General features: G+C 47.8%; 1 protein-coding gene and 1 long non-coding RNA gene across 7 annotated transcripts; one reads left to right on the forward strand and one right to left on the reverse strand.

Moving 5' to 3' along the window:
• Window positions 1-1,395: 1,395 nt before the first annotated feature.
• LOC121829344 (uncharacterized) lies at window positions 1,396-56,554 on the reverse strand. 4 transcript variants are annotated; one of them, XR_013051174.1, is made up of 7 exons: window positions 56,306-56,554; window positions 25,409-25,543; window positions 24,728-24,846; window positions 11,261-11,382; window positions 6,539-6,761; window positions 5,761-6,086; window positions 1,396-1,610 (listed from the first exon to the last, which is right to left on the reverse strand). It is a non-coding gene; the product is annotated as an uncharacterized LOC121829344 (long non-coding RNA). The 4 variants fall into 4 exon arrangements; XR_013051171.1 differs by lacking the exon at window positions 1,396-1,610 and having other exon boundaries at window positions 5,642-6,086; window positions 56,306-56,553; XR_013051172.1 differs by lacking the exons at window positions 1,396-1,610; window positions 24,728-24,846 and having other exon boundaries at window positions 5,642-6,086; window positions 56,306-56,546.
• On the forward strand, window positions 55,496-72,253 carry Sall1 (spalt like transcription factor 1). Of its 3 annotated transcripts, none has more exons than XM_006971775.4 (4): window positions 55,496-55,651; window positions 57,221-57,313; window positions 66,074-69,501; window positions 70,676-72,253. In XM_006971775.4, the coding sequence occupies exons 2-4, from the start codon at window positions 57,238-57,240 to the stop codon at window positions 71,114-71,116; spliced, it is 3,945 nt and encodes a 1,314-aa protein (XP_006971837.1). In that variant the 5' UTR covers window positions 55,496-55,651; window positions 57,221-57,237; the 3' UTR covers window positions 71,117-72,253. The 3 variants fall into 3 exon arrangements, with proteins under 3 accessions (XP_006971837.1, XP_015862255.1, XP_015862247.1); XM_016006769.3 differs by lacking the exon at window positions 55,496-55,651 and adding an exon at window positions 56,124-56,181; XM_016006761.3 differs by lacking the exon at window positions 55,496-55,651 and having other exon boundaries at window positions 56,798-57,313.
• The last annotated feature ends 71,076 nt before the right edge of the window (window positions 72,254-143,329 follow it).

The following is a 143,329-nucleotide window of genomic DNA, read 5'->3' on the forward strand; positions in this document are numbered from 1 at the left end:
ATTACCATTTTTTTAAAAAAGCTTTAAAAAACTGAGACTTCAATGCAAAATAGGATTAGGATCTATCTTTTCCCTTGTTTGATTTTTTTTTTTTTAGTATGTAAAGACAGAATTGGACACTGCAGTCAGAGAAGAAACATGGCTTTTTGCTGTGGCCGTGAGACAGCTTGGCCGTGGCAATGTACGCTTGAATTGTATAGGCCCCTTAAAGGCTGGTTTCTGTATGGGTTTGGCTGCTGCCACTGAGGCACATTTTTAGGGTGTTTTTATTATTTTGTTTTGGTGCTGGAGCTCGAACCCAGGGTCCCATGCCAGGCCAGAACTGCAGCACATCCCCAGCCATTTCTGTGAGAGAATTTTAGCTGCAGCACATACCCTGAGCCAGAGGGCGGGAGAATCTCACTGTGGGGAGCCAGATGAGCTAGCCAGCACACTCCAGTGCTCTCACTGCCTGACCAGCTGTGTGCCTGTGTACACATTGAAGGGGGATTGAAATGCCTGGCTCCCTGGGAACTAAAGAGACAGAAGATTAACTGGCACCATCCAGAAGGATCACCCAGAAACATAGAAAGGAGCAGAGATCTGGAACTCCAGTAATACCGGTACTGCCTTTTCAGAATCTCAGGGGAGGCCTCCTGCCCCACGTTTAATCCCATTGCCCTTTCTGTGCTAGACTTTATGTTTTTTAAATAAGATGAGATCTTGTGAATCCCAGGCTGGCCTCAGTGTAGCTAAGGATGGCCCTGAGCTTCTGACCCTCCTGGGTCTTCCTCCTGAATATAGGTATAGACATGTATACAATGCCTAGACCCTTCAAGGAGTAGCAGCCTTTAGCTAGAATTTAATAGAAAGATTTTTTCTGTTATGCTTATTTTTCTGTTATCTCCTTTTGTGCAAACGGATTTCTATCTATGAACGAATAAAAATTCACTTTCCAAAAATGTATAAAATAAATTTAGTGAATCAGAAGGAAAGTACATAAGAGTCTAAGAGGTTCACAGACATGACAAAAATCCTAAGAACAACACACACATGTGACTGAAGTGTATTAAGGAAACCTAACCAGCACAGCCGTGGTTTGGATAGGAAACGGCCCCCAGGCTCGCATGGTTAAGGTTTGGTCACTGGCTGGTGATGCTACTTTGGGAAGTGATGGTACCTTTGAAGAAGTAAGGTATAGCGGAGGGAAGCGGGCCACTGCAGCCATGCCTTTGAAGACTATACCTTGTCCCCAGTCCTCTCGCTATCTCTCCCCCACACACCTCTTCGCAGGCATCTTGGAGTGAGCATCTCCACTCAGCCACTTTCCTCACCACTGTCATGCTCTGTTTTCACTTCCTGTGGCAACAGAGCCAGCGACAGTGGCCTCAGTCAGACCTATAAAACCACGAGCCCAAAGCAATCCGTCCACCTTTTGAACTGCTTCTCCCAGGCATTTAACTGAGGGGTGTGAGAGCCTGATGAGCACATCTATCAGTGAAGGCCAGCGCAAGGCCACCTGCTCTCTGGTGTGCAGAACCCATGTAGTGCTTGTTCAGTTCACGTGGCCAACTCTCAGACAGAGGGGCAGAAGGAGAATAGTGTCCAGTCCTGATGAGTGTGGCGAAACCCTAGGGACAGAGAGGGAGACAAAAAAACAAAAAACAAAAAACAAAAAAACAACAACAAAAAAAAACCGCTATGGGGATTCTAAATCTGGCCAACAGGGCACTCGCTTAGGGAAGCTGTCTGTAGGGTTAATTCTGCTTTGGGAGGCAACACTCAGATCCAAAAACAGCCAAGCTCTAGACTTCAGGCTCTTTCTTTTTGCAGCAATCTGCCCATGGCTCCAATAAAAACAGCTCAGGTCAGGCCTCTTGGTTCAGTATCAGTCTCCAGGGGAGAACCTTGAAAGATGTGTGTGTGTATGAACTACATCAATACAGAGCATCACTGAGCACTGGCAGAGATGGGTACCAAATGGTGGAGCTATAAGGCTGCAGGGGACTAATAACCTTCAGGATCCCTGCTCTCCTGGATGGATGTTTGGGTTATAGTTGGCAGTGCCACCCCAGGGAGGAAACAGGGATCAAAACAGAGATTCTGAGATAAAACACTGTGGAGATTCTGAAGCAGAGAACACAATATTGTGGGAAGTCACCAAGTGCACTATAGGCTATGTTGGAATTCTTCTATTTCTACTCAAGAGATCTGTGGTTCCTTCCCATGCTGATTCGACTCTGCCAAGTGCCTTCTAGGAAGCAAAGTCATCTTGAATTGTAAATAACTGAATTAAAATGTTCCTAGGAGGTTCTTGCCCAATGTAAAGAGTGTATAGATGAGGAAAGTATTTCACGTTGGTGCTAAGGGATGCAAGAACTGAAAACATTGACTAGACAGTGAGTTTACACTGAAGGGCTTCTGCTTATACCAAGAGCCGGCCACACAACAGGTGCTCAGTGCGCCTTTACTGAGGTCACCAGAGATGCCATGGTTCCTTTTCTTCACTTGTTAGCAAAGCCCAAGCTACCATTTGTATCCAAAGACTCCTTAAGAGTCTCTAAGACTCAAAATGATAAAGACCAGACCAGCTTCCTCTAAGAGGGGCTTTAAAGGGTTTGAATTCTACCCATCCAATTAGAAATATGATCAACAATGCATGCCAGGGAAGTAACGGAGTAAGCTGGAGGGTAACTTGGGAGGGTAGCATGCAGTTAGATGTAGAAAAGAAGGAAAATGAATGTTTCTGCATTGGATGACTGTAGTTTGTGTTCTACATGAATCAGCTTTAGTGTATTATTCCCCTGGTTTGGGCTAGTGGGGTACAATATGGTTCCTGCTTTATAAAGTAGACTTTATATAAATGTGTAAGAATGGAGTCGTGTAAGAGTTTGCTTGGCTCAGAGACAGTCAAGTCTGGCAGAAACAAAGGAGAAAAGAGAATAAATGATTTTTAAAAGATGAGATGAAAAAAGAAAGAAAGAAATGGGCAGTGGTGGCACAGGACTTTAATCCCAGCACTCAGGAGGCAGAGGCAGGTGGATCTCTGAGTTCAAGGCCAGCCTGGGCTACAGAGCGGCACCAGGACAGGCACCAAAGCTACACAGAGAAACTCGGTCTCGAAAAAAAAAAAAAATGATGTGGATCTACTGGCCACTCTACCAGCCTCAGTCTTTGTTTCTCAGTGAACACCTTGCCCTAGGAAGTTCACTCATAGCCCCATCTAGGGGCTTTATGCCTCATGACTTGACCCCCAAAAGGTCACATCCTAGAAACAGGCTATGGTGGTGACAGGTGGTCTGTAGCCTAGAGGCGTTGGGGCCTGGGGACAGGTAACTAGGTCTTTACCAGGAATAGTTTTTTCTCCCTTGGGAGTGCATTCCCTCACACTCACAGGCAACTTCTATATATCCCCAGTTGGTTGGTTAGCTGGTCGACCAGATGGTTGGTTGATTTGGTTTGGGTTTTGGTTGGTTGGTTTTGGAGAGCTGTGAGGGTTTGTTTGGTGGTGTGTGTGTGTGTGTGTGTGTGTGTGTGTGTGTGTGTGTGTGTGTGTGTGTGTGTGTTAAATTGGGTTTTTATTTTATTTTGAGTTTTGTTCTGAGACAGGGTCTCACTCTATAGCCCAGGCTAGCCTCGAGCTCACTATGTAAACCCAGGCTGACTTTACACTTGTAGTGATCTTCAGCATCCCAAGCACTGGGATTACAGGCCTGCGCCCCATGCCAAGCTTGCCTGTATCTTGATGCTATCTATGAGATTTTCACCAGAACCATTCACATATCAACTCCACACTCTTAAACCTTTAGAACTTGGGCCAGTCAACCTCTGTGAAGCCCCCACACTCTGACACGTTGTCACAACAGCGTAGCATAGACTGACATGCGTGCTCTGACAGCACCCTCCTCCAGTGTGGAAAGGAAGAGCGTGGTTGGGTTGATGGATATGATGGGAAAGTAACGGAAATAGTTGGGCCTAAAAGCATTTGGAGCTGTTTTCAAACACGTCACAATCAGTGGGTGCCAGTCATTACTCATCTGCCCTGGTGTGGCAGCCGCATTTGACCTTGAACTTGGCCACTGATGTTGCTGGGAGGAGAAAATGACTTTACTGGAGCCTTTGGCCTGAGGAGTAGAAGGTAGGTCCTCAACACCCCTAGATGCAGTCATCAGCCACAAGCCTGAGGTGACTGGGTGTGCGCTAGCTCCCTTGTCCTGTCTGACAGACAAGGCTGAAATGAATGTTCTGTCCTGACTGAACCCTAGTCCCCTAAGTGAAGGCTCCTCTTTCCTTGGCCACTTCCCTCCTTCTCACATTCTTTCGTATTAAGTTTCATTGACTCATTTTCTGTGCATATGTGTGCACACATGTGGTAGAGTGCTTGCCCTGGCACTCCTGTGGGGGTCAAGGAACAACATTAGGAGTTGGTGCTCTTCTTCCACAGTGCAGGTCCCGGGGATCAAACTTGGATTGTCGAGCTTGGCAGCAAATGCCTTTCCCTGCCTCCTCAAGCTCCTCTCTTAGGATCTGTTTTTGGGGTAACCCAAATCATGGCTCTGACGTTTCTCTTCTAAGTCCTGCTATGTTCGCTAGCACTGGAACCAGGGCCTTTTCCATGCTCCAGCCTGAACCTGAATGCACCCAGTCCCGACTGCTGCTTTTTTATACCTGTAAACTTAACCTTGCTGTTCCAACGAATACTTGGGGTGTATCATGGGTCAAGATGCCGCGATATTTATCGAGCCCTCTTCTCAAACACAGCTAGAGGTGTGCCCTTTGGCACCCGATGGCTTTCGAGGACCGGAAGCCACTTGGTGAGCCAAGCAAAAGACACCGACGGTCAGCTCTCTGAAGGCAGTTCAAACCCTTCTGTAAAGTGTCTCACCAGGTGAATGCAAAAGGCAGTGTGAGGCCACCTTGCAGCCACAGAGTCATGTGTAACCACTGAGACAGGTGAACCATAGTTAATGCGGGGCATGGCATTTTTAAAGCAGCCCTTGATACAGGCAGGGCAAAAGAGCACACTGGCAGGCTGAAGGTCTAGGAATGTTGAGCCATGGTCCCAGTGGTTGATATGGGGATCTCTGTATCTAACATTATCCTGGCACTCTTGGAAGCAGAAAAGAAAATGCCTCTGGGGCTCACCCTGCTTCCACTAAAGTTTGAGAGATAGCCCTGTGGGTAGCAAAGAAGGCATGGCGATTTCTTCTGGTTATCATCAGGGGAGGGGGCCGTTAGGCTCCAAGCAACAGACTGTCATCTGTGGACAGCAGTCTTTTCTGGGAGATGACACCAATGCTTAGAACCCAATACTGCCTCTGATTCTGTGCTGCCATTGCCGGAATCCACACTCTGCAGCGGTTCTGAGGATGTCACCATCTTCCCAGGCTGAATTCTGACACCCCTGGGCCCCTCCCCCACATTAGCTTGCTATCCAAATGTGACTAGAAGGCTAGAGAGACTCCCAGTGATCAATGACAGCTCCAATGACAGCACCCAGACAGGCCGTGCACTCGCGGCTCCTTGATATAAAAGGTGTTTTATTTCTCATCCCTTTATTTTTGTCACTGAAAGAATGCTTCCCGTGTGTGGATTAATTAAAGTGTAAACATTAAATATTGATTGATGCATTATCAGCATGGAGCAGTAGCCTCCCGACAGATTGATTCCTGCCGTGATTTATTGTCATATTCGGGGAGTCATCACACTTGGTAACCAAGGGGGACCACCTGCCTCCCACACCATGCCGTCTCCATTCCTTTCTCTTTTTCTCCCCAGTACCTCCTCTTATTCTTCCAGGTGACATCTGAGTTCCAGTAAGTAAAACATCTTCATCCCACTGTCGAGGAAAAAAGCCTGTGGCCCGACATTTGCTTTGTGTGTCTGTATGCCCGTGTATGTCTCCCAGGCAATTATCAAATCAATTGGCGAGCTGAAGGCAAAAATGGACAAATCTGTGATCTTCTATGGGGGATTTCTGCTTAGCAGAACTCGCCCCTACAGCGCTGTGCAGAGCTGGGTCCTGAGTACGTTGCAGGTGTGCAGAGAAGAAAATAATACAAGGGAAAGGAAGCTCCAGTTGTGTGTCTTCTTGCTGCTCCGTGGAACTAGACAGGGGAGGACAACAGAACAATTCATAGTTAGGACAGGCTCTAAGTCTCTAAAGGGAGGAGTCAGCAGACCGCGCTTTACCAGGCCGACTTGCATGAAACTGCTGTTTTTATAGGTCGAGAAATGATCAAATATTGACAGTTTCATAGGACTCAAAATTATATACTTGAGCTCCCTTCTGAAGTGGGGTATCATGGTTTCTGCCTATTTTGTTTTCAATATGAAAAATGGCATAAAAGGCTGATAATAGGTTGGCACAAAAGGCCAATCATAGGTCATTCCGGTATAGCTTGCGTTTGCATAAACCTTTACTAATTTCCTATGAAAAACCCCACCCCAACCTGTGAGGTACCCATTACCATTTTATCAAAAACCTAACCAACCAAACTGAACCAAACAAGACTTCAAGTGGCCAGCAAGTCAGGGGCACCTCCATCTGAGCACCTACCCTCAGAGCAAAGCCCCTGGACACTCAGGGCCTGATGCACAGTTGATGGTGGACCAGCAGCCTCGAGTGAGCTGAAGTCTCGGCCTTAAAGTCTTCCCGTGTCCCAGATATTTCTCCTTGACAGTAGGGAAGGCCACACCAGTACCCTGACCAAAGATGGCACAACAGAAAAGGGATTGGCCTTCTCTCTGAGTTGCTCTAAACAGGATCCCAGAGTCAGGACCTGTTGAGAGAGATGAACAGAGGAAGTCTCGGCTCCAACCAGGGCTAAGGGGCTCTACTCACCACCTCAGAAGAGATATTCTGGTCTCTACTGGTTATCAGAATCACTACCCCCAAACAGGCAGAAGAGAAAGCCAGCTCTTTGCCTCCTTTGCCTTTTCTGCTTGTGACTTAGGATCCTGCCTCTCACACAGGAGGCTCCAGGTCCCATCAGTTGCTACCATCTCATACAGGTCAGATCACCCAGGGTCTTCCTTTCTTTTCCTGTTGCTGAGATAAAATGTCCTGACGAAAGCAAGTTGGGGGAGGAAGGGTTTGTTCTGGCTCACAGTTCAAGGACACTCAGTCCAGCACAATCAGAAAAACAGAACAGTGGCTATTCATGCTCGGCTGCCTTCTTTTTTTATACAGTCTGGGATCCTAGCTTAGGAATGGTGCACCCATAGTGGGTGGGTCTTCCTACATCGGTTAGCCTAATCAAGGTAATCCCCCTCAGAGACCCAGCTCCTAGAGGATTCTAGATTTCATCGAGATGACACTTGAGATTAACCATCATAACCAGAAAGGACCAGAACGAGCCCTGCTCTCTCTCGGATCACCTCCTCAAGCCATACCCTCCGTCTTCTTCCACTGACGCTTTCCCAGAATGCCCTAGATAAAGTAAAGCATGATTAGCTACTCTTGAGTGGCCATGTCTTTAACAAGACTTTATCTTCTGCAGGGTGGCAGCTATCGACTAGTAGAAAATGTGCTAGTTAGTGACGACATTCAGAAAATACCCTGCTAGAAATATACCTCGCTGTCGTGACCTAGCTATGAAAAAAGTTTGGGTGAAGTTTGTCTTTCTTCTCTGTGCATGTGTGAAAAAAGTTTGGGTGAAGTTTGTCTTTCTTCTCTGTGCATGTGTGCATGTGTGTGTGCATGTGTGCATGTCTGGGAGGTGGGCACTAGTGCTTGTTCTCTGGCCTCTTGAGTGGAATGTTTGGTTCATCTTCTTTTCAGAGCCCTGTTTGGTGAGCTCACGGAGGCTATAAGCTGCCCTTGGGATATTTCTTTAGCCACATTCTGAAGGTGCCGGTATGGGGTATCACTCATTTCCAATTTTTTTTAACTTCTCAACCCAAGAGCTAATTGGAAAGATGGTTTGAAAATTCTAAAAAAGCGTGTCTGTAGCGTATTTTCTAGAAACACTATCGCCTGTGAATTCTAAAATCAGCTGAACTTCCTAAAGCTGTCCTTTTTGAATCAGTTTCATAGCTTTTACATTTCAAAGCTACAGTCAACTCAACTGACATTGTTCTGTTTTGTAAGGCAGAAAGGGCATCAACAGCGGACTAGATGAGCGAAGCCCACGGTTTCGTTCAGCCACAGAGCACAGCGGGAACATCTTAAAGCCTCTGGGTTCCTGACAAGATTCATTTTCCCAATGGTATTTTTCTTAATGTCTAGCATGGGCTAAGGACTGTTCCAGTCACTGTGGAAACAGTAATAAATAAGAGAAACTAAAACCCCTGTTCTCATGGGCGTTTGCTTCTGGAGCTGTCTTTCAGTTAGGTCAAATTTGTGAACACAGGACGTGGGGACAGGAGAGGAGCCTGGGATGCCAACGATCTGATTCTTCAAGGAGTGGCAGCCACCCCCTGCATTGTTGGAGCAGACCTCTGTCTGCAGGAACCCAGGACATTCTGGCAAGCCTTTCCCACCAACTCCTGGGACAGAGCTCAAATAATAGGGAGGGGGAGCCACACACTACTCCCTTCTAGAGACCCCAAAGTCCCCTCCCATGACACAAGGCCTTCCTCTCCCCAGACACCCACTAGACCCCTTTTATTCCAGGTAGTGTACTAAGCAGGTCCAGTCGGGAGCTCTTTCTACTTTATCCTGACAAGGACATACCCAAGACTAGCGTCTCAGGTTCATGGAGTGACTTCATTCCAAGACCTACTGGGGTTAATTCCAGATGATTTTTGTTTGGTTTTGCTTTTTGCATCAGTAGGAGCATTTGGGGAAGAATCTGGAAGTCACTGGTCTCCCATCTTCTGCTGGTTGAAGGTTTTGTTTTGCTTCAATCTGGGTTCTTTGGGGATTGGGTTCTTGGGAGATTGAACAGGAGGCCTCCTCCTACCACTCAGCTGCAGCCCAGACCTGTATGTGCAAGGCTTCTCTCAACCCTGTCGCCATCATCATAGTCATCCTATTCACCAGGGCATTAAGGGGCAATCATCGGCTAGCCTTGGTGGCACATGTCTGTGGTCCCAGCTCTTGGGAGACTGGAGCAAGGGGATCAAGAGTTCTAGGCCAGCCTAGGCTACAAAGCAACTCTGTCTCAAAAAACAACAAAGAGACACATGATAGAGAATCACCCTCACTGCTCCCATTTTGAGTAGCCAAGAACTGAGACAAACACATTGGCACCATTGCATCCTTATATAGGCTAGAGGTTAAAAGCAGGGACTCTGGATTAGATCGCCTAGGTTTAGTCCACCAGCTGGGTGAGGGTGGTGATGGACTTGCTCTCTTGTCCAGGACTACATAGGAGCCAAGTACCAATCAGGGCCACACCCAGGTCTACTCCTACGCAAATGTCATATCATCTTGCCTCCCAGATGCTGGGCGTGAATTTTAAACACAGTCTTTGAGTAAGAAATTGTGGCCAGGCGTGGTGGCGCATGCCTTTAATCCCAGCACTTGGGAGGCAGAGGCAGGCGGATCTCTGTGGGTTCGAGGCCAGCCTGGGCTACCAAGTGAGCTCCAGGAAAGGCGCAAAGCTACACAGAGAAACCCTGTCTCGAAAAAAACCAAAAAAAAAAAAAAAAAAAGAAAAAGAAAAATTGTGACATGTTTGGTGTGACTAGAGTTTTGTAACTCAGACCCATGGATGATAATAAGTGATCCTGAAACTAGGAAGAAATCAGATTTACAAACGCTTAGGGATCTGGGGGTAGGCCTGCTGAGGGGACGGGGTGAGGGAGACTACAGAGGTTAGGTTTTATTGCTTCAGAAAATCCCTGCTCATGAGGTCTCAGGACTTGGGTGGAGTGGGGGTCCCAGTAGCATAGCCTGAGACAGGAAGCTGAGTGCCTGGAAGTAGTTGAGGTCTTGATTAAGAGAGAGGGCAACAAGAGAGAAAGGAGAGAGAGCCAAGCGAAGCTGTGATCTTCAGTATAGCCTAAGCCTGGCCTGACAGAAATGAAGATCCCCGAAAGTGCCCCTTGGATCACCTCTCCAGCGGAGTCCAGCTGTGCACTGTGGGCCACTTTGGGACTGTGGGTCTAATTCTCAAAGGGAGGTGGCATCTGAGCCTCTGGAGCTGCTGAGGAGTAAGTGCCTTGATCCTTGACCCAGCAAAGGGTTCCGGACTAGGCTTCCGTATTAATATACACACAGAACTCTGGTGTGAAGGTGAGTTCCACCTGCAGCATGCCAGTGCCTAGCCACTAACCCTGCCATTGCTGGTTTCTGGTGATATTCAGACCGTCTCTTTTAGGTAGTGCTCCATCCCTTAGCTGTTGGCATCCAGTGTGCCCCTCGTTGCATTGCACACCGCTGTGGTCACACTGCTGCTCAGCAGTTTCCTGGTGAGAAGCCCTTATAGGAATGACCAGGAAATATCTCATTCACTTTACATCAGTCTGTCTATCAGCGCTCTCCTAGCCTAACAGCCTGTGAACACACTGGGTGATTTGAGGCCTCATCTTCAAAGGTTGGCTCATCTTTACTCTCAATTCCACCTCAATAAGAGAACTCAGTTTCCATCCCATGAAAGAGTATTCAAGTGACCCTCAGACTGCTGCACTCTTACAGAAACCACACACACACACACACACACACACACACACACACACACTCACCACCTCATTTCTGACCTGGGAAGACAGAGTGGAGACAACAGCATCCCTAGCTCTGCTTCTAGTGAGTTCTAAAGTACCATCCAAATGGCTCAAGGATGGTCTTGGCCACAGATGTGGGAACGTGGGCGCTTCACTCATGCAGATAATACTGACATCACCCTGGGACAGTGGTTCCTGCATCTCAGGAGGAACATCTCTGACATCCTCCATGTCACTTCCCTGGGGATATATTTCAGACTAATGCACAGCAAGTCAAAGTGCAACTGCATTTATTAAAAGGTTCCTGGGAGGCAGGGGAGCAGACACTGCCATCCCACATGGTAGCCAAGGCCCCTTTAACACCCACATTAATTCAGAGACAAAGAGACATAAGGAAGGCATGCCTGTGTGGTCAAGGACCCCAGAGTCCTGTCAGGGCGGGGGTCGGGGAGAGAGTGCAGAGTCCTTTGTCTAGAAGGCCAGTGGAGCTGTGTGGAACAAGCCCTATGAAAAGCCACAGCATTGGTAAATGCTGCTCCCTTTTTGACTGGGAGCAAGGGATTATCATCTACAAGGAAGAGCATTAGATATTCTGTTTAATAGACACCTCCCCAGCCAGGCAAACGCCATATTCCCACCACCCAGACTTGGATCTATTGTATAAGTTAACCTGGCGCTCCAAAAATGTGGGTCTGGAAGAAAAGCCTTCATCACTTCTTCTGACGAAGTAGTTTTCCCATTTTTTAAAACAACAAGTACAAACATGACTCCCTCATGCTGGTATATTAGTTCCTAAAATTAGACATGAGGAGTTTATAAAAGTTTGAAAGAAACAGTTTTTAAGTTTGCTAAACACTCACCATTCAAATCAGGCTTTTTTTAAAAAAAAAATAATAATCCCTTTAAGTTAAATATCTTTGGTAATAAAGGCAAATTAGAGAACAATAAATTATAACTTCTAGGCTGACCGGTGACTGATTGTAGATATTATAATTAAGTCTGGTTTCCTACACAAGGCATTTATCTTAATAATCATCCCATCCATTAGCATATCTTAAAGGGGTTTCACAAAGCAGGCCATGGCACTTGTAGAGACAACTGAACTCCTCCCTCGGCTATGAAATCAAGAGGTGAAATTACCTTAAAAATAAGTTTGGGTTAAATATAAGTTGAGAAACTCAGATTATAGTTACAAAAGCCTAACTTAAAAATATTTATCCCAAATACCCGCTCCGACCAGCAGCAGCACGAAGAGACTTCACTTCCCCAAAATCTCTAATTTCCACCAATCTGTTCGAAACTGCTGTCACCCTGCCAGACCTGTACTGTATCATGGAGAGCGCAGCTAGGGCCGGAACTTTACAGAGGGACTCAGATGTTTCTCAAAGTCCTGACAATCACAAGAAGGACCAACGGTTGACAGTGGCAGCGGCGAGAGTGAAAGAAGCGATTTTCTTGTCCCTGCTCATTTTAAAAGTGGATGACTTCTCTGGCCCGACACCAGCCGAGTTCTTGGGGTTATGTACAAGGCAGAGGGAGCCTGTGGTGTGCCTGCTTTCTCTGGGACACGGTTCTGCCAGCTGGCCGTAGAGTCCATTTCTTCGAATAGCAGGGGAGGTCAGGGTTGCTTTGAAAGCTTGTATGAGAAGGCCCAAGGAGTTGCCTACAGCATCTTCATGCTACAAAGCCCTCAGGAGCCTCCTCTTCTAGGGAGACTCCAGGGCGAGCAGTTAAGCCTTTCGATACAGCTGGTGATACAGTTCTGGCAATTGTCCAAGACGCATGGGCAAGCCATACCAAAAAAGGCACTAGGAAGGTCAGACTGCAATACAGCATGCCCTGATTTTATCCGGGAGATTGATGCACAAATCACCTTGATTTCGATTTGGCACAGGGTTATAAAACGCACTTGCAATCACCGATAGCGCCTAAGATCAGGCCCACGCATGGGACACTGTATTTTATATCCCAGGTAGAGTTTTCCCTAATACAACCATAAATCAGTCCAGAGAGCAGAGACTCGGTCCGTGTTAACAGTCAGGGAGCATTACCAGAGAAACAGTCTTGAAACCTGGGGCAAGCTTAAAACTTTGTATCAAACCTACCCAGATGCGCCTTCAGGAGACTGCCCACAGTAGGGGGAGGTCAGAGAGGAGCATGGACCGTAAGACCAGCCAGGAAGAAGGCAGCACAAGAGGGCCAAGCATTCGCAGAAATCCCTGAGTCTTAGGCAGAGACACAAAATCTTGACAGGGGAGAAAAGGAAGCGCTACAGATACTAAGCAAAATGACCCACACGCACATATTTAAAAACACACATTGAAATGTGAGGAAGAGAATAAAAATGTGCCAGCAAGATGGGAGAAAATTTTAGCAGTCCAAAGAGAAAACCAATTTGCAAAATAACTCCTCTCAGCAGCAGCAGCAGCAGCTGGAGGAGGAGGAGGATGTTCCTACGTGTCTCTTTGACAGGCTCCCACAGAATATTTTCATCAGATTCATATACTCCAGGAAAATAAATACTGCGATTTCTCTTCTTCAACTCTCAGGCATGGGCTTTATAAACCATTTCCTAATGAATCCAAAATGGGAGCTCCTACTGGTCTAGAAGTGTCCACCTCAGGATCAGAAAAAAAAAAGGGAGGGGAAGGGTGCCTGGTCTTCTGCTGGGCATGCGGGTTTCAGCTGAGCCCCAGATTCTACCAAGGAAAACTGCTTTCCAGACCTTCCTCTCCTCAGACTATTGACCCCCATCACCCATGAGCATCCAAGCCAGCGAGCTCCTTTGCCGGCTGGCTCCAAAGCAAAGCATGAAAACGACAGGGATCAGAGCATTTAGTGGGACTACAGAGAGACAGAAGGTAGAGGTGGAAGGTGTTACCATTGGCGTTATTTCTCCACATGTCATCTAAGGCTTCTCCTTAACCTAGAGCCAATAAGAAAACCATCCCTCTGCTGGGGGCTGGTACAGATTCCTTCCCAAAGAAGATAGACGCCAATAGACAAAGCTTCCTTCAGCTTGAAGACAAGCTACTTCTAGCCAAAGGTTCATTTAACCATTTGTAGATTCCCAAGTTCCTGTTCCTGAACGTCACATAAGAACATGGGAGCTGCAGTTGAAGAAAGGGGAGAAGCCCAGGCCCCTTACCTGAGTGTGAGCGAGCCTGGGGGTACAGTGAAATGGGTGCCAAGCTGTGGGGATTCTTGTTCCAGATCCCCATTCTATGATTTACCTTTTCCATTAGAGTGGAAAAACATACATCATTTTTTTTTTTAAACCATCCTTTCTCTAGCCATACTTTATTGAGTAGGAAAGTTAACTTTGTAAGTGAAAATCAGGCCTGTGCTCAGAGGAGGAAAGGCATGCTGGGCGTGCACAGGGGAGGTTAGGTTTCTGTTATCTGGCTCCTTGTATCCAAATTAAGCTGCCTGGCAGTTTTCTATGTGAAACATAAACACAAAACAAAAAAGATAAGTCCAAAAGGAAGTTCCCAGCTGCCTTTGCCCTAGGTCAGATGTCAATTTGAAGTAACATAAAAATAGAAACAGAGCCAGGCCTCCGTGGCACATACCTGTAATCCCAGCACTTGGAAGGCAGAGGCAAGTGGATCTCTGAGTGCGAGGCCAGCTGCTCTACAAAGTGAGTTCTAGGACAGCCAGGACAGTTGCACAGAGAAACATTGTCTCAAAAAATCCAAACCAAGCAACCAACCAAACAAAAAAATAGAAACAAAGTAGAAAGTAATACTCCCTCCAAAAGGCGGGGCAGCTGGGGAATTAGAGCCTGAGTGCGTCTCAGAGAGACCAGACTTTCCCAGCTGACCTTTTGCGTTAGCATATACAGGAATTTTATACAGGAATTTTGCCCCAAAGAAGGGTGTTCTCACCAGCACTTTGATGACAGAGTGAATGAGCAGACAGTCCCTCCCTTCTGTTCCCTGGACAGTGCCTGCCTGCAAAAGAATACTGAGGGCATGCGCAGGAGCTGCTGGGTTGAGCAGGTCCAGATGGATCCCGCCTGGCCCTGTCTGTCTCCTACCTTCTACCTCCCAGGAAGCTGGAAAGCCATGTGGTTCCAGCCAAAAAGCTGGCCCTTTTGTAAAACTCGTAGTCTGGAGCTAGAGAAGGAAGGTGTCCAGGCAGAGGGTGGCAGTGGTAGCCACTGTCCCTGGACACTCCCAACACAGGAGTTCTACAGGAGTCCTTCCTATTTGTCCTCTTCAACTTGATCCCTTGATTAAACCCTAGCTCTCCGCCATCACTGTGGGTCTTGAAAGGGAATCTCCCTCAGCTTCCTCACTGGAGAAGGCGGGACAATATTATGGGCACGGTAACATACTGTTGGCCTGCCTGGACACTCAGTAGGCTCCGCCTCTCTGTGAGAGGGGGTGGTGCTGGGATGTATTGCTGGATATTTGATCACACTGTGTGAAGATGTGTCTATCCTTCCTCACCTGCCTACGGCACCTTGTTATTGGTTTAATAAAGAGCTGAATGGCCAATAGCTAGGCAGGAGAGGATAGGCGGGACTTCCAGACAGAGCTAGAAACTCGGGGAAGAATCTGAGAGGCAAGAAATTTGCCCGCCAGATAAGGAGGAAGTGGGATGTAAGGCACCGAGGACAGGTAAGGAGGAGTATGTAGTATGTAGATTAATAGAAACAGGTTAATTTAAGGTTTAAGAGCTAGTTGGGAACAAGCCTAAGATAAGGCCAAGCTTTCATACTTAATAAGAAATCTCTGTGTCATTATTTGGAAGCTAGTGCTCCAAAGAAAGTCCAACCACAGGGATGCCTCCATCCACAGCTCAGCCCACAAAGGGGGCTAGAAGCTGTCCCCACGGGGGACACTAATGAAACAATGCAGTGAAAACCTTGGGCCCAGCGCCTGGACACAGCCAAGCCCAAATGTAAAGGGACTTTGCTTGAATATTTGGACTGAATCAAAACTGCCCTTCAAAGCTGGAGTGTGACTAGGTAATAGAGTGGTTGCCTTGAATGCACCAGGGTCTAGGTTCCATGCCCAGATCTACAAGGGGTGTGGTTCTTCTGTTGGTGAATACTTCTTAATCCTGATACTCTAGAGCAGAGTTTCTCAACCTTTCAATGTGACCCTTTAATACAGTTCCTCATGGTGTGGTGACCACCCCCCCCATAAAATTATTTTCATTGCTACTTCATAACTGCAATTTTGCTACCATTCTGTTTGTTTGTTTGTTTGTTTTTCGAGACAGGGTTTCTCTGCGTAGCTTTGCGCCTTTCCTGGAGCTCACTTGGTAGCCCAGGCTGGCCTCGAACTCACAGAGATCTGCCTGGCTCTGCCTCCCGAGTGCTGGGATTAAAGGCGTGTGCCACCACCGCCCGGCCCATTCTGAATTGCAATGTAAATATTTTTGAAGATAGTGGGTATAGGGGTCTCGACCCTCAAGCTTAGAACCACTGCTCTAGTGGAGGGCTACCTGAGTTACTGAATGAGTTCAAGGCCAGCCTGGACAAATTAGTAAGATCTTGTCTCTCTCAAAATAAAAAGTAAAAAGAGGGCTGGGGATATAACTCAGTGGTAGAGTGCTTACCTGGTATGAATGAGGCCCTAGGTTCAGTCCCCAGGACCACCAAAAAAATGAACCAGGAGCTGTCATGCTCAAAAATTATAAGAGCATTCCTAGGAGGCTTTTTCACAGACCCAAGAGGACCTGCGACCCCCACCACCCTTGAACACTACGGCTTGCAGGCTGGGAAAGAGAACCAGACTAAATGAGAGGAAGCGGGGCCAGGGAACCTACATACCCTGCAATCCCTCCCCAAGAATGGCATCCAAATGGCAAGTGCTGGCCATCAGGGCAAGGGTCGCTTTTTAAAAGCAATCAGGTCACATGCCAGGCTAGAGTATATGGGAAGCCTCTATGCCTGCCTCTCAATTTTGCTGTAAAATTAAACTGTTCTTTAAAAACAAAACAACAAAACAAAAAACTGAAGTCTTAGGAAAGAGGCAGAATCTCAGGGTGCCAGGCTGGCAGTATTCAGGAACAGCCTGCAGGTACTAGTTCTGCAGGAGTCTCACAGGTGGGCTCCAGGCAGGAAAGCAAACCTGTGTCAATGGTGGCCGGAGGCATAGCCTCCAGGGTGGTGATGACCTGGTAGGCCAAAGTTCAGTTTTAACCTAACGGTGACGTGCGATCTCCACTGGTTCAGTATCTAAGCATGATTAAATTCCTACATTGGATGCTGTAAGTGGATGTTAGCGGATCTGACCCTTGCATCAGAGTATGCAGCAACTTTCTAGATACCGTGTTTGGGGCCTTCTACTTTTGTTCCTGTGTTCATACGCTGGAGGGGTGGTGTGGGTGAGGACCATGCTGGCTGGCCTGTGTTCCAGCCCCCCAAACCCCTCCACCAGGAGGACAGGCAGCCACGCCTTGCTTTTTCCCATTAGCTTCTTTTGCCGAACACTTCTGCACGTCAATGCGTGCCTCCTGCTCCCCCTTGGGCAGCCCCTGCTCCTGTCTGTGTGTGTCCCCACCCCCACCCCACAGACACGGTTGATAATTATAGTTTATTGATTTCTCCTGCTGTCTGCTGCCCTGACACCATGTTCTTCGTCTTAGTTAGGCACCTTGAGGTCCACCCCAGCCTGTATTTCCTGGGAGGCAGTGTGCCCAGCCAGAGAGAGCTCCAACACACGTAGGCATCAGGTCCCTCTCCAGCACCACCCTACCACCACCCACAACCCCCATCCCATCCCCGAGGCCTCAGGCTGAGTCTGGAAGGAAGATGAAGGATCTCAGCAGTAAAACCATATTGACATTTACCACATGCCAGACACATGCATGGGGCTGTGCGTTCTCCCAAGTCCCGTTGAGGGAGGCTTACCACTCACTACAAATGAGGCTCAGAGATGTAAGGGCTCACCTGAAATCACACAGCTACCCAGTGTTGGAGCTGAGAGCAGACCTAAATTGTGCACACAGATCCCCAAGGTTACCCACCACAAACCAAGCTGGTTTGTGGAGAAGCAAAGGCTCAGAGGCGCCAATGTAAAACAATGCGCCTCAGGACAGCAAGGCCTGTGGCAGATCCCACTCCCACTGGCATCCAGAAAGAAGGTCCCTGACAGCTGTTGCAGGAGACAACCTGGCTCCTAAACTGCTTACTTCTTACCATAAACAGGAAGGCCATAAAAGGGGCCCCTTTTGCTCAGACCCTCGGGGGCTGCTCTCTCCTCCTGCTCTTCCGTCTCCTTCCCCCCAGTTACGTCCCCAGGCAGTCTCCTCCCCCCAGTTATGTCCCCAGGCAGTCTCCTCCCCCCAGTTATGTCCCCAGGCAGTCTCCTCCTCCAGTTTGTGTCCCCAGGCAGAAGAGCAATTGTTTCCTTGAGAAAGTTACTTTCTCCCTTCCTCCTCGGCCCCCAAGTAAATGTTGATCAATAGGGGTTGGAAATTTCAACTGTTACAGTTTCCCTGGGTTAGGGACAGGGCTGGAGACCTGTGCCCAGCCTAGAACCCAGAGACGGAAGGTGACAGTGCCCTCCCCCATGCTTTATTAACCAACCATCAATCTACAGAAAGGACTCACTTCCTGAAAACAGAAAGCCACACTTCTGAAAAGCCCCCACCCCAGGGGTGGGGGCCTAGGGATGAACTCCGTCCCTGAGTGCTAGCCTAGGGCATGCAGCAGAAACCAGGCCCTATCCAGGGGTGGTGATGCAAGCCTATAATGTCAGCACTCAGGAGGTAGAGACAGGAGGATGAGAAGTTCAAGACCATCCTCCTTGACTATCTAAAGTTCAAGGGTAGCCCGGGATATGGGAGACTCAATCTCAAAAACAAACAAACAAACAAACAAATCCCTCGAGAGAAAGGGACTATGGAATAAGAAGTGATAAGAGAAGGCTCAAAGGTAAGATGAAACAGAATGTCTCAAAGAATGTTCTTGATAACATTCTTCACAAAAAGATTGAAAAAAAAAAAAGTAAACAGGAGAGTTTCCATGGCCACAGGGCTGCCCTTTGGCCATCATAATTGCATGGTTTAAGATTCTGCTAATTCCCGCTACAAAGGACCTTGCTCTGTTGCATAACCAATTTTCCCAATGTCCTTCCTCACAAGTTTCTTTCTGCAAATGGCCCACATACCACAGCATTTAAAGTCACCTTCTGTGCTTTGGGACCCCGAGGGACTGCATGAGGTCAGGGGTCCTGGGTGTGCACTGATGTCCTGTTGGGACCCCGAGGGACTGCATGAGGTCAGGGGTCCTGGGTGTGCACTGGTGTCCTGCTGCTGTAACTCTTCGGGTTGTTTGTTAGAGCCATAACTACTGGCCACTCTCCCTGCTCCCCAGGAATGACTGGAGCCTCACTAGATCAATGCTAACTAAGTCAGACAGAAACACTGTGATGCCAGGAGAGGTCCATCAAGGAGCAGCCAGCCACCCTTTGGCAGGGGGACTCTTCCATTTTTAGTGACAGCCTCAGATCTCTTTGGTGCAGGGATGCTCAGGCATAGTCTACCCCAACTCCACAAGTTCACAGCAGTATCAGTAAAGTTTCTGGACCCCATCCTAGGGGACACTGGTGCATCTTCAGGGACTGTGAGTGACAAAACAACACACACGAGAGTTCAAAAGTCAAGGTGTGGCTAAGTCCTTGAAAAGGTTGGTCATTTCCCGGAAACTTGCCCTGCCTCCACCCCAGCCTAGGAATGTTCTCATCCCTGTCATCTCGCCTCTCCAGGCACTGAACACGTCACTGTGGCCCTCCAGCACTGCAAAGCCTCTTCAGACTCCAGGTGGCTCCCTCCTTGTCCATCTCTGCCTGAGCTTTGTCATTTAGTGTGGGCTAGTCACCGGCCTCAGTTTTCAGTAATCTTGTGCTTGATTGAGTTGGTTATAAGGTCTCAAGCGTACTGTCTTCACCTACAGCAATTCAGAGTAACCTCTATGAAACAATCTGGGGGCCAGGGTGGGGTTGGGGGTTGAGGCTAGAGAGATAGCTCAGTGGTTGCTTTTCCAGAGGACCCAGGTTCAATTCCCAGCACCCACATGGCAACTCACAACTGCCTGTAACTCCAGGTCCAGGGGATCTGGCCCCCCTCACAAAGACACCAATGCACATAAAATAAAAATAAACCATTAAAAGTAAAAATCTGGGAATTTCGTTCTAAATTCTGGATTTACGATTTCTATTTTAATGGGGGGGGGGGGAATCAGATGATCCAGCAGGACCAGAAGAGCCCCAACATTCCTTTGTTACAACCCTGGTCTGGAACTGAGTGACGGTGTTCAGGTGAGACCTGCACTTTCAGTTTGCTAAAGTCCTAATTAACCATTCCTTAACATCACTGGTAAACTAAGGCACCAGGCCACTGTGTGTTCTGGGCCACTTACTCAACATCTTGGTGCCTTGATGCTCTCAAATGGGAAACAGACTAACAACAGCTTTCTCTCTCCCTGTACGAGTCAGATGGTTCATGATGCAAGCCTAAGGACCTGGGTTTGATCTCCAGAACCCACATGAAGAACTTGTGCCTACCCCTATACTCCCAGTGCTGGGAACCAGGCGGGAGAATCCCTGGGGGTTGCCAGCCAGTCAGCCTAGCTGAATCAGCAAGCTCCGGATTCAGTGAGAAACCTAGTCTCAAAGAAATTAGATGGTTGGGGCTGGATAGAAGGTTCAGTGATTAAGAGCACTGGCTTCTCTTCCAGAGGACCCAAGTTCAATTCCCAGCATCCACATGGAAGCTCACAACTGCCTATAACTCCAGTTCTAGGGGATCAGACAGCCACGCACAGACATACATGGAGACAAAACACCAATGCACATAAAATAAAAATATTTTTTAAAAAAAATTAGGTTGAGAGCCGTTGAGGAAGACACTTGCTATCAACCTCTGGCCTCCACACACACATATGCAAAGACAGACAGACAAACAAAGAGACAGACAGAGAGAGGAAGAGTTTGTGTGTGTTGGGTCCTGCGTGACCTTGAACTAATCTCCACTTCTCCATGACAGAAATAGGGAGGACACTGTGCTGAAGGATGCCATGTATGCATGGTGAGACTTCTGGTATTCTCAGAGAAAGCCAGACCCAAGAAATATGCTCAAGGCCCCACCTTTGCCAAAACTGGTCAGGGCAAGAGGCCTGTAGACACTGTTCCTCTCAGAGTATCACAGGCTCTGTCTTTTTCCCAGTTCATCCTAATCAAGCATCCCAGCAGAGTACTTCCGGCCCTACCCAGGCCCCACCCCCACATGCTGGCCCTGACTCACAGCTGGGAAGCTTTTTCCTAACAAGCTTTTCTGGTCAGTGATCAGCTGAAGACAAGGCCTCTCTGACTAGGCAGTTGGATTTCTTCCCTACCTCTTTTACAAGCTCCCAACAGCAATCTTGCCAAATGATCACGGTTTTTCTATTTGGATGCAAAAGAGAGCGGAGGAAACCTCTAATCCCACAGCACACACACAGAAGTCTCATTCAAGACCCTCTAGCCTCTGTTTCCTGAGTCTCGGGGCGAACCCTTCAGACTAGCCAGTCCCCCATAGAAACGGACAGGTGAGATCCTGAGAGCTGGGTGGATGGAAGGACTCTGCGACACTGAAAATCCTGTAAAGCTGGCACGGTGGCATGTGCCTGTCATCCCCACTACTCAAGAGGTGGAGGCAGGAGAAGTTCAAGGCCATCCTCAGCTATATGGGAGTTCCAGACCACGTGGGTTACTCTTCTGTCTGGAAAGTAATGGTAAGTTTTGGATCCCCGGTTATTGGGTATCTTCTGCCGCTGATGCAGTAAGCCAATCAAGCTGAATTATTAAGTCCAGGTTTAAAAAACAAAGTGAAGCACCTCCTAGGTGACTAGGGAAGGCAGGGGAGAGAGCAAGAGAGCACACGGCAGGTATGGTGACCGGCATGTATGGTGACCGGGTCTCAAGCAGCCTGTGGGCTTGGTCTTGAGCCGCCCAAGAGAGGGGCTGACTCTTAGCAGGCTTTCTTAGGTGCAGGGTCTGGGGAGAGAGAGAGGCGGGGCTTCCACCTAATCATCCCAGACTCCTTGGGTATATATGGCACTGGCAGGGCTTCCACCTAAACAAATAGTAAAAATAAAAATAAAATAATATGTACCTGGAAGATGGCTCAGCAGACAAAAGTTCTTGTGGCAAAAGCCTGATGACCTGAGTCCAATTCCCAGAATGTGTATGAAGACGGAAAGAGAAAGCCAGCTCTACAAAGTTGTTCTCTGGTTTCCACATGTGTGCTGTGGCACGTGTGTGTGTGCCCACCCCCCATAAATAAAATGATGCCTTTAAAAATGAAATAAAACAAAATCCTCCTGATTATAGAGGGTAGGGAAGACTGTGTCTTCAAATCCAGAGAGGGAACACACAACTTCACTGGATTAGGTCATCTCTATGCAGACACTGGCCACTGTCTAAGGTACATGCACAGAATCCTTTCCCCCACCATGGGACGGCGTCTAGGGGATTAGGCAGATGACGTGAACGTTCGGATAATCTGGAAGAAGGCATGACTCACAGCACCAGTGGGACTGAGCCCGACAGCATGAGAATTCCTCGCCCTACAGAGAATGGCCCATGATTTAAAACTTATTAATTGTTTCTAATTTTCAGAGCTAAACTACAGTTTGTTTTTTTCTGGGATTTCTTATGTTTGGATGGTGGTTGACTATGAGTAACAGCATCCCATGGGATGAAATCACAGCCATAGTCCACCCTAGGTTGCTAGTGTGCCCTCCCTGGAGCCAGAATTTGCTTTGTCTTGGGTTAAAACTAAAAGGTCAGTGTGGGGGCCACAGAGGGAGAAGGGCCCTTGGCTGACGCAGTCCTGAATCCTGGCATCTGTCCTCTGCCCCTGGGAACAAGCATCTCTGCCCGAACCTACCTCTCCTTGACTCAGCAAGCAGTCCCTCCCCTGCTGGCATTTCTTCCTTTCTGGACCAGCCCTGGCATCCTTTCAGCAAAAGCCTGAAGAGCACACCATGAGCACAGTCCGGGCACATGGGACGGGAAAGCAGTATATTTCCCATTTCCTCCACATCAACTCCAAATCAACCTCCATCCACCACTCTGTGGGATTTTAACGTGTGATCTGTAACTAGGCAGGGGCCCAAGCCTAAAGAGGTTTAAACAGGAGCATGAGAGTTTGGGCCAGCCTGGGCCATAAAGCATAAATATATATATATATATATATATATATATATATATATATATATATATATATATATATATATATATATATAATTTTGTTGCCAAGTCCTTCAATCCCAGCACTGGAGAGGCATAGGCTGACAAATCACTGAGTTTAAGACCAGCCTCATCTATGTAGTAGATTCCAGGTTAGTCAAGGCTACATTGTGAAACCCTGTCTCAAAACAAAAGGGTGGGGGAGGAGTGTTTTCCCTTTGAGAATCCTTGGCCATCTTTTGGAGAAACAGCAAGTGTGTTGTGGATACGCAAATGAAGTGCACGCAGCCTCAGGTGCACGCTCATTCACCCTTGCTGGATGTGAGTGAGTAACCAGTTTAATGGTGCTGCAAACTTACCAACCGACTTACAGAAGAGCGGGAAGGGAGGGATCTGACCCACTGGGCTTGAGTTTCCGAGCATTTTACCGCAGGAGTCAAATGTCTGTCAAAGATTTTTGAAGCCCAGGTTTGACTTTAAACAACCTCAAGAAGCTGTACAGCACACGCCGCTGAGTGCCTATAAACAGCCCTGGATTTTTTTCCTGCCACGCTTCTAACTATCCAGTTCAATATCACCACAGCGCCTAAAAGGTTTTTAATATAGATATTAAATATATCCATATCGTCACTTCAGTGAGAGCTAGAGCAGCGGGGCTTTTCCTCTGGGGTCTTCCCAGCCATTTGCTGCTGACACAGACTATTAAAAATAAACCTACCCGGAGGAACTAGTCATTTTACATGGTATTAGGACTAATGTTATCATTTAGTAGCTGCGGAGATTTGCCTGCTGCAGAGGCCCCAGATAATGATGGAAACATGATCGAGTGAGATGATCTCTCCACAGACAACTTGCATCATCTGCAGCATGTCATGTAGATGCTTATTTAAGACTTACACCACTGAGCAAACATTGATGCCTTCAGCAGAATAAAACCATCAGTGCTGCGGGTGATAAGGAATGGCATTCTCGTCTGGGGCTTGAGACAGGCTGCATAGGGAACAGGAAGCCTAGCTCTGTGGTTCCAAATGGAGGATGGAGTAAGTCACTCTCCACCTTCCACAGAGCACATGCCAGGCCTGGACACACGGACCTACAGAATCAGCACCCGAGTCTTAACAAGTCAAGTTCAGCCAGCTTTAGGAAGCTGAAATTCAAATAGAGTCACAGCTAGGATATGGTAAAACCAGGCTAGTTACTCAGGAGGCTGAGGGGCAGAAGGATCACAAGTTCAAGACTAGCCTGTACTACAGAGTGAGTTCAAAGCCAGCATAACCTCCTGACCATGTTTTAAAATTAAAAATTAAAAAAATCAATAATAAGGACTAGGTGTTAGACTTCTGCCCTCACTCCAGCTGCATGACCGCACATGTGCAGTTCAGGAGTTAAGCAAAGGGTCTTGCGTCTTATGTCATCAGTGTGCGCTGGTGACTACAAGCTTGGGTGTGGTCACGAAATCAGCGCATGTGTGGTGCAGCTCTGTAGGCCCACCTGGGCCTTAAAAAGCCCTGACTCACCCCCCACCCCCACCCCCGCCCCCCTCTCTCTCTGTTCTGCTCCCTCTTCCCCCACCATCTTTCCCTCTCTCTGCACGTGCTCCTTCCCAGGCCTGGTTCTTCTCCCCCCACCCCTCTTCCTCCTAATAAAGCTCTGCTACTAGGCAGTCGTGGCCTCACCTCGTGACCTTTTTACTCAGTAACCAGCGCCATTTATCATTCAGTTCACTGGGACTAGTGCTCAGTGGGAGAACACTCACCTAGCATGTAAGAGGCCCTGGGTTCAAATCCTCAGTACTACAAACAACTAAATAAGAAAGAAATAATGAAGGCAAAACCAAGATATGACCCAAAGTCAAACCATGTCATCTGTTTGTCACTGCCATGGAGGCCAACTGAAAGCAAGGACCCTGAGATACAGATAGATGAGCCCATGTCACCCTCACTCACTCTTTGTGGGGCAGGTCACATTAGTCTCCTCACTGCACCACAGGACAGAGAAACCTCTCATGGCAGAATTTACCTCCCAGTTATCCACTCACTTGGATGGCTCATGTATTCACTCACTTCTGCAGACACACAGGCACAAAACAAAGAATAAGTAAAAAGAGTAAAGGCCTGAGCTGTGCATGTGGTACACTCCGGCAATCAGGATGCTAAGGTGGGAGAATTGAGATTTGTGGGCCAGCCTAGGAGACAAATTAAAAAAAGGGGGGGGGGCAGCATTGTCGCTGGCCCCAAGTTGAATGTGCACACGCAGGCCCCCATGGCTGATTGAGCGCTGAATGCCCATACCAAGGGTCTGCTGGCTGGGTCCTACTGTGAGGTATGCACACAGGGTTAGGCAGTCCTTTGTGTTATTTTAAAAAGCAGGTGTAGAGAAAGAGAGAAGGCAGAAAGGCTCGGCCTAACCTTAGACAGAACCACGTTTATTCACATGGAGGGACTCTTTGTCACTCACAGGTGCAGGTGGCTAAAATGCCTACAGGGGAAGATGGGTTGGGGCCCCTTATAGAGGCAGGAATGACCTCTGAAGTCTGCAAGGGAAGCTGGGAAGTGTAGTCCTTCAGCAGGAAACTACCATTCCTAACTGAAGTGAGAGACAAATGTGGGGCAGGGGTGTTAAGCTACTTTCTGCTGAGGAGGGTCCATGTCAGCCAGCGTAGTTCTCGGTCCATCGAAGAGGGGGGCCTCTGGTCATGCAGCAGGAGGGGAGTCTTAAACTTGATCCGCTGGGATGGGTCAAGCGATGGCTGTCCCGTACTCCTGAAGAGAATTGGAAAATAATTATTAGAGCGCTGAAAGCCGGCAAATTGGTTACAGAGTAAAACAGAGATTTTCCAGGAAGGTTGAGGGATAGGGAGGAACAGAGGTGGAGAAAGTCGGCATAGAGTTGATTGGTCCCATTGCCAGGACTGTTGTACAGATGAGCCAGCAGCCACGGCACAGAGGACAGGGCATCAAAGGAAGGGAACAGGAGAAAACAGAGGACTGGTGGAAAGGCCTGTATCTGGCCTGGGGTGAAAGGGATGACCCCTTTAGCCCGAGTTTCTCCATGGTATCTAAAAGATGCAGTGTGTTGCAGATGTATCAGGAGCAAATGGAACTATTGAGGGTAAGCGCTATTGGGAGAGTTGATGTGGAACATTTGTCTGGGTACAGGGTGAAGTTCAGAAAAGGAAACATTTGAATTCAGGGTAACAACACAGGTGTGAGGGTAATAAGGAGGAAAGAGTGACCCAGGGGAGGAGCCGGAGCAGGAGGGAACCAGAAGGAAGTTCTGTCTAGTGCCTGTGTCTTTAGACCCCATTGCTAACCAGTTAGGATTTGTTGGTGTGGAAGCAGGATTGTTCCAGAGGGCACAAATCCCATCCTTAGCAGGAGTCAGATCCTGGCCTTTTTAACCTTGGAGTACTGCAGCACTCATGGAGTCCAGCTGGTCCTGGAGGACGTTAAGCTGATCTGAGCCAGTGAAACAGAGAGTAATTGAGGCAAAGGAGGCTTCAGTCCAGCTGTTTCAGTTCTGAGTCCCCAAACCATGTCTAGAGCGGCAAGAAGAGAGATACGATGGGTGATCCATGACCCATTAGTCTCCTTCTATAGGTCCTCTGAACTATTAAGGTCTGGGGACATTGGTCTCTTGGTAACTGCTTCAAGTCTGACAGAAGGGAGGGGAGCAGCAGTTAGAGAGCCCCAGAAGAGGGTCCATCCAAGGGGCCATGAGAGAACTTAGCAGTTGGCAAAGATCCAGAATGTAAGTCAGGAGGTAATAACTGTACAACTTTGTGGGGAACATTAAGAGAACGTTGCATGGGGAAAACGTTGACATTGAGATTAACGTGAGTCCATATAAAATAAGGTTCAATATAGAGTTGACATAAGGTTAAAGGCAATTGTACAACTGGCTGGACCATGTGCCTGAGTTCTGTGGAAGGATAAGGTAACTAATTAGCTGTTTATTACACCAGTCTTCTGCATGAGGAACAAGTTCCTGAACGGTTAGTAAAAGAAGTCAGTTAAAGTCAGCATCCAATGAATGACTCTGAACAGAAAGTGTCTAAGTGATACTCCTTGCTTCCAAGAATGATGAACTTTATATATTTGTTTCAAATATTAACAACACCAGCTATTATTTGATTAACAAAAGCCATATCTCAAGTAAAACAAAATTTTGGGTTAGAAACAATTTGATAAGGTGAAATTTTAAAAATTAGGACTATTACCTTAAAAGACCATATCCAGTATTTGAAAACATGACAATGCATATTTTTAACATAAATTGTTATAGTTATATTCCAAGATTATATAGTGACTATATTTTATACTATCAGGCCGTGTAAAGAGACGATTTAATTCTAAGTTGTATTCCTCAGAAAGAAATGATTTCCAATTTCCAATTTAAAAACTACTTCCAGAGACAAATGTAATTTGTCTTGTCAAATGTAAATGATTCACTTTACAAAGTTTTGTAAATTATTAACCCTATTAACAGAAACCTAAAAAAAAAAAAAAATCCTCTGCATTCTCATTCCATACACTCAACCAATAGATGAAGCAGTCAGTCACGTCAAATCTGTAACAAATAATTTACATGTAACATGGACTGAATTAGCAAAGACGGCTAAAGCCAATGCTTTACTCCTTCTGCAGAAGGACAAATCTCTAGGTCACCACACGCTGACAGCAGTAAGCATATTCCTTAACATCAGTCTATTTAAAAATAGATTGATTGTTCAGAAGCATCATTTGTAAAGCAAGGTTAAATTAAAGAGCTGTTGGCTTTTGGAATTGTTTAAGAAAATATTCCCAAGCCTCACTGGAGGCCTGGAGAACACTAAGGTCTCTTTTCACTCAGGCACTTGACTTCGCTGCCAAAGCCCTTATGCTCCTTGTAGGCTTCAAGGTGAGAGCACAGGCTTGGCCTCAGAGCTCTCTGTTGGGTAGAGACTGGATTATATTCTCAAAGTACCACATCTTAGCCAAGCTTGGAGAGAAACTCCTTCATCTGAGTTATCTCCTCCTGAACAGCCTGAGAGCTTGGGACATCACTTAATAGAATCATTACTGACAATACAAACACAAAACCGACCATCAAAGACACCATTTGGATATTCTGAATAACCTTCCAAAACTGTGAGATTGATGGCAGTATCTGGTGAGTATCCTCCCATAATCAGGGAATATGGGTGACTAGGGTATAGACCCTGAAATTAGTTTTTGCTAGGAGGAGGAATTGAATGCCGGGGTAAAGGGCATGACCTCTTGAACTATCAGGCAGGTCCCACGCCAGTCGGTGGTAGGCTTATGTACGAGGTTCCCCTGTTCACAGCATCCTCACATGTCAGTTCAGGAGACACCGAGGGCAGTGTCTCCTGAACTGACATGTGAGTAATTGATATTTGCCTCTCTGCTGTGTGAGATGTCTAGGATGTGGGTGCAGAGATCCTCCTCTGCGCAAAAGAATCCATCCCTCTCTCATGTAAGACAGGAGGAATCATTCTTTCGATAAGGAGGAGGGGTTTGGTTTGTTTTCTCCAGTCTTATTTTCCAGGCATCCTTGCCCTGTAAGGAGGCTAGCATACAACTTACTCTGGTGGGATGGTGCTCCACCCAAGGGAACGTGTGCTCCATCTAAGGGAACGTGTGCTCCACCCAAGGGAAGTGAGCTCCATCTAAGGGAACTACTTGAGCCTGGGGCTTTCCTGCCTGCAAGTGTACTCTGTAAATTTAACCCATTTTACTCAAGCACTCATTTTTTTCATAACCAATTTTTAAAATATACTTGATTTTGAATATTATTTTGCATTAAACAAACTTTAAGTTCCCTTTAAACTTGTTTTATTTTACTTGCTTTATGCTTAATTTGATAACACATGCAGAATACTACATGATGGAGGGCAACAGGAGACTCTGGGATGGAAGACAGATAAAAGCTGATCTCTCTCTCCAATCTTGTGTTAATATTCTGAGCCACCCGCCCCTTGAAATCCTGTCCCTTGGGGCTGCCCTACATCCTGACATAAAGGAAACCCCCCTTTGCGTTCTCTCTTTCTCTCTCTCCATTCCCATGAGGTATGCACCTCTCTCTCTCTCTCTCTCTCCTCCCCCTCTTTCTATCTTTCTCTTCATCTCTCTATTATAATAAACTCTCCACATGGATGCAGCACCTGGGTGTAAAAGACTGCCCACATGCCGCTGCCACCCCCACCCCATCCCCCACCCCCACCCCTGCTTCATCTGCCCAGCATGTCTTCTCCCATGAGTGGGCCCTGGTCTGGCCATCCTTTGGTCCCCGAATGCAAAATTCATAACACCTTGTCTCTAAATTACATCTGTACTTAGCATGACTAACCATTAGCTTGTATATCCTAATTAACATTTTACAATTAGTAAGTAATTCTTTTATAAGATTAGGATTTTACAATTTTATCCCTGTTCCTTATAAGCCTTAAAAATTATAAGTCTTGAATTAAAGATCAATCCATTAGTATCAAAATAGACTTAAAACCATAAATACAGTTCACAGAGAGATTGGCCTTTTTTAGTCTAGTTTTACAAAATGCCAGTTTTTCTCTATGACTCAGATTCAAAACAAACCTTATCTTGGAAGCTGGTGTTGCCTCCTTAGTCTGATAAAAGTCATGATAAGCAGAGAGCTCATTGAATGTAGTTGTTTTATGGGTGCTGCTCTGATTGGTTTATACCACATGGTCATCTTAACCAAGATGGTGAAGTCACATGGCATGCCCTTCTTTTATCCTTAATAAAGATGTTGGCTGAATCACATGACTTCCAAGATGTCCACAAGTCACATGGTATTCCAAGGTGAGCCTAGGTCATCAGCCAAGATGGCAGCAAGTGACATGGTACTCCAAGGGAACCCATCAGGCTGTTCCTAAGCAAGAGTTGAACCCAAGTTACATACATGGTGTGTCATAGCAAATTAAGATTATCTATACATCCTTTTTAAATCACACTCAATGAACTTAGAAATGCTAAAATACAGAAAGTGAAAGTTCCAGCAAAAGCTTTAAAGACAGTAAACAAAACCAAGGGAAAAAGAGAATTCAGAGACTTAAAAAGAGAGAGAATTCAGAGACAAACACCTTGCCATTTGTAACCCCTGTGTTTACTTTTTTGTTTGTTTGTTTTGTTTTGTTTTTCGAGACAGGGTTTCTCTGTGTAGCTTTGTGCCTTTCCTGGAACTCGCTTTGGAGACCAGGCTGGCCTCGAACTCACAGAGATCCGCCTGCCTCTTCCTCCCAAGTGCTGAGATTAAAGGCATGCGCCACCACCGCCCGGCCTGTGTTTACTTCTTGATTGTTCTCAAGAGCCAAGTATCTGTTCCCGGGATGTTCTGTTTTTCTCTCCTTCCTGCCACATAGTCAGGTGGCCAGCCTGAGCCAGGACTGAGACTTCAGAGGAAACTTTTTTTTTTTCTTGGTTTTTCGAGACAGGGTTTCTCTGTGTAGCTTGCTCCTTTCCTGGATCTTGCTCTGTAGACCAGGCTGGCCTCGAACTCACAGAGATGCCAAAGCATATAATTCCTGGTTAGTGGTTTTTCCCTATAAATACTCTCTACACCTGGGCTCATGAGCACTGCCACATTTCCTTCCATCTGCCCTGTGGTGGCCCAGGTTTGAACCTGACAATAAAAGGACCCTTGTGTGCTTGCATCGGAAACTGGTTCCTTGGTGGTCTCTGGGAGTTTTGAGAAACGGGTACAACAATGGCTTAGTGGTTAAGAATACTGGATGCTCTTCCAGGGGTCCCAGGTTCAATTCCCAGCATCACATGGCAGTTCTCAACTGTCTATAATTCAGCTCCAAGTGATTTGACATCCTCATATAGACATAAATGCAGGCAAAACACCAATGCACATAAAAGTAAATAAATCATTTTTTTTAAATCATTTTTAAAAAGCTGAAAAAAAAAAAAACTGCTGTAGAGAGAAGGTAGAAAGAAATGCTTGGTCTGACCTTAGGTGGGACCATGTTATTCATACTGAGGGTATGTCTTTGTCACTCAAGTGTGCAAATGGCCAAAATGTCTACAGGGGAAGATTTGGATTCTTAAAGGGGCAGAAATGACCTTCATAGTCGCAAAGGAAGCTGGGAAGTGTACTTAGTCCTTCAGTAGGAAACGGTCACTTTGTGTAGAGCAGATGAGCAAGAAACAGAGCTCCCAGATTGAGGGTCTCTCCAGTACCATCAGACTCAGCTCCCTATGGGCATAGAGCCCAAACCTGACATGCATGGCTATACCTGTTCAGTGATGCACTCTTGTTAACTGGTCTGAATCCCCGAGACATCTGTCCCCTGTCTACTTAGATTGACTGTCAATTTACAGTAGTCCAGGAAAGTAGGCGCCCCAGTCCACTTTACCAATGAGGAAGCTGAGGTTCAGAGTGAGCAGACATCATCTAAGAGCGGGGAGATGGTGTAATATCGTGGAATGAGGGGCCTGGGCTACTTCTTGACTCTCTTTACCCCTCCACAACTGTGCCCAAAGTAATGTTATCTGTGCTTCCACCATGCCAGGCCCTTTGAGTGAGGTAATAGGACTGAGCCCATTTAAGGCTGAGGGTCCCAAGGCATAGAAGGGTGAGTCCCTTTCCCAAGTGCACACAGCAGGAAGAGGCTGCAACAGAGATTAACCCTCCCTTCCAACAAGTTCCCTGCCCTCCTCCCACGGTGGTGCTGAATTGGTAGGATATGCCAGGTCAGTCACAACACTGTCACTCTAGGGATAGGATGCTTATTAAAGGCAAAGCATTGAAATGGCTCTCTTCTCTTGGCACTCTTGGCCTCACATGTCTCTAAGATGCTGCACCTCCTGCAACTTCATCAAACCTGGAACTACTGAAAATCTATCCTCAGAAAATTAGGGGTACCTAAGTTGACATTAAAAATGTAATGTGAGGCTCAGCAGTTAAGAACAATGGCTGGTCTTTCAGAGGATGGGGGTTCAATTCCCAGCACCCACATGGTATCTCATAACCATCTGTAACTCCAGTCGCAGGGTATCTGATGAGCTCTTCTGTCTTCAGAGGGCACTGAGTGCATGTGACCCACAGAAGAGACACCCCTTCAGACAAACACTCAGACACATAAAATGAAATCTCAAAAATTTTTGTTTTGTTTTTAAATATCATTTGTATGAGGCACCCAGCAGAGGGGTTGAAGCATATGCAGAGAGGTCTCTAGAACTGGTACTGGAGCAGGCTTGGGGATGACGGCAGCGCTGGCCTCTGGTGAAGCTGCACAGCTGGTCTGGTGGGATTCAGCAGCATGAGCCTGTCGCCTCTCCGGCCCGTTTTTACCTGATGCATTAGCATATCCTTATGATATCTGTTATCCTAATTACATCTATTTTCCAGGTATAGACAGACATACCCCCGAGTATGCAAATCACACGGGCCTCTGCAGCTGTGTTTTGATTAGCAGAAAAGGGTTCTTTGGCATCAGAGAACTAAAATCACCTTTTAGGGTATGACAAGCTCAGCCGAGCATCTCACAAGTGAAAATCAGAGGTTTCTCTAAGGCAGGAATGAGAGCGACCACAAAGAATTAAAAGGAGAACAGCCCTTAATGGTTTTAGCTGTGAGAGCTCAGTCATAATGCCATCCAGCAAACAGCACAAGAGGAAGTCAAGGCACTCTTCCGGTCAACATAGGTCCCCGGCCTCCTTCTAGAAGAATGGTAAGGAGGGTCTCGGGGACCACCCAAAGCCACCACTTGCCTAACAAGGGCTCCAGCAGTGAGGCTGGGAGCAAGCAGAAGCCAAGGGTGCTTGCAGGAAGGAACCTAAGCCATACATTCATTCCCACAAGCTCCAATGACTTGCATGCCCTATGCAAATCATTATACAAATCACTCCAAACCCCCTTTGTACTCAGGCTCCTTTTAGATGTTATTTCCAGGCCCCTCCACCCTCACCCTTTCTAGGAGCCAGAGGCTGAGTCTGAAGAAGTGGCTCACACCTTAGGAGGAAAGGGAATCCTTTGTAATGAGAAACAGCATTCTTGGCATTCTCTTAAAGTTCTCTCAGCAGAGACACTCGAATCAGGGACCCAAACAAATGTAAAGTGGTACCTATGGGAGGTAGCAGAGCCAAGAAACACCTACAGGAGGGAATCCTGTCCTGGCTCTTGCAGTACTATGGCAGGCTTTCCTGGATGAAGGAAAGGCCATGCCAGGTACAGGGTAGGGCAAAGCGTGGTGGCCTGAAAACGCACCTCACATTCCAGTGTATGCTGATCTCTCTGATGGAGGATCGCTCCACTTCTGTTTGCCTTGAGGATTTACTGTATTCAAGGGGCTGTTCTTTCCAGTTGATGTGGCAAGGAGACAATTGGCATTTGCACTCAGGGGAGCCAGATCAGGAAGAGAGCAGTTTAGCTAGGGAAGTCTCCCAAAAGAGGCTACACCTAATGATGAGCTGTCCAGGCAGGGGCCAGCACCCAAGAGATTCTGGAGAGAACCACAGACGGGTTAGGCCAGCTGGAGTGGCAAAGTACAGCAGAAATGAAGTGAGCTACAAGGAAACCATGAGCAGCCTGTAAGAGGTTTGGAGGAGCCTCCTTCATACTATACCTAAACTTACATGTTTCTATTTTTATTATTGTTAGAATTCCCAGCCACTCCCCCAGCTACGTGACCCAACATGCTCTGTCCAGTAGTCAGGCAAGATGCTTAGTCATCCCTAGGGTCTTATGTCCTACGTAATCCCTGAGCTGTGTGTGATCACGTAATTTATGCTCATGCATGGAGTAGCTACATAAACCCATATGCGCATGTGCTGGGGGAAATCCATAAAAGCGGGTTCCACATATCCCTCCTCCTCTTCCTGAACAATCTTTCCATAGGCCTAAGCACCCTTTTCTACTTCCTCCCCTTAATAAACTCTTAGAGTGGCTTTTCTCACAGGGTAAACAGTGCCACTTAATGAATAACATTGCACAGCTTAATAAATAACAATTATTATCATTGTTGTTGTTGTTGTTTAGATTAGGTGACTCTAGAATCCCACACTTACATTTTATCGAGTGTTCAGCTCACCTGCAAGACTTACTTGGTCAAGCTCCCAGAAATGCTACTAGCGTAGTGGGGCCTGGAAACCTGCCTTTCTAGCAGGTTCCCAGGTGATGTACACACCTTTAATCCAAGCACTCAGGAGGCAGAAGCAGGTGAATCTCTTGTAAGTTCGAGGCCTGTCTGGTCTACCAGGACAGCCATGACTACACAGAGAAACCCTGTCTTGAAAAAAACAAAACAAAATGAAAAAGTGTCTAACCATTCAGACCAGTCCTTCCTTCCCTCTGAAGGCCTCATAGAAGCATCTCTGCAGTCTACATTAACTCTGGAAATTTAGCACACACTCATTCATTCATTCATTTATTCAGCAAGTCTTTACTCGGAATCCACTCTGACTGTGGCAGCAGGAAACTCTGTGGTCTTATTCCTACAATGGGCTCACTTCTCAGCTCCTTCCCCAATTTGCTGAGCGACTCAGCAAAACCCTGTCCTTCCTAGGAACTCAGTGCAACCAGTGGGGCACCGTAGGAGGATGAAGTGCTGGGGTTGCAAAGCCCCCAGGGAAAATAAAGCCATCTCTTCATGCATATATGGAAACATGGACTCTGCACACAAAGATGAGCTTGCTTAGGGCCACAGGGTATGTGTCTGGCACAGGGTATGTGGCTGGCAGAGCTGCAAGGATGCTGTCTGAAACCGCAGAGACCTAGCCTCCCGCCCTCCACCACTTGTCTTCTCGCTGATCTGTCTCTCTCTCTCTCTCTCTCCTGATCCTCTGGTTACTGCACGGAGTGAGGCTGTCTAGTTGGAATGCATGGAGCTCTAGAAAGTCAACACAACCACCACAAAGCTGCTGACGTCTTGGGACATTCTCGTTTACTCTCCACAGTATGATGACATTCTAGAGAGCACTTTTGGTTGTGAGGCCCAGGCCAGGAACAGAAGCACTAAGAAGCCTGAGCCCATGCAAATGGAACCGACCTCCTCCTCAGCCTTTCTGACTGTCCCTCATGGCACAGCTCAGTAGCTGCACATAGACAATGTCTTTCGAAGTTCACCAGGCCAAAAGAGCCAAACTTTCAAAAAATCCAAGCAACCTTCGTGCATCTCTCGTGAGCACTTTTCTTTCTGCCCCGAAGGGAGAACCTTTGGATAGTCCTTCACTCACCTCTGTTCAGCTGGAGGCTCCGCTTTGGCCACACCCATCACCCCATTCCAAACCCTGCCTGTGATGATATTTTATTTGTATGTTAATAAATAAAGTTTGCCTGGAGATCAGAAGTCAAAGCTAGCCATAAACAGAAGTCAGGCAGTGTTAGCACACGCCCTTAATCTGATCACATGGCAGGCGGAGTCTCTGCGTGGTCAAGGACACAGCCAAGAGTGGTGACACACACCTTTAATCCCAGTACCAACCATAGAGACTTGGAGGTCTGTATAGACAGGCAGTGATGAGGAAGTAAGGTGGGTGGGTTAAGAGCCAATGAGACGACAGAATATCAAGGCAACAAAGGCACAGGTTAGACACAAAGAGGTTGGTTCCCTTGGGAAGCTACGGTGGCATGGTGAGCTAAGGTTAGTTGATGGCTGTTTGTATTTCTCTGATCTCTACAGCTTTCACCATATTTGGTTCTGTGTTTCTTATTTAATAAGACTGTTTAGAAATTTGTCTACACCTGCCCTTCTCAGAAAGCCCACCAAGTTGTGGCTCCTGCCCCCCCCACCCAAAAAAAAACCAAGGTTTATGAGAGATAGAATTTAAAACAATGCTGGTTTAATGAAGTATTAAAACTGCACCTCCATACATCCACGTAGAGGGATGTATCTTGCTGGCAGCCAGATTTTGTAACGTAAAAGTAATACCCTTGATATTGATTTTAGAAACACTAAATTATTTACACTGTGAAAACTGAGTTTTGCCTTCTAGAGATACTAAACTGCTTATATCTAACCGATAATGATCCCCTGATCCTCAAACGCTTCAGAGATCTGAGAATATGGCATTTAATAAAAAAAGCTTCTCTTGATAGACATATGCCAGCTCCTAGCAACACCCTGTATCTCCTCCAAGGAAGATGGATGGCCACAGAAGAACTTCCACCTGGAGCTTGCTTTGAATGTAGCAAAGCCAGGCGTGGAGCAGAAACTGCTTTGCACCTTAACTGCTGCTAAGACCCTGTCCAGACTGTGGACAAACATGACACTGGGGGATTAATTTCCCTGCTTTACCAAGACAGGGTAGGCCAGTCTCCCCAAATTCCTACTCCACAGGAAAGTCTTTCAGATCTTCTGGACCTGGCAGCTGAAAACTTATATTGTCCTTGGATCCCTGTCCCCAAAGACCACAGAGAAACCTGGGATAGCTGCCTAGGAAGCCGGAAAGCTGTCTCGCTTCTGCTTATTCAAGTGAAATGTATGCCTCTCAGATCTGATGGTGTTTGGTAAGTAGGGTACTGACAGATTTACCCATCTAGCCGGGCGGTGGTGGCGCACGCCTTTTATCCCAGCACTCGGTAGGCAGAGGCAGGTGGATCTCTGTGAGTTCGAGGCCAGCCTGGGCTACCAAGTGAGTTCCAGGAAAAGGCGCAAAGCTACACAGAGAAACCCTGTCTTGAAAAACCAAAAAAAAAAAAAAAAAAAAAAAAAAAGATTTACCCATCTAACAGCTCTTCCCCCTGGGCCCGCGCCCACCCCCACCCCCGCCCCCCGCCCCCTTGTTCACAAGGTCTGCCTTCATAGTAAAAGATAAACAGGTTTCAGATGGAACTTCCCACTTAAAGTATGTAAAGACGTTTCAGACTTCTATCCCCTTTCTATGCTATTATTACACTGGAATTTTGGAGGTAGAGTTTTAGCATTGATAAATGCAGCTCTGATAAACTGATAGAGCATCGACTACAAGCAGTTTTTAGAAGTTCTTAAATTTCTGTGGATTTCATTGCTTCCAGCTTTTAGGACTGCATAGAGGCTTTTTCAACATTACTATATTGTCTCCACCCACGTATGGCAAAACTCTGCTTTAATGCCAATTCCTCCCCCTCTGAAACAGATCAGCATTGAAGAGGGTGTGGAAGCTGGCAGATGTGTTCAACTCTGTTCTCCCTCCCCTGCCCCTCAGTCTCCTTCCCTCCCTCTTCTTCGCTTGCTTGCTCAACCTCTTTCGTTCAGTAAATTTCCTCCGGTTGTCTTCTAAGTATAGACTTAAAGGTATGCTTCATGGGGCTAAAACCAGGCCCTAGGAAAAAATATTTTAACCCAAAGACATAGCATTGGCTCTGACACCAACAATGTTCCAGCTGTTTTACAGACACCTACATGGTCCTGGTGGAAACTAACATTGGGCTCTAGAGCCCCTCCTTGGTCCCACCCATCTTTACAGGTCCACTCCTCCTGCCAGATGTGTGCCAAGGCCAATCTACAGAGGGCCCTCCAGATATGCCAGCCCCTGCACCAGCTCCAAGAACACCAACCAGGCAAGGACTGGCAGGTTGACTTCACCCATATACCCACTCATAAAAAACTCCATTATCTCTTAACTCTTGTTGACACCTTTACAGGATGGATGGAGGTATCCCTCACCTCCAGGGAAACAGCAGATGTGATGGCTCAGGTACTCCTGGAACATATCATCCCTCAGTTTGGCATGCCATCTCCCCAAGCTCCTGGGACATCAGTGCTATCACTACCTCTCCAGGATCAAGCAGGCACCTATTCAAGATGAATGGTCTGTCCAGCAACTGGGACCCTCTACCCTCCGGTTTTTCAGAATGGCCCAATGAAGGGCCTATCTGCTCTTGTGTCTGCTCGTTCCATTCTTTCTGCCAGTCTTTACTCTCCCCACGGCTAGTCCCATTTATAAGTGTTAATAATCTATTTTTTTTTCTCCTAGCAATTTGCCTCCTCTACTTCCTCAAGAAACAGATCCCTGGGTTCTCCATGATGACAGTTAACCAAATGCTTCTCCACCAATACCTCCCACTGACTCCTGATTGCCCTTCCCTACATTGTCCCATGCCAACAGGAAGTAGCCAGATTTGAACCAGTGCCCATATATACAAGAAGGTTGGGATGTTCAGTTGGAAGCTCCTCTTGGCGTCATTTCCCTCCCCCCATTCCAAACCCTGCCCTTCTCAGAAAGCCCACCAAACAGTGCCCCCCCCCCATGAAGCTGCTCAAGACAGTGCCTTCAGGGTATTTAAGCTCAGGTCCCTAGACCTGCCCTATGATTCCTCCTCCTCCTTCCCCTGCCTCACTTCTGGGGGGCTTGAGAGTCACCTGGGGGTGCTTTGCTCATTAAACCTGGACTTTTATTCAGCTTGATGTGGCTTAAGATGTCCATGGAGAAACCTACTACTGGGGAATCCAAAAATACATATCACTTAAGACTGGGCCTACCGGGTATTTAAACTGCCTCCTAGAGAATGGCCATGTGGTTTTTCTCGGTCTCCTCTCCCTGTCGCATCTCTGGGGGGCTGGAAAAGGCCACCCAAGAGTGGTTTCCCAATAGACCTCATCTTTTATTTTTAATTTGGCTTGATTTAGCTTACTACATCAGAGGAGAAACTTAATACCAGGTGTGGAAAACCTTTCAACCTCCACTTATACTATGCCAGGAGAACTACATTCCAGACCACAGAGTTGATTCTTACACAGTCCTGACCTCGGGGAGTTCATGCAGATGCAGCTGCCACAATGCACAGGATAACAGTAGATGTCCTTACAGCCCTAGTGGTATGACTCTGACTTGCATACCCATCTATGGCCTTTCTGTAGTAGATATGATGTGCTATCCAGTTGCATGGTTCTGGAACCATTCTCTACCATTTCTCTAGGGAGAAAGACCCTACACCTTTCTCCGAGAATCCTCTGGAGTGAGAGGTGAGAGAACAGATTTCCAGGATCCCTGAAGACAACAGCAAAGCCAAATCCACAAAAGACCAGGGAGATTCGCATCCCTGCTCCTACCACAGCTGCTCCTGCCTAGCACCAGATGATGGCGGCTCCATGGGACTATGCCCAGGAAGCCTTGTCTAGGAATTACCCTGCAGGGTCACCCAGAAAGTCATCTGTAAGCTCAATGTAGCTTCTGGGCTGGGGTGGGACCTAGACCACATGGATCAGGAGACAGCTTTCAGGAATCTAGATGAAAGGTGCATCCAATACCTCTAAGTGAAGCGTGGATTATTCTAGGTGGCCCATTTCCTCTAGGGAGTCTGGAGTCATGTGTGGGAGAAAGCAGTGTACAAACATAAGCCATGTCCTGTACAACTGCAGCCCTCCCTTTCCTCTCCATCACCTTTACAGGTCAGGCAATTTGGAGTTCTGCTCCAGCCCCAGTGCTAAAGCTGAGTTTAATCGCATCCAGCAGATATTTGAATGGTGGTCACAAGTTCCACTTCCATCCAACGAGACTCAAGGAGCTGTTCACGGGAGGCATCTGAGAAAGTTTCTTCATGCGCTTTAAAGTGAATATCAAACTATGCTGTGGCTTTCTTTCCCCAGTGGAATATGACAAGCACATAGGAACCCTGATGGGCAGAACAAGGGAGCAGTTACAAGGGAGCCCAACCCCAGAAGGCTCCTGAGACCATACCGACAGCCCTGGATTAAAGAACCCCAGGTACCTGAGGCACTCAATTTCCATCAGTCAGTCCCTAGACTATTGCAGGACTGGCCAGCTGGCCTGCTCCACCCAGCACGCTGTGCTAATCAAAGAGAGAGCTTTGATTAGCAGTTGAATGTAAGAATCCTGAATGCAAGCCCAGCTCTGCCACTTGTTTCCTGTATGAAATTGGGCAACGTACCAGCCCTTCTGAACATCTATTTACTAATCTGTACAAGAAGAACATGCATGTTGTTGTGAAGGTGGTTACGCATTTGGACCATCTTAGTCTCCCATCTCTAAAATTCTTCTTAGTGATTCCCTAGGAGCATTCAATCCTGGCAAAGGGCAAGCTGCCCGACACTAGAGACAAGTGACAGAGCATACCTCTCCCCAGGCCCGAGGGCAGGTCGTGATGCATACTATCTTGCTTGAAGGCAGCATGGAGAGAGCTAGAAGTCTAATTGATTCCTACCAGTTAGTCAGGGCAGCAGAGGAGCAGATCTTCTGTGCACAAACCTCAGACCAGGTCCGGAGGAGAAGCTACAGCCTAGCTAGCTCTCGGGGCTCCTCAAGTGCTCACTCCTTTCAGAGCCCTGTCCTCCATCCATCTGACAAATCTAGACGCCCCCAACACCCTTCCAATAAACCTCCTCTTCTTGTGACAGTGAGTCAGCTTCTGCTACTTCCAGCCAAGAATGCTGACAGATACGGGGCTTTCTTTGCAGGCTGTTGCCAAGCTTTACTGTGGTCACATTTGTAAAGCATTCCCCTGAATGCTTGGCACTAATCACACTCAGTACAAGTTAACTATTGAGATGGTTTCAGGCTCCCATGGCCTCAGGAAGGGATGACTGGCTGGAGTCAAACATGGGTTTTTGTTCCCCGAAAGGGTACTCAGAATCCTGCTCTCTAACTAACACCATCTACACTGAGATGCTGGCTGCATTGCCAACTTGCCATACTCACTGTAAACTGGCAGTGTTGGATGAAGACAACAATATGGAGACTCGGACCTTCCAAAACCAACATCAAACAAACAGAAATATTGAATGATGGCACTGGCAAAACCTTCTTGGCATATCAAAGTCTGGCACAGCAACCCAGAGCTTGCTAGTGTTCACAGCAGAAATGAGTGTGTAGTCTCAGGACGCACAGCCAATGGTAGCACAATAAAGCCAGAGAGAGTGAGGGCAGAGGTCCAAGCCCAGCTCTGCCGGATAAACCACCATCTCAGAGACAGCTGTAATTGCCTGGCTGGGCCTCTTTGTTACCAGTCATGCTTGGGAGTGACTAGCTGTCTTAGTTAGGGTTTCTATTGCTGTGAAGAGACACCATGACCACAGCAACTTTTATAAGAGAAAAGATTTAATTTAATACAATTTCAGAGGTTTAGTCTATTATCATGGTGGGACGTGGCACCATGCAGGCAGACATGGTGCTGGAGAAGGAGATGAAGAGTTCTACCTTTTGATCCACATGCAACAGGAAGTGAACTGTGACACTGGGTGTAGCTTGAACATAGGAGACCTCAAAGCCCACCTCCACGGTGACACACTTCCTCCAACAAGGCCACACCCACTCCAACAAAGCCATACCTCCTAATAGTGCCAGTTCCTATGAGCTTATGGACGCCAATTACATTCAAATTACCATACTAGCTAAGCCTGCTTCCTCCCTGACAGAGATAAGAGGCTAATGAGTAGGATATTTAGCTATACTTTGCCATCATCACCATCTCCATCATCATCACCATTGCTATCATCATCATCACTGACATCATCACCACCATCAGCATCTTCTCCTCTTTCCTAACTGTTATTAAGTCATATGCTACAGGGATGAGCTATACATTTTATACACTTTAGTTCATTGAATTCTTAGGGGAAGCTTATGTGGGGCTAGGGTTGTCACTCAGTAGTGAAATGCTGGCTTACATGCATGAAATCCTAGATACGAACCCCTGCATCACCAAAAGGCGGGGAAAAACAACCAACCACATGAAGGCAGGTACTATTATTTTCATCAATAAACTGATGAGAGGGAACTTGAGTAACCCAAGGTCATGTAGCTCAAAGGTAAGGGGGTCATGTTCAGCCCCCAGACTCTTACCAGAGCCCTTAGCCACACAGCTATAACTCGTCAATGCCGTTGCCCCCACTCCTGGCAGATACTCTTGCACATTCTGAGTCTGATTTCAGCCTGTCCCATCCTCCTCTCTACAGGCCTTTCTCCGCAGCTGGAGCCGCTATACAATAGAACTTTTGCCGAAGTGCCTTTGTATTTTTATTTATAAGATACATTTTATGCCCGGGTTGGGGCTGGTGGCAGATCCTGTCTCTTCTACATTATAAAGTCTTATGTAAACGCCATAAAAATGTCCCCTGGTGCTTATGGCAATATATTGATCATAACCATTTAATCTCATGTGCAAAGCCAGAGGCTGGGTACAGCCTGCTTCCTGCAGTTTGGCCTACAGGTTTGAGCTTATAAATCTCTACTTATATTCCAGTGCTGGGGGCCAAGGAGGATTATTTATGAATGAGATTCTAGGGGCGTTCTGCCCCAGATTAATTGCTTTCAGTCCTATTTTATGGAGGTCCAATGGGTCAATGGTGGGAAAATGAATCTCAGCCATACAGCCTCAATGGGAAAAAAATTCAGAAGCCACATTCATCTTGCTGGATGGTCACTGTGCAGTCCAGGCTACACTGTGTTCGGGAGCGAGGCTCTGTAATGCTGGATGGAGCAGCTGGAGGGATGAGGACACTTGTATTCACCCCAGGGAGCTGCTTCAGCCCACAGTGCCACGGCTGCTCTGCTCCAGCCAGCAGCCTCTGACTTTTTTACTACCCTTGCCTTCTGGAAGGAGGCAGAGCACAGATCAATAAGATGCTCCGACAGAGGTGCCTGCAGCATGGCCATTTCTCAGGCAAGACACTGATGGCACCTATCACTAGCCATAAAAGGCCACTGGAGACAGAACGGGGCCCGTCCATCGCAGACCTGTCCACCCCTTCTCTGATAAACATCTCCTGAACAGGCCTGCAGCAAAGAAACCATTTCGGGAGGCAACGTGCAGGGCCTCCTCTGAGGACTGACCCATTGTGTGCCTGTATACAGTGCATGACAGAATGCTCCTTGGGAGTCTGTGGTGAATACTGGCTCCTGGGAAGCCAGGGAAGGTGTTTTGAAGGCCTGTGTGCTGTTGAGGGAGCTCTATTCCAAATTAAATTATTTAAAGAAGGCCACACCTTGTCCATCTGTCCTCGAGTTTTCTGTTTTGTTTTGTTGTTGTTATTGTTGTTGTTGAGAGGGGAGATGAGCTTATTCTGCCAAACTAGTTGCTTAGAGTACGTTTGTTGTTGTTGTTGGTTTTTTTTTTTTTTTTTTAATCCTTTCTCCTGTGTTTGACAAAATAAAGTAACTGGTCTGGATGCTGCAAACAGAGTGGGTCTTGGTTGTCTGTCCATCCCGAATTCTGGGTGGACCGACATCCCTTACTGCTCTCAGTCAGAAACGGCAGACAGGAATGTCCAATTCTAAATAGCACAAACGGACAACCAAAGGAGTCCTTTTCTCCCTCCCACACCACACGCACTGCCCGAGAAGGAGAGTGTGGAGCGCCGTACTCATCCTACAGAAGACAGCTAGACAGCGTGAGGGGTCAGGAGAGGCCACTCACTGGCCTTGAATTTAGACTAAAAAGAATACAAATTAGGAAAATAGCAATGAAAACTTTCATTCCCAAGCCAGTGCAGAAAGCCTGCAGGAGACTGCAAGGCGGAAATGGAAAGGGTGTCCTGTAGGGGTGAACCACTTCAGCTAAAGGCTGTGGTGCCCAGCATCGCTAACACTGGCCTGCCTACCCAGCTGGTTGTGGGAAGCTGTCCTCTGCTCTGCAGGTGTTCAGCATCCTCCCTAATCTCAGACCTTTAAGTACCACTAGCACTCACCAGTTGTAACCTTAAAAAAAAATCTCCAGATGTTATAAACTGACACTGGGCTGGAAGTTACCCTGGGGACAGGAACACGGCTGGTGGAGGGGTTAATCTTGATGGCCAACTTGAACGGACTGAGAGATCAGTGAAGCACACGTCTGTAGCTAGACTGTCTTTAGACCACTAGCTCCCAAATAATGGCAGGACACGTAGACTTATTAATTATGAAAGCATGGCCTTAGCTTAAGCTTGTTCCCAACGAGCTCTTAACAGTTAAATTAACCTGTTTATATTAATCCACATTTTGCCACACACTCTCCTCAGTACTGTCTGTCCAACTTCCTCTGCCTCTCCATAGCGAATCCCCCGCCTCTCAGACTCCCCACCACCACCAGTTCCTCTCTCTCCCTAGAAGTGCCACCTATCCTCTCCTGCCTAGCTATTGGCCATTCAGCTCTTTTTTTGAAGATTTATTTTATTTATTTGCATACAGTGTTCTGCCTGCATGTATGCCTGCACACCAGAAGAGGGCGTCAGATCTCATTACAGATGGTTGTGAGTCACCATGTGGTTGCTGGGAATTGAACTCAGGACCTCTGGAAGAGCAGTCAGCGCTCTTCACCTCTGAGCCATCTCTCTAGCCCTGGCCTTTTAGCTCTTCATTAAACCAATCAGAAGGTGCCTTAGGCAGATGAGGTAAAACGGACACATTTTCACAGTGCACAAAAAGATTATCCCACAACACACTTCTGGGAGTATCTATGAGAGTGTCTTCAGGAGGTGGTGTCCTGAATGTGAATGGCATCCTCTGGGCCCCAATGAATTAAGTAGGAAGCCTGCTAACACAGGCATTCCCTCCCATGCTGGTCTAAAACCTCTGAAACCTGGAACCAAAATCAATGCTTCCCCCTTGAAGTGGTCTTAGTCTGACATTTTGTCACAGCAAGGAAAACTGATGAACAGAGCTGGCACATTGAGGCCCTGAACACCCCAGAGCCTATACAATTAGTGTTTAAAGTCCCTGGACTGCTTAGAGAACTCCAGAAGATGCCAGAGAACCTCATAACACAGCATCATTAGGGCAGCCACCTGCAGCGCCGGCTCCTCATGTGCCAGGCGCTCAATATCATCTCAAGTAAGTGTCATACCACAGGTCAGGGAATCAGAGGAAGAAGCCACCAGACCCATAATGTGCACCAAATACAGAAAACATAAGAGATCACAGCCAGACTACCCTCGGGACTTCCTGGGGAAAGAAGAGGCTGTGCTCTTGTCCAAAGGAATAGTTCATACGGGATGAGGTAGAGAAGGGGCCACCGTCCAACTTGGAGGTCCCCAGCTAAGGTGACTGCCCTGTTAGCCTATCTAGTCTTGCTTGCGAATTGCATCTGCTGCTTGTGTGCAATGAACACTTTACAAAGAGTGGCCCATGCCATGCAGCCCCACTGAGGAGCTCATTGGAAATCTGGAATCTCAGGCCCCACCTTTGACCTTCTAATTCACAACCTTCATCCTACCAAGACCCCCGGGTTATCTGAGGCAGCGTTCAAGTCTGCGGTCTTCTCTGTAATGGCAGCTTGTGCTGTAATCAGCGGCCTCTAATAAGCAGCATCCATCAGCACTTGGCACCGCCCATTCGTCAGCTCCCGCCCACCACAGCAAACATCTGGGACAAGAAACTTGCAAGGGAAAAAGTTTATTTGGGCTTCTTTAAAAAAAAAAAAAAAAGTATTTTAGAGTGTGTGTGTGTGTGTGTGTGTGTGTGTGTGTGTGTGTGTGTGAATATGTGTGTATAAGAGAAAGAAGGAGGGAAGGAGAGAAAGAAGGAGGGAGGGAGGGAGGGAGGGAGGGAGGGAGGGAGGGAGGGAGGGAGGGAGGGAGGGAGGGAGGGAGGGAGGGAAGAGTATATACAGATGCCCTGGGAGACCAAAAGAGGTTGGATTCCTCGGAGTTACAGGCAGTTCTAAGCTGCCCTATGTGGATGCTGGGAACAGGACTCAGGTCCTCTCTGCAAGAGCAGTAACTACCCCTAACCACTGGGCCATCTCTCCAGCCCCCTGCTCATTGGTCTGTAGGGTGGCATAGTGGGGCCATGTGCAAAGCAAACTGCTTACCTTACAGCCAGACAGAAGAAAAAAGCAAAACAAACAAACAAACAAACAAACAAACAGAGCTGTCTTGGGTTCCTTTAAGGCCATGCCCCAGTGGCCTGCACATTTTCCCCTAGGCCCCACCTCTTAAGGGTTCCCCATCTCCCAGCAGCCCACTTTGAGGACCCAACATTTAACACACAGGCCTTTAAGGATATTCCAAATGTAAACTGTCATAGTGTGCACAAACAGATGCCCGCAACCTTCCTCTATATTCAATTCATTCAACAAACACTGATGGCCTGCCCCTGGGGGTGACAGCCTGGTGTCTCACACTGGCTGGGCAGGTAAGTGCACAGATGAAGTCCTTCAGTTCACACAGGACTGACATTCTGCCAGGTGAAAACACTCAGGCCAAATCCTGCTGCTAAAGGCAGAATACAGGTTTTAACGCAGACTTCCTTTTCCCAAATCCTGGTGCTTTCAACACATGCCCTGCTTTATACTCATTGGGGTGAAAAAGCAGAACTTTCGGCTTGTCCAGCTATTGGAAGCCTGGAAGGGGCTGGGGTCACACAGATTGATGGCTGGCACCAGCTACCAACTCATCAGGAATCAGAGGTTCAAAGACAATTTAATTCACGGGGGTGGGGGGTGGGGGGGTGTCTTAGCTTTACTTCAAGCTCTCCACCATTTCATCAGGTCGAAATCAAAGGCATTTACAGACCACACATAAAAACCACAAAGCAGCCACAGCCCTGAGCCTAGCAAATCTGTACCCTCGATTAGATATTACCCACACGGAAAAAGTCCAGACCACACCTCTGCTGTGAGTCCCCAAAGCCCTACCCCAAATTATTCCTTTCCTGGGGGCTCTAACATTTTGGGGGGCTGCCAGACATTTAGCCTCACTTAGTTCTAAGGTTGTTATTGTTTTGTTGGGAGAAGTGCAGGGGCTGAGGCAGGACGCCATGGTGCAGCCCAGGTTGGTCTGAATTGTTGGTCCCTATCTCAGCCTGCAGAGTGCAGGGTAGGTGCCACCATGACTGAATTTTGTTTTCTGATAAAAAATGACACGTGGTTGTAGGCAGCAAGCAGCTCCACAACTCAGAGAGCCCAAAGAAATGGCCACATGCTTCCACTCCCATGTTTGAACTAGAAACTGCAGAAACACTTCAAAGGGCTCTGAGGGTACAATGAGCTAACCTAGAACCACATCCTTCTAGATCCAAGAAAATGAGTAATGAATGGTAGCCACCTTCTCATTGCCTTTTTCCTCAGGACATCCCAAGATTCTTCTGAGGGCTTCAAGATTCCTAAACCCAGCAGGCAGAGCTGAGGAGTGTGACAGAGTCACAGTCCATTGAAGGGCAGGGGTTGGAGAGAGGGGTGCTGGCCCTGTTGTCTGAGGAAGCTCTCAACTATGCTCAGAGGGCTCTGAAATGCTCCGATGGGACATGGGGCTGAACGAGCCCACACAGATGTCTGACCTTATTCTGATTCATCCAACTCAGGGACCTGCCTACCCCATGCACCTTCGATGCTTCCCAGCACCGAAGCTGAATATGTTATGCATCCATGTTCCCCACTTCCCTTGCAGCTATGACATGACCAACAAATGCTTCCCAGCAAGGCTTGACTCAGCAGCCAAGACCTGTATGAAAATATCATGGTGCTGATGCTGTACTTCCTGGCTCCTGTGTGGCCAGAATGGGATTTGCTTCCAGAAGCTATCATGAGCTTATTCTGGACCTTCTTGAGCTATTCTGGGGGCCAACTCTGGACAGGTTTTCTCTGATTTCCTGACCCTCCTGTAGAACCTGTCTACTCCCCAGTTCCATGAGAATGTTCTCTGTTAACCTGGACTCTGTGATTGTAGGTAGCTAAGAATCGAAGGAAAGTGTCCCAGCGTTTGCTTCCTCATAGAAAGCCCACTGCCACCCTCTCTTCTCTGCTCCACGGATACTTCTCACAGCCCATCACAGAGTCCATGATACACAATGGGTTCTGTGAGAGGAAGACAATACAAGAAATTTTGAGGTTATATTTTGTGAGACTGTTTTCTAGTTCACCTTTTTGTTTGTTTGTTTGTTTTGGTTTTTTGGTTTTTCAAGACAGGGTTTTTCTGTGTAGCTTTGTGCCTTTCCTGGAACTCACTTGGTAGTCTAGGCTGGCCTCGAACTCACAGAGATCCGCCTGGCTCTGCCTCCCGAGTGCTGGGATTAAAGGCGTATGCTACCACCGCCCGGCTTCTATTTCACTTTTATGGTGATATATTTTATTATGTTTGCGAAAATATTGGTCCATGGCAGGTTGTGGGAGAAAAGAAACTTACTGGTCTTCCACCAAAGATGATCCTTCACCTTCACCACAACTGGGGATTGCATGCCAACACAACCATGTGGTCAGTGTGCCACATGCCAGGGACTCAGAGTGTCTAGCCACAGATCTAAGCTCTCTCTGGACTCCCTGCCTCAGAAAGCTGTACCCTTTTCCTTCCGCAGTATGAAGTTTGGTTGTCAGAGTCATGAGCTCTTGACATTCAGGAGTCTTTTGTTTCTAGTGAGACCAGTGGGAAGCATCAATACTCCCCAGAAAACAACACCTGAGCAAACCATTATGCTCCTTCCAGAACCAAGACAGGTGGCTTGGTGACAACCCAGTCCCATTTCCATACTGGCTGTGCTGTCCTCAAGCCAAATGTGACAAGCCCCAGACAGCCTTCAAGTGCTTAAACATGGCACTTGCAATGTTAAATCCTTAATATACCATAGCCATTTCCTATAACTGTTCAATGAAAAATTTCAATTTGATTGTTATCAGTGTGTGTGCATGCACATAGGGAGAAGAGTGTGCCCGCTGTGAGGTGTGTGTGGAAGAAGAAGAGAACTTAGAGTTGGTTCTTTTCTCTCACCTTTACGTGGGTTCTAGGGATTGAAAGTTTGTCATCCTTGTGGCAAGTCCTCTAACTGGCTTAGCTGAGACATCTCACAGGCCCTACACTTTCCATTTTATTAACACAATGAATGTGCACTGCCAAGCACCCACTTAAAGTGAATAGCAACATCAGTCCTAGGACACAGCTGGCTATGGCTCCACTCAAGTTCACAAGCATTTCTAACACTCCCAAAAGTTTCCTCATCCCCTTTACCAACCCCCTCCTCTTCCTCATGCAATCACCTTACCCATCACTTACTTTCTGGCACATGGATCAGTTTGAATTTCTCGAATTTTATGTAAGTGAAATTATACAGTATGTACCCTTTTAGTGCTTGGTTTTGTTTTTACTAAACATAATATTTTTCTGTCCTGGTCACCATTATTCATTTTGCATGCTTAAAATCACCACTGGCATGTTAAGCTGCTCAGTCCATGTCACTTCCATGGATTTGTGAGTAAAGGGATGAACGGATGAGCAGGTGAGGGGCCACTGGAGACTTGTGTTTTCTTAACTTACAAAAACCTTCCGCTTCTGAAAATCCCTGCATTCCCCAAAGTAATGAAGATGTTCAGAGGGCCACCCACCAACACTGGAGTGCTTTCCTATACCAGGTCAGCAGTCCAGATGGACAGAGCCACCGAGACCTGGAAGCTTATGGTATGCAAAGCAAGAGATGTCAGTGCCCTCCCCACCGCTACAACGTGCCCACAGGTCATCAGAAATGCTAGATCATGTTTAACTCCCCAGCTTAGCCACAGGAACCAGAGAGACACTCACAGAGAATCTACATACTGCCAAGCTTCTGAGAGTCTCTAAATAAAAGACCCCCGAAGCCCCCAACACGATTTTTGAGTAGAAGGACATCAAATAACAGATTAAATGTTATCTGTTTCTCCGTCACAGGGTGGGGGGTGGGTGTTGGGAGGTAAGCCTCACCCTCCACTAGCTGACATCTGGGAGCTTCTTAAGGACATTCGCTGCCAGGCATCTCTTAAGGAGGCTGGCGTCACAAGCAGTGTGCACACCTGCCGTACCAGCAACTCTATGCTAGCAGGTACGGCTGCATACACTGGATTCCTTTTCCAGGTTCCAGCCATAAAAAGCATTTTAATCTCACTGCACAGGGAGTGAGTTCACAAGGGCACTTTGCACGCTGCCGGTAGGTGTTCAATTACATTGAGCCACAACATGGCTATAATCCCAATAACAGAAGGAGCAGCAGCCATTGGAGGGTCTGAGTCTATACCAAAAGGCAGCTACTCAGAGGGCAAGGCAGGCAACAGGAAGGATGCTCTGTTGGCATGGCCAAGGTGAATGTTCATAATTTGACAAAATGGAGAGGGGGAAGGAGGGCAGAGAGGCGAGGCCTAGGACACCATAACTGGTGGATACCATCTAGGGCCCAAGGAAGCTCTGCATCTCTTATTGTCCTGTTTGCTCTGCTCTGTTTGTACACGACTCAGGGGACTCCATACAACAAAGCCAAATCAAGAGACCCAGAAGAAAGCACAGCCTGGCACCTGAGCAGCTAGCTACTCCTGTGCCTACAGCGCTCACAGCCTCCCAGAAGCATGAAGAAGATCTGCCTCCACCTGGGTAAGTCAGCGTGGCTCGGGGACAGCCTCCGCTAATTTCCGGTTTCTTTATTAGATTGGCAAAAGCTTCCTAGATAAGCATGTTTCCACATCTCGCCACCACACTGTTCCCTCCGCCCTTAACACTGAGCCAGGCAATAGCACTGTCAAAGTAACAATCCTTCTGATTTATTACTATAAGCAAGGAAGTGAACGCCAGTCTTTCCCAGTGGCATCCCCCATGCCCACCCAACACTTCTCTCTATGAAGTGAATGAATACATGGAGGGATGGAGGGATGGATGGATGGATGGATGGACAGATGAAGTGGGAATATTTTGACCACATCATATGATTTGATCCCCACAGCAAACCTGTGAGGTCAATGACAATAATAGCTAACAGTTGCACTGTAATTACACGCCAGCCATCATCCTAAAATCTTCATACATTTACCACCCCGGAACCCTATGGAATGAGGACTATTATTATCTCCATTTAGCAAACGAAGGAATTCATGGAGGCAGATTTGCTTACAGGAGGCAAAACTGGCTCCTTGCTAGACACTGGCTAGGATTATTCCGCTTCTCTACTGCATACTTAACAAAAGCAGGGAACAGAGGGTCATGATATTAATTTAAACGAGGTTAGCCAAGATATGAACACAAACCAAGCCTAGGGCTATCTTCCCTGGTGACTGTTAAATGACACATGGAAAACGTGAGACCTGAATAGCCAGCCCTGACTCCACACTCTCAACACCTAAACTCCACACGTGCAAAAAGGCTGCCCTGCAAACATCTGAGATGAGCCGAAGAAAGATTGGGAGGGAGAGCTGAGATCGTGGGTGCTGATTTGTTCAGTATGCTTTTCCCAGACTGAAGGTGTTGTGAGGCCCAAGGTGGAAAGAAAAAAAAAAATGAAAGCAAACCTGGAAAACACGGAATCCATCCAGCCCCCCTGAAACCACGTACCTCGGGCGCAAAAGAAACCATCCCCTGTCAGTGTTGATGTTTGGTTCTGAGCATGCAGCACAGCCCAAGCTAAAGCTGGAGCCAGACCTATGCAAATCTTTGCAGAATCTAAAGGTTAGACACATTACAGACTAGCACTGTTCAAGGGGCGATCTTGGGATTGTATTTTAATACAAAATATGCCAAACAGTCTAGGGCAAGTTAGGGAAATTTTAAAGACAGGCAGAGACCAGAATGACAAATTGTGTGAAGGGAAAAGACAAGAGCTCCTTCTTTACATTGCCTTGAGAACTTGGATGATTTCAGAATACTATCCTGAGAGAAAGCAAGGCGGTGCGGGTTTGGAGTTGAGAAATGTACGTATCTCAAATTCCCTATTGCATTTTAAACTGAATGTCAAGTTGAGGAAAAGCGGGTTGTTGCTGCGGCTGTAGCACTAATTAAGGGTGCAGGTCTGAAGAGGCTGCCAGCCAGATTGGACCTGAAGGAGAGTTTGCAAAGCTATGACTGAGTCAAGCTAGCATCCAGGGACAAGACAGGTTTTTTTTCCCCCTCCTTACGAGAAAAACCCTCCCTTGAAAATAGAGAGGAACCCAGCAAAGCATTCCCGTGAAAGACAGGGCTCAGCTGACTCGTGTGGGATTTGCAAGTCACCATCCATGTGAGTGACAAGCAGGCCCTCCCGACAGGACGAGCCCTGAAATGAAACCAAAAGGTTCTTTGCCCCCCATGAAAATTAGTTGGGGAAAAGCCCCTCACCGGACAAGTTTTCAAGGCACAGAGCCTCTGTATAAAGCCAACATCTTTGAAAACGTTTTACCGGTTGTTTAGAAAGTTTTGATGGTGGAGGTGGGGGTAGGGGGTGGGTGACGGTATAATTGAAGAAAAAAAAAAAAAATGTTGCTCAAGGAGGTTTGCTTCGTCCACGTCTGGGTGCCCTGCGGTTGGAGACGATATTCTTTACTGTTCCCTGGCAGGTTCCCGGTCACCCCCAAATACACGCACACCCACACCAGACCGGGGGCCCTCGAGACCTCACTGTCAATCTCAGCTGAAGGCACTTAATGAGAACCAATCACTCTTCGCTGGATCCAGGGGACCTACTTCTTGCGCTTCAGGGAACCTGTGCACCCCGCTGGGCTTTCTAAACGTCTTGGTTACTCATTCCAAGAATTAGCCACACGCTATTGCTTGGTAGTAATTTTTTTTTTTTTCTCGCTCAGAAAACCGCAAAAGGATTTAACTAAAAGGAAGCAAAGGTTTTCTTTTTATAAATTCGATTAGTCTTTTGCACTTTCTCTGCCTCGGGACCTTTCCTTCGGGAGGAATTTTATACCCAGGCACCCAACCCTTAGTGAGTGAGGCACTGTTGCATGCGGGGCACGGAGAACTTAAACGCAACCCGAAGGAGCATTTGCGGTCCCCTGCCCATTCCGTTTTTAAATGCCGGTATGAAAATAGCCCTGCAAGGGGAGGAAGATGAAGTTTGCCACGCACTAGTAGTATGGATCCACTGCCCGGATGGAATCCTGCCTCCGCTGCGCTGCGTGCGACTGAATTCCCTCCCAGAGCCAGCACCTGGGCACCCTGTCTTCGCGCTGCGGGAACATGGGACTAGAGATGTCCTTGCAGGTGGACAGCGGTCCGTTCCCCTGCTCCCCCCGCTCCCCCCCCCCCGCATCTGTTCTCTTCTCCACTTCTCCAGGAGTCCCCTGCTGGACATAGCACACAGTTCGCTCTCCAAGGCCTCGGGTTCGAAGCTGCGCCAAGATCCGATGGGAGGTTAGGATTTGAAGTACAGCAGTTCGCTTAAGAAAACAGTCTGTGAAATTCCCAGGAAAGAGGAGTCCCAAAGCTTGGGAAAAGGCCGAACCTATGGAACGCTTTCCAAATTTGTCTTGTTTTATGTCATCACCACCGCCACCCCCTAAGTCCCGAAAAGAACCCTTAAGGGCAGGAGAACAAGCCACCTCAATCTTTCTTCCCTGTTCCTTCCCTGTTCCTCCCACCCACACCCGGCAGGCATCTAGGCAAGAAAAACACAAATAAACCCCAGGTGGTTAATGGTGGTGCATCCAGGCGCCCTATCCCCAAACACACACACACACACACACACACACACACACACACACACACACACACACACACACAACTCACCACCTACTTGGTCCCACCCACCTCTGGGGAGGGGAGGGACCGGGAACCTGATCTCCCAGCTCCTGCCCTGAACGTTTCCCCATCAATAATGTTGATACCATCGACGTGCCTGCTCCCCGCCCCCAGGGCGCCGCTGCCGCCTTTTTGCCGCTTTTTGCCCGGCGCAGGAAAACGAAACCTCCTCTACTGCCCTTGTAGTCCCGGCCTGGGGCCTTGGGCTGGAGATTTCGGAAGCTGGGGCATAGGCAGCGCGCTTAGGGACCATCTCCACGTCTGGAGTAGGGTACTCAACCTGCACCGATGGAACCCGGAAGAGAGTCGGGGACTCACACAAGGCCTCAATCCAGGCCCCATCCCACACCGGGGTCAGACTGGGCCATAATTAGAAAACTTGACCGGCTGAAGAAACAGGCCTCAGAATGGAAGGCCTTCATGCCACCACCCCTTCCTAAAACTGGAGCTTGAACAAAGATGCACCGAAACCCCTTCCTTGAGAACTATGCTGGGGCAGCGGCCTTAGGCCACGGCCCTCGGGCCAGCCAACTCACCGAGGACAAACTAGACATCGGGAAACTGAGGTGATAGTGTGGAAGGAACAGAGACCCCCGCCCCTCAAAGGCAGTTTGCACAACTGCTAAGAGCCTCCCCAGGGTGCGTTTCGTCTTGGTCCCAGAGGTCGCGACCCCGGCGCAGCTGTCACTTCACTTCGGGCCACCCCCATTCCCTATTAGGTATCTGTCCCCAAATACCAGGCCTTTCTGAAGAACCTGCAAGCCACAAGCTCTTCGCCTTATTTCCCAGAAGCAGCCCCCATCCATGGTTGGGAGGGCGCGACCCCATGGAGTGTTCTGGCCTGGAGGTGTGCTGAGCGGTCGGAGAGACCCCAGCTGTGGCACCTCACTGGCCTCCGCTTTCTCGACCCGTTCAAAAATAAAAATTCACCCCCACTCTATGTCCATTTTTATTGATTTAATTATGTCTTTGCTCCGCGGCACGCGGTGCCTTGCCAGCTTGCTGACACTTCAGCGACCGCACCAGCGAACCGCATAACTTGGGCGCGAGACAATGGCCTGTAATTGATGTATCGCCACCAACAATAAAGACCAATTCTCCTCTCCCGGCCATTCCAACCGTCCCCTTCCTCCCATCCCCCTCCTCCACCTCCCCTCATCTCTCTCCGGGCCAAAGGGAAAGAAAACAAACAAGAAATTAGCGGGGGATGCCGCTCGCAGGGCCAGGCGCCCGCCTCTACGTCGTCGAGGACTCAAAAGAACGAAAAAAGTTATCAAAGTTTAGATACCACCAATTAATCCGTCTCTACTCGCCCATTTTTAATTAAACAGCGCGAAGCAGTTTTTGCGTTTTCGTTCGTTTGTTGTATTGGGCGGGGGGAGAGATTCTCCCCACCCTTAATCACACATAGAGCCGACAGCGAGCACGTGTGAAGCTTCTCCCCCGAGCTTCCCTAGAAGCACACCGTGAGAAGGGTTTGTGGGACCGCCAGCTCCACTGGGTTTCTGGCCACTAGACTGCCCGGAGGTAGGGACTTTCAAGAAGCCAAGAGTGTTACCGACTGTTCACGACTGCTCCAAACACCGGCAGATTCGGGGAAGAAAGGCTCCAGTGCGCCTGGAAGCGTCGGTGCACCCCGAAGGGTGCGCATTCGTGTGTTTTCAAGTGCGCAGATTTGCGGGGTGGGGGAGAGTGCTAGATTTAAAAATGCTCAGGTCTCATCACGTTCCCGGGGGTTTGGGGCAAGCGAGCGGCTCGCACCCCAGGAGCGCGCAAATCCATCTTTGCCGAGGGATCTCTTTAAATATTCAGTGAGAAATAATGGCATTTGAAACACCACCTATGGAAACATTATTATCTTCATTCTTCAACATCAGGCTCACTGATAGCTTCGTTTGTCTTTTTATCAAAATCTACAGTACCCAACAGAACCTGGGGAGAGGGAAAGAGCGAGGTGCGAGGGGATAGCGGGAGACCAGGGAGACGCACGAGGGGTGGGCGAGCAAGGGCAAAACTAGGAAAAGGTAGGAAGAGTGAACAGGGAGAATGAAAGAAGGGAGAAGTTATACCAAGAAAGAATAAAGTCAGCAGATGGAAAAGATACTTTCAACTAGCACACAAAAGATTAAGGGAAAAAGAAAAAAAAATCGGAGAAGGAAAAAAAGGCCACTTAAGAGAATGCGATATGGGTCCTGAATTCTGAGGCTCTGCTGCGAAGGCTAGTGCCCACTTCGCGCGAGCCGACTGTGGCACGATCCAGACTCAAAGGCGCTCCAGAATTGGGGCGTCCTTATGAGCCCTCTCCTCTCCCGATCGCGAGATAGGGCAAGGATTGTGTATCTGCACCCCTCCCCCGCCTCCACCCCCATTACTCAGCCGAAGTTTAGTTAGTTTAGTCCTACGAGCGCAGGACTTCGGGAACCTCGGCGAGCGGAAACCCCGAGGCGGGAGGAGATCTAGGCTAAGCCGAGGACCAAGCCTCAGATTCGCGGGTGCCTCAGCCCGGAAGAGGGAGTGCAGGGCCCGGATTCCGGGGTCCCGTGCGCGGGTAAGGGAGGCTGTTACCCAGCTCTGGGAGATGGAGATAGAGCGAAAAGTTTGGGCGCCGCGCGTGGCAAGTGTCAGAAAAAAAAGTGAAGGCGAGCTGCGGCGTAGCTAGGGGGCAGCGGACAGGACCCCCTCCCTTCTCACTCACTCATGGCTCAGGGAAGCCACCTCGTCGCAGACGAGGCGGCTAGGGTAGGGAGTAATGGGGTCCCGGGTAGAGGCGGTGCCTAGGGTCCGGCTTCCCAGGCCGGGGGCACGCTGCCTAGCACAGGATTAGCGGCGCCCCTCCCCTCCCTCCCGCCGAAGCTGAACTCGGAGCCCAGGCAGGTCCGTGCTCTCCACCCGCCCGGGGCTTAGCGGCGCCACGGTGGCCGCCGCCTCCCCGCGGAGTGACGCGCCCTGCAGCCAACCGGGGCGGCCGGGGGGAGGTTCGGGAGGGGTCCTGGGCGGAGCCGAGCCGCCCCCTTATCCCACGGGCTCGGGGCGCTTCTCCCGAAAACTTCAGCCCTAATTGTCCCGGGAATGTCCGAGGTAGAGAAAGGGAGCTAAGGAGCCAGCCAGAGGCTGGAGGAGCGCAGCTCCCAGGCAGGGAGAGGATGGGGTGGCGAGAAAACTGCCCCTCCCCCCAGACCCCAAACCCATCACGTTCCCAAACCTTTCCTGGGTCGTCTTCTCCGCACCCCCGCGAGCCCGGGATCCTGGGAATGGAGAACTCTGGGCGAAGGATCTCCGAGCCAGGCGGCGGGCAGGCGGGAGGGAGGCCCGGCAGCGGGCGGGAGGCGGACCGGCGTGGGGCTGGCTCTTCCCCACTCGCTTTTTTTTTTTTTTTTTTTTTTACGAGGGTGGGGGTGGGCTGCTTTCTGGTAGCTCTTAAAGAAACGAAGGAACACTCACGAAACGGGACGCCCTCCCCACCCCCAATCCCGCCACGGGACTCCCTCCCCCCGCGGGCCGGCACGCAGCGCGGGAGTTGGGAAGTTCGCCGCGCGCCCGCAGCCTGGGTCCCCAGCCCCCGCCGCCAGCCCCACCCCCCCGCGGCCCTGCTCCGCTAGGCTCCGGGGCGGGCATGCTAATTCGGGTCGGCCCAGCCCGGGATGGAGGGCGGGGGAGGGGGGAGGGGATCGAGCGGGGGGCGCCGGCCGGGGCGCCGGGCGCGCAGTGGCGAGGAGGCAGGCCCCCGGCGGCCGGGCCGTGGAGTCCCGGGCGGTCGCCAAGAGGGTTAACCCAGAGTCGGGCGGCGCGGCGCGCAGAGCCAGCCCCGCGGCCGGCTTATTGGGCCAGCGCGCGGAGAGACAGGGGTCTGCAGCAAATCACGAACTAATTGATTAAGGCGAGCGGGTTTGAATAGCGCTGGCCCGGTGCCAATCGCCTTTCAAAGAGCCCCTCTATGATTAATCGCAATGCATTATTGATAATCATAATTATAGCAGGACACATGCGCGCTGTGCCCGGGGCCGGGGAGCCGGGGAGGGGGCGGGCGGGCCGGCGGGCGGGGGGAGCCGCCGCCGCCGCCGCTCGATTTCCGTAATTTTGAGAAGATTTTTTTTAGTAATTTTTTATTCTGCCCCAGCTGATGTTTGAGCCAGCATGTCGCGGAGGAAGCAAGCGAAGCCTCAACATTTCCAATCCGACCCCGAAGTGGCCTCGCTCCCCCGGCGAGATGGTGAGTGCTCCGGCCCGCGCCGCGGACACACAGACACACGCACTCACGCACACTCGGACCCACGCACACGCGGCGGGCCCCGCGCCCACCGCCGCTCTCGCCTTCTGCACTCGGCGCGTCTGATTTTATTTCATGCTTCCTCGATTTCAATTTGCCGGGCCGGGTTTCCCCCTGCCCCGGGAGAGCCAGCCCATCCCGGCTGGAGCTTTCCGGAGTTCCGTGTCCTCGGCTGGGCGGAGCAGGGTCGGCCGGCCTCTCCCCTCCGCCCCGCCGGTCCGAGGAGCCCGGGCCACAACCCGGTCGCCCCAGGGGCGATCGCGCGGGCAGAGGCCAGCCGTGGCTGCCCACGCGAGGTCCCTCGTGCTCCCCTCGCGGCACCCGGGTCCCTGGGCTGGGCCTCTGTCGCCTGGGCCTCTCAGCCCATCGCCGCCGCCAGCGTTAAAGAAGTTTACTTCGTGCGGGTGGCTGGACGCCGAGCGCGTGGGGAGCTCGCTACACCCCCTCCCCATCTCTCTTTCCCACTCGGCTAGCGAGCGAAATGTGGAGCCTTTGAGGGTTTCGACCTGTGAGAAGTGGGGACTGGGGTAGAGGAGTGGCATGCTGGGGTCGCGGCCAGAGTGTGCTGCCGGTGGCTCTGGAGACTGGGCTTTGGGACCGGGAAGTGTCGCGGTCCGGCTTTCCAAGTTTAGCCCCTGCACGGTTTCTCCCAACATTTGCACTCAGAATCCCTCAAATTCGGGCTTGGGTGTGTGCTCCCCACCTATTGAGGAGTCCCATCCTTCCAGACCGGTCCTGGAAACGGTCGTTCGTTGGACACTCTCTCGGGTCTGGGGGTTAGCCCACCAGACCCCTGAAGCGAGCAGATGACGAAGGCAGGGTCCTGAAAGGAATGGGCAAGTCGGGAAAAGTTTGTGTGCGGGAACTATGGCCTAGAGTAGGAGACACCCGTGCAGGGAACCGGGGCTACGGAGGGAAGACCCCTCCGACCCCAGCGTGACCTGAGCTGTTGCAGGGCAGAGTTTCCGAGCTCCCAGGCCGGAGCCTCCGCCCGCTTCCCCGGTCACCCGGCGCAGTGCCCGACTCTGCTGCGTAGGTCCACGGCTACCGCTGCCCCTCGGGATCCTCAATCCCGGGAGGCGTTGCAGGGTGTGGAGGTGGGAGCTACACCCCAGCAGAGTTCCGAAGCGTGACCTGGGATCCGCGCCTCTGCCCACTCGGCTTTGCGGACGGCTGAGCCCCACATGGCAGACTCCTTCCCCAGAGGCCTGACTGAGCAGCTCTGGGTGCAGGGACGCGCAGGCAGAGCCCCAGCGAGAAGGGTCCGGCGCTTCCTTCCTCCCCGCTGTTGGGAGAGGGCAGTCCTGGCGTGAGATACCTGGACATTTTTCGGGAGACCAAAGACCCATTAAGACAGCTGTTTGCCCAGCACTTTTTGAAGCTCGAAGCCATATCAGTGTCTGCTTCTCTCGGTTCTTCGGAAAGATCCCTTAAAACACACCCGGCTTCCCACCCCAAAAGAACCGGTTCGAGGGTAAACCAGATGAGATTCACCAAGGCCGCAGCGACCACTCGGACTATTTTTGTGTGGTTTCTCAGCTAGTTTCTTAGGCCTCCCGCCGCCCCCACACCAATCTTTCTCAAAGTTTCTGAGGAGGCTTTTTTTTTTTTTTTCCACTGGAATACTGTTAAAGTTAACAATTTGCATACGAAAAACCCAACTAGGGAGGAGAGAGGGTTTTTTTTTTTATTTTGTAAATTTGTACTGATTGTTTACATTTTCCACGCAAAATTTTCAAAAACAACCACCACCACATCGGGCTTCCGAAGAAATGATGCTTGCTAGTTCTCCGCTTTGAGTCTGGATCTGGAATTTTTAATAGTTAAGGCTTCTCATAAAGCGATAGCATTAAAGGAGTTCACTACCTCTTACTATTATTATTTATTAGTACAATTTTTTTTAGTTTATTTGAGCTTTGAGGTAAGTTAATTAAGGAACTGAATCAAGTTTCCTTTCTTTTTCTTTCTTCTTTTTCACTTAATTTCTCCTTTTTTCTTCCTAAAAGCTAGTTCATTGTCCACAAAGCAGTGATTCTTCTGAGCACCCTAGGAAACACCCCACCCAGGCCCTTTTCTCACTCCCTCCTCTTCTTCAGTAGTAATAGTTTAGGTTATGACTGTTTTTACATGGTTGAACAGTAAGTCTGGAAGAAGTTGCCTAGAGGGTAGGTTTTGTAACAGGGTTACAGGATTTAGTGTGCTGTAATGGTACTCCTACACAAGAACCCTTCCCACCAGCGGACGGTCAGGAGGGCCTCCCAGACCCCGTTCTCTTCATTCGGGAACAGTTGTGAGATGATAGATAGAAATGAAAGTTCATGACACAGCTCAGCTTTGCTTTAAAAAGTCAGCTTTTCTGCACAGAGTCCAGCAGTCTCAATCCACTCACCTACATAGAGCATGCGCTTGAGAAGGTGCTGCCCAGACATTTGATATTTTTACTTTGGAAGCAATCCCCTACTCAAATGCCAGCCTTACTTTTTCTTCTGTCACAAGAGGGTCTTGCTGTAGCAAAAGAAATAGCAGATATTACCCAAGTACAACGGGTTTGTGCCCTTCTCCCATGTTGTCCCTCAAAACTGTCTGACTTCTACCCAGAACAAAAGCTAGAAAAGTTTGCAGACCCAACCACAGTGGCTCTGAGGCAACCATTCCCCTCTAAGGTTGTGTGTCCTACTTCATGTGTGTGTAGTGTATGTTGTGTTTGAGTCTTACAAGGAAAGCCATGCCGTGCCAAGCTGCCATTCCAACAGCTTTATTCGAAGTTTTGGGGTTTTGTGTGTTTTTATTTTTCATTTTTAAGGGTTATTTAGTTGATCTTAGAACGTTGATAGTTTATTCTACTTGGGTTTTTTTTTTCTGTTTCTTATGAAACCAGGATTATAGTAAGTAGGATTCATATCTTAAAAGATATTCAACAAGTCTTCAGTTACTTAGTAGAAAGATAACTGGCTTTGGAAAGATTATTTACCAAGATAGATAATTCTTGGAAAAGAGAATGTGTGAATCTAATGATTTAAAATGTAGTTACTTTTCTGTGAATTTGGATTTCCAGGGTGTGTGTGTGTGTGTGTGTGTGTGTGTGTGTGTGTGTGTGTGTGTGTTCACTCCTTTTGGTGATGATTTCAATATTCTTGCAGCTACTTGGGAGACCCATTCTGACTTGATTCGTTTAAATATTTTTATTGCTCAGCTTTTTTTAAGGAAAGGATAATATTAGAAGAAAATTAAAGCATCAGAAATTGGAGATAAAACATTGACTCTCTTAAGAAGTATCCTGAAAGCCCCCCCCTCTTACTCATATTAATAAAGAAATTGTATTATTTACCAAAGTAATTTACTCATTGTAAGCAGCTTAATGGCCACACATTGATTTCTGGGCCCAAAAGGTTAGGGAGAACTATAATGAATTGCTTTAAAAAAAAAAAAAAAAAAAAAACCTGACACCTGCAAGATAAGGCAGTTGGAAAGAATTTGTGTTTAATCAAGCCTATTTTAAGTTTGGTGGAAATGGAAGATTCTGGATGATAAAAAGTGAACTGCTTTTTTGTTTTATTTTGTTTTGAGATTTGCTTCAGGCTGCAGATCCTCTCTAAAATGTTGAAAACAAACACACAGCAAAGCCGGATCAGGCAGGAGATAAAATGTGTGAAGGTGGCTTTTTGGTATGGAGCATTTGGTGGTGTAGTTTACATCCAGTTTCTGGAATGGCTCATGGGCACAAGTTACCAAATTATAGGGTGCTCTTTGGGAAGCTCTTTCTTTTCTCCACGTTTGGAAGCTTCAAGTTGTCTTTTACCAACAGTCTCCTTCAGAAGGCAAAAGCCCACGTTTTTCTGCTTGAGAATCTTTAGGGCGGTGGGGGAAGGGACTCAGACAGGTTCCAGGTTTCCGAACTTAGCCAAGCTCAGTGTGTAGGAACCAGAAAAAATCGAAATTCTTCTACAGTTTAAACATGGCTTTTCTAACACAGTCCCTGGTGCGGAAAGCCTGTGTTCCAAAATACTCTTAGAGGAGAGAGAAGAGACTACTAACCTAAGACTTGACACCCCTCCCCCCCAAAAAAGAAAAAAAGTTTGTGCCAGGGTTTAGAAAACCTGTGTGTGTGTGTGCCCGTTGAGCTGTTCTAACCTTGGCCGGCCTCCTCCCATGCAGAGGTGACAAGGTCCAGATCATAATATGTCCCTCAGTGTCTTCCCGGTGACCCCCAATTTGGGTCTTGCTAGTCACTTAGCAGGAAGTTAGTAGTTTATTTTAGTTTCTCCTTATCAGCTTGGCTTCTTTTCCTAACCTTATTCCCCTGCCACCCTCAGATGCCAGACCCCCAGAGGGGAAGATTGACAGGTAGTTCCCATAGCTGAGTCTCACCCTCCAACAGCGGGATTTAGTTTCTTGTGACTTCGCCAATGTTTGTGTAGTGAGCGTTTAGATCTCGCCTTAAGGAGTCTCTCTTTTACGCGTCACTGGAATAGGAAAGCCACAAAGCAGTTTTTGAACAAACGCTTGCAGTTGGGACCCCATCTAGTGTTCAGTTTGATTCATCCGTGGGGAAGACATTTTCCCCTTTTATTTATTGTGAGCAAGAGGTGGGCCGGGAGCAGTGCTTTCAATGGAGTATCTTGTCCACGTTATTTTTTCAGAGATTTCTCCTGTATCCTTTCACAGAATCAGGGCTGGCACTGTAAACTTGAAGGAGGCCAGTGAGTTGGTCATTTGGTTGCATACTGCATAAAGGAAACTTCAGACATTACAGACGCTGAAAATATTCATAGCGTATGTTGTGTTTACAGTTTTTCTGGAACCTTAAGTTGGACATTTAGATTCTGTCTTTAAAAAAATAAAAAAAATATATAGAATCACTCAATCAAATATGTTTGTGATCACCTTTGCAAGTAGGTCCATGGGAAGGAACAGCCTGTTAAAATTAGGGGCCCCAACTCCACCACTGTTTGAATTCTGTTAAGAAATGCTAATGTGGTCTTAAGGTAATGGGAAGTAGAGTGGAGGGTCTTTCTAAAGAGCTCCAAAAAACAAAACTAAATCTGGTCGAGCCTGGTGGTTGGTTTCTAGTTTTTTGTTTTGTTTTGTTTTCCTTTTCTTCCTTTCCTGCTTGGCTAAACCTTTCTGTACGAGGCATAGTTTTATTTTTGTTTTCTGAGTAGACAGATAGGCTACAACACTTCAATTTTGTCCTTCCGAGTCTGCTGTGTTTGGTTCAGAGGATGAAAAAGTGACAAATTTGAATTGGATACCTAAATAGCTCACCAAGAGCTTAAACATCTGGAGTTTCAGTGTCGATTTGGTAACAATTTGGTACACACCTCCTTCCTCCAAAAAAAGAACAAAAATACTAAGCATCTTTTCTGTTTGCTGAGGAAAAAAAAAAAAAGCTCTTGCTTCGTAAATGTTCCTACCTGACTGGAATTACAAAATTAATGTGAATGCAAAATCCTTCGAAAAGGATCCGGAATGCGATTTTCACCACAATAGGAGAAACAAGGCAACTAACTGTAGTTACTATAATGAGGTCACCAGTTGCTATCCTGTCTAACAGATTATTGAGAGATACAAGATAACAGAGGATAGGATGAGAAAAAAATGGATTAGAACAGAGGCGTGTGTGTGTGTGTGTGTGTGTGTGTGTGTGTGTGTGTGTGTGTGTGTGTGTGCTCATGCACGCATGCCTGCCTGCCTGCCTGTTATCTAATTGCAACTTAAAGTATTCCTTTTAGCAGTTGGGGCTGAAGGTTCATGCTGGTTTCCTGGCCTGTCTTCTTTCTCTTTAAGCTGCTTCACTGGAATTGTGTTCACAATGCAGATGGGTTTAAAGTTAGGCATTTTAGAGTGCAGCAGCACCTGCTTCGGAAGCGAGTCAAAAGAGATACCACAATTCTGGGGGTGGGGGCAACATGTTCATAAACATCAGGAAATTAAATTAGTTGATTGAACAGTGAGATCGAATGTCAGCTTACTAAATTATGAAAATCAAAGGTCAAATATGGGCAATTTTTAGACAGGGGCTCTCTCTGAAGCAAGCAGGCATTTATTTTGAAGCATCTCTGTTCTCTATCCTGTTAGCATAATCCTAAATATAAAAATGTTCAGGTTGAAAAACTTGAAAATTCTCCAGTGAGTCTTGAAGCCGCACGAATGCAGAATCGCAGTGCAGGGAGATAATAATCCGTTAAGCCCTCCAAAGTAACCTCCTCTTATTTTTTCTATATGTATGAGAATATCAGATGCTTGCAAGTTATAAAGAATTAAAATGCCCTTTAACCGTGAGCACAGATGTGCTAAATATTTGAAGCAACCACATTGTAATGTGTACAATTGATGAAGTCAGTTTTCTGATTTCCCTTGCTGGTTATTTAGTTCTGAATCTGTCATTATTTGTCTAAGCCCAGCTGACCAAGCAAAACTGTGTTTTAAAGTGGCTTTATGTTTTGATAAATGTGAGCTGGTTGAAAAGTATTTTCCACTGAATGCAGAGCTTAATAGAACATGCTGACATAATAGTTTTAATGCATTTTGTTGAAAATGTGTGAACAAACAGAATAGCTTTTGTTCCTTCATAATTGGCTGTAAAAGTAGATGGAAACATAACCATTACATATGGAAATGTGCAAAGAGAAAGAAATAACATTTCTGTTGAATATATTAGGAATTGCATTTCCAGTTTAAAATAAGCATCTGAAATGGATGCATCATTTAAAATCAGTTGTCAAAATACGAAGCTTTAAACAGAATTTTTGTCACATCATTTTTGTCCCAAGTGAAGCAGTGTAACTTTAGCAAATTTCATTTAATATTTTGTTTGTATTATTTCAAAGCAGGAGGAGAGACAGAAAGTGCTTAAAACAGCACCTTCAGTGTGCATGGGAATCTGGTGCCAATTAGGATGATTAAACATTAAATTAAAACTGGATCATTATCGGTATTTTCTGCTACAACTGCGATTTGTTTGGTGTTGTTAATGCATTTTGCACTATAACCCTGTGTAGATTTAAAGATGGGGATTAGGAAAGCTGGCTTATTAAGTATAACTTAGCTACTAAAATAACTCTCCCAGTGAGGAGAGCGTGCATACGTTCGGCATACTTTACCAGGGGCCCTAATGGACTTCCGCATCACTCCAGGCAGATAGGGTTAAGGAATTTTCACAAGTGACTGTTTAGGTGTTAATTGTATTTTCTGAAATGCAAAACTCTTCAAGCTTGTTAGATGCTTAATCCAAAAAGGTAACCTCTGGCTCTTTTGAGTTGACTGGGAGGGGGTGGGGGGGCGGTGAGCAACATTTTGATTTTACATGCATTCATATCTGCAATTACTTTTTTTTCCTCTTGCAAGTTTTCTAGAAGATTCAATTTGGAAGTCATGGAAACTACCTATTATCTGATTCAGCTTTGTAGAAAAGCATGCAGGGAGGTAATCCTTGAATTAAACAGTTTTTTTCACAGCCTTCGGAGATGACCACACACCATTTGTACAACAGAAGTTGGTGTTCCCCATGCTGAGCAAACAAGGGGACGCCATCCTGTCTTTGAATAGGATGTTAGCTTGGAGTTGGAGATTTTGGTGTTTAATTTACAAATGGATCTTAGTGAGAAGACATCTGAGCAACCAGTGAAGACAAACAAGAAATCTAGGGATATATATATCAAATATATGAAAGGGTTTGATATGCTCTGTTTAACAATTGATAACAATAAGAAACAGAGGTTTTTTGTTTTTGTTTTTTTAAAGACATTCAGGCAAAACTTGGCAAACTCTCCTTCAAGCATGATTCCTTAAGGATGGGAGCGCTTCCCACCACATTCTTCTTCGGTTAGTGTGGAGCAGGACTGGAGATGCCACGGCAGTTTTTACAGACAGAAAGACCACTTTTGAGGAGGGATTTAGAAGAGTGCCACTTGGGGCACAATAGCATATATTCTTTGGCTAGGAGATTGATCGCCAGGGTTCATTCCTGAATTTGAAAAATGAATGTGTTGGGGAGTGATACATAGGTCCAGACAAGCCTATGAGGGATTATGTTCCTGTGTGTGTGTGTGTGTGTGTGTGTGTGTGTGTGTGTGTGTGTGTGTGTGTGTGTGTGTTTTGCTTTCTCTTTTGAAGTCAAAAACCGGGTCTGTTAGTGATGTCACTGAACTGTGCTTGTCATTACTCAGCCTGGGCTCAGGTTCCAGGCAGGGGCTTGAGGTGATTCTGGAGTCAGTCCCCAGCTAGGTGTTATGCATTTTTCCCCCTTGTCAACAACTGATTGGAACTTGAATGACTACAAATTAGTTTAGTGACAGAACAAACTGTCACAGATGTCTTTGCATCAGTTGAAAATGAATAAGGTTGACAGAAACTCAAGAGCCTAATAAGTCCTCAGCCTGCTTGAGGGACCCTCTCCCGGCAAGTAGACAATCAGTGTATAAAATATTGGAAATCAATACTTCACTATGGAATTTCATTATGTACCAATGTCCTCCTTTCATGGTATTTTATATTTTGATGAATTATCTGAAGGCCATAACTATTCAAGATGCCAGCTGGATAGGAGTCCCTCAGCAACTCAGGTAACACAACCTAGCTTTCAGGGGCTCCATTTGGAGTTTTGCAGATAGAAAGCATTTATGACCCTTTCTCTCTTTTTCAAGTCATTGCTAACAATCTGTCCTGGCTTCGTTTTAACCCTGCACCTTTTGATGTTTATAGGGGACACAGAGAAGGGTCAACCAAGTCGCCCCACCAAGAGCAAGGATGCCCATGTCTGTGGCCGGTGCTGCGCTGAATTCTTTGAATTATCAGATCTTCTGCTCCACAAAAAGAACTGCACTAAGAATCAATTAGTTCTGATTGTCAATGAAAGTCCAGCCTCCCCACCCAAAACCTTCCCTCCTGACCCGTCTCTCAACAATCCTGATGAGCAAATGAAAGACGCAGTGAACAAAACAGACCAAGAAGATTGCAGCGACCTTTCAGAACACAAGGGACTTGACAGGGAAGAGTCCATGGAGGTGGAGGCCACCGTTGCTACCAGCAGCAGCAGCAGCAGCAGCAGCACGTTGAGCAGCATCACCAACAGCGCCACCCCAAGCTGCCACGGCGGCTCCTCCACGGGTACCTCAGCGATCACAACCTCTCTACCTCAACTCGGGGACCTGACGACACTGGGCAACTTCTCGGTGATCAACAGCAACGTCATCATCGAGAATCTCCAGAGCACCAAGGTGGCAGTGGCCCAGTTCTCCCAGGAAGCGAGGTGTGGGGGGGCCTCCGGAGGCAAGCTGGCCATCCCAGCCCTCATGGAACAGCTCCTAGCCCTGCAGCAGCAGCAGATCCACCAGCTGCAACTCATAGAGCAGATTCGTCACCAAATACTGCTGTTGGCTTCTCAGAACGCAGACCTGCCAACATCCTCTAGTCCTTCTCAAGGTACTTTACGAACATCTGTCAACCCCTTGTCCACACTAAGTTCCCATTTATCTCAGCAGCTGGCGGCGGCAGCTGGATTAGCACAGAGCCTTGCTAGCCAATCTGCCAGCATCAGTGGTGTGAAACAGCTCCCCCCAGTCCAGCTACCTCAGAGCAGCTCCGGCACCATCGTCCCGCCCAGCAGTGGCACTTCTCCCAACATGAGCCTAGTGACGGCGGCCGTTCCCACCCCATCCTCAGACAAAGTGGCTTCCAGTGCTGGTGCCTCCCACGTCAGCTCCCCGGCAGTCTCAGTATCATCGCCACCAGCATTCGCAATAAGCAGTCTGTTAAGTCCTGCATCTAACCCACTTCTACCTCAGCCGACCCCAGCTAACGCTGTTTTCCCCAGCCCTTTGCCCAACGTTGGAACAACTGCAGAGGATTTAAACTCCCTGTCTGCCTTGGCCCAGCAAAGAAAAAGCAAGCCACCAAATGTCACTGCCTTTGAAGCAAAAAGTACTTCAGATGAGGCATTCTTTAAACACAAGTGCAGGTTCTGTGCGAAGGTCTTCGGGAGTGACAGTGCCTTGCAGATCCACTTGCGCTCCCATACTGGAGAGAGGCCGTTCAAGTGCAACATCTGTGGGAACAGGTTCTCTACCAAGGGAAACCTGAAGGTCCACTTCCAGCGCCACAAAGAGAAGTACCCCCACATCCAGATGAACCCCTACCCTGTACCGGAGCACTTGGACAACATCCCCACAAGCACCGGCATCCCCTATGGCATGTCCATCCCCCCGGAGAAGCCAGTCACCAGCTGGCTGGACACCAAGCCGGTCCTGCCCACTCTGACCACTTCTGTCGGACTTCCGTTACCCCCAACGCTCCCAAGCCTCACACCCTTCATCAAGACGGAAGAGCCAGCCCCCATCCCTATTAGCCATTCCGCCGCCAGCCCCCAAGGCTCAGTCAAAAGTGACTCTGGGGCCCCTGATTTGGCCACAAGAAACCCAAGTGGGCTCCCGGAGGAAGCTGAAGGGTCTGTTGTGCCGCCCTTCGGCGGAAGGAGTGAAGAGACTGGCGTGACCACCGGCGCAGCCCCAACGGCGGGCAGCAGTACTCTGAGCTCCCCAGTGGCTGACTGTGGCCCAGGAGGGGCCACCTTCACCAACCCTTTGTTACCACTCATGTCTGAGCAGTTCAAGGCCAAGTTTCCTTTCGGGGGACTCTTAGATTCAGCCCAGGCCTCAGAGACATCCAAGCTGCAGCAACTGGTAGAGAACATTGACAAGAAAGCCACTGACCCCAATGAGTGTATCATCTGCCACCGGGTCCTCAGCTGCCAGAGCGCCTTGAAAATGCACTACCGGACGCACACTGGGGAGAGGCCCTTCAAGTGTAAGATCTGTGGCCGGGCCTTCACCACTAAAGGGAACCTTAAGACGCACTACAGTGTCCACCGGGCTATGCCCCCGCTCAGAGTCCAGCATTCCTGCCCAATCTGCCAGAAGAAGTTCACAAATGCGGTGGTCCTTCAGCAGCACATCCGAATGCACATGGGAGGCCAGATCCCCAACACCCCAGTCCCCGACAACTACCCCGAGTCCATGGAGTCTGACACGGGCTCCTTTGACGAGAAGAATTTCGATGACTTAGACAACTTCTCGGATGAGAACATGGAAGATTGTCCTGAGGGCAGCATCCCGGATACACCCAAGTCAGCTGACGCGTCCCAAGACAGCCTGTCCTCTTCGCCTCTGCCCCTTGAGATCTCGAGCATCGCTGCTTTGGAAAATCAAATGAAGATGATCAATGCTGGCCTGGCAGAGCAGCTGCAGGCCAGCCTGAAGTCGGTGGAGAATGGGTCTGTGGAAGGGGACGTGCTGACCAACGACTCGTCCTCAGTGGGTGGCGATATGGAGAGCCAGAGTGCCGGCAGCCCCGCCATCTCAGAGTCTACCTCTTCCATGCAGGCTCTGTCCCCATCCAACAGCACCCAAGAATTTCACAAGTCGCCCAGCGTCGAGGAGAAGCCACAGAGAGTGGGGCCTGGCGAGTTTGCCAACGGTCTGTCTCCCACCCCAGTGAATGGGGGTGCTTTGGACTTGACCTCTAGTCACGCAGAGAAAATCATCAAAGAAGATGCTCTGGGAATCCTCTTCCCTTTCCGAGACCGGGGTAAATTTAAAAACACTGCTTGCGACATTTGTGGTAAAACCTTTGCTTGTCAGAGTGCCTTGGACATTCACTACAGAAGTCATACCAAAGAGAGACCGTTCATTTGCACGGTTTGCAATCGTGGCTTTTCCACAAAGGGTAATTTGAAGCAGCACATGTTGACACATCAGATGCGAGATCTGCCGTCGCAGCTCTTTGAGCCCAGTTCCAACCTCGGCCCCAATCAGAACTCTGCGGTGATTCCCGCCAACTCACTGTCATCTCTCATCAAAACGGAGGTCAACGGCTTTGTGCACGTTTCCCCTCAGGACAGTAAGGATGCCCCCACTAGTCACGTCCCTTCGGGGCCTCTGTCATCCTCTTCGACATCCCCAGTTCTGCTCCCAGCTCTGCCCCGGAGAACTCCCAAACAGCACTATTGTAACACGTGTGGTAAAACCTTCTCCTCCTCGAGTGCGCTGCAGATCCACGAGAGAACTCACACTGGAGAGAAACCCTTTGCTTGCACTATCTGTGGAAGAGCATTCACAACAAAAGGCAATCTGAAGGTACCTGCTCTGCCTGCACCCCACCACCCACCGGCCCTTTCTCATGCCCTTGATTGATGATAGTGCATGCGCATGCTCCTGGAGCCCTCAGCTGCATAGTCAGGAAGAAGGTTCTGGAAAGGGGACCTGCTGCAGGCAGCTGACGGGGGGGGGGGGGGGGGGGGGGCTCGTGGAGTGTTGGGGGGGGCAGTGATATGATGTGAAGGAGCCTTATTAGGTCAGGATCATGGCAGGGACAAGGGCAGCCTGTAGCTTGCTTCATGTCACCACGCCTTGAATAATTCGGTACCTAAGCAAAGTAGCAGCCTCTCTCTGCTGTCTCGCTAAGTGCACCAAATGAATTGCTTTACCTACCAAATCAGACAGCCTGGCGTTGCCATGGGGTATTGATTAAAGACCTCCATGTGGCCTGCGTACTGCCCATATCACTTAATAATTACGGCTCTCTTTGGCGTATGCAGCTATTTTTCATAACTGCCGTCTAGCATGGTTTGTTTTTCTAGAAACAGTAACATCACTCCTCTGCTAATGGGCATTATGATAATTGATTACACGACATTTCCTACTGATATGTGTTGGAAATAAAGCAAATATGCTCGTTCTAGAGCAACAGTTGAGCACTCTCGCTGTGTACATTCTTCTGTTGACAGAGTATTTCTCTGGAGGTTGCTGCCAGAAATGTGAAATGAATAATTACGTTCTGGTTTTTCTTTTCTCTGTGCAGGCCCTCCAATGGGCAATCAGTGAGGGCTACTTTCTTCCCATCTGAAAAGGACATTTACAGGGTAAAGGGTGTCAGATACAATACTTACCACTGCAATGAGAGTGGACATAACAATTCTAACCCTGAAAGGCGCTATCTGCGCCTGCCTGGCTTGCTTGAGGCCATTATAAGCTAAATACGGTAATAAAAAAAGAGTAAGTAAGGCTTCTTTGCCCAGGAAGAGGAGAGCCAGCCCAGGGCTGCAGAGAGCGAACACATTATTACTAGACCTTGGGAGTGGATGGTTCCTCGTATCTTCCCCCTGTCTGCCATGTAATAAGAATAGACATTTAGGCCACTTGCTGTGTCGAGTGTTGGGATATGAATTGAGACAGATTCAGCTATTAAGCTTCTGGCTCTCTCTCTCTTTCTCTCTCTCTTCTCCTCTCTCTTCCCCAACCCACATCACAGGTCCACATGGGCACGCACATGTGGAACAGCACCCCTGCACGCCGGGGCCGGCGCCTCTCCGTGGATGGCCCCATGACATTTCTAGGAGGCAATCCTGTCAAGTTCCCAGAAATGTTCCAGAAGGATCTGGCGGCGAGGTCAGGAAGTGGGGATCCATCCAGTTTCTGGAACCAGTACACAGCAGCCCTGTCCAACGGGTTGGCCATGAAGGCCAACGAGATCTCTGTCATTCAGAATGGTGGCATCCCTCCAATTCCTGGAAGCCTGGGCAGCGGGAGCAGCTCACCTATCAGCGGGCTGACAGGGAACGTGGAAAAGCTGGGGAATTCTGAACCCAGTGCTCCTCTGGCTGGCCTGGAGAAAATGGCGAGCAGCGAGAATGGAACCAACTTCCGCTTCACCCGCTTCGTGGAGGACAGCAAAGAGATAGTCACCAGCTAAAGCTGCCAGAGCATTTCCGCTCAGAATGCCGCCCGAGGTTGCCTCCTGGCCCAGCCAGCCCCTTTACCTTCTGGCCCCTGGGACTATGAACTACATTACGAAGACATTCTTTTGTACTTTGTTCAACCTCTAGAGTTCTAAGAAAGCTTATTTATTAGTGCTATAACCTTGCTTTGCAAACAGAATGCAAGCATTAACTTTGGTCTTCTGTATTTTGGACTAAATACTAATGGACTAGAGTGCTGTAAGCTTGCTGTAACATTTATGGCAATCGCAAGTTGCCCTGCTAGGCGTCTTAATCTGGCATTAACTTATTTTCTATATCCAGTTTAATATGAATCTGGTGTTGATGCAATGCCTCCGTGATGCGTTAGATCCCTAATAAAGTCTGTATATAAATGTACACTTTGATCCTGCTGGGAACTTTTATCAGCAAACACATTGTCGAATCTTTCCAAACAGATTTAAGGGAAGGACTTTAAGTACAGGCTGAACATTTGAAAGGTTTGGGTTTTTTGTTTGTTTGTTTGTTGTTTGTTTTTGGTTTTGTTTCATTTTTATTCTAAGCATCAACCTGCTTTTTTTTTTTGTTGTTATTTTATAGAGTTAACCATTTCCGTTTTGAACTGCTATTTGTATTGTGCTTTTTACTTGAGTCGTCTTCAATGTTAATAAGTTTCTGTACAGTAATAAGCACGCAGAATTCTTTAGAGGGGAAAAAAACACAAATGTTTTGGTAGTTGAAACTGAGACGTAGCATTTTTGCCTTGTAGGGTATATTCACAGTAGAAAACGTGTGCTGGAATTTCACAATGCTGCTAACGATAGCATCTTGAACAACCTTCAGTGGAGAAATGTAGATGCTCTTGTATATACAATAAGAAATATCACTTTCATTAAAATGTACATATGTTCCTTACAAGAGCAAATGCTTCTTGATCGAGAGCAGGTATAGTGTTGGTTTATTTTGTATTAGGTATGGAAGGAAAAAAAATGGACTGTTACATGCACTTTCTTGGAAAGTTGAAAGGGGGGGATTCCAATTTCTTTAACATTTAATACTTACTAACAACAGAGATACTGTAATTTTACTCAAGTAATCAAATACATTTTTTTTTTGCAACAGATAAAACAACATACCGTGTCTGTGTTTTTAGAGTGCATTTCTATTTAACCAGATCCCTAAAGGTAGTTTAACATTTCCCCAGGTAGTTGTAAATTGCGTGTGTGAGCGAGTATCTCCTCCAAATAAGAAATAGTAAAGGGCATAACAGGAACGGGCATGCATGAGCCTGCATTTTGTTTTGGTTTATACCTTTTTTTTTTCTGTTTCCTTGTTTGTTTTTGTTTACTTGCTTGCTTGTTTGCTTGCTTGCTTTTGAGATCTGGCCATCTACCTATTTCTCCAATATCCATTTCTTGTTTGGGAATGTATATTACTTTTCACTTTTATCCCATTCCACCTCCCAAGAGAGGGGAGAAAAAATTAGCTGTGGTTGGAGACCTCATCCTGACAGGTAAGTTCCCTCCAACATGATCTGAGGACTTAGATTTCAACCTTAACTATTCTAGTTCCATTTCACTTGATTCTGTGGCCTGTTTTTCCAGGCAGTTGAGAGCTGCATTGCTGGAGAATTCCCCATGCAGCAGGGTTATATAACCTGACTCAGAAACTGGGCCTCAACCCAGGAGGTCAACATTTTCTTTATTTAATTAGTCTTTTAGGCATTTAAAAGCACATGCATATTTAAAAGGAAAAAAGTATAATTCAGATCTGTAGGAGCAACTTGAAACATTTCACCATCCAAGTTCATCTGAGTTCTTCCTTTCTGTCTTTTGTTCTGGGGGCATGTTCTCTATGCACAATTTTAGGGTGAGCAATAGACAGTATGGAAGTTGTCTGCACAGGGGTCGATGAACCCTTTGTCTCAGGGAGGTGATGAATTTCACTGAACCTGGCTATGCCCCGGTGAGGACTCCTAGCAGAAGCTCCCATCAGGCCTGGGCCATTCCAAGGCTACCCTGGCCCCTGCCGCTCCTACCCAAGATTTGTCCTTAAACTCCAAAACCACGAGGGCACGGTTCAAGCGCCAGCTCAGCCTCAGCGTCCAGCCGGGAGTTCGGGAAAGCCCCTGTCTTTGGATCTGACGTCGCGGGATGGGGCCCCCAAACCAGAGGGAGTGGGTGGAGTGGGGGTGCGGTGCAGATGCCTTGGTTCCCGTTCACCTTCAGAGTCTTTTCCTGCCACCCTGCCTGCAACATTTATTTCTCCAAGAATGAGTACCGGAGGAAGAGGCCAGACGCTCCTCGGTTGCTGAGAGGCCACGGTCCCTCTGGTCTCGCATGCAGTGGAGGGGCAGCGCTCCGGGCTCCCGCACGAAGCCTGGGGATGTCGGGGCGATCCCCGGGCTGCGGCCACCGCGAGGGGCCAGGCAGTGACAGCGCCTCTGCCACCCTCCCCAGCCACCCCGCGGCAGCTGGGCCCGCGCTCCTGGGTTGCCGCAGGCCGGCCGGGTCCCCAAGTCTCGCTGGCGGCGCGCTTCCCAGGGGGCTGCGAGGCCGTTTCCGCGAGGGGGCAGGGGCGGGCGCTCTTCTCTATCCTTCGAACCTCTCTTATAGCGTTTTCTGCAAGTTAAGGCGAACTAAAGTAACTTTGGGTTCAGCCAGATTTTCGAAGGACACCTAGGCCCCCATGTTAGAGTCGCGGTCCCGGTGTCTCCTAGCCCCTCCTCCTGCCTTTTGTCCAGACCTATCTGAGTATCGATTGGTTATCATTCTAACGTACCGATCACTACCTGCCCATGCCCCTCCAAGGCCATTCCAAACCCAGAAAGCGCGGAGCCCAGAGATAAACAAGCTTGGCCTTTGATACTCATAGAGCAGCTGGGTGGGTTCCGGCAGAAGATGCAAACGTGCCTTGCCCATCTCCGGTTCTGCCACCGAGCCTCCTTTTCCCCTTCGGGACGACATGGTAGTTTGGATCCAGGTTGGCTGAACTAAGAAGGGTGGTTGCGGACTGGAACTACAATTAAGTTCACACAATTTTAAAACTAAATATACACACTTTGGTGGCTTTTTTTTTTTTTAATGTGAGTTGTGAAGATACCTAAAAATTCACTGGTGCCAATGGCCCAAAGCTTACCAACTTTAAGGACTTGTTTATGCTTCTGAACCCCTGTGTCACTGTCTTTCCCTTCTCTTCCTTTATGATTCCTTCCACCCTTTCCCTGTCCTGCTTCCTCTCCTCCCCCAGTAAGGGCCTCCCTTCCTGGAAAACACCATTGGAAAAGCAGTTGATGATTGACAGTGACCTGGGGAGGAAAAGAAGTTACCACTCCTGCTGGCAGAAACTACCTAAAGATCCTCAAGTAGGGGGTCTGGGAGGAGGGGGCAGGGAAATGAAAAAAGGGGGGGCCTTGCAGATAGATCTATTGGAGATAAACCGAAGCGAGCTTGGGGCGTTGGCTGTTCACATCCTCGCTTCCCAGTTCAGATTTATAAACCGCTGTTAGGGCGTGGGGAGGCAACGGCCTTTTTAAGTTATGCATTTGTTTTTTAAAAGTGTTCAAACAGAAATTCCGAGATGATTTGCAGTTCACGTAGACTTCTAGCAGTAGGTTATTTGCTTATTGTTTTTGGCGTGTTGAGAATGTCAAGGAAGAGAAATCTAAAAGAGAAAAGGCAAAAGAGCCCCCGCTCTGTTAGAACTTCGCAGTTCTGTTAGAAAAACAAAGCCGTGGTCTCTCTGCTAGGAGTGACACACTCCACCCGAACGAAACTAACGACAGAGGGGTAACAACGCGGGGGGGGGGGGGGAGCAGCGTCGAGGGAGTTCCAAAGGGTCCCTCGGTAAGGCAGCAATCTGAGATCCACGGAAAAGTGGAGAAGGATAAGACAGGAATTAGGTCATCTGGTCCAGACCCCAGGAAATATGTTTAGATCAAAGGCTGCACTGTCAGAGTACACAAAATAGGACCCACTGGGCCCTCCCAATATTTTCATCTCGGTGCTAAGAAGTGCCAAGCTAACCAGCTCGTTCTGATGAAAGAGGGCTAAAAATCACAACTGTAAAGACGGCTGAGGAGAAAAACGTCCTCTCGACTGTAATAGGAAGATAAAGATTTAGATTTGAGCTCAAGAGTAACAACATGCAGGCCCAGATCAACATAAACTTCCTGGAATTTTAGCACTAAGTAAATTATCTAATCCTAACCCACTGTCCCTTCCTCGTCCATTCCCCTTCCCCCCCCCCCCCCCCCCCCCCCCCCCCGCCACGTCCTGTGCAGTTGAGAATGCCAGATCATTTACATTTTAAAAAATTGTTAAATTTTAACTACAGTCTAAGAACGTTGCAGGAGGCCTTCTTTTGGAAGCACTTATTTTACATTCCTTAAGGGTCCATCTCTCTTTTTTTTTTTTTTTTTTTTTTTTTGTCTCCCTAAGCAGACCTCCTGTCCCTGTGGTTCCCCCCTGAGTGCCTGTTGGGTGTGCGTGCGCTTTTAAGCTTAGTCTTAAAGTTTTCCACTGAAAGACGAGATTGACAGAGGCTGAGAGCTCATGTCTATAAACCTAGCTTTGGATCCACACAATTCAGCAGTGGCTGATATTTTAACAGCTAAGCCCAAGTCTGTGTAAGACATTCTTTCACCGCCGAGCTGATGGCCTTTAAACCAACTGCCAAGGAACATGGGGTAGATAGAAACATCCAGAAAAGGGACAGGAAATCCCAGAGAAGGAAAATTCACCCGGGCTAAATCCAGGGCCCTAGATCCTTGCTGAGTCTGGTTTCCTCTCAACTGTTTAAACATATGATTTGGCTTCCCTGGGTTTCTGCATCCATCTGAGCTCAAGTTGAATAGACTCGTAGATGATGTGTTGGCTTGGCTGGGCTCTCTGTGAATCAGGACACTGAGGTACTGAATGTGAGGAGCCCTTACAGGCACCCCCAGGAGCAGGCGCTCCTCTGTGTGGGGCCCTCCATTTTCCTCCAGGAGGGCAACTCCAGGATCAACCTTTGATTTAGGTTTTTGTGGAGGGCTTTGCAGATGGACAAATCACAAAGCTGGAAGTTCCACAGAAGTCACTCTCGGTTGGAGGCAGAGTGGACCTCACCCAGCCTCAGGAAGCATAGTTAAATCCTGACACAGCAGTCTGTCAGGGCATGGATGAGAGACTGGAGTCACAGATCATAATCATGGCTCCCTTCGGTAGGAGGTCTAGATGGCCCCTGTGAACATGGGTGAGATTGTAACTGTGGCCACCTAATTCCTCATATTCACAGCAGGAAAAGAAAGGCTGACCTGGTGGGCCTGTAGCTCTCCTTCTACATCCCAAACTTTGGGCTTTTCTAAGTGTCTCATCTTGTATGTGAGTCACAAAAATCCATTTGACAGAAGGCAAAACTGAGGTCCCCAAAGCAGTGACTTGGGGACTGGAGAGATGGCTCAGCAGCAAAGAACACTGGCTCTCTTCTGACGGCCCAGAGCTGTCTGTAACTTCAGTTCTAGGGGATCCGACACCCTCACACAGACATGTAGGCCAAAACAAACAAACAAACAAACAACAAGAAAAACCCAGAAATCCAGCGGCTGGACTAACAGGAGAACTAGAGCTGCCCTAGCTTGAGAGCCTGCCTGGGCATTCTGGGGTGTTGATCCGATCAGTGGTTTGGTTTCCCCATCCTGCATTGTACAAGCTTAGACAGCCCTCATCAAGCCGTTGGACCCTCCAGACTCCTGCTACTGTGATGAAGCGCCACCAGTTCCTTATTCAGTGGTCTAGGTGAGTCCCCTTTTAAAGCTCCGGTGGATTCATTCCAAAGGAATGGGAAACGCAAGCTTCAGTTTTCCCCAACAGCCTTGGAATCCTGCACAGGAGAAATTGGTGAACAGCTGACGTGCCCAAGCCAGCGACACGCCCCAAATCAAATAACCTGAGCGCGCCCTGCTGTGCCCCTCAGCTACATTTTCTTCTACACCGCTGCCGTCCACGGAGTCTGTGGGTCTTGGAAGGTCTTATTGAGGCCTCATCCCTGCTTCCTTACCAGGCACCACACACACTTGAAATCACCAGGGTTTCTCAGCCTGGCGTGTGATTCAGGGCATGGTGACATCAGTGCCACAGGCCCTCCCCAGCGCGCTGCTTGGATGTGACTGTCTCCTGAAGCTTTGGTCTCAGCTGTGTGTCCATGTTCACACATGTGTGCCCAACATCGCATCTGTTAGTGTGGTTGTTAGCACAAAAAAAGTTCAAGGGCCAGGCATGGTGGTGAATGTCCTGTAATTCGAACACCCAGAGGGCAGAGACAGGAGGATCACTGTAAGTTCCAGGCCAGCTGCAGAGTGACCTCCTGTTTAAAGAATAAACAGTGTTAAAGGACCAGGGTATAGTTAAGTAATACATGCCTACAATCTGGGAACCCGGAAGACTGAGACAGGAGGATCACTACTTACAAGCCATTCCCGTGTTCACAGGGAGACCGTTAGGAGGGGGAAGCAAACGAACAGAGGTTGGAAGGTCACCAACAAAGGTCTCCTGTCTGATTTTCAGCTGACGCAGCAGAAAAAAGGACTGGCGGTCAGAACCGGGCTGTGACAGAGCCACGACGAAGGCACAGGCAGATGGTCCAGGTCCCTAAACTCTCTTGAGGTCACCCAGTCATTGGGTAGCATTTTCTAGCCGCTCCTGTCCCTGAGAAGGAGGCCTGAATCAGCTGGGCTTCCAGTACTGCCTTGTGGTGTGTGTTCTTCTTGCCCAGGCTGCTTCCACTTGGAGGGTTTTAATAGCATTCTGTTGTGGAGAGGATTTCTCCTTAAACACACACTAATGCAAAAGAGGAAACAAAAACTGGGAGTGGGAAAGCTTAATTACACAGCAGGCTGCACTGTCCCTTTAAGACCCCTCCCCCAGTGGTAATTGGGCCCAGCTCTTGGGTAACTAAGATAACATCCCTCCCAAATCCTGCCATTTCTAAGCATCCCAGTCACAGTACTCAGTGTGGAGTTTACCGTGGCCTAAGAGCAGAGTCGTCAGAAGGCATGCTGGGAAGAGTCCTTAGGAACAACTCCTCAGGGGGGCTGGGCTGGTGACTATGGTAGAGGACTTGCCTAGCTTGCTCTAGGCCCTGGGTTCAGATCCCCAGCCCAGCAGAAAGGAGGAAGGAAGAGGAAACTCTGCTCCAAGAGGAAGGTCGTGTGAGGACTCCAGCACATGGGATTCTAACACAGCAACAGTCACTTAAATTGCTCTTTTCCCTTTGGTTCTTCTGAAATAAGGTCTTGCTATGTAGCCCAGGCTGGTCTCAACCTGCCAAAATGTATGTATGCCTTGGCCTCCAAAAGCTGGGCTCTCAGGAATACACCACCCGCGCTGTCCACTTGCCTGGTCTCCAGAGCTGAGACTGACCAGCAAGGAACTTGCTTGACTGGACAGAAGTTTGTCTAAGGTCCAGAGCCTGACTTTCTTAGATTTAACCCTTGGCAGTCTGAGAGCAGAAGTGATACCGAAGTCAGCTGGAAGACTCAAGGTCAGAATACAGCCTCTCAGCCTGGATTCTCAGCGCAGCCTTTCTTAAAGGACAAGCAAGTTACCACAGTAGTCGGCACCGGATCTTCTCTCCCTCTCTGCCTCCCTTCCCTTTGCTGGGCTTCTTGTCCACAGCGGCCTCCAAGTTTCATCAAGGAACTCACTTTGGCCGAGAGAGAAGGCAGATGCTGTGTGCTGGTCCCAAGCCTGGGTCTCAGGACACGACATATTTCTACATGCGATCTTGCGACCAGCTAACCTCAGAAAGAAGGAAAATGTTGCTTGGAGGAAGGAGCCTTCTCTCTCCAAGTCCGCCCTGTGTCAGCCAAGCCCCAGCCACAGGCACCTGAGTGTTTTATGCTGTTGATTTTGGAAATGACTTCTCAACATCCTTGACAAGCCACCTCGCTCTGTAAGATGTGTTTAGTGGCACAAAATGTCACCAACCTAGGTACTTGACTTGAATTAACTCTTTGAGTCTGAAACACCCACATGATGAGGTACAGTGGGAGAGTCTGTTTGGTGGATAAGGAGACTAACGAAAAGAGAGGATCTGCTAAATGCCTAAGGACACACATTTGATAAGCAGCAACAGAACCCTGCCTGGCTCCAGAGCACTTACGAGTCTTAAAGACTGAGCTTAAAGACTGACCATGTCACACGTCTTCCCTAGGAACTTGCTACCTGTCCTTCCCTGGCTAGGCCTCAGGCTCAGAGTTACGTCATAAGTCACTGGCCTTGTCTGACATTCACTTTTCCAGCAAAGAGCCCTCTCAGACCCACAGGCAAATGACCTGTCCTCTAAACACCCGCCTGAGGAAGGAACTTCCTATCAGACTGAAAGAGCAGAGGCTCAGCTGGGTGTGGTGGTGCAAGCTTGAAATTCCAGAAGGCTGGAGATTGAGGCAGAAGGATCCTGGGATCCAGGTCAGCCAGGACGACTTGGGTAGACCCTTTCTCCCCCTAATTCCAGCATCTTCCTTCAGGGTCCAGGGGTGCTTTTTGCATGTGATCATTATTACCTACTCACAGAGACCTTACTCAAATTTAGAGATACATTCCATACGAAATGATCCTTCCAGCTAGCTACAAATGTGTGGAGATTTACCTGCTGGCACACTCCTCTTTTCCTGTGTATTTTCAGGCTGCAAGCTATCTAGTCATCACAAGTTGCTGTCACTGGGAGGGGAGCATTTGCAGGCATGAGCAGCTGCTGTGTCTACTCTGTGTAGAAACAATCACTGCAACCCACACGTTCTCATTTGCACAAAGCTAGATTTGAACATTCCTGGAAAATCAAGGATGTGCTTAGAGGAGGCATTGGAATTTAGGAAATTTGGGGATTCTGACAGTATAGGTTCCTTGTATAGATGTGCTATGGGGGCATGACATGGCCTGAGAAGATTGGCGGGATGGGTGTCTTGATCTGTTTTCTGTCGCTCCAACAGAATATCGGAAACTGAAAAGCATGTTTGGGGGTCAAGGTATGAGGCAAGCCCTCATAGTCCAACACTGACGCTTGATCTCGGCCAAAAGAATGGGGAACAGTGAGACTGGAGGTTTATCAAACTCCTTTAGTTGGTGGTTCCAGGAGCTGGAAGTCCAAGATTGTGTGGCCACAGTGGGCAGGATGGCAGCCATTGCAGAAGCAGACATCCTCCAACAGCCCAGCAAGAACCTCATTCCTGGGGGCCTGCTCTCCTTTTCAGGGCCCCCCCCCTCAGTAAAAGCACCAATCAGGATGTTTCAGGGATGGCAAGCTATATCCACCCACAGCTCGCCCACCCGAGTGACAGCAGAGGAAACAGCAGAGGGTCTGTCTTGGTTTGGAGACTCGTGGTCTGAAGTCACAATGGCAGAGCTGTACCCTCTCTGGGGGAGAATTCACTCTGCCTGTCCTAGCATCTGCTGTTGCCAGAAAGACTCGGCACCTCAGGGCTTGCAGATACGGCCTTTCAACCTCTGCCTCAACAGCCTGCACATAGCAAGCCTTTACTGACTTCACACTGTCTCCTCGTGTTTATCCACTTCCCATATGAGGACGCCCACCATGTTGCAGCATCTAGACCTCCTCTTCACTTGGTCCCATCTGGAAAGACCTTATTTCTACATACAGGACACAACTACCAGTTGCCCGTCACAGTAGCCCAGGTGAGACTCCAAGGGGACCTGAGAGAAAAAGCCCAAGTGGAAGGGGCCCTGGGGGGCTTCCAGCAGATTCCACCAACCCAACAAGCAGTGTGTTCAGAGCTGCAAAAGCTCCTGGGGAGGCAGCCACAGCCTGCAGACTCCCGCCACTCACTCTAGTGAGTGTTTCGCTTGGCTCCTGTCGCCTGGCTAACAAATGTGAAAGTCTTGCCAGCACTTAAAACTTGAAGGTCTCATTCCAACACTCTAGTTTCCAGGGATTTTTTTTTTCAGTCAGTTGAGTGTTGTCTCCTTCCCACACCTCAACAACGGTGGCAGAGGGAGCTAAGTGCTCCTCTCTCCTCCGGGACTCCTACAGTTCCTCCCAAGCTGTCCAAGTAGCTTGCCCAGCACATCACCAAGGCCCTTGGTAGCATGAGGTACCCTCAGGAGGAACCAGACAGGACCTCAGCTTCCTGCAGAAGGGAGTTCTCCCTGGAGATGTCCAAAAACAACAGGATTCCTGAAGCCAGGCCTTCTGTGGGGATCATCTTGGGCCCCCAAGGCTGTGCTTTCCAAAGCTGCCCCCCTAACTCTGCTGAAGGGGAAGGGACACACGGAAGTGCCACACCTCCCCGCAGACGAAGAGACGAGGCCTGGGGAACTGACGGTTTTCTAAGATCTGTCTGGAGCGTCTGTGTAAACAGCGGAGAATCGTTCTATTCAGGATTTAGGCTGGGGAATGGTTCAGCGGGTGAAGGCTTTTGGTGTGTGAGCCTGCTCACCTGAGTTTAATCCCCAGAGCCCCTGTAAAGGTGGGAGGGAAGAGCTGGCTCCACAGAGTTGTCCTTTGACCTCACCACGGCACGCACAGCTCCTTCCTCACATAATAATATATCTTTAAACAGAATTACATCCTGGATTTTTCAGACTAGGAGAAAGGATAAATAAAATGTGGTAGATATATTCAATAGTACCCTTCAACCATGAAGAAGAATGAAATAATGTCATTCGAAGGAAAATGGATGAAATGTAAATAATCATATTAGGCAAAATAAACCAGCCTTAGACAAATGCTGTATGAGCTGTCTTGCATGACTGATCTAGATTTATCTTAAAGACATGAATGAAAGCAGGAAGAGACCAATGGGAGGAGAGGAGGGAACAAAAGAGAGCAACAGAGGGTGAATAGAATCAAAGTGGAGCATATCTATCATGTATGGAAGTGTTTAAATGGAAGTCATTGTTCTACACAAATAATACATCCAATAAATATGAATAAATCCGAGATTTCTCTCTACAAGCCTGGTATTTTCAACCAGATAGTCACTGTTCCAGAAGTTGTGTCTTTCCTATGGCAAGAAACTTGTATCATCTTTGTCCTTAGCAGGTTCACTTCAGACTCAGTCACAACAGAGACATAAACAGGCTAGCTTCCTGCAGAAGGGCATTAAGTAATCCAGAAAGAACTGTGTTCTACAGTGCAGAGCTCAGGCCCGGGGTCTTTCACAGGCTAGGCGAGCCCTGTGCCAGGGATCCATTGCTCACACTGAAGGGAGCAGATTCTACCCACAACTCCCTTCCCACTCCTGACTCCCGGCTTCCCTCTGTCCTCACCTCTCACCTCCCTTCATCAAACAGTAAAAAGTTCAAGCTGTCGTTTGAGAGTGGTTTGTCCCTGTCGAAAATGTTGACCTTAGTCCCCATGAAGGTATTGGGAGATCCTGGGGGTCCTGAGACCTTTGTGAGGCCTTGGAGTGTTGGGGAATTTCCTTCAGGAAGGGATGGATGCAGTTCCCTCGAGAATGGGTTGGCTGCACAAAAGCAGGTTTCAGAGAGAGAGAGAAAGAAGTGTGGCTTCCTCAGCTTTCTCCTGCTTCCTGACCTCTCTTCCCCTTTCTACCATGAGGCCCTCCCTTGACAGCCAGGCAGAGGGGGGCACCTTCCAAGCCTGTTGAGCCATTATTCGAGGTCAACCCTTTTTCTTTATAAAATGCCCGGTCTCAGGAATTCTCCCACAGCGACAGAAAACAGACTGAGACAATTAGTAATCTATTAAACACTCTCTAAATGCCAGGCAGCTTGGCAAGCATCGGATCTGCTCCCTGGTGCTCACAACACAGTGGAGGTCACTGTGTAAGCCCGAAGAGTGCAGAGAAGAGTCCAGAAGAATGCAAAGGACACTGGAGTATGGCCACACTCAGGGAAGGAGCTCATGAAAGCCTTCTGGGTCCTGGTATGACAAACATCCAGCACCTCCCCTGCCCGGGGCATTGTCCCCTGTGCAGGGAAACATCAGTGACAAAGCCAAGCTGGCTCCTGGTGACTCCAGTCCTGCAGACTACCCAGAGGAGCAGCCCTCCAGGCTCCAAGTTGCTTCTTACAGAGCTGCTGCTCCAGCAGGGATGAACGCTGAGGACCCTGGCGGCTGCTGCAAGATGCTGGGCTGGCATGCTGCACCTTCAGCACAGAGCAGGGCTAGCCGCGAGGCCAGACACCGCACCTTCAAAGGCCAGGCCCTGAACTGGGAGCAATCCCTCCGCAGAAAACTTCTCAGTGACAATAGAGGCCCCCAAAGAACACAGCTCTTGTCCCTCAGAGGAAATTTAGGGAGCCATTCCTTTCTGGCCCTCCTTGCCGAGTGGCACAAAGCCGAGAAAGCCCGTGGGTCGGGGGGCTTGACCAACATGGGGGGAACTTGGAGGTGTCCGCCCTGCTTCTATTCTTGACCCGGCTGGACCCACATTTAGCTTCCTTTTATAGCACAATGCTGATGGAGATGGGGCCTCTTCTAAGGCTTGGTCTTTCTGTAACACTCTGGAGGAAACAAAAATGTTTATTCGAGGATTAGAGAGGGTTGCTAGAAATAACAGCTCACCAGCTTCAAAGGACAAGGCAGTCAGGAGCCACAGGTCAGCGGAAGGAAGTACTTGAGGAGGGAGACCCACAGGGTAGACAAAGGTGCGCAGCACTGTGGCCTTTCCCCTAAGAACTGGAAGGAGGCAGGATCTGTCCTGAGGTCAGCACAAGCTAGCGCATACAAAAGGGAGAAGCCAGATTCCCGAGGGGGCAAGGCGGAGGGATTTTAAAACGTATTTATTGTTGGGGGAGGGGGGTGAGAGTGGGTGAGCATAGGTGAGTGTGAGTGTGGAGGTCAGAGGGTCGGGGGTCAGAGGTCAGTTCTTTCCTTTCACCAAGTGGAGTCAGGGGATCGAACTCAGGATTGGTGGCAATTGTATTTACGTGCTGAGTAGCTCATCAGCCCCAAGGTATATATGTATTTTTTAAAAATGTGGAGCACTAACCCAGCATAGTAAATATTTATAAATACCTTTTCCTTCCTTCCTTCCTTCCTTCCTTCCTTCCTTCCTTCCTTCCTTCCTTCCTTCCTTCCTTCCTTCCTTCCTTTCTCTCTCTGTCTCTTTCTCTTTCAAGACAGGATCTCACTATGTAGCTCTGGCTGTTCTAGAACTCACTACATAGGCCAAGCTGGTCTCAAACTCACAGAGATAAGCTTACCTCTGTCTTCTGAATCCTGGGATTAAAGGTGTGAATCACTACACTCACAAATAAATACCTATTTTAATAAGGAACTTTCCTTTCTTTTTTTTTTTTTAAAGATTTATTTATTTATTATGTATACAGAAGAGGGCACCAGATCTCATTACAGATGGTTGTGAGCCACCATTTGGTTGCTGGGAATTGAACTCAGGACCTCTGGAAGAGCAGTCAGTGCTCTTAACCTCTGAGCCTTCTCTCCAGCCCTGGAACTTTCCTTTCTTTAAAAAACAAAACAACTAAAGACAAAAAAGGGAAAAAAAAATCCTTATCTATTGCCCCGAGATGAATCTTTGTAAAGCCATGTCTAGATTCTAAGGTGGTGGTCCACGGCCGTACTTCGTTCCGTCCACGGAGAAGAGCCACATCCATAACCACAGCTACACTTGTCTTCTATGTCACGGCTCCTTCAGCCCAGAGAAAAACAATGGTGTAATCAGATCCTGTGTTGTTCAGTTATCTTTTTTTTTCTTTTTTTCTTTGAGACAGGGTTTCTCTCTGTAGCTTTGGAGCCTGTCCTGGAACTTACTTTGTAGCCCAGGCTGGCCTCAAACTCACAGAGATCCACCTGCCTCTGCCTCCTGAGTGCTGGGATTAAAGGTGGGCACCACCACCACCCGGCCTCAGTTATCTTTTATCACTAAAAAAAAAAAAAAAAAAAAAAAAAACACATAGTACCCATCCCCTCTAGGTGTAGATATTTGATTTGGATTTAGTTTTTTGAGACCTTGAACTTGAGATCCTCCTAGGTCTCAAGTATGGGGGAATTACAGGTATGTCCCATTGTGCCTAGCTCCTGTCCATACTGCCTTGTGAAGTACAATGTACAGGTTGAGACCAACTCTTCTCATACTTTGCCAGCCATCAGACAACTTGAGATGCGGCTAATGAAACACAGGTCTGGCACGTTGGTCTCTCTGCTTTAGGCATACAATTTCCTAGTATCCCAGAACCACTTAGAAGACAGATCCCAGGGCCCCCGGCTCCAAAGTCTGATTTAGCTCTGCCACCTCTGTGGTTAGGTCCAAGCCTGACGCAGGAGACTGGAAGCTGCCTCTTGCCCCTTGGCAACCTCAATCCCTACCCACACCCACCCCTCAACGCCACCCCTCACAGCTCTCCCCTTTGTCTGCAACACTGCCCCTTCAGGCTCCGTCAGTTTGTTCCCACAAGTCTTTCCACTCTCCAATTTGTTCTTTGCTTTGAGTTCAGATACTACTTCCCTAGAGGGGCCTTGGATGACCAGTTGTCTTGCCTCATCGTATATGTTTATTGTATTTGTTTATTGGTTTACTGTCTTCTTCCTGAGGACAGGGACTCCACCTACTTCTCCATCGATGAATTTCCCAGTTCTTAGTGCAGTGCTGGGGTCAGGGATGAGTGTGTGAATGAGTTTTCAGTCTGAGAAGCAAGGTGTATGTAAACAATTCTGACCTTGGAACCTTAGCCCCAGAGTGAAGTAGATGATGTGAGTGTTTAATGAGCAGAATGGTCACAGGACTAGGAAAGGGGTTGCTTCCAGCATGGAAGAAAGCCAGACTTAGAGCAGAGGATGGCAGTGTGAAGCTTCCCAGCCTGGGCTAGTCCGATGTGCAATGCAAGACTCAAGAGGTAAATAGTTTGGAAAAAACCAAAGCTTAAGTAAGAAAGTACATACTACATTATCTTGCTGCCCAGAAATGACTACGGCTTTAATTTTGTGCTTTTACCTTTGGGGACGTTTTTAGTGTTTTCAGATGTGGACATTGTATAGAATACAGGTGGCACGCACATTCTCATGCCCTGCTTCACATCACAGGGTGGGCATATTCTAGAGCCTAGAAAGTGTCTTTAAAGCGTTTTTTAATGGCTGTTTAACATTTTGTTACAAGGTGAAAATACATTATTTTTTTCCTTTTACTTTATGTTCAGAAAGGCACTCTTTTGCAGGAGCCCTCTCTCAAGTGGAGCAGAAATATCTAATACATGGCTTTTCCCCTTGATGAGAGCAACAGTTTTCAACTAGTAACATTGGCCCCATAAGAGACACTGGAGAGATCCAGAGACATCTTTGGTTGTCATGACCAGAGAGGACATGAGTACAAGGTAGAGCCTGGATGCTGTCCGGCCTCCCGAGACACAGGGCGTCTGCCCGGCCCAAAGTCAACAATGCAGGCCAGAAACTTACTGTCCAGGACAGTGTCAGGGTTAATATTCAACAGCCACTCAAAACTCCAATTAGCATTCTGCCATCAGCCCGTAGGACTTTGCCCCGGGATTCTGCCTCACAACCAGGTCTCGGGAAACTGGAGTGACCGCTCCAAGAACCTGGAAAAACAGTTGGTTAACTTCCACCGAGTGACAGAAAGTGGAAGCAGTCAGCATGCTTGTGAGCTTGTTGGGCTGTGCTAGGAACCAAGGCGAGGGTGCTAGAAAGGCGGTCTACCAAGGAGCCACATCCTCAGCCTGAAGATGTCTTATAACTATGAAGTTTCAGGGAGGGCTTGCAACATTCCTGGAGCTCTTCCTTTTGGACTCATGGTTTCCTGTAAACACCAAGACACAGAGTCGGTGTCGCAAACCCTGAGAAAATTACCTGAACCCAGGAAACACTTTCCGCCTGGGGCAGAGAAGGGATCTGGTCCTTACAGAACTAGAGTTTCTAAATTCCAAAAGAGGTTTTAGTTAAAGGTGGGTGTTTGGAATCCAGTCCCCCCCCCCAACCCAAATCTTTTCTTGAGGAGAGGAGATTGGATCTTTGATAACGTTAGCAGGGCCTGGAGGTACTGGGAACCCCACCCTAGCATGCAGACACTGGAAGCCTCCTTCCTCAGTTAGGAAATCCACATGCCCTTTCCCCCAGTTTTAAATCTTTGAGACTTTGCCTGACCTTTGCAGAGAAAATTGGTACAGAGACAATTTATGATGTCTCCACCCTCACCACGGAAGATCTAGACACAGAAGTGGTGTCTGCTGTCCCCTCCCTTGGGCTCACGTTCTTTTCTAGATTGATTGTGAGTGGAGTGTAACTCGGAAATATTTGGAATTGCATTTCAAATAGTGAAAATATTAAACCTACAGTAGCCTTCCTAAGGAGGTGTCAGGTCTGAGCTGTCAAACTCAGCAAAACCAGAGAAGTGGGCTTCAACTGTGGGGGTGCATTCTCTGTTCTCACAGGTGAGGAGAGAACACCTCTGAAGCCCTGCTTGTCGCCAGCTTTGCCTCCCCATTTTACCTGCCTCCTCTCCAGAGCCCCAGCCCTGTGGGGAGCAGTCAGGAGAGGCTGCTCTATGAACAGAAGCCATCCAGCAAGTTACATCAGCTAATGACCCATGCCTTGGAGAAGGGGAGGGTGCGAAGAGGCAGCCTAGAGCCAGAAGGCCAGAGCTGTGTGCGGCTGGGGGACAGTTAAAACCAGCAATTAGGGCCTGAACGAGAAGGCTGGCCATGAAGTTAGCGCAGGAGCTGCAGAGGTGGATGGGAGTCGGTTCTCTTTTAGATGAGAGCTACCGTCATACTGCTCCTGCTCTCAGTCCCAACTTTTGGTACCCAAATACTCTTTTCTTTGCAATTTTCTGTTAAAATACTGCTTCAGTTGCTGAAAATGATAGTTTGAACACTTCCAAGATTTGCAGGGATGTAAAAGAAAAGCCAGTCCTTCTCTTACTAGCAAGACATACACACACATCAGCAAACACAGATGTCCCCAAGCATGGCGGCACTGGGACCCAGGCCCTCCCAACGTGTGTGTGTGTGTGTGTGTGTGTGTGTGTGTGTGTGTGTGTGTGTGTAGGATATTATAAACTTAGGCAGTGTGGCAAACAAGGTTTGCTTACATTCAGCTGAAGTTCAGATTCAGATGGTTTGGTGAGCAATAGGATGAGTATGGGGCCAATGAGAAGAACGGAGGCTGAGGGACGAGTCATACTTTAAATTGGGGACAAGCATACTTCCTAGCACAGACTACTGACTCTAACCCCATAAGTCCTGACTTATTAGTACAATCAGTGTCATCACTAATTCAACAAAACTTAAGCACATTTGTCGTCCCTCAGATATCATGGCAACACGTGAAGATGATATTACCATTACCCTCAAAAATTAGAAATCATATCAAACACCCGAGGAGTAAGTCACCAGCCTGATGTCCCAACTCTGAATCAGAACTTCAAACGTGGCTCCAAAGATTTCTTCTCTACCTTTTGTTTTTGCTTTTTGAGACAGGGATTCCCTGTGTAGTCCTGGCTGTCCTGGAACTTGTTTTGTAAACCGGGCTGGCCTAGAACTCCGAGAGATCTGCCTGCCTCTGCCTCCCCAGTGCTGGGACTGAAGGCATGTGCCACCACCATCAGGCTACCCCAAAGATACCTTTCAAGTAATTTTGGTGTCTCTGACCCTCCCAGTAGACCAGTCAGCTCCGGTGGTAAGCATTTTTCTTACCTTTAGATAACTTTATGAGTGAGTTTGGAATCTTGGAAACTAAGAGAGCTTCCCCAACAATAGAGTTGATAGGAATTTCATCCTGGGATGTTTTTGCTCCTGTAGAAATTTTGCCCAACACTAAAGGGAAGTGAGGAAGAAAGAACATTGTAATCAATGTCACACCGCCTGAAGGTTTTTGTCTTTCTGTATTCTTCACCATTTGGCATACTTCATTCATAGTGAATACCCAGGCCTAGACTCACTTAAACAGAACAAGAGTGTTGCTGTGTTCTGTGGTGTGCCTAAAGCCATCCCTGATCCCAGCAGACCAGGCAGGAGTTTCCACTGAGATGGACCGCGTCAAGTCCATAGCTGAGCATCTGTCACGCAACAGAGCCCAAGGGACTGGAACTGCCACCCTCATCATCATTATTATTAACTCACCATGTCGTGTCTTGATTTAAAGAAACTGAAAACCACCTCAGAAACCGATAAATTCTCGAGAACATTCTTCACTTTAAGAAACTATCTTCTGCACTACTCATTTTCAGTTTGCTCTGCCCTCCAGAAAACTTTGCACAAGTGGAATTCATTATTATGTAGAAGAAGACGTATTTACTCTCAATTAGACTGTGTATCTGAATATAACCTGGGAAATGTGAATTGGATTTTCACATTTACTGTCTATATGACAGAGATAATCAAAGATGACCGTAAGGCTTGGGGATCTAGATATTATTAGCTGCTTTTTATGACAAAAGATGTCCTTGATCACATTGTTTATATTTGCCTGTGTTTCCAGACTTTATGGACACCCTGGAGGCAATAAATAGAGTAAACAAGAATAAATTGCTTGCCATTTTGGAGGAATTCCTAATGTTTTGCATGCTTGGTTTAAAGAAAACTCATATATTTTATGATGGAATCTCTGCATTTATAAACAAACCCCCAAAAAATTTACAGAGAAAGAAATCATTTTGACTTTCTTACTCAATATTCGTTCCATAAACCAAATTATGGCAAATCCTAACTCACAGGATGATTGAGTTATTTTGTTTAAGTTAGTTTAATATGTTAGGCCTGGGCAATTTTTCTTTCTTGTCACTGAACTTCTTCCTCTGAAGTTTCAAAATGAAATCATCACATCAACCGCAGTGAGGAGAGTTTTGTACCACTACATTTTTCTTCTTGGTTCATTCCTCGGGTACACGCCTGATGTGAGAACAAATTTTTTAAAAATAATTTAAGAAAATCTGAAAAAAAGACAAAAACAAACAAACAAACAAACACCCAGAACCAATTATTTTCTAGTTTGGCTCTCAAAACAGCCAAGACATTTTATGTAAAGTTTTTAACTCATGCAGAAATACAGGGCTCTGACTTAGTGTTCTGTGTCCAAGCTAAACCAGTGTGGGGACTCTGAGGTGGCTCAGTCATGGGCCAGGTGGCCATCTGCCTGGTCAATGGGTGGCCAGCGCTGGCCTCAGTCATCTAAGTGTGTGTGACTGGGATTGTGTGGAAGGTATGGCCCTCCCTCTCCAAGCAAAGACATGGTGGTCGTGCTGTCTGGATGACCACTGTTCTTTCTCAGCCAGGGAGAGCAAAAACTGGGGTCACTGCAAAGCCTGTCTCTAGAAGCAGGCAAGATGGCAGGGGTGATCAATTCTGGGATAAGCAGTGGGGGAGGGGCGTGAGACAGCAGGCAGTGGGGGAGGGGCATGAGACAGCCGGCCACTGGCAGGGAAAAGAAAGGAAAAGGAGGTTGGGAAAGAAGAATAAGGGGAGGGGTCGGGAGACGTAGCTCCGGAAAATGAGCCTCCATGTCTGACTCCTCTGTGACTCTGGGCTAGCCGTGGACAGCGACCCCCACAGCCAGCCCCTGGCAAAGCTGGGCACTGACAGCTGAGTTAGAGTGACATTCTAAAGGCAAATTCTGAGAGACACTGTGCACAAGTGTCCCTGACTCAAGCAAGGGCCCCGGCTGGAGCCACGGGCAAACATGAGGACAATGGCTGTAGGTGGTTAGCGTCAGAGGTTGAAACACAAAGCTTGTTTCCCGGCCATGGGCAAGATGAGCGCAGGGTCTCAGAGCTCACTCACCCCTTCTCTGGATAGAATGTCAAAGCCACTGGGGTTGAAACAGTAACCATAACATTGTGAACTATGAAAAGCAGCAGTGGGGTATAGCCTTGGCCTAGACTTCCACCTCTCACCACCTTTGTCATTTGAGGCTGGGGTTGTTGGGAGGGGCTGCCCTGTGTATGACTAGTAGTACCCCTCCCTGACCTGATAGAAACCAGTTGTTCCCTTTCTTCCAGGTGATGCCAATCCAAGATATCCCCAAACATAGCCAAATGTCTTGGAGAGGCAGGGAACCACTGTTTGGGGCCGTCCAGCTGTACCTGGAGGTGTTTGCTGAGGCAAAAGTCTGTCCCAGAGCTTGGACTTGGATGTGTGTATGCATCTGTGCATGGGTGAGGGTTTGTCTCTGTGTGTATGTGTGTCCACGCAAACACATTTATATGTGGCTGTGTCCACAAAGTGACCAGTGTCCCAGGACTCCACAGTTCTTCCTGCTTCAACTTTTGGTTCAAATGCACAGAGCGAGGGCCACAAGTGGAGCCAGGGGGTGGACCAGGAGGAGCCCCATCTTAGAGCCTCAGAGGACCCTCGGACTGGCTAGCTGGGCTGAGCTGAGCCCTTCCTGATCTTCCTACTACAACAATTGTCTCTGGGTGACCCTGCTGGCTCTGGGGCCACCGGAGCAAGAGAACCAGACAGCATGGCAACTCGTAGGGTTGGAGGCAGTTTGGAGTTGCGTGTACAGGGCATTTTTATTTTCGTGGGTTTTGGCTGTCCATTGAGTGAGATTCCCAAAGGAGGTGTAAGGCCTCCATCCTTGGAGCCCTCCCTAAGACCCGTTTTTTAAGTTTGGAAAAGCCAAATCATTTTTCTTTCAGAGAACCTCCTCCTCAACTTGCATAAGCTTTAGGTCCCACAAACCCTCTTAACCATGATTTCCAGCGATTTACCCTCCATGATTTCCAGTCTCCTGTGGACCACATTTCAGAATCGGGTCCTGTTTGGGAGAAATAGTAAGAAGAAAGGATAAAACGCATCAAGTTTCAATTCGCCCCCTGGAAGGAAGAAACCGATATCTATTTGCAAACGGAAAGCAAGGAGAAAAAAACCAAAAAACAAATTAGAGGTCACCCCTTGCATTGGGTAAGTGTCAGGTGCTGGGGCCACTGGAAATGGTCGCACTTAGTAGGGTAGAGGAAGCCTAGACACTAGGAGTTCCCGACCAGAGGGGTGCGCCGGAGGGAAGCTGCAGCCTCGGTTGGGAGGGGCTGAGCAGCTGGCCAGAGCCCCCTTCGCAGAAGCAGGGGCGGTGTTGCTCTGGATGGAAGCTCCAGCCTGAAGCTCCGGGCCTGCCCCCGGCTTTCCCCCGGCCATTGTGAGCCAGTATTGATCAGGCCAGGAAGCAATAGAGCTGCGCAGCTGAAGCCCAGGGTGGGCAACATTGATCTGACTTCCTCCCTCGGTTATTACAGGATGGCCGGCCTGGGGAGTAACGGAGAGTTTGTTTAACGAGGGTTCAGGGTGCTCTTCGCTAGCTGGTTAACTTTAAGTATTGGAATGGAATTGATGCGCACATAATAATATTATGATTCATACAAACCACTTCTCAGGCAACTCAATATATTTCATTACCTCCTTTCTAGCAAATGTATTGATTTCTGTTTTGCGGTTTTATAATACAATTTCAAGGCTGTTGTGGGCTTAATGAGCCGTGTTCTTATGATGTTTAGAAAGATTTGAAGCTATTGTTGAAATAAATATTATGGATCCCCCCCTCCCGAGGCCCCTTCTCTCAGCCTGCCACTCCTCCTGCCTCGTCCCCTCCCGCGCGGGCGGAGCTGCGAGCAGAAAGCTGGGGGCTGCCGCTCCGCCGCCCTTTGTGCCCAGATCAAAGGACCGGAACGCCACAAAGGCGGCCCCACTCGGCCGCGGCCACACACAGCCGCACCTGCAGCGCGGCCAAATGTCATTGTCGCTTCTGCGGGGCGAGCGCGGACGCACCTCCGAGGCGGCAGATGACTAATAACGCTTGATGAGAATTGATGGGAAGAGGCGCGCGGTGCCCAGGGCTTTGTATTAGCTGCCCCGACTTCCCCAGCCTCGGCCGACCGGCTGCACCTGTGGACCTCCTTCCTCTCGGCCTTTATGGAAGTTGACAGATTTTATTAACTTTAAGGAAGAACTTTCCAGCGTGCGGAGGGCCGCAGTTTATTTTGTATTCATGCGAAACGGAAACTGAAAAAGCCCTGTTTACATATTTACCGGCCCCAGTGACCTCCCACTGGGACTCCATAAGTCACGCTCCAGATTAACTTTGTCATAGAATTGACTAGTGTGCTGAGGGAGTTGGGAGTTCGGGGGAAGTTGCATGTGTGAGATATTTTTTTTTCCAACTAGAGAAAGCTATATTCAATTATCTAATATAGCCGAGGAACCCCCAAAGACTTTCCGAATTGTACCGAAATTGGAATTCTTTTTCCAAGCAGGTGCTCAGGGGGAGAGCATTTGCAAGCAAGCTGGGTAGATTTGCCCTCAGCTGGGTTATCCCATCATTTCGATTATAAAAACATAGGCAAGAATGAGGAACAACCCAACTTCAAACTTTCACCCCCTTGGGGCTTGGAAGTGTAGGTGGGGAATGTGTGGGTGATGCTCACACTTGGACGCTAAGCTGCAACCGTTTGAAAAAAAAAAGATTTAATCCATTTAGTAAAAAGATATATGTTAGGGAGGGAAAATACTGTCATACAACTCAACACGGTAACTTTAAACATCCCTAGTGACAGAAAAAAATCCTAGAGAAAAAAATTAAGACTTGGCTTATAGTTTTTTTAAATTTATTACTTTTTATTGGTGTTTATTCATTGTACAAAACATTGGGTTTCACTATGACATTTTCACACACATATATCATGTACTTTGCCTCCTCACCACAAGGGTCAGTCCTCTTCCTCTTTCCAAACAACCTTCTTCATACTTTAATGTCTTTTTTTTTTTTTAAATCTGGATTATGCATATTCGAGAAAGTACAGTCTGGCTTTCTTCACTTAACACAATGACCTCCAGTTCCATCCATTTTCTTGCAGATGACATAGTTTTGTTCTTTATGGCCAGGTCAGAAGCTCTACTGTGTTCTTCTCCCTTTCTTTATCCCTTCATCTGGTGGTGGGCACGAAGGCTGGTTCTATAGCTTGGTTGTTGAGGAGAAAGGAGCCACAGACATGGACGCACAAGTATCTCAATGAAACACTGACTTAGATGCCTTCCAGTATTGTCTCCAGGTGTGGCATAACTGGGTTATCTGACAGATCTATTTTGAAGTTTTTTAAGGAGCCTTTGTACTGATTTCCATAGGGACTGCACCAATTCACAATGCCACCAGTAGTGTCTAAGGATTCCTCCCCCAGGCCCTCAACAGCATTTGTTATTTTCATGAGGCCAGCCGTTTGGACTGTGGTGCGACAGAAATTTATAGTAGTTTTAATTTAATTTGTGTTATATTCTTAGTTGTCCCTTGTCCTTGAGGTATTTCTAGGTTTTTTGACTCACAACAAATGGGGGTCTACCGCTATGAACACCCCTGTAATAGTAGCGGTCAGGTATTGAGAACACAGTGCACAGCCAGCTCACCAGCTGCCTATGTGCTGCCGATTAGCTGAACAGCATTAGGCTTTCGGGAACTTCCTTTTGTGTGGCAGACAAACTTCAAATGAACCGAGGATCGCTTTCCCGAGAAACCTTTAAGTTGAACGATAATAGAAAGTAGTTAGTAGAATATTGCACTCTTCATTTGGTCAAGCAGATGGGATGCCTGCGTCTAGATTTAATCAGGGACTGGCAGACAGGTAGAACACCATGTCTTTTAGTTGAAGTCTCTTTCTTTTCAGGAAAGAATGAAACTGCTTAATATTCAGTGCATCCACTACTCCACCCCCACGATCTAGTCCACAGTACCTCAGCGTTGCTAATGCCTAACTTTTATTTTTCATTTCTGATGACATTACAAAGCACAAAGGTCACGGAACAGCAAGCGAATCCGCTTTTAGCAAATCTATTACACTATTCCTGTCTTACAAAAAAGTATTAGGTGTGTGTGTGTGTGTGTGTGTGTGTGTGTGTGTGTGTGTGTGTGTGGTGTGTTTGAAAAATAAAACGCAGGCTGCTTAAAACACACAGCATAGCCCCCAAGCTCCATTTACACAGACACAGACATAAATAAATGATTTAACAATCTGGGAGTCACGAGTCTCTGACCTCATGCTTTCTCAACTTCTTTGAAAAGATTTTGATATCAATTGTTACTCTTTTTCCCCAGAAGCATAATACATGGTAACTTTAGCATGCACAATCTGTTTCAAACAGAGGGATACAGACAAGGGCAGTCAATGGTAGATTTTAATGTCCTAGCAGAGCTTATGTTACCTTACTAAAAGTAAAATCTGCCCCCCTCCCCCAAGCTCAAGTCCCTGGACACCCCCATCGGAGATCATTTGTTATGCAAAGTTCTGTGAGGCAATCAAAATTAATTCACGGTGCTCTTTCCACCCAGAGCCCTGGCTCCTCATAATGGGCTTTCTCAACAGGTGTTCATTGTGGCAGCCTGACTTCAAATTGCCTGACTAAAGGTTTTATTCTTTAGTCATTTCTTTTTTAATCTTGACCTTGTAATTTACTAATCGGCAGCAGCTGCCAAGGAGGGCCCAGCTGTTTACAGGAGGGGATGCATACCACCAAGGAGGCTCAGGCCCGGAATCCCAGTACCTTCCAGATGGGCAAGAAGGAGACATTGACATTCTCCATTCTCCATTTGGAGGCAAGAACTAAACCCAGGCCCAGACTCTATACACGGTACCTCCTTGAGAAGGTAGTCTAACAGTTGGTAAGCGCTAGCTACTCCCCTTAGGGCCAGCCTTGGATTCGGTGTGCATGAGTTGACAAGACATTTTTGTTTTGTTTTGGCTTTGGTTTTTGAGATAGGATTTCTCTGTGTAGCTTTGGAGCCTCTCCAGGAACTTGCTCTATAGACCAGGCTGGCCTCGAACTCACAGAGATCCGCTTGCCTCTGTCTGCCTCCTGAGTGCTGGGATTAAAGCTTGGACAAGGAATTTTAACAAAGCAAAAACACCACCAGAAAAATGCCATGCCAAAGGAAGAACTTTTTTAAAGTGCATTTTTCAACTCCCATGTGCTAGACGTCCAAGTCTGTCTTCTTCTGGGGTCCTGGGTGATGGTGTGGATGCCATTCTCCTACAGAGATTTTTGGCCTTCCTGGATCATCAGAAGCACTTCAGCTGAGTGTGCATTGCAAAAGCATGAGGCCAACTTCCTAGTTCCCAAATTTCCACAAGTCCATGGTCCTGCCATTCCTTGAAGTTTGATTCTCTGGCCTCAGCAATACCATCTCTACAATGGGTTTTCTTACTTCATTCTACTCAGTCACAGCAAGTTAGAAAGCTCTAACAGGCGTACCTGGGAAGGCTGCTGTGCCGGCCAATCAGCAAATGTCCTGTACTGAGGATAAATGAACAGTAGCCTCCTTTGCCGCACAGCAATTCCTGGCCTCCCAGGAATTTGTTTTGTAAGTCAAGCTATACCCATGGCTCTGTTCTGGACTGTGTCAAAGAGCGCATGTCTAAGGCACAGGTGGGTACTTTAAAGACCAGAACTGAACCAAACCCTATCTCACAGGTAAAGACCGGGTCAATGAGGTTAGGAGGACATTTAGAGATATCTGTGACTGAGCTCTGCCTTGTCGTGTCTCTTGAGCTGCAGCTCCTTCAGCTTCCTGTGGAGCCAGAACAAGGATGGATAAAGCTCAGACTCCTGCCAGCCCCCAGACATCCAGAAAGGACACTGGATTCCCTTGCTGTTTACTGAGGTAAGTAAACACAGACTGGCAACTCCAGAGTCAAACAGGAAGTCCCCCAGAGAACCCAGAACTGAGATGGAGGTTCCAGATGAAAGGGCCTCAAGATCATCAGCCCTGGGGTATAGGCTCCAGGGAAGCTCACCATTCGAGGCAGGTGGCTCTTTGAGCAGCATGCAGCCCATGACCACTCCCCAGCCTTCAGCGTGGCTGTTCCCTCCAGGCAGCTCTCTCGAGCATGCTCACATGCCGGTTACAGCTGTGCAAACTGCACACACCAGAGTGAAGAGGTGTGATGCACACCTGGGCAGCGGCACCTCTCGGCGTTTGTCCACGTGTGGGCAGAGAACCGCTCCAATGCCGAGGGCCTGGACTGTGTGACACACAAGACTGCCCTTGTTTCGCTCCTAGGATCCGTTCCAGCTGTGGGAGGAACAGAAAGATTTCTAGGGCTCCAAAGATCAGACACTCTGAGCCTTCCCTCGTTTGTTGTAAGAAGCTAGCTCCATACGTTTTAAACCCGACAATATGCCTGGTGAGGAGGGCTCAGTGGGTAACTCTGTACGATGGGCATTGCCTCAAGGCATCTCAGTGAAGATTTAGGGGGAGGTGCTGTGCCAGATGGACTGGGCAGCTTGCAGAGTCCGTGATTAGCACATCTGGAGGTGACCACTACTGTAGGCTTGGAGAAGCACCACTAAAGATGCTATTAGTCTCCAGTCACCACGGGGCATGATTTATTTACGTATGTCACAATTGGGCGGTCCCAACCAAGATGACCTGCCCAGAGAGGGAAAGACTCTTGCTCAAGGCCACACAGCAATTTTTAAACAAAGCTTGTGGCTTAGAGGGATGGACCCATCTATTGATACTTTGAACTACTAAATTCATACTAGGGAAATACACTCCCAAGTGCTTCTGTTTCCTTCCTACAGATTCATTTGACTACTCAGTTCCATCACCAACTGAATAAACAAATACCTAACCTGAAGCACTCACATTGAAGGAGCATGCCGACAGGAGGTCCATTCTCCTGTTGCTATTACACAATACCTGAGAACGGGTGATGTCTAATAAAGCCTAGAGGTTTAATTTTTTACCTTGTTGCTGTCAATGCCAGGAGCTGGTACCCTCTTGGCTTCTGTGGGGACCTTGGGCTACTTCAGTGTATGTGCAAAGGAATGGGATGGGGATGCCATTCAAAGGTTCAGTACTTGCCTTGCAAGCACAAGGCTGTCAAGTTCATCTGTAACGGAGGAGAGAGGGAGGGAGGGAGGGGGGGGATGATTGCAACAGGGGATATTTGGGTGGGGAGACTGCAGAACTGCAGATAATTGAAGCTCATGTATCACACCAGGCCTGTGAGGCAGAGGGCTGCCCAAAGTTCCCTCCATGGTTCTGCAGAAGAAGTATGGACCAGAGAGGGCTAAATTACTTGGGCCCCTGTGGTGCTATTAGGAAGTGGTAGAGTCAGGATTCGAATCCTGTCCTTCCGATGCAGATCCTGCTAGTTCCCATTACGTCACGCCACAGTGGCGTCCTCGACGATGCTGGAAACGTTGCTGGCATCTTCTTACATTTGCACCAGGCTGTGCTGTGCTCACGACCACAAGGCTGAATTTATTTCCACTGTTTTTCTTCTCTCTGTGCTAGAGACGGAACCTAGGGCTTTGTGTGTTCTAGGCGGGCACTTCTACCGCTGTGCCTCAGCTCGAACTAAGGCACAAGATGGTGTCTGTTTCCTGTTCCTGTGGGCCTCTACTGCACCCAGCTAGAGACAGCTTCCCAAAGACGGTGTACATGTCGCTAGAGATGGTTTTCCGAGATGCCAAAAATTTCAGAAATGACGGTTGGAAGAAGCTGTGAAGCCTCCCCAAGAGCCCCTTTCCCAACAAGCATACGAAAGTATTTCTAAAGGAATAACCTTTCCTAATAAAATAATCTCAATAAGACATTTCAGCAGGGGAATATTAGATATTAATTCATGCCTAGTTGCACTGACAGCTTCGGCCGTCAGCGTTAGCCTAATAGCACACTAGGTGAGAATTAATATGCCATAATTCATGCTCTGTCATGCATTATTGCTTAAATAAGATACATGAAGAATACCCTATTCTGGGGAAATAACTGGGATTCTCAGAGTTCTCCTGGCCAAGTTATAAATAGTTACGTTTGGATCCAGAATTTTTTTTTGTATTACTAAATTTGAAATAAATTGCATATATGTATCCTCATCTATAATTACTGCGAACATTTTTCCTAAGTACTAACATTAAGTTCAGTCATATTCCATGTTTTAAAATTGAACTTAAGCAAAATCACATGATTTTTCTTGAGACTAAAATAGACATTTCTTTCCTCCACATATCACTGGATCTGGTGCACGGCGCGGTATGGCTGGCGTGGAAGACCTAACAGCGGTGAAATGCGCCGGACTGAGGAAGGCATAAAATAGAACTGGTGGCGTTCCAGGGGCACTGAGAAGCTCTGTCAGAGCTCCTGAAGAGGGAGTCTCTTTGGAAGACTGCTGTTTGCCCAGAGGGGAGTGGGGTAGGGGAGGCAGAAGCCCGGGGCCTCCTGGGAGGAACACTGCTTTGGTTTGAATCTGACTGTCCCCCTCAGGCTCCTGTTTTGAAGGCTTGCTCCCCAGCTGGGGAGGCTGGGGAGCCTTTAGGAGGTGGGGTCTAATGGGGGGGGCGGTAAGTCACTAGAGGTAAAGGTTTAAAGGTTACACCAACCCTGGTTCTGGTACCTTCTCTGCTTCCTGATTTGCCTCCAACTCCCCCTCCATAGACAGAGTCACTGTACCCTACCCCTTTGTGCCGTGACTGCCATCAGGAACCAGCAGAAATCTTCCTCCCTTGTCACCTCGGTCAGGTACTTTGTCACAGTGATGCAAAAGTCGCTAATACAGTATGAGACTAGATGATGAAGTCACATGTCCTCACAAGGCAGTGGCCCATGAAGACCCTGAGACACCATGAGAAAGACCATGAAGTGAGCGGAGAGAGAAAGTGCCGAAGCCACCTAGAGTTATATGGTAAATAGTTCGTGAGGTCATTCAGGGATTTGTCATGTATTTCTTGAGAGCCTACTCCATGCTGGTGCCTGTGCTGACCACTGAGCACACAAAGAAGCTGGGAGTCCTGTGTGGGAGACAAACACTCATATATGACACCATCCAATATAAGCAAAACCACAGTGGCCCAGGAGCTCAACAGAGTGAGGCCTGTCTCAGGCTAAAGATGGGAGCTGATGGAGAAAAACCTTACAGAAGAGGCGATGCTGAGAGAGGATCCCTACAGGGTGAGCAAAAGTGTGCTTGGCTGGGCTAAGAAGTGGACGCAAGGGAAGGGTGGTAGCCGTGGCAGCAGGAGGCAGCGATGGAGGAGACAGACCCACGGAGACACAGACGGTGGCAGCTCTCAGGGAACACGGTATGTTGTCTCAGCAGTACTGGATCCGACTTCGAGAATGGTCTACGAGGCCAGGACGGGGACAAGGAGACGTGGAAGTGAAGAGGCTGGGACTAGTCTGAGAGGGATGTGTGTGAGGTTTGGGGCTCAGTGAGGGAGAAGTGAGGCGGGGGTCCAGGACATGGTACTCATACGCTTTGGTGAGGCTAGAGATGAGAGGTGGTCTTACCCAACACCCACCCATTTTAAAGACTGGAAAGCTGAGCACAAGAAAGATAGCAGCAGGTCTCCAAAACCTCCTCAGGCTGATCGTGTTCTTGCATTTGGGAAGTTTTCCATTTGAATCATCCAATCAAACAACTGATTATGAGACAGAGAGGAGTTCCCAACCGTGATTCCCAGACCTCAGGTATTTTCAAAGAACTCATAGCATGTACAACGATCAGTTATGTGGTAGGTTTCTTTTCTCCAAGTGCAGGGATCAAACCTAGAGCCTTGGACATGTTAGGCAAGCACTCTGTCACTGAGCAAGTGACAAGACCCTAATGCAGTGGTTCTCAACCTTCCTAATGCTGTGACCCTTCAATACAGTTCCTTATGTTGTGGTGACCCCCAACATAAAATTACCTCGTTGCTACTTCATAACTGTATATTTGCTACTGTTATGAATTGTGGTTAAATATCTGTTACACAGAGGGTCTTAGGTCATCCCTGTGAAAGGCTTGTTAGACCCCCCCCCAAAGGGTCATGACCCACAGGTTGAGAACCCCTGCATCATGCTTCTAAGTAAATGCATTTCTTTTAACTTTAACAAGTGTTCCCCCAGAAGAAAGTGTGTGTTATTCGCATACATCGACTTTGTTTCTTCTTTGCTACAGAAAGAAGACAATCTGAAAGTCAGCTCTGAGAAAATAAAGGAATCCTGAAATTCTAGCCAGAGACCATCGCCCAGTGAGGTCTACTCTCTCTTTGTGAAACACACATGGAGAAAGTTTGGGGAAGCGCCCGTGTTAGACCGACTAGTACCCAGCAGGGCCTTCCTGCTCATTTCCATGGGATTCAGAGAAAACTGAAAACCAGAGAATCATTGCCTCACCGTGTAATTCAGGGCTCAGAGGCTGAATGTCTCTGTGTCACCCAAGACAAGCCTTCAGAAGTGGCCCAGGGAACACATCCCTTCCAGCTGTGAGACATTTGGGCATGGATAAGTCATAGACAAGAAGCTGTGTGGCTGCCCCAACGTGAAGGTAAGGAATGGAGTTTGTCTGGGATCCCTCTAACCCACCTTCTCCTGCTCCACCACGCCTTTCTCGGCAACCTCCGCTACCCTACATCTTCTTAGGCATATTCCAGCTCAAGAATCTTTTTTCAAAATTTGTTTTAATGGAATCTCATACTTTAGCTCTGGTTATAGGCATCACCAACCCTTCTGTATATATATATATATATATATATATATATATATATATATATATATATATATATATATATATATATATATTTATAAATCAATGAGATTGCAGGCATGAGCTATTCTGGCCAGCTAAGAAACTTTTCTGTAGCCTGCCTGAGCCCCTCGGTCTATTTCAGGCTGACACCAAGATCATGTGTTATTTGCTACACACGTGGTTAGAGGGGACTTCTCAGGCTGTTGGCTTTCAAGGTTGTCTGGTCCTTTACATATCATTTGTTATTTGAGCAACCCAGTGCTGGTGGGGAGGGGACAGGAGAGGAGAGGAGAGGACAGTGTAACGGTACCCCTGTCAGGTCAGAGACAGCAGGACAAGCATTAGGCTCCTGTCCCTTTGAATGTCCCCAAGCCTGGGGCCCCTGAGCTGCACTCCCAGCTTTGAGTCTGCCACAGGTGGGAACTGTATGGGGTACAGCTGGGGTGGGTTCCCAGGACAGGTCTCCCTGCCTCCTCCCCGCTCCAGCTTGTCTGAAAAGGATGCAGAAATGTCAGTTGTCTCCTGGTTCTGTCAGTCTGCTGATCCAATCAATCTATATGAAAAGAGATTAAATTGAGCGGACCTCATATATTTAATGATTGCTGCTATTTGACCAGGGTGAGCTGCTCAGGAAGTGCCTGTCACAAGCTATTGATGGTCTTTAATCCTGGGTTACCCAGTGTTGAGCTTGCCTTCTGACCAAGATGGCGGGTCTCCAGTGATTCCTGAACTCACAGCAAGAAAACAAGCCCCCCCCCCCCCCCCCCCGCCCCCAGTTGTCTCCATGCTAGAAGATTGGGTTTAATTCCTGGGCTATAGATCTGCGAGCAGACACAGCTTCTTGCATATAGAACTTCCTGACTTTTTATTCTACCCTTGGAATTTCTAGGAAGGTCTCTGCTAATTGGAGGAGGCACCAGGAAGTTCTCAGAACACCAACAAAGCCCTCTATATGTGCCATGATATTGCACGTAATGACAATATTAGGCTCTTTCTCTAACATGCTTTCATCTTGTAGTAAAGGACACTCCAAAGAGTTGCTATTTTTTATTGTCTCTACTTTGAGACGAGGATGCTGAGGTGCACAAGGGTTGAGGAACACACCTGAGGTCACACAGCTAGCTCACGGCAGGCCAGGATGCCAAGCCTTACAGAGGACAGGAAATACTAAGTGACTTGGTACCGCACAGCGACCGTCAGCCTTGCCTGCAGTCCCGAATGCTGTGTGACAGCGGCACACTCGTGATGAACTGTGCTTGGGATGCCAGGCTTAAATACGGAAGCCCCGAATTCCACAGTCTCTTTGCAGCCTTTGGGACATAGAGTCCCCCAAGCAAGCCTGATTCCAAGTGAGTGGCTTAGCTAGTGATGTTTTAGGGACACTGTTTCAGTCTGTTCAAGTGCTGTAAGGAAGTACCGTAGATTCATGGCTTACCAACAGAAATTTATTGATCACAGGTCTAGAGGCTGGACGGGCAGGCTTAAAACACCAGCAGGGTTGGTATCTGGTGAGGATTTACTTCCTGGCCCGCGGATGGAAGCATTTGGCCATGTTATCACATGGCCGCAGGGATAAAGGGGTGCTCTAGCCTCTCTTTTAAGGACATTGGCTCCATTTATGAACTCTCCACACTTGTGATCTAACCAAATACCCATAAAGGTCCATCTCCTAATCCTAACGGCACCTTGGAAGCTAGGATTCAGTCCATTCCACACATTCATCCACCCGTGTATTTTCACCTCCTCTCCCTTCCCCATTTGCTACGCCCGCTTTTGAACAGTCTCTGGACCTTTCGGTTGAACACACATTCTCACCCGCCATGACTCAGAGCGGTATGCTTCAACTCAACCATCAGTTACCAGGGACCCTCATCTGCCGTCCAGGGCTAAGCAAAAGGAAAACCAAAGCACCTGCGTTTGCGAAACCCATAAAGAGTTTTAGCAAGTGCATCAAGACAATTGCAATGCTAGATAAGTCTGGTGACAGAGATCTGGCAGGTTGCAGTGGCCCCCAGGCAGCATGCTTCTCTGGAGAAATGTGGGAGAGGCTGGGTTTTCCTTAAGCCTTAAAGCACAGTGTTAAGAGGCAGGTGAGGGGAGGCTGGTGTTCCAAGCTGGTCTGCACCTTTGAGAACATGGTTTGTCCCTCCTGCTGCTTTAGACTGGTTGGTGCCTGGCCATGAAAATGGTGGGCAGTGGGGGAAGATGGAGGGTGAGATGTCTAGGAACGGAGATTGGGATGGAAAAATTGTCAGCGTGGCAGCAGTAGTAGACAGTAGCTAAGAATCGGGCCGCAGGCACCAGAGGTTCAAGACACCTGCCGTTAGAATGTAATTGGCCTGCATAAGCTCATAGGGAGTGGTGCTATTAGGAGGTATGTAGCCAAACTTCTATGTGGTCTTATTAAATAAAAAACACAGAGGCAAATATAGGGGTGAAAGCCTTAGAGATCAGGGAAATAGTGAGAGCCACAGCTAACCTTACCTCACTGCGCCACCATAGCTTACCTGTCTACCCAGGCTTTTATTGTCTTGCTGTTCTGTCTTCTCACTGGCTCTTAGCCCAGCTACCTCACTTCCTTGTCACTGCCTGTCTGTACAGACCTCCAGGTCTCTATGGTTGGTACTGGGATTAAAGGCGTGTGTTACCAAGCTTGGCTGTTCCCTAGTGTGTCCTTGAACACACAGAGACCCTGCCTGCCACGTGATCGAATTAAGGGCGTGTACGACCACTATCTGACTTCTATGTTTACTTAAAAAATGGCTGCCCTTTCCCCCTTGATCTCCAGGCATGCTTTATTTATTAACATACAAATAAAATATCACCACATTTCAGCACAAATAAAGTTTCACCACAGAGGTATGGCTTTGTTGGAGTAGGTATGGCCTTGTTGAAGAAAGTGTGTCACTGTGGAGATGGGCTTTGAGGTCTCCTAAGCTCAAGCTACGACCAGTGACACAGTTCACTTCTTGTTGCCTGTGGATCAAGATGTAGAACTCTCAGCTCCTTCTCCAGCACCATGTCTGCCTGCACGCCACCTGCCATGATGATAATGGACTGAACTTCTGAAACTATAAGCCACCCAAATTAAATGTTTTCCCTTATAAGAGTTACCATGGTCATGGTGTCTCTTCACAGCAAATGAAACCCTAACTAAGACAACACCTATCGCGCTGAGAGCCCGCTCACGTTGGCTAGTGGATGTCTCTCCTTCTTAAGTTTCTAAGCTCCTCTCTGTTCAGTTGTACTCATGCCAAAGGGTAGCTGCAAGGCTAGGGGAGGTGACATGTTCCTACTGTAGCCAGGCACACAGGAAGTGCAAAATAACAGCTGGCTTCTTCTCTTTTCTTTCTTTCTTTCTTTCTTTCTTTCTTTCTTTCTTTCTTTCTTTCTTTCTTTCTTTCTTTCTTTCTTTCTTTCTTTCTTTCTTTCTTCCTTCCTTCCTTCCTTCCTTCCTTCCTTCCTTCCTTCCTTCCTTCCTTTCTTTCTTTCTTTCTTTCTTTCTTTCTTTCTTTCTTTCTTTCTTTTTTTTTTCATTTAGCTTTGGCACCTTTCCTGGATCTTGCTCTGTAGCTGGCCTCGAACTCACAGAGATCTGCCTGGCTCTGCCTCCCGAGTGCTGGGATTAAAGGCGTGCGCCACCGCCCGGCTAACTGCTAACTTCTTTAACCATGGGACTAACTCTTCAGAAAGCTCCTCTTGGGAGACTACACTGGAAAGAATGGAGGCTGGCAGCAGGAGATGAGCTAGGACACAGAGGGCTATCGGGCAGGAGATGGCAGAAACCTGAGGCAGGGCCTCACAGCGGATGGAGGTAACCGGAAGCAGAGATGGTAGACGGTCAGCGGTGCTGAGCACATGACAGAAATGGAGCAAGCCAGGAGGACTCCCCACCTCTGATCTAGTGGCTGGGTTGGCAGTGGTCTCATTCCCTGAAGCGGTTTTTATGGGAAAGGCCACAGTCTTGTGGGACACAGGCCTGAACTAGGAGGTGCTGGTCTGAAGTGCTTCTCTGCCCATGGGAGTTCATTGTTCTGAAGGTGCTTGGAGAGCTGGCTCTTCCCTGCCTTGGTGTTAGCTCATCTCAACCTGAAGCATAATTGCTTCTTAGCATGTTCCTCAAGACAGGCCCAGAGACTCCTGCATGGCCTTCAAGAAGGCCCTTGAAGGAACAGGTGTCAGTTTCTCCCACAGGCTCTCTGACTTCTCATGGGAGTCACTGTCATTGTGGACCAATGGGACCATTTGACAAATGTGCACCCTGCTTCAGCTGGGTTATGAGCTCCTGGGTGGCAGGACTGAGCCTTTCATCACATATTTCCATAGGGCTAAGGTCTGTTGCCAACTGGCTTATCCACAAATGGATGGATCCTAGCCTACAGGGAAAGTTCCAGGGCTTTCTGTTTTGTCTTCAGTGTCTACAAAAACAGGGTCTTGTGTCCTAACCTATGTGGATGGAGACATCTGATAGTGGAAGTGAGCCTCAATAAGGACCCAGAAATGTCCTTCCTTTCACTCCCAAGGGTCCTCTTACCAGCAGGCAGATGCAATTTTAGCTTGACCTCAGCTCCTGTCTTGTGAACACACAGCATCTGAGCCCTGGGCCCTGTGAAGGAAGAGATCCAGACCTTCCACATATCTTTCTTGCCTCATCCCACCCCATCACACTCCTGCCTTGAACAACTGTCTAGTCCACGTGCTATAAGAAGATGGTCTAAAATGCCAAGTTACTTTAAAAAGAACACCACACACTCTGCCTGGAAGATCTGATCTGGGGCATCATCCAATAGCGGAAAACAGTGCTCAGCTGGCTTTTGTTGGCTTGGGCATGTCTCCTGCTTAAGGTCTCAGGGTCCCATCTGCTGCTTGGTGTCATCCATCAATCTCTTGACTTGTATTTGTCTTAATTTGTCTTCATGTTATTGTAGGGATTCACAAAGAACTTTATTGAGTAACACAAAAGAGTCAGCGGCTCTTCTCTCTCCCACTTCCCTGTCCTTCAGCCAGGAGGAGGATCCATGCTGAGATGGGGGCTGGAGACGGTCCTTTCTAGATGGTATACGTGGCCCCACTGAAGCAGCACAGACCCATTTTCCTCTACCACTGGGGAGAGAATGAGGCCCCCTCATTCCAAAGTGATTTTCTAACAAGGGACTTGGACCTTCTCCTTAAACAAAGGCTTTTAGGTGATCATATGGCCAGGGTCACCATTCCCCTCCAAGATAATGCGTGGACAAAGGAGTTCCTACCAGAGGAACCAACCTCGGTTGACAACTGAGAGGGCTAGGCAGTTTAAAACCCCATTCTTGTCCACACTGGAGTTCCACCTTGTGAGGCTTCTCACCCACCTCTTCAGCAATGCCCACCCACACTGAAGTCCTGGGTGTCCATCATTCCAGCCTTGGCTCTGTAATGAACTCCGTGTACCATGTCCATCTGAATCCGGGTCTTGACCTTAGCGTTGTGGCCACTTACAGCAGGATGACTCATTTGGAACCATGTCGTGCACTGTCAGGTAATTACCTGAGCTCCTGTCTCCTACTCTTGAATGTCAACTGCAGCACTCTCTGGCTGTAGACCCAGAACCATCTCCAGGTATTCCAAGTGTCCCGTGGTGATGGAAAGGAGGGACCATCCTCATGGAGAGCCCTAGTCTGGAACATTACAGCAAAGGCTGGACCTTCTCTGTCTCTCACTGTCCTTCGGTCAAGCCTGTGTTTCTTCATCCCGTCACACACAGTAGGTGTGTGGACACAATGACACAGTAGAGGACGTGGCAAGTTTCTGAGCCAGAGGAACTCTGTACCACCTGGACACATGTGCCCTCTGACTGAGACATATTTGTTAGTCGCCATGGGGTGCCAGGTGCCTATGGCTTGACAATACCATGCAGATCCTAGCAGTCAGGGGCAGGCACCTGGAGACCCCTAACATCTAGTAGGAATGGAGCCATGGAAGGAGATGTGTAGTCAGCCAGTACAATAATTTCCCGCAGGAATCATCAAACCATGAGGAAAATATCAAAGGGACCAAGAGCAAGAGCAGAGAGCGAGTCGGGTGGGGAGTGGAACATCTCCCTGGGTAAGTGAGCTCTGAGCGGCCACTAAAACTTTGGTAGAAACACAACAGCACTTGCTTCATGTTTTCTTTCCATCATTCTCCAAGACTTGGCACTTAGTAGGCTCTCAGCTGCTGCTGCCTACTAGTGGGTTCTCCCTTCCCTGTGCAAGGTAACTCCGCTGCAAATACTCATTGCCCTTGGAGCTCTAGAGTAAGTTCTAGAAACTCTAGCCAGGAGTGTGAGTGTGTGATGTGTGTGGACAGTCTGAGTCCCTGAGCCACCCTGTCTCCATTTGGCTCTGTCTTTACAAAGAGAGTTTCTGTGAAATAAATGGAACAATGATCTCCCCTCTAAATCAATCGTTTAATCATGCATCAATCATCGCTGTCATTTAAAACCTGAAACTGCATCTACATACCCTGGCCATTCCCCTGGCCCAGGTGTGAACCCCAGAACGGGTGGCTGGGGGAAATATGTGAGCTCCCCTCCCCTGCAAGTTGGCTACCTTCCCGATCAAATGCACCCAGAGGATGGGGTAATGTTACTATTGTGCCTGGGTAAGAAGGTCCCATCCGGCCCCCACCCCATTGCAGGGGAGGAAGAAGAGCTTAATCATTACTAACATTAACTTGCCTTTCTGGAACCTTGAAAATGAGAATTTTGCCCTTTTTTCCCTGCGAGTAAATTGGGTCAGAGTGTTCCCAGAATTTACATTTCAATTAAAAATACAATAATAACACATTGTGCAAATAGTGAATGATTCCGACCCAAGGGAAGATGACACCGGCCGCTACTTTGTTAATGAAAAGCCCCCTTCATTGGGACAGGCCACACATCAGCAGTAACAAATCTCCTGTCTTGTTCTGGGAATAAGGTGGGGGGTGGGGACGGGGACGAGGAGGTGAGGAGTCACCACCGCCCTGTGGGGACTTCCAGGCCATAGTAGCACCACCCAAAGCAACAGATTTACTGTTTCTGCTCACCCTGGTCCACCCTCCCAGTGCAAACATCAAGGTTTTAGGGCTGGGTTGGTAGAGTGCTCGCTTAGCTCTCAGGAAGCCCTGGGTTTGATCTCCAGCACTGCATAAAACCAAGTGTGGTGTTGCACACTGTGATTCCAACACCTCAAGGTAGAGGCTGGAGGAATATAAGGCCTGCTTGGTGGAGGAGACACTGTGTAAAAAAAAAAAAAAATCGTTTTGTTATTTTACGCAGTGGTAGAGGGCATCTGAGCTCCTCCAGACCCTTTCCCTCCAGCCTTTGTAGGTGGATTGAACTTTTGAAACATCTCCTATTAGCCTCTCAACCTAGAGCCAAACTGAGGGAGAAAAAAAAAAGGAGCCTAGAGATTGGTGGTTGAGATTCTTTGGAACCCCCTACCCCTACCCACCCACCCCCACCTCGTTGATTGTTACAGCTGGCTTAAAAGTCCCCCAGACTTATGGTTTTATCCTGGTCCACACAGTCTGGGAGAGAAGGGAGATGGGGTGGGCAGGTGGGGGCCTTGGAGGCTTGCTCTGGGGACAGGGGAGAGGAGGGTGTGTGCCTCTAAAGACACAGGTGGGAGAATTTAGGTCATAGATTGGTTCTAAAAAAGAAATGACCTGGTTCAGTTCAACAGAAAAGTTCATGTGGGAGAAAGACTGTCCCTCCCCACAACCTCCTCCAGTTACAAGGACTTTAAAAGCAGGACTGTGAGCATTCATTCGACAAGCAGCGCCTGAGAAAGCAGGGGCATCCAGCTGTGGACCACAGGAGCCCCGCTGTGGCTGGTATCCCGGTTCTTTAGTCAGTGCGTGTTAAGTGTGGGAAGCCACATGGCAGCCTTTGTCTTCCATTGCGTAGTTTCCACCATTCAGTGTTTTTTTTTTTTTTTTTTTTTTTTTTTTTTTTTTTAATATAGTATAGTATACTATTTATTTATTTATTTATTTATTTATTTATTTATTTATTTAACTTTATTTTATGTGCATTGGCATCAGAGCCCTTGGAACTGGAGTTACAGACAGTTGTGAGCTGCCACATGGGTGCTGGGAATTGAACCCTGGTCCTCTGGAAGAGCAGCCAGTGCTCTTAACCACTGCGCCATCTCTCCAGCCCCCCCCCCCATTCAGTGCTTTTTAGTGAACTTTAAAAATGCAGGTTTAAAGGACATGTTTAAAGTTTCTTGTTCTCTCTCTCTCTCTCTCTCTCTCTCTCTCTCTCTCTCTCTCTCTCTCTCTCACTCTCATATAATGAGCAATAACTCCAACAAGGCTTATGTCATCAAGGTTTTTAAGTCTAATAATCATCAGAGTGTAGTCAACAAGTCCACTAATAACACTTTATTATAACGCTTCTTTTATTCTCAAATGTGGGCCAATGCACCTCAGGTAGAGATATCATACACAGATGGTTTATTCTAGGAACTTTCCCAAAGACTTATCAAGCCTTCAAAGGAAATATCACTGAGTGTGCACGCAAAGATTCCTCAGAATTTGTCCCCTCAAAGTCCTCGCCTTTCTGTTCCCACAAATCCTGAGCTAGTAAGTCTGACTCTCAGCCAATCCTGAACAAGCCCTTGTATTTACAGGTCTAAACAAATGCCGACTTTGCTTCTGCCCCTGAGATGCTGTGTATCCTCTCTGCCATCTCACTTTTCTTAATGTGGAGCAGAACACAGGCTCAGTCTCAGGGATCTGGACAAACAGCAGTATCTAGCAAAAAGCCAATGGTTTTGTTCTAGGTTGATTGTATTTCAACTCATTAAAAAAAAGTTGCATCAAAATAATCCGTAAGCATTGGTTAATATGTAGTTGAGCAATAACAAGACACATCTGGAGCAGAGAGCAGATCCTTGCTACCCTTCCAGGCCCAGAATGACGGCTTCTGAAGCAGCTACGTACCATCAGTCCCTTAGCAACTTCTTATGGCTTGTTCCCTCAGTGATAACGCTTGGGTTCTGATTGCTTGGTTTTAATATACAACACTTTCATGTTATTATTTCTAAATAGAAACAAGTGAGAGGCTGTGACGTCCCGTCCCACCCCACCATCTCCCTCCTTCTAGCTTCTCATTAGAGCTGTATTATCAATTTTTTTGCTGTTATGAGTGAGAAAATATTATTCTTGGCCTCTGTGAGTGTCGTTCTTTGCTGATTCCTGTGTCTCTTTGCTTCGCTTTCTTAGACTGGGTGACTCTTCCCACACCCCCAGTAGCTCTGTACAAAAGCTTTCAATCCAATTTTACACCCGGTCACATCTGTCACTTAACGTGTCAGTCCCATTTTTTTCAAGAGACATCCCTCCTAGAGCTGCCCATACCACTGCTCCACCCGATCCCAACCCTGACCAAGCCTCCAACACAGCTATTTGTGGGCTCTTCCTTCTCCTGCTGTCCTGGGCTGGAGTGCCTATCCTGGGCTTCATGTCTTCATCCTTCAACATTTGTTCTTTTCATATGTTTTTGAGTAAGAGTCCTTTGAAGGCAAAGTTTTGACATCTTACATGCTTAACAAGGGGACTTTGTTATCCCAGCTTACATTGGATTAATAGTTTGACTGTTTAGAAAATTCAAATGTTACAGTGATTTTCTCTGCAAATTGGTGAACAATGGCTTACTTCACTGGACTTTCAGAGCTGTTAGAAAGCCCATGCCTTACTGTACACACGGGACCTAGATTTTTTGCTGATGTTGTTCTTGCTTTTGGTTTCATCTTTAGAAGATTTTAGGCATCTCTCTGTATCTGGGGTGATGTCATTTGGTGTGATTGATGGCTCACTCCCTCCATCAAACATTCAGTAGGCCCCTTTAGTCAGGACACCGAAGTCCTCGGCGTCTTTGCCGATGTCCTTCTGTCTGCATACTCCTTTCCCTCCTAGGATGTCTGTCATTAAGATAATTACCCGGAAACAAGTCACTTATTACCTTTTTAACTTCTGTAGAATTATTTCATATATGTGAGTGTTTTGCCTGCATGCCTGTACATGTACCATGTGCAGGTCTGATATCCAAGGAGGTCAAAAGAGGACATCAGGTCCCTTGGAACTGGAGTTACAGATGTGTGTGAGCCACCATGTGGATGCGGGGGACCAGACCTGAGTCTTCTGCAAGAGAAGCAAGTGCTCTTAACCACTGAGCCATCTCTCTAGCCCCAACTTACTTTTTTATTTTTTCCCCTTCCTCTCTTTTAAATTTATTGTTGTTGTTGTTTTGGGTGTTTGTTTTATTGTTGTTCTTTTGTTTGTGTTCCTTCTTATAGTTCTGGGTCTCTATTTCATCAATATCTTTTCTGGTCTGGTTCCAGCACAATTTACAATGTCTTTGCTCTTACCATTTCCCATCACTAGGCCCAACTTCTCATTGCCCAAAGACTGTGACATTCAGGGCACAGGACACCATGGATTTCCTAGCCACTCAGCGTTTTCAATTTTAACAGTGTGTGTGTGTGTGTGTGTGTTTGTGTGTGTGTGTGTGTGTGTGTGTGTGTGTGTGTGTGTGTGTGTGTGTGTGACAAAATGCTAGAAGGGCTGATACCTTTGTGGAATAAACAACCTGTCCTCTTCTGGGGAGGGGAAGGATGGGTCCCTGGTTGTGGATGGTGGGAGAGGAAAGCTAAGGAGCTGGCAGATTCTAAGACCTTCTGCTGTGCTCCTGGGTTCAGCCCTACCTGAACACCCCTCTTTCTGGGGCCTCCCAGCACCACTTCATGGCCCAGCTCATCTCTCTGCTTCTTTGTTCCCACATCTAGGTTTCAGTTGATCTGAACCTAATTTTTCCCAGTCCCCCAAATTTTCTTGACATCTGTCATTTGCTATCTGTCTCCTCTGTTCCTTTAGGTTCTGCGGGCTTATGCCTTTTTGTTTCTGATCCTCTAACTGTCACCTTATGAAGCTTTCAAGAATGAGCAGACTAAAAGGTTTGTGTCTAATCTACCATGAACTCCCATTGTGCTGATTTTTATAGGCAGAGTCTATTTATGGCCTGCAATATTGGGTTTCTAGATTAGGCCGTGATACAACTTTTTCTTTAAAACAAATATGTTCTTTTCTTTCTAACCAAAGTGAATCAATTCAGTGAAAAACTGTAGACAGTGTAGACAGTGTTAAATATGGCCCAAACCTTGAAGACCCTGAGGAAATGACATGGACCTGAGGCTTGCTGAGCATCAACTTCTCAGGCTGGGGCAGGTAAAGTGAGATTAGCTGCAGCTTCTGCCTGAACATCTGGAAGCATATCCCCGTGCCCCAGGGTCTCCATGGCTCTGTTGCTGAGCAAATAATCCCAAATGGCGATAGTGGCCCAAGCATGCATCTGGGAAAATGCAACCTGAATGCTTTCCAAGGCAGGCTCTTGGTGTGTGTACGTGGGGCACAGTTGAAGTGAGGAACACAGCCAGGTCATGTCACCTGATGTTTGTTTCCTAATCCTCTGGCCTAAGGGTTAGCATGGAGCCTAGCCGTTCATTTTGTGGCTTGGTTTTTTGTTTGTTTGTTTTGACTTTTGCAAGGGTGAGAATGGACTGCAGAGGTTAGGGTCTGATCACTTTCTTCCTCTGACACCCTGCTGGCCCAGACTGCTGACCAGGGCAGAGGGAAGATGTTCCCATCTTCCCCTCCATTTCAACCAGCTGATTTACCTGCTTCCTCTTCTAGAAGATTCCCCAGCCATTGGGCAGGGCTGGTCCTTTCTCTTGTCTTCCCCATTTGGAACTTCTGCAGGATGGGAGAGTCTGCAGAGCAGATGTCTGGAAAGCAGGGGAGCAGTGGGGACCTGCTTGTGCCGACTAGGCTAGGCGTGTGGCTTGCGATTAAGGAGCATCGATTGGTCTTTGAGTGTAATGAAAGGAAATCATTCCTGCAGTTGCTGGCTGCTGGCTGCTGATTGCCTGGGGGTTATTTGTTTATTTAAGTGAACAAAGTAATGGACAGTGGAGATGTCTGAAAATTGCCTGGGTTTGTTCCCTTTTTGCCTACCTGTCCCTCCCGGGTACCATTACTCCCAGCTCCTGCTAGGAGGGCGATGTCCCCAATCCATCTCTGCTAGGTTCAATCAGTCAGCTGCCAGCTCTGCAATACTAGGGGAGCGGGAAGAGACACAAGCTGGGGAGCAGGGGAAACTCTAGTCCTGAACCTTGCACTGCACTTGAGCTAGGCAACTGTCAAAGCAGACAGGGTCCCCCCTGGGGTGGGTACAGATTCTTTGCAGAAAGAGAAGGCTAAGAGGTGCACGTGGCTTCTGTCTTCGTTGTTATCTGTTCTTATTTTCATTTCAAACAGAGGATTTTGTTAGATAAAAGTTACTCTCAACAGATTTAAAGTCCTTGGGCATGACTCAGGCTCCTCCCTGAGCAGAATAGGACTTCTGGTCACCCCAGGCCCACGCTGCCAAACTTCCCTCTGGGACTTGGCTTAGGAGGTACAGGCTTCCAAGAAGGGCGGTAGTAATACCTCAAGTCCTACATACTCTACCAAATTTTATCTCCCACTGTCAAAATACAATCTCTTTCTCTTACCTTTGGACCTGAGCAGCAATTTTTGAAGCATCAGTGGTGATGACTTCAGAGGCTAGCATCTTTTTCTCTGTACCCCTACATTCCTGAGCGGCTTGTGGACCAGTTACTGCAGGCTCCACACTGCAGAGACCAGCTAGACAAAGAGGTACCCAGGAGCCCCAGTTTTTAGTCCTGCTGGTGGAACGCAGGCAACAGACATATGAGTGGAGAAGCCTCCAAGCCGATTCCAGCTCCTACGCTGGGTGATGGCAACACAAACCTGCCCACTTCCCACACTGACCTGCCCCATGCAGGAGATGGTAGGTCACACATCGCCGCCACCACCGCCGCCGCCATTGCTTTAAGCACCATTCTGTGGTGGTTTGCTATTTGGGGGTGATGGGTGACCAGGAATATACACAGGTAGGTCCATTGTGATGGAACGCAATCAAACACCCTCAGGCCCAGTCCTCAGAGTAAAAGATCCAGAATCTTCCCTTTTCTCCATTTTCACTTCTCTCCCATGTGAGTGAGAAGAGCTCCATGGAGAACACGAGTCTGAAACCTTGGATCTGTGAATGAAACCTTGGATCTGTGAATGAATTCTGCCTTTGACTAAAGGGAGACTCTCACTGGCTTTGCCCTGGAGTTTTTGCTAGTGTCAGCACATTTCCATAGATAGTCCAAAACATGATCACTCCTCCAGCTACAGATGATACTTAGGAGAATCGGTGTAGGAGGCACCAACTGAGCATTTACTGTGTGCTACCACTGTGTTTCCTGCTCAAGAGCGGAAAGGCAGCAGAGTCAAACTCTGTCTTCCAACCCTTTCCACCTGCCAGGGAGAGAGGAAGCCACAAGGAGCCACTTAGGAGATGACAGGAAGCCATGACTGCTAAACAGAAATGCAAGCACAAAGACGCCGGGCTGTAGGAAGAGACCGGTTTTTCTGGTGATTTCAGGGCATGGTAGGAAAGAGAGGAGCCTAAAGGGGATGGACCCAGGTGGGAATCTGTTCGGGTAGTACCAGTTAAGCCCAGTCCCAGCACCGTGGTCAACACAGGCAACCAGCAACAGGCGACAGACTGAGAGGAAAACGAATGTGCCACCCATACAGCCTGCCACACCATGGGCGTGATGGGACTCTGAGGCACTGGCCAGACAAACAAAAACAGTCAGCAACATGTCACAACTTCACACTCACCAGACTGGGAACGAAAAAAGCTGAAAACACAAAGTGGGGGCAACCACACAGCAGCCCTAGGATGAGTTCCACCAGGGGTTGTTTCTGTTTTGTTTTGTTCTTTCTAAAACTATTTATTTATTTATCTATTTACCTATTTATTTATTTAAAGTGTGTGTGTGTGTGTGTGTGTGTGTGTGTGTGTGTGTGTGTGTGTGTGTGTGTGTTGCTGTCACAGTGCCCCTCTGGAGTTTTGCTTAGGAAATGGCAAAGTACAGGAAATTGGATCTTCTAGCGAGCACACCTGGGCGCATGTGCCCAGTGCAGGTGTGGAGGTCAGAGGACAACTTGGAGGGTCGGGTTCACCCCTCCCATGTGACTCCTGGGATGGAACTCAAGTTCTCTGCTTTGGCAGCAAGGGTCTCTACCAGCCGAGCCGTTTCTTCAGCCCTAGGGGACGTCTTGTTAACTCCTGGTAACTGTAGTGTGACATTGACCCCATGAGGGCAGTCTGCTGGTGTGACTGAAGGTGAGCACAGGTACTCTGAGGCCTTATCATTCTGGATGCACAGGTGCTCAGGGCATCCATCGTTCCTTCTGAGGCAGGGTGGTCTGACTACCCATCCCTAGAGCAACCTGAAAAGAAAATGGTACAGATTTGAAGGCAAAGCCAGGCCACGTTAAGAGTAGGACAAACCATCTTAAAGACGAAGCCGAATGGAAAAGAAAGACTCAGAAGGCTCCACAGCACAGCGCTGTTTCCATCTGAGCGGAACATAGACAAAAGAAGGTATTTTACCAGGATGTGCACATGAAAGAAGACGTAGGGTATCCCTAGATGACAGACTGGCCTGGGGGGATTACTCCATGGATGAACACTTGTCCTGCAAGTGTGAGACATGGAGTTCAGATCCTCAGAACCCAGGTGAAAACTCCGGGGAGGCATGGCAGCCCCCTGTGATGGAGGTACGGGAGACAGACAGGCAATTCCTCAGACCGAGTTAGCTATCAAGACTAGTGGAGTAAGTGAGCTGAGTTTAATTGAGAGGTCCCGGCTAAATAAATAAAATGGAGAGGGAGAGAGGAAGACATCCACGGGCAGCTGTGGGTCTTCACATGTATGCACACACACACACACTCACACATATGTGTGTTCATATGCTAGCTGCTCTTGCCGTGGACTGGACTAGAGTCCCAGCACCCACAAGACTGCTCTTAGCCATCAGTAACTCCAGTTCCAGGGGATCTGACACTCTCTTCTGGCCTCCACAGGCACTGCACACATGTGGTGCACAGATACACATTCAGGCAAAACTCACAAATAAATAGATCTTTAGCAAACAAAACTATCGGGCCAGGGCAGGAAGTAGGTGATCAGTTGATACGGGTTGGATGGATGAGGCAGTTACCTGACACTGGTGACTTAAGATATCATTTAGCAACCTGCATAATGGCGAGCTGCCTTGAGAACTTGGGCCTGGCTTAGATGCTATGGCTGTTGGCCATGGGTAGTCTGGATATTCTGGATGCTGCATATCTATTGGGGGAAGACTTCTGCCAGTCTGGTTAAATGGCTCGGTGCTTCTGGGGGAAGCTGCCATTATCTGGAAAATTCACTCATATGAAACTGCTCCTCCTGGCAGGAGTAGATAAATGAGGTATTCCTGTAATTGTATGTAAATCGAGACTCTAAAGTGCTTGAAAAGTTTGGTGTCTTGAGTAGGCTAAATGTCACCCTGCAAGTTTCTTCGCCCTCTTAATTTGCTTGGTAAATCCCATTTTTTCAGAGGGTGAATTACAGTAAAAGTGGTTTATCTCTTTGGCATTCTGTCGACCAGCCTTGGGGTGTGGGACTAGCGAAATGATAATGGATGTCACTGGTGGTGACCCCAGGCCCCTCAGGAAGCTGCAGGCTTCTGAGTCATCTAAGAAAGTTAAAACGAATCTCAGCAGTTTCAACAGTAGATAAATGTACTAAAACCCAGGACTTTGAAAAGGGCCCAGTGGCAGGGCGCTTTGACACTGTTCAGCAGAGGGCTGGACCCGTCAGTACCGGATCAACCAGCACCCCCCACCCCACCCCCCCACCACCACTCTGACCCATGAGTACTAAAGAAAAGAAAAGAACTGTCCACGGCTCTCCTCCCCTCATTGAGGCCCGCCACTTTAGATGGGCTCAAAGCCGCCACACAGACTGACGACACTCCTCCTTCAAGGGGTGGAGCTTACATTCCTGCAGCCTCTGGCTTCCTTAAAACTAGATGGACTTCAGCAAGGGCGGCAACTTCCGGCCTAGCTTTAGGCGGACTGGTAGAGTCTATCTGCTCTGCCATCGTGCCCATTCCTGGGATCCAAGTACTGCAGGAGGAGCCATACATGGACGCTCACTCACACCCGGTTGTGGGGGGCATCTTGGAAAACTGCCTCTGCGTTCTCTGTCTCAAGCCAGAGGGGTAGTCAAAGTAATTAATAACGAGAGTTGCTGGTTGTTTTAAGCTACAAAGTTTTGATGTGATTTGTTAGGCAACAGAATGTAACTAAAACAATCCTTATTGTTTCGAAATTAAAATACCTCATTTATTTATTTTATCATTACTTTTACAGTTTTGCACATGTATGCTACGCATACTGACCATTCTCACCCCTCCCCTCCCAACCACCCGTCTCTACCCCCCCACTTCCCCCCACATCTCTACAACATCCGTGTCTGTTCGCTTTGTTTGCTGACCCCCTGAGAGACTAACCAGGGTCATTCTTAAAACTAGCGCTTTGGAGCTGTGTGTTGGGGCCCAGTGGGGTCAACTGAGGGCACACAGCTAAAGGCAGTGATTCTCCCCTTCCCAGAATCCACTAATAGCCAATAAATTCGGAGGCCAAAGGGAGGTTCCGAAAGTCCTTCCCGCTTCCATGAGTGGTTATGATAGAGTGGATCTTGTCTGGCCCCAGGCAGGTAACTACAGTTGTTGTTAGTCGATGACGGCAATGACTGTGGGACCCGGAGAGGCTCCCCCTGTCCCCTGACGCCCATACACTCCTGCCCCTTCTCTGAGAGGGGTGATATGAATGACTGTTCAGGGCTGGGCCCACATCTGTCACTGCTCTCTGTATCTTGCGTCTCTAGAGTTACCACTGTTCATCACGAGGAGAGAATTCTCTGACTAAGGCTGACAGCAGCTTTTGTCTACAGGAACAGGCACAGGTCTTCAGTTTGCTAATGTGTCAGCTTGGTTAATCACCAGAAGTGTGTTTTCGAATGGGCAGGTTGACTTCCCCAGACCCGAGTTCTTAGCCAGCCTTAAAGTATTAGTCCCCACCTTCCTGTGTGTAGTGGGCCTTGAATCCAGTCAGGGCCAGTTGGTTTCCCCAATAGCCAAGTCACTATTGCACACGTAGGTATGGTCACCACAATAGGTAAGTCACTATGGCACACGTGGGTATGGTCCCCACAATAGCCAAATCACTACGGCACACGTGGGTGTATCTTGCTTTCTATCTGCTTACTTTACACACCCTTTATCTCACATCTTCATCTCCCCAACCCCTGACCCCGCCTCCTTCCCTGCCTCAGCCTTTCCACTCACAGTGTTCCCTTTATTTTCTTTTTACCAATGTACCCCCCTTTACAATAACCCTCCCCGCTTCCTTGTTCTCTGGTGTCCTATGTTAGATGAACACAACTAAAGTTGAAGCTAGGATCCTTCAAAGAGAGAGAACACTGGGGCCTGGGTTATCTCACTCAGAATATTTCCAATTCCGTCCATTTTCCTGCAGATTTCATTTATCTTTACAGTTGCATACTATTCCATTGTGTGTGTGTGTCCACTTTGCAGGTCTCTGTCTCTTTAGTTGGGGGAGTTGAGACCACTGATATTCATTGATAATATTGAAAGATGTGTAATAATTCTTGCCATTTTGTTGATTTTGGGTTGTTTCCTTAGACCTGTTTGATTAACAGTTTGAGTATTGTTTAACAATATGTAATGCTTTATGAATTTTATGAATTTGTATGTCACCCTTCCTCAGGGGCCAGGCTAGTCTCTGCTTTGTTTCAGTTTGAGTGTGTGTGCTGTCTGAGTGAGCTCTGAAGTATTCTTAAATTCCCTTAAAGATAATAACTTCATGTGTACATAGTATGATTGTCAAGTTTTAAGAATGGGAAATTGTTTGGATGATGCACGTGTCCCAGAGCTTACTGCTCCCATGTGCATAGCTCAGTAGCAATGAGCAATGACAGTCAGCCGATGCACAGCCGTCACCAGAATCCAGCACCAGAAAGTTTTTGTTTGTTTGGTTGGTTGGTTTTTGTCAAGACACAGTTTCTTTGTGTAACCTTGGCTGTCCTGGAACTTGCTCTGCAGACCAGGCTGGCCTCAGACTCACAGAGATCCACCTGTCTCTGCCTTCCAAGTGCTGGGATCAAAGGCGTGTGCCACCACCACCACCAGGCTTCAGCACCAGAATTTTATTGTGACTCCCAACTGAAATTCTGTCCCTGCAGCTGCAGCTTCCACTCTCCCATTCTTCAGACCTGGCTGTTGTCTGTCTGTCTGTCTGGGAACCTGCTGCTCTGGGACTTCAGATGAGAGGAATAGTCACTATGGCTTAAGGTTCACCCTCACTACGTCTCACACTAATATGTTAATTCATTTCATGTGTCACGTGACTGGGCCATGAGGTGCTCAAACACTTGGGTAAATATCACTCTGTGTTTCTGGAAAGGTGGTTTGGGGTGAGATCGACATAGGAGTGTGTGGACCGAGCCAAAAGACTACCCTCTCTAATGGTGGTGGGCCTCCAGGTCGTTGAAGACCTGACCATCTGGAGAGATTCTCCTCTCCATGGCTCTCCTCAGACCTCCCCATCCTTACAGCTTGTATGCATCTTTTCAGCTCTAATTCTCCAGCACCCGACTACTGTGTCTGTCATGGCTACCAAGGTTGTCACTGAGTTGGCCCTCTTGAGAATGTTTGCATTTATAACTGGTCCATTCCATGTCCAGACACAGTGTCTCCAGGGACTCTGTTGGTAAGAAAGAAGGAAGATGCTTTTTTTTTTTTTTTTTTTTTGAGAGACCTGGGGAAAGTCAACAGATATGGACTCAGTGCTAATAATTCCAGTGAGCCCTAAGCTGGGAATGCTTCCTGCAGTCCTCTGGTTCTGGCTGCTTGTCACACCAAAGAGGACCAAGAACACATGGAAGGTAGAGGAGGGGTGGTGAGCACAACAGGTGTGCGCTCCTGGGCTTCCCAGACCCCGTCACTGTGTTTGAACTCAGGATCTGTGCCCACTTTCTCTACCCTTCGCAGTGCGGGAAGAAGCGGAGATGGGACCGTGGGAGCAGCGCTGCCACGCTCACCCTTCAAGGGACTGGATGCTGTTCACTGCATCCTCGTATCCACCTGCACAGGGGTGGCAAGTCCTGCTCGGCAGCTGGGGAAATGGGGCCAGGGGTGTGTGTGTGTGTGTGTGTGTGTGTGTGTGTGTGTGTGTGTCCATACTAATCTGGCTTAGGCCGGGAAAGCAAAGTCCAGTCTATATATTCTAAAGGAAGGGGTTTAATGTAGAGGACCGGTCACCTGGATGTTCAAAGGGCAGGAAGTCAAAGAGGACAGTGGGGAGATCAGAGCTCATATGAAGGAAGTCCCGCCTCCTCTAGATTGGAGGGTCCAATGGGAGACGTGGACTAGCCCTGGAGACACAGCAGCCTGCCAGAATGATGTGAACACAGGGAGGAAAATCAGCCCAGATCAAGGCCACTTCCCAAGGTGGTGGCTGGGAGGTGGAGCAGGGAAAGAGACAAAGAGATAGAGACATAGAGAGACAAACAGAGACAGAGGAGAGGCTTCTTCTATGTCTGTGGTGTTGATGTGGTCTCACCAGCACCTTCCAGGGACTGAACACATCGGCAACCAAGAGGCACAGGAGTCTGGGGAACAGCCAGGGTGACCATGCCTCCTGCCACCGCAGCCCAGCAGAGGGAGGCTGGGGAGGGCAGCCACAGTCTTCTAGTCAGGGAGGCCAAACCTAGTCAGGTTCCCAATCCTCTTTCCACCAAAACCAATTCAAAAGTAAACTTTTTAAAAATTAAGATTTTTTTTTTGTAGACTTTGCAATGGTCAGGCTTTGCGTGTAAAACACAATGGTGCATTTGCTAGCTCTATGACGTTGAGTACATTTTCTAATCTGTCTGTAACCCAGTTGTAAACAAGGAGAATTACAGTCCACTTCCTCAGAAATGCCACGAGATACTGTGGGAAAAAGACAAGGCTTTAAAAAGGCTTTCACGTTGTCCCACAATCTGGACCCAGGAAGCAGGGGCCTTGGAGCCAAGCTGGGATTTTCTCTCCTCAGTGGTGGTACATGGATCGCGTCAGCTCTTTCTTATGTATAAGTACAGGTCTTTATACAGAGAACATAGTACACAATTCTGAACCCATAATACACATGTTCATACACGAATGCAAGCAATTTTAGCCTTAGACATTAACTATGCCATCTTCCACCCCATGTCACCTCTAGAAAACGCCCTAGAATCCACAGGGAAAGGAGAATCTGGCTTCTATACATAAGCAAACCCCCAAAGACATTCAAACACACACAGAAAATGAAGGGTCATGAGCTGCAATGCATGTCTGAAGAGAAAGCCAAATGTTGCTTGCAAAAGAGGAGCCACAGGGGAACAAGGGAGAGCCAGCCCTCGAAGCGTGGATGGTCATGAGGGCTGCCCAAAGTATATTCCCAGGGGGTCAGATGTTTCGGTTTCTGTGAGGCATAAACTGTGGCTTACAGCAGGCCTGACTGTCCTAGGGAAGACTAAATAAGGTAATGGTGAAGCACAGCACAAGAGCCGGAAGAGAAAAGCCGTGCTCACAGAGCGCTGGGCACCCCTCAGCATCACTGACTGCGTTTGGTGGGGAGAAATTGTGTACGAGTGTGCATGCATGTATGCATGTGTGTGTGCATGTGTGTGTTGGGGGGATGATCTCCAGTAACCTGAGATCTGTCACCCTCTCCTAACCTCTGTGGGCACCCGTACTCAGGTGCACAAGCCTGTGCATGCGTATGCACTCACACACATAAACATACTTTATAAATTTTTAAATTAAAAATCTGAAGTGCGAACACTCGCTTGCTAAGAATTCTTTACCCGTTCTGCACGCAGATGCTGGGGGTTTATGAGCCAGACCCACCGTGGAGCAGGCACCGTGAAAGACAAGAAAGTCGAGGTTGTTCAGGGCTGCAGCTGCTGGTCTGTGGTGGTTTGAACCAGCTGCCCTCCAAACGTCTCAGGCACCTTCACACTTAGTCACCAGTTGGTGGTAGCCGTTAGGGGAGGATGAGGAGGTGTGTCCTTACTGGAGGAAGTGTGTCACTTGGGGGCGGGCTTTGAGGAATCTAAAGACTCTTAGCAGTTGAGTTAGTGTTCTCCAGCTCCTGGCTTACTGTTCACTATGTGAGCGCTCAGCTGACCCTGCCGCCATGCCTTCTCTCTCCCCCATGGACTCTGAGGCTCAGAAACCTAAGCCCAGTTCAATCCTTTCTTTTACATGTGTTCATAGTAGGTGGAACCCTACGTGCCCTGAAGTAGGAATATTTCTGAAGAACTTTAGAAGAATGTCTTCGTGCTCGGCTGCACTAGCAGAATTCCAGAGACTGGGTAATTTATGAATGATGGAGTTTGATTTGGCCCATGGTTTGAGAGGCTGGGAAGTCGAAGAGCATGGCACCGGCATCTGTCCGGGACCTCCGTGCTACGATCCAACATGGCGGGAGAGCAAGCCTGTGTCGTAGAGACATGGTGGAATGGGCAAGAAGGCAGCAGACGTAACAAACCCGCTCTGCCACTCATGAACCCACTCCCTCCACAACGGTCTCATTCTACCCATCTTGGGGTGGTCCATGACCTACTCACCAGGAAAGGTCCCGCCTCTCTGCACTATTACCGTGGAGACTAAATGTCAACATGTATGGGGGGCATTCTGAACATAGCAGTGTGTCTCCAGGACTCAGGCTCCTTTTCCTTACCACTTCCTTTTGCCGAGACGGTGCCTATCAGAGCAGTCTAGGCTAGCTTTTCTGGCTAGACATCCTGGGGAACGAGCCTCCTGGTTTTTTGTTTGTTTGTTTGTTTTTTGTTTTTCAAGACAGGGTTTTTCTGTGTAGCTTTGCGCCTTTCCTGGATCTTGCTCTGTAGACCAGGCTGGCCTCAAACTCACAGAGATCGCCTGGCTCTGCCTCCCGAGTGCTGGGATTAAAGGCGTGCGCCACCACCGCCCGGCTGAGCCTCCTGTTTTTCTGAAGGAGGACGAGGGAAGGATTGGACTGGTGGGTGTCCTTCTCTGTGAGTCTTCTCCTCTTTGGTAGCCTGGGACCTACCCCTAAACACCAGCCAGGCTAGCTACGGTGTGACGACCAAGCCGAGGTACGGTCTAGCTCTTGGTCAGGTGTGGAGATGGGAGGCTGTGGGCTTTCAGCTCACAGAGATCTTCGGTGCCCAGCTGTTGAGTGGCTGGTGAGGAGTCAGGGGTTCCATTTTCCATTCATCTCTGCACCGCTCCTTCAAGCAGCCAACCCCTGCTCTGAGAACATCACTCCAAGTACAACTTAACAGACTGGGAAGGTGTGGGGCTCAGCACTCTGGGGAGGGGGTCACATCACTCTCAAGGAAGGGCGAATTGGAAATCTCAGAGAATAAGGCCTGATTTGGGAGAACAACCCGTGCGAAAACTGAACCTGGATGTGTTTTGGGAGACTCTTGCCATGAGGGGAATTGACTTCAGGTGCAGGTTTGGGTCATTCCTCTGGGCAGCTTGTGGCCATCATCATCCGCTTCCGTTTCCTCGTTGGTCATAAGTGGCTCATCAGAGCCCTGGGACGGCGGCTTCACACGTGTGAGGTGAGGATTTGGGGAGGATTGTGGTGTACTCTATCTACTTCAAATCATGGATGTGGAAAAGACATTGCTGTCATATAGTCAGATTGATCAAGCCTGGTTCAACACCACAGGCTGTGGTTGAGGATGTCGGCCACTCGGGAACCGCAAGAGAACTGACAGGAAGGAGCTGGTTGCCTGCAGACCCCCTTGGTGAGCTGGAGAACGGAATCAGAGCTGGCCTGTTCAGGGAGAACTTCAGGCAAGCTGTGGCCCTTCCTTGAAGCTGCCTCAAAGTGGCCGCTGCTTGGGATAGAAACCTGGAATGACAGCAAGTTATTGGTGCGGAATGCTTTCTCCGAAGCTCCTCCTGACACACACCTGTGATGCTCAATAAAGCAACCCTCACCAGATATTTCTTGTTCCAGGGAATTGTGAGTGAGTTCCTAAGAGCACCAAGGTCATTTACACTGGTGTGGCTAAGAGCAGCCATGCCTGGAGCATTACCACGTCGCCATCAAAGATCTGAGTTCCAGTTTGAGTCTTCTTTCCCAAGATGAGCATTATCAACAAATTCCCTTCTCTGAAGCCACTCAGTGCCCCTGGATTTTGACCTTGGAAGGTTTCTGTTGGGTATGAGAAGAGTTAGAACCTTAAAACCCAGAAAGGGTCCAGTGCTGTGTGCACGATCTCTGTCCTAAAGTGAACCTGTTTTTTTCCAGGGTTGGTAGCAATTGATAATGTCTGATATTAGACACTCAGTTCTGGGCAAAACCACCGGTCACAAATACTTAGCTGGATGTTTATCAGATACAAATTATTTAGAGGAAAAGTTTGGAGGCCAAGACAGGTAGATCACGAGTTTAAGGTCTACAAGGAGGCGAGTGGGTGGAGAATGCTCGAGGTGGCAGTGAGGTTAAGTGGGAGTGGTTAGAGGATATCCCGTACTCAATATTTGTTGACCAGGTGAGAGCCACACCCCAGGACCCTCAGCCACATTGTCTCAAAAGACACCATTTCTGCTCACCTCTTGGGTTTGCCTGACTGCTGAAGAATGAGCGAAACCTGGCCACAGAAATCAACCCCATTCTGAAGACACCAACTCCATGCCACAGATTGGTTTGAAAATAACAGTGTCCTTTCTCTTCCTTATCTCTACCTGACAGTTCCTAAGCGAGTCTCGGCTTCCAGCACCTCATTCATTCGGTCCTGTTTTCTTTTACTTACCTAGTGTTTACTGAGCACCTGTATACCAGACTCCGGGTGAGTCCAGCGGATTGTGTGATAAATACAACTGGCAGGTCCTTTCCTTCCTGTCGTTGATAATTTAAAAGGGACAGAGATAAAACCTAACTGAACAAACAATATCCCAGAAGGCCAGAGGGCTTCAATGAAACAAACAGGAAGTAGCTGGGCTTTGGAATCACCTTAGGAAGTATTGTTTAGATGTCTGTGAAGCTGTGGATTTGAGCTGAGCCAGAAAGAGGACCGGTCACAGAGAGCTGGAAGAAGGGACACCCAGAGAACAGACAGACTCGCCAAGGCATTGAGGCTCCCAGAACTTAGACTGGCTAAGGTACCCAGAGAGGCCAGCTTGCTAAAGGAGAGAATGTGAGGCTGTGAAGGCTGAAAGGGGAGGCAGGGCTGAGCCGTGGACCCTGGGCTGTCTGCTGGCTTGCAGATAGACCTGTGCCCAGCGGGAAACGGCTGCAGGGTTTAGTTAGGCAGAGGGCTGGGAACTTCTCCCTGGGCTTCCGCAGCTTCCTGTCACAGGGGACTATAGGAAATGTGTGGCTGCTGCTGGGCTCTCCCCTGCCTGCAGGACAGCAAGATCGGTGGCTTAAGGAATCTCTCACTTAGTGAGGGCCGGCCATTTCCTAAGTATGCAAAGGATTTCCTTCCTCCCTTCCTTCCTTCCTTCCTTCCTTCCTTCCTTCCTTCCTTCCTTCCTTCCTTCCTTCCTTCCTTCCTTCCTTCCTTCCTTCCTTCCTTCCCCTGTCTCTTTCTTTCTTTTTTCCTTCCTTCTTTTTGCCTGTTTTTTCCTTTCTTTTAAAATTTATTGTGTGTGTGTGCATGTGTGTGTGTGTGTGCATGTGTGTGTGTGTGCATGTGTGTGTGTGCATGTGTGTGTGTGTGTGTGTGTATGTGTGTTTGTGTGTGGATGGGTACACATGGATGTGCCAGTGTATAACTGAAGGTGAGAAGACAACTTTATGTGTTCTTCCTTGGGAACTGTTGACCTTACTTTCCAAGAAGGTTTCTCATTGGCCTGGAGCTCTTCAAGTAGCCTAGCTGAACAGTGAGCCCTAGGGACCTGCCTGTCTTACCACCCCAGTCCTAGGATTATAAGCACGTGACCACCACCCCCAGCTTTTTAAAAACGTGGATCCTAGGGATTAAACTCAGATCCTCGTATGTTTACTCAATGAGCCCCGCCCACTTGTGTTATTAGGAAATTAAACTGCTAGGCAAATGCTCCTCCACTGAGTGGCACCCCCAGCCTCTAGAAATATTCACTGGATGGAGTCAAATATGAACAGATAACTAAAATGCTGAGAGCAATTGCAAATACCAAAATAACTAGTGCTTGGGGTTGCTCAGTGCAAAGCAGAAGCTAAGCACTCTTGAGCCCAGCCAGGCAAGGCTGCCCCAAAGCCTGCAGCCCTCATTTTCACGGGTGGTCTTCCACCCATCTGCTAACCAAGTCTAACTGTGCTTAGCTTCAAAGATCCTGCCCATCCAGGGAGGTACAGCTATAGACTTATTGTGTAGTCAGATTTTCTTTGGGCCACCAGTTCACAAAAAATGACTCAGAGTCTTCTTACTAATTATGTAAGCTCGGCCTGTAGCTTAGGCTTGTCCCACTAGCTCTTATAACTTATATTAATCTATTTATATTAATCTATGCTTTGCCTCGTGACTTTTTACCTCTCTTCCATCTTGCACCTCCTATTTCCTCTCTGTGTCTTCTGGAGTCTCTACAGCACCTAAATTCATCTCATCTTCTTCTCTTTCTGCCCAGAAGTCCTACCTAACCTCTTCCTGCCTAGCTATTGGCCATTAAGCTCTTCACTAAACCAATCAGAGGGCACCTTGGCAAAGATACATCTTCACAGTGTCCAAAAAGATTATTCCACAACATTACTGACTTCTTATAGAATTAAGATTGAGTCAGTGCCCGGGCAATAGCACACACCTTTAATTCCAGCGCTTGGAAAGCAGAGGCAGGTGGATCTCTAAGTTCGAAGCCATCTTGTTCTACATATCAAGTTCCAGGCTAGCCAGAGCTACATAGAGAGACCCTGTCTTAGCAGTAACAACAACAAAACACCTAACTCAGGGTGTGAGCACACCTGAAATTCAGCCCTCTGGAGGCTGACATTGGAGATCACAGGTTCAAGGCCAACTTGATCAAAAAATAAAAACAAAGACGGTGGAATGGAGTGTCACATGCCTTTAATCTGAACACTTGGGAGATTGAGACAGATTCCTGTGAGTCTGAGGGCTGTCTGGTCTTCATAGCAAGTTCCAGGACAGCCAGGGCTGCACAGTAAGACCCTCTCTTAAAACAAAAATAAAAATAGGAGTCAAAATTAATGACTCTTTAGTTCTTTGGATTCCCAAAACGAAATGGGTGGAAAATAGACCCAAGAGGCGGTTTGGGGAAAGGGTGGGTGGAGCTCCCTCCTGAATACACCCGCCCCCCCACCTTGTTGGTTTTCTCCCTGGGGGATTTCACAGGCGTTTTCTATTCCGCCTTCCACCAGGGATTTTCACCAGTAGCGTGACAGCCAAGCCGCCGGCCAGTCCCATCCCTCGAAACGTCCCAATATTTCTTGATAGACACATCTGTTGTCTTACGTGCAATAGGACTGTAATCACCTGTATTTAAAACTAATGGATTTGAAATAACCTGCAGGCTTCCACTTTAATGAGAGTTAGATTAATGAAAAAGGACCTTTTGCCTCAGATTGCATGACAACATTTTCAAATTACATTCCTGGAACAGAGAATTCACTTATTCACAGAGTAATTGGATGCTGACTTGGGTTAATACGTACAATGTCCTTAAATGAAAATGTTCTATTGTAAGGGGAACTGTATGATACCTGAGGCTTTCTCAATAGGTTTGGTCGGACTCTCAGTTAATTATACTGCATGCTATTTTTTGAATGAATTCAAGCATGAATTCTACACGCTAGAGATTGGGATAATTATATTCAATTCTGCTTGGTGCCCCGCTGGAAGAATTGACCTTTTAGATAAAACGAGTCTCCTGAACAAGAAACCTGTAGAAAGTCGACACAAAGCGGCAGATGCAAGAGCAGAGAGTCTTGAGCTAGAGGGGAGTGGGGGCGGGGAGGGAGGCTGGCCCGAGGAACAGTGGCATCAGCAAGATTGATTTTTTGTCACGGGAAAGTATTTCTGTTTTGTAGCTTGTTTTGAATCCTTGGTACATAAAGGTATAATTTAAAACCATTGATTTTACTAAGCTGTTTTCTCATCAGTAACATGGCTAAAAAGTAGCAGCATGAAGAATGAGGAGCCAACAAAAAGCAGTCCTGCTAGGATGTCTGGGTGTGGGGCCCAGGGAGCAGGGAGGATATAGGGGTCAGTTCCGCTCTGTGCCACAGGCCAGGCTATCTCTCTGGCTGGTGGCCTTGAGGGATGCTGAGAGGTGCCTTGGGGCAGGCTGCTTGGGTCTGAAGACTGACTCTCCTGCTTCCTGGCCCTGAGGCCTGCAGCCAGGTAATACGTGCCCTGTGCCTCAGTTTCCTCTTCTGCTAGCTGGGGTGGACTGCATATGACTGCGTGAGGATTAAGCAGAAGAATTTTGCCTGGGGTATCCCCAGGGCCCCAGTGGCCTCTGCATGTCAATGGCAGCCTCTCTAGTCCAGCACAATGGTGCACTAACAGGCCCGAACTCCCCAGAAGGGTTGCAAGTACCAAGCTTCAGGGAGGATGGCAGGGCCTGTGCTGTGTGTCCTGAGGCTGACATGCTCTGAAGCCAGAACCCCTGGATAGGCAAGATAACAGCCCTGAGGCTGGCCATCTATCACACTGTGCTCACAGGGAAGCGAGGCTTCCAGGCCAGTGGCTTTCAGAAAAGCTGAGCACAGGGGCCTGTGGACCTAGCTCCTTCTCCAAGGAATAAGGACTTCACTTCTTTCACACCTGTGACCAACCATGTGCCCTGGCAGTTGCTGTCCTGTGGTATCTTTGAGTCAGTCCTGAGCACTACTGTGGGCCTCCAGGGTGAACGTCTAAGTATTGGGGGACTTCAGACAGGGAGGCTGTGGAGTACACCCATGGGCTCAGCCTATTTCCAGCTCCTCCCCCAATTCTGCTTTCCCCCAATCCCCACCCAGCCTTTTTGCTGCACCACAGGCAGGCATGGGTACCTGTTGCTGTTGTAACTGCTCTTGGTATGGACACAGGATTCAGGTCAGAGTGAGGCCCAGACCTGGAAATTTGGTGGAATGATTGGAGGTAGGCTCTCGTTGATGCTGATGGACTTGAAGTTCTGAAGATTCAAACCCATTGCTAACGGGTTATGGCCCATGGGGAAGATCAGCCAGAAAATGGAGCCAATGAAAGGAAAAATTACCCAAATATGGAGGAGAAATCCCAAATCCAATAACGAGGTTTGGAATTCCTGGATCCAACCATGCCTGAAATTACCTCTGAGACATTTTAGTTAAATGAACCATACACCACCCTTTTTGTTTAAGGTAGTCTGGGTTAGTCCTGTCACCCCTCCCCCTTTTTTTTAAATTTAAGGTAATCTGGGTTAACCCTGTTACCCTTTTTTTTTAAATTTAAGATAGTCTGGGTTAGTCCTGTCATCACATGAAGAGTCCTCATGAATGTATTTGCCATGCAGCTTTTTCCAGGAGTTGACTACCTGGGTCTACATAGAATGCCCGCCCCTCCCCAAGTACCATATGTCTGAGCTTACCTGTCATGTGCGTGGTGCATTTGAACTTGACAAGCAGGAAAGGGAAGGCCCTTTCCACCCTCTCTTGTGTTGAGAATGAAGGACTCAGGAAAGGAGTGAAGCCATGCTTCCCTTCCATCGTCTCTGGCCGTGATCATTTCTCTACATGGTCACCAGCTCCTTGCTCTGATCGTTCTGAAGTCCTCTTGGCAGAGGTGCATTTTGTCTTTGCCATCTGTCTGTTCAAGCAACATCAAGGCCACTGGCTGGTCTCAGTGGAGCTTTGGTTCTGGGCCCAGGGGTTGCCTCTCTTTGTAGAAGTGAGTATGGAGATCGTTGTCGTCATCGTCGTCGTCTCAGCTTGGTCCTGGAAATGTAAACCACGCTTCCTCTCTGTCTTTCAGGACTTTGCAAATTGCCTTGGGATCTGCTGGAAAACTCAGAGGACCAATGTCGAGGGCTTTGTATTCTTGTCACAAGTCTGACCCCCCTTTTTGATCCTGGGGAATCATTTCTCTTCCTCTGTGTCTGACCCCTCTATCCTCCTTCCTCTCTCCTACCGGTCTCTTCTCCTCTCTCTTTTATCTTCATACTTATGTGTGTTGAGACCTGAACTCAGAGCCTCATGGATTCCATTCAAATGCTCCACTCCAGCCTTACTTAGTTTTTGATTCATTCACTCATTCATTCATTCATTCATTCATTCATTCATTCATTCATTCATTCATTTATTCATGGAACCTAGCACCTTGCACATGCTATGGGCAGCTGTCCTTTGAGCTTGACCTATCCTGCAGCCCTAGCTTCCTCTCTTTTTAAATGAGAGTCTGAACTTGGTCAGTCTAATACTACATCTCCCTATCCCAACATGTCTCTGGCTGATCATTGCATTCATTATTACACAGCCTCTGAATCTTTCTCCATGCCAAGATAGATGATCATTAAGATTGGTATGATTGGTCCATGATCCAAACACTTCTGGGCCATGAAGGGGCACTTTCTTAGTTACAGTTTTGATGTCTTCATTCAGAAGTCTTTTCGTGTTTCCTCAGTAGCTGTGGTCTCTTTGTCTGGAGACATGAGGAAGAAACAGAGATGTTGCATGCAGTCTACATCCAGGAGTGTTATGACATAGAGCCGTTTCGAGAAGGATGTTGACTCCCTTCATGGCAGAAGAGGCTGTCCTCATAGTTCCTGGAGATCTGGAGGCGAAAGATGCCAGCAATCAACTCCATTATGTAGTCAATACAATTAGTCAATTTATGCAAAAGGACGAACATTTGTGACTCAGTTTTCCTCTTATTTTTTCTAACAGTTCCAGTCTCTTAGATTTGTACATTATCTGTGACTGATCTATCATTTATCTAGAGAATACACTTGTCATTCACTGCATTTAATTAGCTTATGGATTCTAAATTATCTGCTACCATAAAATGTGATTTTATACTGCAGATTACAAAGGTTTTCAGAAATTTAATATGCCACTTTTAATTGGTGAGAAGTACCCTAAAGGATTCACAGTGGTTTTTACTGCACTTGCATTTAGACTCAAGAGAGACAGCCTGAAGATGGTTAGTAAGAAATGGGATGTGGGTCAGTGAGAGTAGTGATGATTTATTCAGAATTGGGCAAATCAGGAGGGACAGCACCATAAATAAAATCACCAGAGAATGCTGCTCAGGCAGTGAGACCACGAAGCTGGAAATTGGGTATCTTCTGACTTTCATATCCCAGTCAGTCATTTTGATGGGATGCTAACAGCGCATTTATGGCCAGCAGCTCCTCCCGAGTCTGCTGTGATGACTAAGAATGGCCTTTTTCGGCTCCTCTGCCACCATTCGGCACAAAACCTTCTGGTGGTGCCGAGCTGGATATTACAGTGGGGTAAGTGTTTGTTTAGCAAAAGCAAACAGCCTCTTCAAATCCTTAGACTATGGAAATATGGTCCATGATGAGGTTATGGGCATAGTAAAGTGGCTGGGACATTGAAAGCAGTTCAAAGGCTTCTATAGGCTTCCATCAATGAAAAGCAAGTTGACAAGATCACAGCCTCCAAGAGAATGGTTGGGCAGGGTCAAAAGAAATGTGGGTGGGGCTTTAAGTTCTACCCTCCCTGGGGACCCTTCTCTTCTCAGGACCCATGTCCTCATCGCCAGGAATATCTATACATTCTAGCATAGACAGCCACCACTGCCGTTCCTTTGGACACAGGCGTTCAAGAGCTCCCTGAAAAGCAAATACAGGGCCATCCTTAATGTTTGGGTACATTCACAGCTGTTCATTTCATTCAATGGATTTGTCCAGGAGAATCTAATCGTCACCTGGAAGAGAAGGAACAAGAGAAGACTTTTTTGTTGGGGGTAGGAAAAGGACCTGGGAAGTCCAAGCTTGAGTAAGGAGCTGAAAGAGGAGAGGTGGGGAAAATAACATTAAGAGACCATTTCATGGGACATTTTGTCAGGATCAGGGTGACAGTCAGCTCTAGTCACAATACTGTACCGAGCATTCACTGTGTCAACTGCTGTCCTGGGCTCTGTCAGCCCCCAGGCCTGTGAGATGGTAGTAATGGAGCATATGTTTTGTAGACCATCTAACCGGACTTAGAGCTCTGAAGTGACAGACCTCGGCCCTTGCTGCAGGTGGAATTTGGCATAGGAACCTCAGCCTGCACCCTACAAAGTCCCCTAAGCCAGAAGAGATCCTGGGGTCTTAGAAGCTGCAGGAGTTTCTTTAGGGCTCTGACTCAGGCCCGCCACACACCGGGGCAGTGGGATTCTGCCACCTTAATTCTGGAAGGACTGAACTCTTCCTCTGGGAAGCAGAGCACTGCCCTGGGGAGCAAGTGATAGAAAGGCCCAGCCAGGGAGGGAGTGTGCTGCAGGGAGTCTGAGAAACTGTGTTGCAGCTCCTCTGAACCCCCCCCACCCCCCACCCCGGGAAACACACCTACCCATTGCTTCCAATACATGTGCGTAGAGTATGGGTTCTCTGGCAAGTTTTCTTTTTCATTTTAAAAATCCCTTTGTCTTTTTAAGAGTAAAAAGAGAGTGTAAGGCCTCATGTTAGAAAAGTAAGAAATCCAAGGGCTGGCGGTATGGTTCAGTACTAGAGTGCTTACCCAGCGTGCTCAAGACCCTGGGTTCAATTCTCAGTTCTGGAGAGAAAAAGAGAGGGAGAAAGAGAAAGGCACAGAGAGGGGGTGGGAGGGAGGCAGGAAAAAATACTGTAGATAAGTATAAGGAAACATCAAAGCCATTGCATCGTCCAGCCGCATATAAAGAAAACTAGATGTTTATGTGCACGCACGTGAGCACCTGTGTATGTGTGCTAAGAAAAAATGAGTTATGCTTGCCTTTGTTCTTCCTAAGAGAAGAAATGGAGTGTGCAGAGGTTTCGATCTCGGCCCTCAGGATCTTAGAATCCCGTCTTTAAAAAGGTAGGCTAATGCTTTCTTCACACAGTGCTCATGGGGACTCAAGGCAGCAAGGGGCGAGAAAAGGGGGAAGAGGGGACTACATACCTGCTGCATGTAAGTGCTCAGCAAACGCGGTCCATGCTTATCAGTGTCGATATTAAACCATCGCACAAACATCCTTCGGGGCTGTTAAGAATTCTTACATAGCATCACTTTGACACAGTTTTATTGGTTTTTATCCTGGATGTGAATATGCTCATTTATAAACCTGGTGATATACAAAATGATAAGCCATAAAACCAGTTGTAAGCTCACTGATAATAAAGAAATAATTAGAGGCTTGGGACGTGGCTCAGTGGCAGAGTGCTTGTCTGACATGTATAAGGAGCTGAGTTCAATCCCCCTTACCACAAAACAGCAACAAAAACAAACACAAAACCTGCTCTGAAATTTTAATATGCACATTTCTATCTACTTTATATATAATACACATGCATGTAAAGTATGTCTGAGCCTATACAGCATTTATATTACCTACTTTTTTTAGTGGTGGTGGGGTTGAGGATTAAACCTGGATCTTGCACACACTAAACACATATTTTTCCATTAAGCAACCCCCCCAATGACCCTGTTAATATCTTTGTTCCCCTTAAAAATACATCGTGAATATTACCTTACACCCTTACAGCATTTGCTACATATGAAACATCCCAAGAGCTAAGTACCGAAGCCAGTTTTCTGGGGTGAACTTCAAGGTCGTATATAGCTATCTATCCAAATTTCTGGGCCTTGCTAGACTTGAAACTTCTGGATCAAGGGCACTGCAGGTCTGAAGACTCTTCAAGCAGTGCCAGGTGCCCTGGGGACATTCCATGGCACCAGACAAGATACCACCATGCTGCCTATTTGGCAGCAAAGTTTGAAAAAAAAAAAAAAAAAGCCTGTTTGCTGTATTCTGCAATAAGCCTCTGGGCCACTAAGCCTCATGTCAAACAAAGAATGGCTGGTATACCCTGCTTTGTGGGGTATCAGTCCCAGGCTAATGATTAAGATCAGCTGTGGAGAGGCAAACAGTGGCAGCCCCCCAGTTTCTGTGGTTCTTCTTGACTAGCTCTATAAACATAAGGAAGATGTCATCTATCCAGTCCAACCCTTCACTGAACACCCACTTTGTACAAGACTGGGAGGCAGATGCGAAGACATTAATGCTGAACATTCTACAGTGTTCCCCCTTGACAAAGTATTTTATGTGCTCTAGACAAATTCCAACCCAGCACTTGGAGGATTTGATTTCTAGTTGTCCCTTCTTTTGATGGAAGTGTGACCCAGGCCTATCCCTCTACTACTGGTCACAGTCACCGGGCCAAGAGCCCAAGGCCTCTTCTATCTTAGAGGCACTCAAGGTGGTAGAGCTGGAAGGTTCTAGAAGGCGTCTGTGGGATCAAAGAGGAGGAAGGTTGGATGGGCAGAGTTCAACCTTGCAGCACCTGAACAGTAGGCCCTGAAGCCACAAGGCTCACACAGGCTCTGGCTGCGTTTCCTAAACTTTCTGACTTTCATCACTTTTTTTAGTATGTCTTGGAAATAAAGATCACAAAGCAGCTGAGGTAGTCAGGGGTCTGGCATTCAGGAATGTGGTGGGCTAACACTGCAGTTACTGGGGTTTTCTAGACTCAAGACTCACTGAGAATCATGCTTGAAAAGATCACTGGTTCCTCTAATGTCTTCTTTTGACAGACAGAAAGTTTACAGCCCGGAGAAGCCAGTGTTCATAAGGACACGAAGAATCTGGAAGAATCTGGTAAGTGGAAAGACACAGACACGGCCGTTGGTCCCCAGCGGTATCACTGACACCATCATGGAAGTCTTCAGCAAGGAGGATTGCAGCACAGGGCTCTGGTAGCAACTGGCTTATCTGCTGGGGAAGGACACAGGATGTGTGTGTCAGGTTTCTGTGTTCTTACTTAACACATGCTGAGCAGCCACGCCCTTCTAATTGAGTGACCAGTAGCCTCTAGGTCTGCACTGGGTTTTCCAAATTCTCAACAGATGCTAATCTTTGGGATCTGGGAATGAGAAACGAAAACTCCCAAACCCAAAGTCATTCTCAGAATACCTTTAACATTCTCCATCCTTTCTAGGAATTTTTATAGATGTCTAAACCACTGCTGGATAAATAAAAACATAGTACATTGGATGGTATTTATAGTGATCTTTACAAAGATTTGCTAGAAGCAAATATTCAATACTAGAAAGCACCAGCGAACATCATTGAGTAATATTTGAATAACATTCCGGTCTCTCAGCTACATTAAGAGCAGCACACAGTCCAGAAAATAAGCCCCAGGATTTCTCTCATTTCCCACCTTGTTATTTCCTGGAACTCCACCCATAGACCTTGAATAAAGTGTGTTAATGTTGGTTTTATGTGTGAGGACATTCCCCCACTAGCAGCATGCAGGGCCCAAACACACAACGGCAGACTAAAAAAGTAGGAGGCCAGGACGCATTCTCCCATCCATGCCTGGGCTCTGGGTCCTGGAAGTGTCCTTCATCTTGGGCTTAAACATGTCAGCACTTTCTGCTCTCCTGTGAAGTCAGTAGATTCTTCCAAATGAGCAATGGCCAAATGGTGACTGCTGAGCTTCCAATCTCATAAGAGATAATAACCTCTTTCCATTGCTCAGCTTGCGAAACGAAGTGAGCTAGGACCTTGCTCTTGAATGTGTCCTACAGTGAAGGCCACTCTCCCAGGATCACAGGGCAAGGCTAAGAACAAGCCACTCCTGTGCCTTCTTCCTTAGCTGCCCAGGGCTTCTGCCTGCAAAGAACATAAGAATGTGTGGGTACAGGGCTGTGTCTTCTTCTCCTCCGTCTCTGGGACTGAGTGCTGGCACCAGAGTGTGTACATCCTGTAGAGTACACAGTGTCCCAAGGCTGGCAAACTGTTCTGTTCTTTTAAATTCTTATTAGTGCCCATCTGTCATTTGTTATGTTCCATAAGAACAGAAGCTTATGGAACTTACAGCTAGTTGAAGGAATCAGAACAAGCAAGGAAGAAAAGAACCAAAACTCACTGCTGTGCAGAAAATAAACAGGTAAACAGAAGGAAGAGAAACTGGGTTGTGTTCATAAGTTTGGGGCTCTGGGAGGCACACAGTTGGGTAGGAAAGGGCTCTCCGGAGAGACCAATGGGCTATGGTTCTGAAGAGGTCATAGTCTGGCGGAGCCTTTCTCAGAAGACAGAAGTCAAATCCTCAGGATGCCAGTGTACTCAGGAAGGTGTTAGGAGAGAACCAAATTGCCAGACAAAGCGGTGGAAAGTGTCAAGGCAGAGCCTGGGGAACCTGGACCATAGTTTCAAGACAAAAGCACCCACGTGGAGCACTCCAGAGGTGGTGCCCTGCAGTGATTCAGCTGGTTCTCCATCGTGCTATCAACCTGGAGCCTTGGGCAGGTTATTTAACCAGCCTCTTAGAAGTTGCCTGTGTGTTCATTCAGGACATGAAGGCATGAGTTGTTCCACAAGGACACTGTGAATGCCGTAAGAGGTGCTTACACACTCAAAGACATCTCACTGGGGTCCAGTGCACACTGAGAACAGAAGGAGTGTGAGCTGCAGCAGCTCCTGCGGCTTCCCTGACTACACATCCCTCTCCTCTGAGCTTCACGGCGTTAGCTGCTCTTTTTCCAGCTCTGTGGCTCCATCTCCAAGCCCCATCCCTCAAGTCCACTGCCAGCACCTGCGTGTCTTTGACTTGTGCTTTGCTGGCAAGAGGCCACCCTTTCTGTCCTCGGGTTCACTAAGGGTTCGGAGAACTGATGACCACTGGCCTCTCAGCAGCCTCGGAAGGACGCCTGACATGCTCTCCATTCTCAACTTCCAATGGCATTTCCGTCCAGAGACCAGACAAGTCATTCATTGCTTTTCTCCCTTTCTCCTCTCTCTCACCCACTCTGACATCTCTTAGGGTTCCTCCTTCGTCAACTACTTGCAAATAGACACATCTCAGGGACTAACTGCATCTAGGGATTCCAAATCGGAAAAACATTAGAACTTGTATCAATCTGTTAAAAAACAGCTCTTGAATGCCCCTTCTTCAGTGCTGGGTAGGCTCAGGCTTCCTTTCCATGTCACCAGCTTACAGTGTCTTTCCATCTACTCACTTACTGCTCTTGCGTCTGTGGGGCTGTTTTTGTCTTTCCCATATTGATCTGGAAGAGTGCTTGGTAAATAATAAAGAAATAGCCTTTTATCTATTACGTCATGCTGCTTCCTGTGTCTTTATTCGGCATCTCACTTCCTCTCTGTCTGTCTCTCGGTCTCTTCTCTCTCAGAAGTTGAAATTTTATTTATTTATTTGCGGATGTGTGTGCACACACATTCGTAGGTGGGGAATATACACATATATAGAGAGAGACAAGAGGTCAATCTTAAGTGTTCCACAGGTCACTCACCTCTTGTTTTTTGAGACAGAATCTCTCATTGGCTTGGGGCTCACCAAGTAGGCCAAGCTGGCTGGAGGGAGCCCTAGGGATCTCATGTCTCTGCCTCCCAGTACTGGGATTACAAGTGGGTGCCATTATGTCCAGATTTTTTTTTTTATGTGAGTTCTTCATGCTTCCATGGTAAGCATTTTACTGGCTGTCACCAGACCCTCATTTATTGTTTTTATTTTTGGAATATTATATATAAATACATATGTGTGTGTGTGTGTGTGTGTGTGTGTATCTCATATACATGTATATATGTATGGACACCACAGAGGAATAGGGTGTTGGATCCCCTGAAACTGGAGTTATAGAAGGTAATCAGCTACCACGTGGCTACTGAGAATGGAACCCAGGTCCTCAAGAGATGGGAAATGCTCTTAGCCTCTAATCCGTATCTTCAGCCCTCTATCTGTCTGTCTGTCTGTCTCTCTGTCTATGTGTCTAACTATCATCTATCACCTATCTATATATTTTTCTATCTCCTACCATCTATCTATCTATCTATAATCTATCTATCTATCTATCTATCTATCTATCTATCTATCTATCTATCTATCTATAATCTATCTATCTATCTATCTATCTATCTATCTATCTATCTATCATCTATCTATTTGTTTGGACACAAGGTCTTGCTGCTTACTATATAGTCCAGATGGTACTACAAATGTGGGCCAACATGATTCTTTCTGATAGTGGAAGGGGGTGTGTGGAGGTCACACTGGTTTCTCAGCCAGGCACAGCCTGAGGCCTCCGCTCTGGCTACCTGAACAAGGCATTACTGGGTTGCCCTTTTCCGGGACACCTCTCTGTCCAAAATTCCTGAAAGGGAACCAGAAGTGGCAGCACATACTCACTCATGCTCCTGGCACCTGGGAGACTGATGCAGGAAGATTGTGAGTTTGAGTCCAGTTTGGGCTACAAAGCAAGTTCAAGATCACTCTTGGATACCTAGGGAAACCTGTCTCCAAAACTTGAATTAATTAAATTGCCAAAGGAGACAATCACTATTTCTTATGTAAGAAATGGCACCCCTTGCTCCCCAAAAGGCTTACATATGAGAAGCGTGGCTCAGGGAGGGAGCTTTTGGGAGATGATTGGATCAGGAAGCTTTGCCTTCATGAACTCACCAATCACAGATGGACTTGGAATTTAATAGAACATTGGGAGATAGTGGGGCTGTGGAAGGCAGAGCCTCAAGGGAGGGAGTAGGTCATTAGAGGTCCACGCTCTGCTGCTTGGCTGCCAAAAGGTGAACAGCTTGGGTCCAATACACACTTCTGCCTCTAAGATCATCTGCCTTGCCATGGGCCCATAGTCCTGAAGCAAGCTGACCAGATTAGCCTGATCGTGTCCCACATATTTATTGCATGAATAAGAAGTCTGGCTAACATACTGACCCTGTGATATCAAACAGACCTGGAGGCTTGCTCTGGAAATGAAGCTGGGAGCAAAACAGAGAAATAGCAGAGAGAAAAGAGAGCCCCTTGCAGAAACCAGAGCCAGAGTGGGATTTGTTTGCAAGAGGAGAAAAGGGGGTCTCAAGGGAAAGACCCAGAGATGACCAAGGGAATTGTGAGTGGCTCGGCAGAAGTGTCTAATGCAGAGTCAGACTGACGCGGGACCAGGAGAGTGTAGTGGGCAGCTGTTCCAGCTTTGGCCTTGAAGCACGGATGGCCTTGAAGAAAGCTGTCTCATGATTATAATGCACTTAAATCTTTGAGGTGCTAGGGATGAGACCTGGGGCTGCATTTCATGTACGGCAGGCAAGTGCTGCGCTTCTGAGCTGCTCTGGCTTCATGCACGGCCGCATGGAGAAGGCCCGGGCACTGCACGATTGCCTCTCCCTGAGCATCTCTCCCTTTGCATTCTTCTCTTTCTCTGGGACTGTCTCATACCCACCTGTCCGTCTTTCCTGCCCTAAGCCTCTCCCTTTTACACTTGCCATCCTTTAAGGCACCTGCCTCTCTCTGGAGACCCCTTGAGGATGGCTGTGCAAACAGATGGCCGTGTGTGCAACCTCATCAGCTGCCGTCTGAAAACTTTCTGAAGTCAAATCAAATGAAAGGCACCCGATAAACTGGGCAAAACAAAAGAGCTCTTTGGACTTGAAAAGGTTACGGAAGACTGCAGGGGCTGTGTGTACTGTTCGATCGTGTTCGAAGCTGGGGTTTTAATTTAGTTTTCCTATTTACCCGGTAGAAGTTCCTCACTGCTCAACTGCTAATGCATTTCCAACTGAAATTTGTAAATTATATTGGGAAACATTCTCAGCGAGAACAGATCGCGCAGGCTGTCAGTACGGCTTCCCGCGGCTGTGGTTAGCAGTGTGAGGCTCTTTGGGAGCTGTGTGTGTAGACATGTGTCTTTAAGATCTCGCTCCACTCTGTCCCTCTTGGCCAGAGGCTCTGTGCTCTCGGGGCTGACTGTGAAGAGACCCACACTTTCTGCCAGGCCCAGAAGCTGGGCTTTCCAGGTGTTCTCTTTGCCATCTTGTCAGAGCACCCTCAAAACCCCTTTTGATTACCCGTCCTTGTTTTTTTTCTTCCAAGACCAGGTTTCTCTGTGCATCCCTGGATGTCTTGGAACTCAGTTTGTAGACCAGGCTGGCCTCAAACTCAGAGATCTGCTTGACTCCGCCTTCTTAGGGACGGGATTCAAGGTGTGAGCCACCACCACCCAGCTTGACTACCATTCTTAACTGCACTCCCCCCAAAACTGGACAGGCAAGCAGTACTCCCCTAAATAGGCCTCTTCCTTGTGTGTCTCTGTTCCTGATCCCCCAAGGTCCACTTTAGAGCATTCATTTGCTCTTTTTAGTGGGTCACATAAACTTATTCACAAATTTATCTTTAATTTAACCTATTCTTTACTAACAACAGATTGCATGCTGTTACTCCTTATTGGTAAAATGCATCTTCTTACCCCCCTGCCCAACTCCGACAGTTTTCTCTCTGGACTAAGCCATCACTTCCCGTGGGATAAATGTCCAGTCTCCTACCTGGCTTTTGACGCTACCTTTCTGAACCTTCACCCTCAGAATAAAATTCTATACCCTTCCTGTGGTATACCAGGCCCTTTGTGGTTGTTTTCTAACTGGCATTCTAAAATTTTAACTTATTTCATGTTTTTAGAGAAGGCAACATGCTCTGTAGCCGAGGCTGACCCAAAACTAATGGGCTCAAGTCATCTTTCTGCCCTGCCCTCTCATAGCTGGGACGTCAGGCATGTGGCGCCACGCCTGGCTTTTGCTGATATTTTTAACTACTTGGGGCTCATTCTTATCGTCCACCGTCCACCCAAGGCTTCTTACTTGCTGCTCTCTCTCGTCCTGGGTTTTCATCCTTCAGCAGCATGTTGATATAAGACTGAAGCTCAGTGATGGGGGCGGGGACTAAACAGCATCCGGAAGGAAACCAGCCCAAGGAGAGAGGAAACAGGGATGAAGTGTGTACTGGCTAGTTGTATGTCAACTTAACACAAGCTTGAGTCATCTGAAGGGAGGGAACCTCTGTTGAGAAAACACTTCCATAGGACCCGGCTGTAGGGCATTTTCTTAATGGGTGATTGGTGAGAGAGGGCCCAGGCTGTTGTGGGTGGTGCCATCCCTGGCCTGGTGGTCTGAAGCAGAGCAAGCCATGACGAGCAAACCAATAAGCAGCATCTCTCCACAGCCTCTGCCTGCAGGTCCCTGCTGGCTTTGAGCTCCTGCCCTGACTTCCTTCAATGGTTGTCTATGATATGGATGTGTAAGCCAATTAATTTCCTCCTCAGCTTGCTTTTGGTCACAGTGTTTTGTCATAGCAATAGTAACCCCAACTAAAACAGAGTCAAAGACAGGCCGACTCCAAAGATCTGATAAAAACTTCCTGTTGGTTGCTCACATGGAAATAAAGAAAGGATTATTTGTGGCCTTGATGTCCATGGAGTTACGGCAGACACCCTCCTCTGTGTCTGGCTTCTTGCTTGTGGGGTCGCCCAGGTGACTGTGACTGGCTGAGGTCCTTTTTGTTCTCAGAGCTGTGTGGCATCCGCCATGGACCCTGTCTGTTGTCAGTAGACACTAGAGTGCTTTCTAGTTTGTGTTTACAAATGGAGATTGATAGAACATGAACATTCTAGCCCATGTCACTAGGTGGATGCACAGGGAATTCCCACGGGGTGCAAACTCTCTGAGCACCTTGCAGGCAGTCTCCTCCTGGCTCCTGCAGCAACCTTATGAGCTACTATAGTTATCAGCCTAATTTTTCCAATGAACAAGTCAATGCTTGGACTTGGGTGATGTTCTGAAGAAGAAAATCTTTTGATGTCAGAAGTGGAACCGCAAACCGCAAACAGCATCATGGCTATTCAGCAGGCTCTGACTGAGCTTCTCCTCTCCTCTGGGCTTCTAAGACCCCATATGGATGAGCCTCAGTTTACATCAGGTGTTGGGGTAGCAGAGTGGCCCAACGCACAGATTTGAGTTAGAATGAGGGACTTGAATTCTGACTTCCTGGAAGGCTACCATCTGAGCCTTGGTTTCCTCATCTATAGATAAGGCAGGTATTATTTGAGGATCCAGTGAATTAATACATTTTAAATGCCCATCATGGACAAGCCTATCATAAGGAGTAGCTGTTATTAGTACAGGGAGGAAATGTGACTGAACAATGTTACAGAATGATGGTGTGGATACTGAACAAAGCCAAATATCCCTAGACAAAGGTAATCAGTGTTGTTATTAGTTGTTAAAGGGGTACCGTCATCCCTGAATCCAGTGTTCCCCTTTATGGAGGGATGGCTGGGACAAAGGACTATTTCCAAACCCCCCAGCAATGGTAGTACTGGGTCTCACTGACCACTAGCCAGCTTGTTCCTGACAGCCACAGGGCCAGGAGAAGAGGGAAAGTTCTAGATTTGTTCATTCATCCCATTAGAAAGCTTGTCATCACTCAGCAGGGCTTTCCAAAACTCACCCCACCCTCTCAGCTGTTCATAGTGGACTTTCCTGAAAATCTACCAGGAGGAACTTTCCAGTGAGACCAACTTAGCCCCTCCCCCATCTGCCCTGGACCTGCTGGGCTTTATGGAAAGTCTCCCTCAGTCCTACCAAGGTCCCAGCTCCCAGCCTGTTGCGTTCTGTTTCCCCTGAGCTAATCACTGCAGGAGTTTGTTTGTTTAGAGCCTCCATTGCTGCTGGCGAGGAATCCAGCATGGAACACTTCAAGCAAAGAGACTCATAGTACACTTTGAGACAAGTGAACAGAAAATGGGAACAATTTCTAGAAGTCTATAGAAGAGCACTTGGGTCTGATGTTTATATGTTTCATGGTTTACTGAGAGTTCACATGTGTTACTTCAGCATTTTAGTTGA

The sequence above is a fragment of the Peromyscus maniculatus genome, chromosome 5, assembly GCF_049852395.1.
Source record: "Peromyscus maniculatus bairdii isolate BWxNUB_F1_BW_parent chromosome 5, HU_Pman_BW_mat_3.1, whole genome shotgun sequence".
NCBI lineage: Eukaryota > Metazoa > Chordata > Mammalia > Rodentia > Cricetidae > Peromyscus > Peromyscus maniculatus.

Excerpts from the sequence above, each read along its gene's own strand:
- Sall1 (XM_006971775.4), top strand. The coding sequence starts at position 57,238 with ATGTCGCGGAGGAAGCAAGCGAAGCCTCAACATTTCCAATCCGACCCC. Across the intron at positions 57,314-66,073 it reads CTCGCTCCCCCGGCGAGATG|GGGACACAGAGAAGGGTCAA; the intron begins GTGAGTGCTCCG and ends TGATGTTTATAG. Across the intron at positions 69,502-70,675 it reads CAACAAAAGGCAATCTGAAG|GTCCACATGGGCACGCACAT; the intron begins GTACCTGCTCTG and ends CCCACATCACAG.